The sequence below is a fragment of the Rhea pennata genome, chromosome 20 (genome assembly GCF_028389875.1).
Source record: "Rhea pennata isolate bPtePen1 chromosome 20, bPtePen1.pri, whole genome shotgun sequence".
In the NCBI taxonomy this organism is placed as follows: domain Eukaryota; kingdom Metazoa; phylum Chordata; class Aves; order Rheiformes; family Rheidae; genus Rhea; species Rhea pennata.
The window spans coordinates 11,933,233-12,058,243 of record NC_084682.1 but is presented as its reverse complement, the minus strand read 5'-3'; the positions used below and the strand labels follow the sequence as shown (position 1 = coordinate 12,058,243).

General features: G+C 49.9%; 6 protein-coding genes across 9 annotated transcripts; 3 read left to right on the top strand and 3 right to left on the bottom strand.

Moving 5' to 3' along the window:
* Positions 1 to 4,441: 4,441 nt before the first annotated feature.
* MTMR4 (myotubularin related protein 4) lies at positions 4,442 to 65,258 on the bottom strand. Of its 4 annotated transcripts, none has more exons than XM_062592488.1 (19): positions 65,214 to 65,258; positions 43,667 to 43,742; positions 30,621 to 30,710; positions 27,898 to 28,014; positions 27,208 to 27,290; positions 26,824 to 26,990; positions 25,554 to 25,650; positions 19,126 to 19,239; positions 13,051 to 13,247; positions 12,628 to 12,756; positions 12,199 to 12,310; positions 11,568 to 11,763; positions 10,903 to 11,088; positions 9,959 to 10,129; positions 9,682 to 9,836; positions 8,047 to 9,295; positions 7,539 to 7,649; positions 7,117 to 7,205; positions 4,442 to 6,713 (listed from the first exon to the last, which is right to left on the bottom strand). In XM_062592488.1, exons 2-19 carry the CDS (start codon positions 43,667 to 43,669, stop codon positions 6,536 to 6,538), a joined length of 3,444 nt encoding a protein of 1,147 aa, XP_062448472.1. In that variant the 5' UTR covers positions 43,670 to 43,742; positions 65,214 to 65,258; the 3' UTR covers positions 4,442 to 6,535. The 4 variants fall into 4 exon arrangements, with proteins under 4 accessions (XP_062448472.1, XP_062448473.1, XP_062448474.1 ...); XM_062592489.1 differs by lacking the exon at positions 65,214 to 65,258 and adding an exon at positions 64,838 to 64,925; XM_062592490.1 differs by lacking the exon at positions 65,214 to 65,258 and adding an exon at positions 45,422 to 45,458.
* A 1,777-nt stretch (positions 65,259 to 67,035) lies between these two features.
* LOC134149463 (caspase-1-like) lies at positions 67,036 to 72,024 on the top strand. The gene is made up of 9 exons (XM_062592613.1): positions 67,036 to 67,140; positions 67,886 to 68,158; positions 68,494 to 68,630; positions 68,855 to 69,031; positions 69,259 to 69,493; positions 69,620 to 69,772; positions 70,766 to 70,875; positions 71,226 to 71,331; positions 71,609 to 72,024. Exons 1-8 carry the CDS (start codon positions 67,134 to 67,136, stop codon positions 71,316 to 71,318), a joined length of 1,185 nt encoding a protein of 394 aa, XP_062448597.1. The 5' UTR covers positions 67,036 to 67,133; the 3' UTR covers positions 71,319 to 71,331; positions 71,609 to 72,024.
* Positions 72,025 to 74,986: 2,962 nt separating this feature from the next.
* ABHD11 (abhydrolase domain containing 11) lies at positions 74,987 to 78,347 on the bottom strand. Its single transcript, XM_062592495.1, has 6 exons — positions 78,268 to 78,347; positions 77,445 to 77,580; positions 76,885 to 77,058; positions 76,352 to 76,522; positions 75,871 to 76,052; positions 74,987 to 75,575 (listed from the first exon to the last, which is right to left on the bottom strand). Exons 1-6 carry the CDS (start codon positions 78,270 to 78,272, stop codon positions 75,437 to 75,439), a joined length of 807 nt encoding a protein of 268 aa, XP_062448479.1. The 5' UTR covers positions 78,273 to 78,347; the 3' UTR covers positions 74,987 to 75,436.
* Positions 78,348 to 83,898: 5,551 nt separating this feature from the next.
* On the bottom strand, positions 83,899 to 84,627 carry LOC134149373 (claudin-3-like). Its single transcript, XM_062592442.1, has one exon. It carries the CDS (start codon positions 84,541 to 84,543, stop codon positions 83,899 to 83,901), a length of 645 nt encoding a protein of 214 aa, XP_062448426.1. The 5' UTR covers positions 84,544 to 84,627.
* An 8,790-nt stretch (positions 84,628 to 93,417) lies between these two features.
* Positions 93,418 to 94,047, top strand: LOC134149380 (claudin-4-like). Its single transcript, XM_062592455.1, has one exon. It carries the CDS (start codon positions 93,418 to 93,420, stop codon positions 94,045 to 94,047), a length of 630 nt encoding a protein of 209 aa, XP_062448439.1.
* A 4,147-nt stretch (positions 94,048 to 98,194) lies between these two features.
* LOC134149381 (claudin-4-like) lies at positions 98,195 to 98,839 on the top strand. The gene has a single exon (XM_062592456.1). It carries the CDS (start codon positions 98,195 to 98,197, stop codon positions 98,837 to 98,839), a length of 645 nt encoding a protein of 214 aa, XP_062448440.1.
* The last annotated feature ends 26,172 nt before the right edge of the window (positions 98,840 to 125,011 follow it).

Below are 125,011 nucleotides of genomic sequence, written 5' to 3'. Positions count from 1 at the left end.
CCTCAGCACAAGAAAGTAGTGAATAGGTAGAACACCTTGCATATTTTATGGCCTTAAATACATAGTCTGAAGCTGTCATAAGAATTTTTAGCAAGAATATTCCCCCTCTCAAAAAAAAACTCACAACCTTTCTTTAACTGAATTCTTCTTTGTTGCTTTGTTTACAGTACAGCCAAACCACCAAGGCCAGTAAAGTGCAGTAATTTATGGAAAGGGGACAAGATGACAAACAATGATAGGAACGATGACTGTTCCTGTTTATAAACAGAAAGTAAAACCATTCTGTTCTTCCACAGAGCTAAAGTCAGGAATATGATGTTAGACTGCGACTGTCTTAAATATTTGGGGATGGAGTGGAAAGGAGAGATGTCACTAACAGTTCCTCATTCCAAATTAAAGTACATAGGTAAAACAGAACATAGGACAAGGAGAAATTATGAAAGGAGGGATTACAAAATAAATTTTTGACTCTTTTTCAGCAGACTAGCTGATTATTGTTCCGTTTCAGTTGAATTGTGTGTTTGACTTTGGCTTAGTACATTTATCATTATTCTGGGTCAGTAGCGATAGCAGGAAAGGGCAGACATTTTGTCAGCATTGTCGTCAAAGATAAAATCCTGGAACATAGAAGCATGTTGCCTTATTTAAGGAATTAATGGCCTACAGTTCTAGCAAACCCATTAAACCCATGTAGAGATGAAGCCATCTTCCCAGGGAACTTTACTTTTTTATTTCTTCTGTAATATTTGTCCTCTTAAAAGTTATGTAATGGTCACTCAGTATAAACAGCTAAAACTTTTAAGTAAAGCTTACTTGAACAGAAATTTGAAAATCAAGAGAAAAGTCCAATTCTCAGAACAGCATTCCTGAGATTTTCTCTTGCATTACTTTGATGAAATAATTTAAGGCTTCTCTTCTCCCTCCCCTTGCATCTGGAATGCAATAAGACTGTAATTGCCTGAATGTGGGATAGTGTTTGTTGTTGTTGTTGTTACCCATAACGTGGTCCAGATCCAGCAATAGGTAGCCTGTAATTAAAACCCAGAAAATGAGTCCCTAAAACTAAAGCCCAGAAACATAGGTCCCTTTTAACAGCTTCCTCCAGTACTTTGCAGCTGAGCCCATGCTGTAAAACAAATGGCTCTTTTAAGAGTGATGATTTTTCATCAGCAGCACTTTGTATCCAGGGTGCTACAGACTCCAGGCAGAAGAGATGGCTTGCACCTTTCAACACCTCACTCTCATGCCAGGTCAGCAAGCCATGATCTTACATCCGCTGTGGATGAAGGTAACATGTATGCAGCAACTGCATCACCTGGGTGGGAGTGTGCTTGATGAGGCTGATGAGGATCTACCCTCTTGGTAGATCTACCTCTGAACACCTATTTTAGAGAACATAGGAGATATTTACTCACTTGAAATAGATCAATTATAAAAAAAATGCTTTTTAGTAAGACATGTCCTACCTCAGTCAAAAGCAGTTGGCCTACACAGGATTTGCAGGTGACACTCTGCCAGCCTTTTTGGCTAGCCTTATTGCTGCTTCCTCTCTCTGTCTTTCTTTCCACATACATCTTTATCTCCTCAGCATGAACTTCACTGGATTCCCACTTTGTCACCCTTCTGGCCCCACACCAACCTGCAGCATTCACCTTTCTTCCCCAAACTAACAATGCTCTGGATCTGAAGAGACAGACACAGAGTATAATCCATTTGGCAGCACAGTTCCTGTCCTCCCCATGTCCCCCTCCCTCTTTTTTTATTTACCTAAAGCTTTGAGTCTGGTAGCAATACTGCCATCTGCACACCCTGCCAGACCATACCAATTGGGAACTACTGTTCTATGGCAAACTGATTGTAGATGAGACTATTGTATTTTTTGGACTTGTTGGTTGTTGATTCTGTTCCTCTTTAGATACTCTCGTTACAAGTCCACAAAGCTGTAGGCCTCCTTTCTTTCAATATCAAGGACTTTTCGCAGTTAGTTTATTTACCACACACTCAAAAGGAAGATGCATTGCACAATGCATATCCTAAAATCTGTGTAAAGCCATGGATGTGCATTTTATACTGTGCCAGATACTTTCTTTTTGGCAAGCACCTTTTCAGACATTAGGAAAACAAAGCTTTTCTTTCTGTCAATCTAAATAGAAACACATCTGCATTTCTTTTTTAGCCCAGGAGCAAACACACATTGTTCACTGCCATTGTATCATTTTTGTAAGATGTTTTTGAACAGCATGGCTACTTCATCATAGGATGACCAGCACACTTTACTGTAAGGCTACAATCACAAATGGGAAGTAGCAGTTGCAACTATTTTGTCCCAGAACATATAAATTATGTAACTATACCCCCTCTCCCCAGCCAAGGTTTACTGTTAGACCACTGTCATCTTGCCTGAGCATTCTGTTAATGGGCCAGTACAGCAGGTTCACACAGATTTCTCTCCTTTGCACCTTGACTGGGTTAAGTAAGAATAGCATGCACCCATTGAAGTAAAATCTGTGCTGCATCAGAGAGTAAAATTAAGTGCATGATTGACCTAAAATTCATGATGCTGTGAACTTAGTGCATGGATTTGGGTCACTTTTTAAAAAAACATATTGGGTATTGAATATAGCATTTTTTATTTAAGTGCAATTTCAAACAGTCATTAGTTTTAACTTATGAGATGTATTTATCCAAGGTCCAAAGGTCATTGTTATAGAAGCACAAAGTTTTGGGAGAGTAATGTACTATTATATAAATATTACAGTAAGAATGGAACAAATGGAAAGGGGTCAAATGTACCCCCCCCAAAAGCCCTCATCCCTGCACGTGTGTGCTCTTTCTCACACTTTAAGCTGTTTCCCATTCAGTACTTGCACGGGTTACAAGAAGGCCATGTATCACATTCCTCTTTTTTTTCTTTCTTCTTTCGTAACTGAGACTTAACATGAATTTTCACAATCCCTGCAGTTTTAATATTATCTATTAATGGTTTGGCAGCCTAGTAATATCCATCCTCTCAAGCTGGATTTGACCTCTCACTATACCTAAATCTGTTTATTTCATTCAGTGGTTGATGAGATATTGTAGTACATCATAAGTGGTTCCTGTTGTTAAATTTTCTGAGAAGTCATGGTAGTTACTGTGCTAATATGGGAAGGCTTTGACCTCACTGTTTGTGGTAGGCCAAAATCAGGACTTAACAAGTCCTGTTTGGACATGTTTCAACACAGAGATTACTTCAGGCTGACTTTGTTGGCAAATTATGGCTTTAAATTCAAGTGACAATATTTTATTCTGTATTCAATACCCACAAACATTAAACATCCTTGCTGGGAAGGCCACTCTAACATTACAAGTCATGAGTGAAGTAAAATACCTACGTTCAACCTTGAATCCGCAGGAGAAAATTCCTCTAGCATATTGTTCAAGCTGGTGATGAGACTGCTTGTTGATGTATGACAGAAGGTTTATACAGCAGTCCCAGCAGCCACAGTCTTCTACTGTGTATCAAGATGCCATTTTGAACTGCTAAGCTTGGAAGTAAAGCAGGAGACTTTCTTGTAGTAATATCATTCATGCTTAATATTCACAAATACTGCACTGAGAGAGGATCTTCTTTTGTGACAGTGTTTCCAGAGCTGCTGGTTAATTTTTAAATGTGACAAGCTCTCATGCTGTTAATATTTCTAATGCAACAAAGGATTCTGGTATAATTCATCTAAAGGGAACACTGATTCCAACTGTGGGAGTAGCTTGCTAGGATCTGGTTGATCTTAGGACCTCTTTAAATTTCCTTTAAATTGAAGCGAGTCTTTCAAAGCTTCTCTCCTTCCTTCCTTCCTTCTCTCTTCCCCCTAAACCTGATGCAAGATTCCCTGCCTAACCCTTGGCACATCAGGCTGATTAAGTGGAATAGTCCTTATCTCTCATTCTATATAGAAGAATACTGCCAAATGCCAGGTATGGAAAGGAAATGCACATAAACTAGCTCAGACAAGTTACATGGAAAGCAAGTAAATGATACTTTGCCCACATATGCTGGTTTGGTCCACGAGCAATTCATACATTGATCCAATGCATGATCCAATTCATACATTGATCCATGATTGATTATGTGGAAGGCAGTGAAACCATCCCAGCCCTAGGAACAGTCAAAGGTGATACAATTTATCGGGTGTAAGGGGTACAAAAAATATTGGTGAATAGCTAGTGAATCCTCCCTAACCACTCTCCTGAAAGGATTCATCAAGGGAGAAGGTGGGAGTGGCTAGTATACTGGACACCTGAGGCTTTGATAGGAAAAAAGCACAGGTCCTCAGTATAGAAGATCATGGCAGAGTTTACTTCCCTGTCCTTGATTAAGGGAAAGGATAGCAAATAATAGCTAGGAAAGTTTTGTGAAACAAGAATACACCACAAACTGAAGAATGAGTCCAAACGCAGCAGCACTAATATAGAGATTTTATTTGAACTGTATTGAGTGTACAGCACATTTTGTTTGTCACAATGCTATTGAACTGATTTTAGAGTTTTTGGCCAGCACATTGTGATGCCGAAACTCACAAGAGCTAAAAGCAGTTTGGACTAATGGCCTGAACTGAAGGGCCAGGAGTACCTAGTTTCTGGCTTCCTTATTGCTTGCAGTCACTCCAGCACGTGCAAAACAGGGCCAAATCCAAAATTTTCTTTCAGCCCGATGGTCACTCTTCCATGTCTGGCAATGACTGCAAGGTACAAGGCAAGAGAGAATCTGAAGCAAGGTGCCTTCTCTTCCCAAAGCCATATTGGTTGTTCCCAGTATGGAAAAAGAAGCATAGTCCAAGTACGTACAGGGTCTTCAGATGATGCTAGCTTTGCTTGCACTAGAGATTTATAAAACCAGAGGGTGACATGTCAAAGTGCAGGAAAGGGTCATTATTCCATTCCCTCTGCTGGAGTTGACAAACCATTTGCAAAAAAGCTGTGAAATCATAACAGTGTAAAGTAGTTTGACTTGTTATTAGACCAAATGCCCTCGTATGTCCTCCCCCTATATCAAAGTCTCAGCTCATGAGGCACAGAATACATACAACATTTTCATTTAGTTGGAAAGAAAACCTACACTGCTATAAAGAAATGCCCCATATTCAGACTGTTCTTCCCCACTAATATCTGCAGATTTCTTAGAAAGGAGGCAGTATGGGTATTCCCAGAGGGATCTACAGATTAAGCAAAAGTTCACCTGAAGCCCTCTTTCTTTCTAAATCTTTCTTTGTTTCTAAACCCTGTTTCTTTTGTCTTAGAGTGAGTTGGGATTCCTGCTCCCTAGTTTAAAGAAGTAGAGAGGCAATTACAAGTTGGCAACTCTGAACTTTGACCACTGTACAGGAGACAAAAAAGGAAGTCAATTTCAAGACTAAATAGAAGTTGTACTAGGGAAAATCAAAGAGATTGCTTCCATGACTGAACAGATGCCACAGGTCATGTCTATCACTGTAGCTTGGTTGTATATCCTAAAGTGAAAAGCACAGACTGTAGTGTCTATGTCAGCCAGTGTCCTTCCCCACCCTTATTTTGGTATCAATGCTTCATTCTCCCTTTTTCGGGTTACATTAAGTGCACAGAAATATATAGCAGCATTTGGACTGAAACCCTCACATACACCAGACAGCACATTCCAGGAGGTAAAACAACACATTATGGCCTATACCCTCAAGGTATCAAGTTTTCAGGATAAAGAGCAATAGGAAGTGGAGAGCTGAGGGCAGAAAGGGCAGGAGGAACAACACAGGAACACGAGTTCTGTTTCCATGCCAGGAGAGGATCAGGGTGCCATTCCTGTGTTAGCACCAGGCTGTGACACTACTGCGGACAAAGCAGATGGGCAGAGCAGGAAGTGAAAAAGCCAATCTCCCATTACCCCCCAGAGCGCTGGGGGGCAGGGGCAAAGTCAAGTGCGTTCACCAGTCCTAGCAGAGTGTGAAAACAGGCAAAATCTGTTTGGCCTGTTTTCAGCCAGAATTAATTTCTCTTCAACACTCAAGAGAAAATCAATTAGTAATGGCTAATGAGTCTTGTTCACCAAGCTGATCACAAATCACACTCCATGGAAAGAGACTCCACAAAATTGCTCCAGACTGAGATCCTTCAGGTACATGGTACTGCCTGAAGTCTGCCCTCTTTCTTCTTGTACACAGCCTGCCTTTGTAGGGGGAGTTGGTTCTAAACATGCCTTTCTATTGCTTTGAGGGTACTTTGCACAGGCAATATCTGTGAAAACATTGCTTTCCAGCCCACAGAAGAAAGAGGTTGCAGTCCTCCCTTTAGCCCTAGGTTGTCAGACTACATTGTACGGACCCACTGGTACCAGAGTGGCGACACATACCATTCTCTCTAATTTGAGCTCCTCTGCTCCAGACTGATAATAAGACTGCTGAAGACAGTGCATTCAAGCTTGGTGTTCAAGTGTTACACCAAAGGCCTTCACAATTACAGTGGAGGCAGTCACCCTTCAAACCCGCGAGAGAAAAGGCTGGGCTTAGACAGGTCCTTTGTCTGGCATTCAGCTGGAAGCTGTGGCGATGGGTTTCTTCAGATGTTGGCTCATGAGCTCCCTGGCACGAGACACTTGGATATGGTCATAACAGGAGTTACAAACGAGGACAGGGTCATATAACTGCTGATCAGGGATGGGCAGCTTCAGATAGCAGCAACCAGCGCAAAACACATTCCCACAATTCCTGTCAAGGAATAAGAAAAACAGTGAGCAAAGAGAGCTGGAAACACCACAGCAAAATTTCTGGAAGCAGAAAGGATCCCGTTCAGCAGTGAAATCTCAGTCTTACTTATGCCTAGTCAACATATTTCTTAAGAGTATTTAAGATGGTCTTCAGTAGCACTGAAAAGGGACTGAGGCATTTACTACCCAGTAGAAAGATCAAAGACATGGGGAAAACAGAAATAAGACTAATGTAGAAGACCAGAAATCTACCAGGAATTTATATGGGGCTTGACAAATAAAGGAAAGAGCTAAAACTTTCTGCTGGGAGCTGAAGGGAACAAACATTGCAGAGATGGGATTTGTGATGTTTGTGAGAAACAGGCAGGGAAGACTAGTGGAACTGCAGGGAGAAGATTGTTTACCTGCAGTGATGCCTCCGTTTGGCCAGCCAGAATTCACAGTCACAGTTAAAGCAGTGTGAGGCCATGTGGTCTGGAACCCACCGTGTGACCTAGGACAAACACCAGTCCTCATCAGTTTCAGTTTGTACACCACACCGACAAGTGTCTTAGGACTGAAGTGTAGGCTGACATGTGGCTTTGGACCAAAATATGCTAACCCATAGAGCCTGTCCCACAAGTCACAGAATAATACCCAAGAGCTCTGACATTCCATCTGCTGTACTGGACACAACAGGAACAGGAAGATGCTGGACCTCTTGCACCTTGTCTTAAAGGATAAGGGTTACTGCTCTAACTCACCTCCAACCCACCCTCTGCTGCCATCACCAGAAAAGAAACATTCTCTCATTCTGTATTTACTGCTGTCATAACGGTACACATACCTCAGTCTCCTTTTTATCAACAGGTTCCCAGCTTGCTTCTGACAAACAGTCTTCACTGTGATCGGAACAGAAATCCTCAGTGTCACTACCATCTGATTCCTTTAGACATGTCTGCAAAAAGAGCCACAGTCACAAATTTCCTCAGCTGCCTCTGTCAAGGGCATTCATTCCCTCCAGCCACATTCACAGTGCTCATTAGGGGAATGTAGGCAGCTCTGCTGTTCCCCATATGGGGAGCAAAAGGCAGATGAATTCAGGACCATAAAGGAGCCATTGCATGGCCCTCAAGAAGTGAAGGGATAGTAGACTTATCTCTGCATAACATGAGGATATGGCATGCCAACAAGAGGGAAAAGGGGCCAAAGCACAATAGGAACAGTCTTAAATATCCACTCCAACTGTAAGCAAATGAGAAGTGTGGGATGGGGAAAGCAATGTGAGGGGGAAGGTGCAAGGACCTTTGCTGGCCAGGAGCTGTACTGCTGGAGTGTCAGTCATCCATACTTACAAAGTCATCCTCATAGTCCATCGGTGGCTCAGCTGGAGGGGCACAGAAGTGACGTATGTCCAGCCGCAGCTGCAGCTCTCGCACCTGCCTGCGCAGCTGTTCAACCTCCTGCTTGTAGCTGGCCTCAATCTGTCGCAGCCTGTGCTGAATCACATCCGTGGGGAAGGGAAGCCCATCATCATCCAGGTAGAGAGGAGGCACAGGAGAAGGACATTTTGGTGGCACATGTTTGGTACCAGATGCTTGTTTCAGGTGGCAGGGTAGCCATGAACGGCTGGGCTTCCCTGCTGGGCCTGCAAAATGTGTACCAACATGGCCAGAGCAGACCAAGGGTTTCACACCTTCCCTGGTGGACCACTGGCTACTGAGGCACAGACCAGGTGCCCGCAGCTGTTTGCTGTTCAACCTCTTGCTACAACAGCCGTAAGAGAGGAGATGTCTAGGTGTAGGCTCCCCATTGGGGACCGATGTTACCATTCCTTGAAAACTGTCCCAGTTGGATCCCAGGAAGGAGAATTCGCTGCTTTGGCTCTGGGAAATGGTCTTACGCCATTGCTCTAGTGGAACTTTCCCCAGCCGGCCAGGCTCCTCACAAGGCCCACTCCTTCTGGTATCACCTTTGCAATTGTCTTCCTCCAGGCAGGGGATACCCAGGGCAGGGCCTGGGGCATCCTGTAAAGCAGTGCTTGGAGTGAGGGACTCATGGCTGGGAATGTCTTGACAGGCAATGTTTTTCCTGGGACAGGCTCCTCCATTGGATACCAAGCCAGTAGCCTTCAAAGGTTCCTGGGGGCAAGCTTCCAACTGCTTTCCAGAACTGGTGCAAATTCTGTCAAGATTTTCCTGTCCAGATGGATTTGGAGCTGGGTGCGTACCATCCAGTTCCACTACATATGTTCCATTTCCCTTTTCTGCTAACAGAGAGAAACTGCTTGCTGGCACAGAAGCCCAGCTGCTCAGCTGCTCGCTATGCCCTTGCTGCTCAGCATGGCCACTGGAACTACTGCTAGTTTGCAGAGGGACATTTTCCTCTTGCTCCTCTGCTTTCTGCTGTGTCTCTCCTGCAGCCACTGTGCTGCCTTCTCCCAAGTGTAGCTCAGCACTCTCAGCATTAGCATGCCAGGGTTCCAGGCCCACCCTGACTTCCTGACAGTGGTTATTCAGGTTCGGATCACTAGATGTGCGAGTCAGTGGGCTGCTGGAGTCGCAGGCTGAAAGCAGGTCATCCACAGATCTTGTCTTTGGTAATCTAGAACCCCAAACCAGAGTAAATCTCAAAACACAACTGTTAAAACTTCCTTAATTTTAGTTGAGACAGAGTTGAGGGAAAGGAAGCATTCCTCATTACAGATGACTGGGGATGGGAGGAGGGTGGGAGAGTAGCAGAGGGCATGCAGCCTGAGCTGAAACACACAACGTTACAGTGCGGCCTCAGCAGTCTGCTTTTTCTGGTGCACTGGGAAGCTGTACACGCTCTTCTCCAGGGGCTGGGACAATGCCACAGAGCTCTTGTTCTCCAGAACAAAGATCACAGCTGTGATAGGTAACACTGGCTAGAGAAAACAGCCTGGAGGGGTGGTGGGAGTGGGAGAGCCTGTGAGTAGGAAACCTGTGTCTGGGGCTCCACTCTCTTACCTGTCCAGACATCTGCCACTGAACTCCTGGCTTTGAGATCCTGGGGGCAAGTAAATGTCCATATCATCCTGTCCTAGAGGATGAGGGGAGGAAGCTGGGAGATACACTGCTGTCCAGACATGCAGCGCTCGTACATGGCACACTGGATGCAGCACCTGCAACAACCATTACGTTCAGAGATAAATACAAAAGAAAACCTCTTCAATCTCTCGTTCATATTGTCATTCGTGCTTGGCAGGCAGAGAGCCTTGAGAGTTAGGCCAGGAACTTTACTTGCCTGGTCAGAGCCTGGCATATAGAGAAGATTGTGGAAGTTCTTATTGCCAGCTCGCAGGAGGGACCACACAGAGCAGGTACGCTTGTAAATGTTGTGCATCTCTCGTTCACACGGGCTGTTCCCGAGGAAGGTCCCATACAGGCAGGAATATGTGTGCTGCACCAGCTTCACCTGCACCATCAAAAGAGCAGCGATTATCAGAGCTGTCAGAAAACAGTGTCTCCTTATCTCTAAGGGCAATATCTTCCACTCCTCCATGACAGCTCATGTGCTTCCCATCCAGCTGGCTACCTCCCTGCTGTCCTCTCCATCACAGAGGGCAGGACAAAGACAGGATGGCAACGGGTGTCATGGATTACTGACTTAGTTTGTTGATGCCTTCACTTTAATAACATATCCATCCCTATAATGGATATAGCCACAATGTGTATTATTTGATAAACCAGAGATTAATAGCTATCATTCCCCTAATTTTCTTTTTAATGTTTCAGACTCATATCACTCTTAGACGCAAATCAGGTTTTTGATGAAAACAGTGCTACTGAAGCCATCTGAATTCACAGGGCTACAAGGGAACCTGGAGAAAACGTGATACAAAAACCCCAGAGAATATAATATCTTCATCACTGTCCAACTCGCTAAGGACTTGGTGCCTATAATACTCACTGGGAGAAGGAGGAAAGTGCAAGCAGCTAAAGAGAGGCATCACATGCACTGAAGCAGGTCAAAGTATCACAACTAAAGGGTAGGGTTGGACTTGCACAGTGACGTTATGTCAGACATGCCAGAAGAAAGTCCAAGCAGTACTCAAACACTTTTCCACTTTTACAGAATTCAGTTTTTGTTTTCATTCAGTTAGAGCAGCATAAAATACCATGGCCTTCCTTCTACCTCTGATTATAGCTGGCAAGGAATTGAGACATTTGCTTGCATGTTTTTCTTACCAAAAAAGCTTCATTAAATTCAAAGAGGCAAGGAAATTGCTTCAGAAGTTGATGAACAGCATCCAGCCACTGGAGAAATACTGGACATTGCTCATTCTGATCTTCTACCTTCTCTTGGTGACCACAGCGATCACCAAACTTGTGACCAAAATCTAGCCAGTCTGATTCAACAAGCACTTGGAAGCCCTGTGAATAAAAGAGAAAGTTAACCACAGGCAACTTTGCTGCAGGCACCTCTGCAGGACAAGGCAAGTCCTATCTATCAGCAGTGCAGGGCTGGAAAGGAAGCTACACTAGTGCTTGGCTTGGGAGCAAAGCTACCTGAAAGTCAGAGATTTCCAAACACAAAATAGTAGCTCTTCTCTCTGTATCAAACAGGTTTAGGCATATATACAGGAAAAGTAGGAAGTAGCTGAACCTTGAACACAACAGAATATTTACCAAAGTCCTTTCAAGCTGGGCAAGGGTGCGAGCATGAGATACAGTTCACGGAAAACAGACAGGAAGAGAACATGGAAAAACCCAACATCCACAACAGCAGCTCTGAAATTCCACTAAGCTGCTGATTACCAAATGTAGTTCTACCCACATTCTTCCTTCAGAGACTCAAAAGACAAAAGCTGCCTTTTATCAGATACAGAATAAAAGAGTAGCAGAACTTATACCTCCATGGTCCTATAGTAAGGGTCCAGGAGAATCTTTGCCAGTGCTACGATCTGTGGAGTCCTGTCCCAGCCATCTGAGCAATGAACCAGCACTGGACGGCCTTCTCTGTCAACGGCACTTGAGACCAGAACTGCTGCCTTTAGCATGACAGAAAGGTGCTGCAGCCACTTGGTACTCTCCAGAGCTGAAAGCCAGCTAGTGCACAAGGAAAAAAAAAAAAAGGAAAAAAAAAAGAAAGAAAAAAAGAAAGGAAGTGATTGCTTAGCTTTCCAGTGGAAAAAATATATATATTATCCAAAGACTTTTTGGAGTCCTCAGTGAAAACCATCTCCATAAAGAGAAGTCAGCCAGCTTGGGAATAAGTACAAAGAATCCAACAGCTAATTTCAGTTTTTCCCAGATGGCTACTTGAAGTCTTTTTTGAAACACTCAGAAAAGATAGGAATTAAGTCTCCCAGTGCTCCAATCCCTTCTGGATTACCAGGGACCAAAATGGGCAGTATTCAAGCACCACGAGCACTTTCCTATCCCTCTAGTTTCTGAGATGGACCTCTGGGAGAGGAAAAAGGAACAGGGAGGTACTTTTAACAGATATGGCATCCAATTCAGCTAGAGAGAAAGGTCTCTTACTTGCTGGGATCTGGCACCTGACTGCAGACAGCACGCAGATACTGAAAACTGTTCCGGATGGAATGGATGTTGGCCATGCCCATGAACACAACTTCACAGTTTGGATAATACTCTGAATACAACATAGACAGAAAAAAACATCAGAGAGCTGCTGCCACTGAAGCAAGTATCTTCATACATGTGGTTTGGTATCCCCCTTCCCCAGCACTATTCCTTATCTCCAACAGCAGGTAAGCACTTTTTCTAGAAAAGCTTTGTGGAGCAGCAGCAATGTATCTGGGACACTGAACATTGTAATACTGAGAAGGGGAATGTGCTCCCAGAGAATGCATACCAAAGCACAGACCTGGCCCAAACCATGCTCCAAGACTTAATCAATAAAACAGGTTCAAGGGGAAGGTGTTTTGAGATTTTCTTAGCCCAACATACCTTCACATTCACAGCCTCCTCCCTTTGCTCTGTTGGCAACAGCTGCAGTGTAGGACCGAGCATCAAGAATCAGCAGCTTCTGAGGAGTTCCAGCGTTCTCCACACCTGAACATGCAGTCAGGGATGAGTCTGCAGAGACAGCACAGACTGAGTTTGTGGCACCTTTATCCCTGCTACAGCAGCCACTGCAACCAAACACTGGCTGAGTATGGGCTCAAAGACATGTCCCACATATTACAGGTAAGGGATGATATGACCAAGACTATCAGTCTGGGTATCAAATTTAAATCTATTATAACAGCCCCATATTCTGCTGTCAGAAAAGCAAACAGATTTGCCCATAACCCGTTTCCAACACTTAGGTGTAGGAACCACTGTATAATCCCCACTTTTGGGAAATAGCGAAGGAGTACACTGTCTCACCAAAGTCAGCATCGCAGGCCTCACTGCCATCGCTGCTTCCATTGTGCGGCATTCCTCCGGATACTTTTATTCCAGGATTCAAGGCACAGGCTTTGGCAATAGATGTCACAAGATACTCGTCGTCAGCATTGCGCCAGCCCCACCAGCTGATTTCAGGCTGACTGCAGCGTGCAATCACTGCCCCATTGCGCACATGTCTACAAAAGAAGTGAGAGCCTAATGAGGCTCACTGAAGAGGTGAGGAACGACCCCAGCGAATTAATTTCCTCATTTATCTATGTATAGTCAGCACTTGTACAATCTTCGCTGCTTCATTTACTGCATCTGTCCTTGCAACCCAGCAGTGAAATAGGGCAGGGTATTGCAAATAAACACTATTCATAACAGCAGTGGCATAGAGCCGGTCACTCAAATTGCAGTGGTGAAGAACAGGAGATGGTTCTGAGTAGAACAGGAGCAGCTAACAGAGCTGACAAAATGAGACTGTAGATGAGCAGGTCGATGGAGTGTTCAAATGCTTGCAGGAGTGGCTGGCAGGAACAGCCTGTGCCCCTGGATGGCGGCAGCTCAACCACAGAGGTCAACCACAACTCAGATGGGCCTCAATCCCTAGCGGGCTGATGGCCAAGGCCCAGGTCTTGACAGACATTAAAATGAAGGGGGAGTTTCTGAACAAGGGGGAAGCTGCTATTTGTTCTAGTGATTACCCCGCTAAAAAAATTAGAAGAGAATTTTAAATAATTATGGTTATACTTTGGGCAAATAATACTTATTTATTGTCATACTATCCTGTTCTCCCATTATCTTTTTTTTTCCTCCCCCCTCCATCTCCCCATCCAGGTAAGCACTGGTTATTAAGCCATTTGATTTATCAGTTGTAAATTAGAAAGATTAGCTCACTAAGCACCAGATTGGCTAGTTTCTGGGTGGAGCTAGTGTTTATCAATAAACCCTAAAATGTGAACCCTACCCTAGCTGTTACTAATCAAGGCCTGGCAGAAGGTATGAAGTACGAATAAGTGTTCATTTTTCACATCAGCATACTAGTCAAGTCATTCACAAAGGGCCTGGAAAGAGTGGACAATTAGGTGACAAAGTTTACTGGTGATACAAATTATCCAGGATAGTCTACACCTGACTGGAAAAGTTGCAGAGGATCTCATGATACTGGGTAATAAAAATAGCACGTAAAATTTAATACTGATAAATAGAAAATAAGCTGATAAGCAAAAAGTATCCCTAACTATAATATGAAGCAATTATGTATAAAACAGCTGTTGAATATCAGGACAAAGACTTTGAAGCCCCGTCTCGTTCTCAAAAAGCCTCGGCTCAATGCTTGAGAGAAGCAAAAAGGTTAAGAAAGTGTTAAGAGTTATTAAGAAAGGAATAAAGAACAAAACAGAAAACATCATGGCACCACATTTTATGCTTACACTTTCAAAGTTGCATAGATTTCTTACTAGTCCACCTCAGAAAGGATGTAGTACTCAAATATAGTATTCAAAACACTACAGACAAGGGTAAAAGGACAATCAGAGGTATAGAATAGCTTCACTGTAGAGATAACTGAAGTTAGCAATGACTCCATCACAGTAGAGGGACAAGAATGGATATGAGGGGCATAAAATGTCAAGAGCAATAGTAAAAAGTGAGATTAGCCTTATTTTTACCCAGTACAAACACAGAGGAATACTGGAATGGCCACACCAAAAGTTTAGAAACAGACAAAAAAAAAAAAAAAAAAAAAAAAAAAATCCCCCCACAACCAACAAAAAAATATATATACATTTTTTCCCTCCCACAACAACATAACAGACTCACTGCCAGGGTGATGTGGAAACCAAGAAATATAAATTTGTTCCAAGATACATTAAATTCATGGAAGGTAGGTCCATAAAGTGACCATGGAAAATAATCATATATTCTCCTGAATACCTCTTTTAAGAAATCTGTAAGCTACTAGTTGCTCCAAATATATATACCAGGGCAGAATACCTGCATACTTGTCCCATTTGTTGAACTTCTTCCCTGAGCCTCTCCTACTGGTCCCTGGCCCTTCTCAGAGACAGAATGAATACCTGGACTGCCCCAGCACCTCAGTTCTTTACAGTCACCATGCTTGCCTCTCCCTATCCCACAGCCCCTCCTTGCAGCAGCTCTCTGAAGATGAGTTGGCATAAGAACATAAGGATATAGATAGAGCATTTGGTAAAACCCTTCCAACCATTTTCCTTTAGGTCTCCAAAAGTATGTTGCATTGTTGTCAAAAAGGGGACATGAAGGTCTAAATCCTGGAACATACTAGCACAAGCTTCAACCCATCACTCAAAGGTTGTTTAACTGCCAATTACAGCTGTTAGATATGCTGGTGAAAAGTTCTTCTTCTCATGCTGCTGCCTCCTTATAAGGGGCTATGCCATTCCACAGTGGATGACAGTGTCTGTTCACATTATTTGCCATAAGATAGCACACCAAGAAAATGTAGTGAGGCTTAGATGTCCTTCCAACAGTGGTGCACAACCTCACCAGCAGCTATAACAGTTTGTGGAAATAGTTTTGCTAATAATTGTACTTTTCAGAGACAAAAATCTCCTTATTCTCTTGGGGGAACTTAACTGTAAATCAAGAAAATTTATTATTGCTCTGAACAGGTAGATTATATTGATGAAACCTCTAAACTGAAGACTTCCCAAGAAATAATATTCATGTTCAGCTAAGTCAAAACATTATTGTCCTTTTTCTTTTGGTGCCATTCACTGCTGCTGCTTTGTTTTGTAATGCAAACTATGGAACAGTCACTTCCAGGAGATCTGTTACTGGCTTTCGGATTGCTGAAGAATGGTTAGCACACACAGAAGCAAAGACTTTGTTTATACTAGTAAACAAAACAGAGCCAAGGTGTGGACTTGAGCACTGGCCTGTGATCATCCAAGCTTGTTTGTTAGCACACCCCCAGTTTTTGACATGTGCCAACTAGCACTTTCCCAGACAGTATCTGAGAAATGCAGGTGCTGTGCTGAGAACTGCTTCCAATAGGCTCTTTGGATGTGATGGTACCGCTTTGGGGTATAGCAAAAGGATAGAAGAGTTTAGCTGTGTAGATGTGAACTGTGTGAGGACACTTAAACATAAAGTCAATAACAGCCTGTTTAATGCAGTGCTGGACATAGCCAGAGAGTCATACTAAATTCAGAAAACTTCCTGGTACCAAAAACTAAGCAGTGCAACAGATGCTGGTCAGGGGATGGTCCTGGGGTAGCCAGTTTCAAGAGACATAAGTTTGTGCCAATAAACAAAACAAAACATGGCCAGCATTGATGAGCATGAAGAGATCAGCAAGCAGAAAGCGTGACAAGTGTCAGTGGGCCAGCCAGAACTGAGCTAGTGATGTGTTTCCCAATTAAGAGTAGCACCCACACCTTTACTCTATAGTCTCTTGCAAATCTCCCCAGCATGGGCACACGAAGCATTCAGTTATTTTCTGGCTCAGGACTTCTGTAGAGATTTTCCCCAAAGAGTAATGCTCCTTTTTCTTGGAACTGAGATGGTGGAAGGTGCCATAGCATTTTAAGTTACATGGACATAATTATTCCTTAGGGATCCTCAGTTTACTCTTGAGGCCGTTTCAGAATTCAAAATTAGAGTATAAGGTGCCTCTATGGTTTATCAGTTAAGCTCTGCTCCAGACTCATTCAGAACACACAGATAGGGCATATTTGATCTGTTAGCACATGCCAGCTGACCTATAACTATCATCTAAGAAGCAGCAGTTAATAGCTTTTAAATCTCCCCTCTGTTATTCTAGCCAGATGAGTGCTCCTCCGCAATGGGAGATCAAACAGCTTAGCTTAAAACACAAGAAAGAGCTGAGAGAGAGTTTATGAAGCTGTTGCCTCTCAGCTGTCACCAAAATGCATCTTAGTTGGGAACCTTTATGTAAGTGTTTCTGGTTTCCAAGTCTCTGGATTAAAGGTCTGGCCCACTCCTGCATGACCAGAAGGCCTGAGACTGAGTGCTCAGCAATGGGGCTGGAACTCTGCTGTCTTCCTGCTGCTTCTCTGACACTCACTATAGCATGACCATAGGCAAAGGTGGTTTCTGAGCATCTGTGAGGAACTGTCTTGCTAGCATAGTCTCAAGGTCTTATGAAAGTGGCTGTGCAGACAGAGTAATGAGGAGTACCTAGCATATAATACTCATCTCCCTTCATAGTCAGCTAAATAATTAATTGCATCCTTTGTGTCGTTTTAAAAATGGACTGTGCCTGGAGGCTCCTGCTGTGCATCTCCACTGAGGACAGAAAGATGGAGACCTGTATTTCTACCATGTTTAAAAAGCTAAATTGTACTTTTTTGTACGGAAACTGATAATGTAGTATGATACCTTTGGTGGCGTATGATTTACAGATCTGACTGTGAACCAGTGAATTCAGCCTTGTTCTCAAAAATTTCTTAACTTTAGTAAATAGTCTTGCAGTAACTGAGTCAGTGAGCACTTCAGTGCTCTTCGGATGCATTCACCCAAGCCCACCTGTCCATGGAGCTGAGTGCTAGGTTGTTCATGTCTTCTCTTCTTTCTTAATATGGAAGAACACTCCAGAAGCAGGCATGACCCTCATGGACTCTGCTGGCCAAAAGACTTCAATCTTGAGGGCAAAGGCTAAAGAACGCATGGAAATCAGATACATATGGGCAAGCACTCATGACTTGTCCCATCTTGTAACTTGTCAGCACCTTGTAATCTGATCTACAGCTGCAAAGGATTACTGCTCAGCCTGTAAATTACTGGGTACCATTACAGTGATGTTATAAAACTCTAAACAGAATAATTCTAAGAGAATACCAAAAAGTCACATCTTTGCCCTCAAGTAGTGATGTATAATGGGACTGTCTCCAGTGCCAGACCATTTTTACTAAAGTCACAAATACAATTAACTAAGCTGACTTGGCTACTAAGAGGAAAAGACTTCATATGATAACCACAGTTCATTGTTACTTTGTTGTTAAAATTTAATTCTTACAGTAAGAATCGACTGAGTTATTTCTCACACCTAATAACAAATCATGTAACATGAAGATGTAGAGTTAAGGTGTATGTAAATTCACTGGTTTTGTTCCCTGGCTTTTGTACTTTTCAGCATTTCCCTTTGTTGTGCAACTGATATTTTCAGAGCTTTTTGTATTTGGATTTACTAACTACTAACAGAGAGGCTAATGTTAGGAATCACAGTGTACTTTACAACATGCAAATTGAGGTATCTTTCTGTCCACTTATTCAATTAACCTTCCATTTCTTTCAGACATATCATTCTCCTAGATGATGTTTAATTAGATATTGCTTCCCAAAACCTTGCTTTATTTTCTGCATAGCCTCTTGCATTTTAATATAAGTGTATATTATTTCTGGACAGCTGCTCTGCTCAGGGAATAGGTAGTATTCATATTTACCAGCTAGAAGAGAATCAACTTCCAGCCATGTGCAAATGTTTTGACCCATCTGTTAACTAAGTGTTTTTGAACTCTTAGAACTCAGCTAAAATAAAAATAATTTCCAGTTGGTTATTAAAAGCTGTATCCAAGCCTTAATACCTAGTAGACAGAAGAGTGATATAGCAGGCCTTTTTTGGCTAAGATTTCTTTTGGAAGTAGCAGCTAGGCAAGTACCAATCCTGGAAAAAGTTTTGAAACTCACAGAAAGAGAACCCTAGTTCCAGACTGCATTCTTGTTGCATCTCCAATATGAAGCAAGTCACCCACATCTTTATGTGTAACTGAAAGCATGAAAGAAGCAATAGTTCTTGGAATATTTTTTTCTCCCTTCTGGGGAATATCCTGTTTTATCATCAGAGACTGAGTTCCTAGCAAGGCTCACGTCCATGTTGGGAGAGGGTTCCTGACAGCAGGCATGTTTTCCGGTAGGTGGGTGCCTGTGGACTGAACGTAGCCGTCAGTCTCCCTTCACTCCATGGCCGTGCACACATGCTCCATTAAGCCTGGCTTTACAACACTGAGTACAAAAGACTAAGGAAAAAGATAGCTATTGTAGGGTGGGGGAAAGTGTATTGGCTTTTACCTGTACACAACAACAGGGATCCTTTTCCAAGATCTAAATGAAGCCACGTTCTCCAGCTCCTTGTCAGTAATCCAGACAGGAACTAGCAGCTTCTGGGGATAGCTGGAACAAAGCCTAGAAAAAGAAGGCAACATGGCAAGATGAAAACTCAGCAACCAGAATCTGCACTGGATAAACCATGTAGAGACAGAAAGCAAGAGCTGCTCAGATTTCCCCTCAGCTTAGCAGCATGCAGAATTTTGGGTCATTTTTCCCACATTGAGACTTTACTGAAACAGACATGAAGAGGAAGAGCCCCAAAAACACCGAAGAATGGGCTGAGGGAAGATGGCCTCCTTCCACCTCAGGCCTCATCCCAGGGACCATGGTAAGAAACCTAGTACTTCCCAAGGATGCCTCTGGAACATCCTTGGGATTTAAGTTTATATGACATTTTAAGGGAACAGGTTCTCAATTTTATTGCACCACTTAAAGCCAGAAACACACACAGTTTCTAGTTGGCTACAAATCAGCTTTACGTACAACAAAAAAACCAATTCTGTCCAGAAAGATGGGAATGGTGTTTCAGTGAGTGCTATAATAAAATTATATGAGGGAGATATAAAAAGAGTATCTTCTTATTTGGTGGCATGACAGAAGTTAGACTCATATACATCCAAATACATGCCAGCAGTGAGAGGAATGTAACAGGGTAGTCCCTACCAACCAGGTGACCTAGGGAATGTCAAAGTGCATACCACTAATCAGTGGAGGGGACTCAACTCTAAGGTAAGCAGACCCGCAATTCAAAAGGAATCCCAGATCTGAATGAATTAAATGTATATCAGTTTGGCTGAAAATGGAAGTTCAGCTTAGAGGTGGGGAATGGGGGGAAGGAAGAGACCACATGATTTCAAATGTTGAAACATTAAAAAACCCAACTCCAAGTACATTCAGAGCAGGGCAAGAGGAGTGCCAAAGGAAAGAAGCAGAAAGCAAAGCAATATGCTGGGGAGAAGGGGAAAGAGCAACGCAAGTAAAATGTGAAGCACAGGTGATGTCCAGGAGAGCAGAGGCTTCCTGGTTACTGCTGCAACTGTTCTGCCCCAGGTTTGCAGCACGTGGCTGCATGCCAGGCAGGCAGGTTGCAGACTTCAGAGACAAAGCACTGCCTCAGTATCAGACCAGCTGAACTCCAGGAGCTCAGGCAGACAGACATAAATGGACAAGAAATATCAAAGAGCAGTCTCAGCTCTAGGCTATAACCCCTGTTGCTTAGAAGTAATGTTTCAGGGCAGAAAGAAAGCAAGTCAAAGAAGGGGAAACAATCCAGAAGGCAAATTGCAGATGGTGGCCTAGTGTTCCCCTGAGTCCAGAGTATCCCTTTGGTGCACTATCACAGCTGATGGCAATAGGCAGGGCACAGCAGTCAGTGATATTTGGTTTGTGATGCTAATGAAGACTTGCCTGCCATGTTAGAAGATGGCACACTTTACACAGTGTCTAGACAGCTTCTTGGGAAGCCCTAGGAAGAGGGCAATGGTGGTCCATGGGGTAAAAACAGAGTGCAGAGGAGGAATTCAGGAAGCAAAATTTAAGTTGACAGGTAAGAAGCTGAAGACCAGGATATCTGCGATAGCATCTTCTGAAATGCTTCTGATTCTACATATCAAACTGTACAGTGAATCAGAGAAGCCCGATTTCAATGTGTGACTGAGGGTAATGGTATATAAAAGAGAGCTAGCATCTATTAAGATCTGGAAGTCTATTTTTTCCTGTGTGCAGAAATACAGAATACAGTTTCCAGAGAAAAAACGTATATCTATTAAGACCTGAAGTCTACAGACTAGGCTTCATCTAAATCAAAACAGAAGATTAAGCACTACAGGAGCTGTCTGAAACTAAAAACTCAGCTGGTATAGCACATGTTCTAACATGTTTATAGTCACTAAAACTCTGTATCTTAGGAAAATGCTAAACAGAAGGCAATAATACTCAGATAAGAAATGAAAGGACAGTCAAGTTAACCCAAATTTAAGGAGGGTGCATAAAAGCAGGCAATAAGATCAAGTGCATGTGCACTTCTAAGGCTAGAATTCCAAAAAAAAAAAATAAAGTAGAGGAACTGAAGAGCCAGGATAACTGGGCTGCTGGCTTATCAGAATCTTATAAACTTGATACAAGGAAGATTATTAGTGGTACCGTGAGGTCAGGGTACAAGCTTTATAGGAAGACCAGAAGAGGTCAAGGCAGTGAATATGTAGTGCATTATGCTTAAAAAGTGTGAAGGTGAAGTGTGAGGCTTAAATTACCAGTATCAACAAGCAACATGCACATGGACGGAAATCCCCAAGGCTAAAGAGAAATGGGAAAGCATTAGGGCTACTCTACCAACCATCAGAGCATGACAGAAACAACATCTGTGATAGATTGAAAGAGATTCAGAAAGGCTGTGAGGGCAGAAATTGCAGTGGAAAATTTGTGTTGCTTCCAAATAAAATGTGGAAGCGCCATGACATGATACAAAGACTACATTTTTAGATGCTATCACCTGCTTCTTGGTGTCCCCAAACAGTATGAAAGAGACATAACTCTTTCTTTAGTCCTAAGCATGCACGTAGCTGCTCCAAAATTGAAAAATTAAAAATTAGAGAAAAGAAAACATTTTGTAACCATGACCATCAAACAGTAAAATTCAACAATAGAGTGGAAAGTTCCCCCACTACAGTAAAAAATAAGCTTCGGAAAGGGAAACTACAATAAACAACCAGCAACCTTACCTGCAAGTTTTTTTTTTCTGTTTTTCTTTTTTTTTTCCCCTGCTTTTCCCTATCACTTCCTCAGAAAAAAGAATTTTTTCTTTTTTTTTAAATACACTCCTCAGGGTGATGTAAAACTCAAAAACAAAAAAACAGAAGGAGCTGGCAGACTTCACCAGCCAGTGAAAGACAGATTAGAAGTAAGAGGACATCCTTCGAAGAGGAGAAGTGTTTCTAAAGGACACAAACCTGAAGAGCCAAATGTAAACCTAAATTTAAAATAGTTAAAAACCAACAAGGCGTGTCATGCAGTTTTAGAGAAAAGAAACATTAAGACAAAAACTACGAAGTTACGAAGACCTTTTGCAAACATCTTGAAGGCAGTCTGCCTGCTACAGAATCTAAAGGTTTGATAGATGTGCAAGATCATAACAAAAAACAGCAAAGCTACTCTCACTGGCGTTCACCAGAAAAGTACATGAAGATCTTCCCATAACTACTCCTGTTTTACAAGGGAGAAGTCAGAGAAAGAGAGTAATATGGAAACATCAACAGTAGGTATTTTAGAACTAATTGCTAGAATGAAGAGTAACTTATCACCAGGACTAGATAATATTCACTCAACGGTTCTACAGCAACCCAAATATGCACCAGGTGAATGATTAACTGAGATGTGTAAGCTATTGCTTACATTGGCTTTAGTGCCAGAGGAATGAAAGGTGGCAAACACGCTATCAGTTTTTTAAAAAATCTCTGGGGAGAACGTGGGAAACCACTCAAGTCCGACTTCTGTACAAAGCAACTGACTCTGGCAGTCAGTACAAGAGTAAATATGGTGCACTTGGGAAGAGTCAACATGGCTTTTGTGAAAGGAAGTCACATGTCAAATATCTGGAGTCTGGAGACATCACTGAACAAGCAGATACCACAGATACGGCTGACAGTGGATTTGGGTTTTCAGAAGTCTTTTCACAGGTGGCTCAAAGACTCTTAAAACAACTAAAATCCATGAGATAAGAAGTTCCTCTTGTGGAACAAGAGCTCTTTCAAAGAAAAGAGGTATATAGGTATAGAAGTTAAATGGTTATTTTTCACAGCTTAGGGAGTCCTAAAGGGAACCATGTTTAGCACTGCAGGTGCTAATAATCTTTGTGGACTTCTTGTCTAAACACTTATATGGCAAATGCTTAGTTTACTTGCTTGTATCACCCTTTCCATACCAGCAAAGTATTAAAATTCATAGAAAACTTTAACAAAATAAGAGAAAAATGAAATAGGATTGGTCACAGAAATGAGAAGATAACATCGGCTTTCTTAAACACAGACCTTGAGACAACTTTTTTTGCATGAAATCAACAATAAAATCACGATTGTAAAAAGGCCTAAGTGCTGAAAATGGGTATCAACATTGAAATATGAGTTTTTTGGGTTTTTTTAATGGAACTATGTGTACACAAATCCCACTACCATTACAGCCAATAAGAAAGTTTCCAGCTCAGACAACATGAGTTTATTGGATGGGGTATTTCAGAACATGTACAATTTTCTGGGTACACAAGTTACTGAAGATGCGAAAGCCATGGCGAGATTATGTAATGATTTTATTATTACTGTATGCTGAAATTGTATTCTTTTATCACGACCGAAGGAAAAGTTATTATATGCCTATATTGCTCTAATTTTATGATGGCTGTCGCCAGGAAAAAGATAATAGCTCTCAGATAAGAACATCTCAGAACAAACTTCAAAGAAAATGAACAAAGCCATTACCTTGGAGTATCCTGTCTCTAGCAACATTGTTTTGCCAATGCTGGGAAATAAAAGATAAAAGAACTATAAACAGTTAAAAAGTAACCTGATTCCCGTGAATAGAGGCAGGTGGTAATGATCAAAAGCCAAAGCAGGATTTAAAGACACACTCCCTGTGTCTTTCTGACTGGCTTCTGAGCTGCACAAGCAAATTACACCACCTTTAAGATCTTGGGACACCTGCAGGAAGCTGAGACCTGCCAGGTTCCCCAGACAGGAACTCAGCAGATACTAGGAAAGTAAAACAGGCCTGCCTCTAGCTTGCTGATGTTTGTTTCAAGTTCTGTCTTCCCAGTCTCGTTCAAAAATAAAACATCTGTCTTTAGAGACGATTGCTGTATTACTGGCCATAACTCCTAGGAAGTTAAACACAGATGGTTAATCTAAGGTGGACTTTAAAACAAGAGGGAATCACATCCCAAAAATCTACTAGTGGGGGAAACGGCTGACTGCCTGCACAAACACGGAGTGATTCTAGCTAGGCCAGGGACAGGCTATGTACTCCAAAATTGAACATTCAGAAAACTAATTTTTATTTGATGTTCTTGAATAAACTGCACAGATACCATCAACAAAATCACGTAACAATCCAAAAGCAATGATGTTGTCAGTATGTCCAAATGAAAATTGTAAATTAAACCCTAAATATGGTGCTTGATGCTTGGATTTCTGATGAAGCACATGACAGAATAAAACAGGCAAATAATTGCCAAATTCCAAGGGAATTTCCCCTAGCCAGTGTTCCTGAGGTTTTCATAGATGCCCCCAAAAATGGTGATCTGGAACAGTCTGACATACAGACGACAGGGATGCCTTTGCTAACAGAAGCAGAGAAAAGACCGAGGGATACGAGTCATGTCAAGAAAAGCGATGCAGGGCATTCAGAAATGCGTGTCAGTCAAAGCTTAATAAAATCCTGCTACTGTTGGCTTAATGCCACCTGCTGCAAAGAAGGTGGAAGCACTTCAAGAGCACCTCTACTTCTCCAAGAGTAGAAAACACAGGTTAGAATCACTGCAGTGCTGGTGAGAAGGACATTCTAGGGATCTCCACTCCAACCTTGCACTCACAGTGGGACGACTCACAACACTAGCTGAGGGTGACCATGGTTTTGTCTAGCTGACACCTGAAACCCTCCAATGATGGACATCCCTTACCTCTCTGGGGACCTGTCCCAGGGCTGCATCACCCTCCTGGGGAAAGATTTTTTTTCCCCAGGGTCCAATCTGAGCTCGCTAAGCTACAACTTGTAGCCATTGCCTGAAAATGCGTTATCCGCCACTGCCAGAAGAATTTGGCTCCATCACCTTTGTAACAGCCTTTCAAGCAGTCGTAGGCTGCAAGTAAATCACCATTTAGCCTCTTCTTCACCAGACTGAGCAAGCCCAGCTCATTCCACTTCTCCTTATAGGCTATGCTCCCTACACTTCTGAACGTCTTGACAGCCATCCACTGATATGTCTCCAGTTTTTCAGCATCCTTCCTTAACTAGGCTGAATGGCTACCCTCCTTTACGGAAACTTGGTATTTTTTCCATTTCAAACTGTGAGAATTTTAGAGAAAAATGACTGATTAGAAAAGCAACCCTGTGATGGAGGAATTCTCCAAGACTCTGAAATGTCTTCAGGGATGAACCATACCCACCACATTATACACTGCACATCAGCGGATGCTAGCTCTGATGTTTGGGGTGTATTTCTTGTCCAGTTCCCTAATTTGAAGGGGGGAAGGAAGGAGGACCCAGCTCATACGCTGATTTGTCTGAGTTATCAGGGCCAATAAGGAGTATTAGCTAGTGGCCTGATTCATTCACTGCTCTGCACAGGGATTGTGACAAGGAAGAAGAAAAGGAGAGGAGAGTGGTGATAGCAAACTACTCACTTGTAATTGTTGTTGATGTCAGAGACTCGCCAGACGTTCTGCAAGTCAAAGCCCATCCTCACCAGCTCCATCTCAAATCGGTATCTCACATGGTCACCTGAAAGAACAGAGCACAGTGTATCTACTGATAGCTAAGAACTGATGAAATTCAAACTTATTAGTTGCAGCTTCATAGTTTCTGTCCAGACCTCTGATAGTTACAACAGGCCATCTGGATGGCAGCGGTAGTGCTTAAGATACCAGAAAGACTCACCCTTCACAATGATTCCTCTGCTTATTTTGCAGTGTTAGACCTCAGTTTCAGAGCACAAAGTGACATGGAAATAGCCTTTGTATATTATATCTTAATATAAATCCTGAAAAGCTCTTGGCTTCATTCATACTCTGTGGTACCAATTTCCACAGGTAGATTTGTTTAGGCTAGAGAGTATCATCTTTAAAGAAAAGACACCAAATATCTCGTAATTTCTTGTGTTTGAAATAGGGAAAGAACACATACTTTACCTTTCCTCTACCAGCTCCTTTTGAGTGCTTTTCTGTCAATCTGTTCATCCCCCCATCCCTCCATTGTCAACCTGTGTATGGGCATTCAATTTGGTTCCTCCTCTTATACCAGCACATTTGTTTACCATTCATTTTAATCCCCTTTCATTCATGCTGAAACAGTTTAAAAGACAAACCAACTGAAAGTGAACTTCGTGTTCAGGAGAGGGCAAACTGTTGATCCACAGGAGGGCACCATTACAATACTGGTATTATTTTTATGCGTTCAAATGTTTTACTTTTGCCTGCGTACGAATGAACCACTTCTCTGCAGACCTGATCACAGGGATGTCATGGCATTTCTAGGTGTAGGAGAAGAGATGCAGACAGAATCATATTAATTATGATGCCTCAAATCTGATTACATTTATTATCCAGGGACAAGATTGCTTGATCTCTCTCATCATCACAATGAAAAGTAGCAAAGTATGGGGTGTTTTCTTCATTTACAAGGAGAAAGGAACAGGAAGCTTACCTGTTGCTGGCTTAAGGGCTCCTAATTGTGATTAGTGTTATTCTTTTTACTGTGCTTATTATCCAACTGCACCCAGACATCCACTGTATATCTAGGTCATCTGGGGCCACGTACAGTATGACTTTGAGCAAGATGGACTTGGGCTACGGCCACAGCAGAAGGTAATACAGAGCAATGAATTCAGAACAGTTGTTCAAGTTACATATGCTGCTCTTCTGAACAGAGCAGCATGGGAATGGGCCACAGGCTCACCTGGACGGCAGAGATGTGCATGTTGATCCTCCTCATCAACACAGACTCCTAAGCACCATGCATGGTAGGCAAATGCAAAGAGGTCCTCAGGCTTAGCAGGGCGGGCAATGGCTCGAGTTAGCCTCTTCAGCCACTCCTGGCACTGCTTAAAGGTGGAGAAATGGCACCTGCAAACACAATATGTATACCATACTCAGTGGGTAAATATAGCCAGCCAAGCTACACAGACAAGGAGCTCTATTCCACGCAACAGGAAAGAAGGGGGAAGAAAAAAAAAAAAAGAAAGAAAAGAAAAAGAAAAATGAGGGAGCAGGGGGAATCTTGGTCACAAACCGTGATCATGAAATTTGGTGGTCTCTACACTATAGCAATAAAATAGGATACCTGATTACTTTGGAGTCCTTGCAGACAATGTGAAGCTGGAACATATCCCGGCACTCCACACTTTCCATCATCCTCAAAGGCACCTGCAGTGGATAGATGTAGGGCATGACAAGACATACTACGTTAACAACTGCATCTGCTTTGCTCTTAGTTCCATCAGGCCCAGCCATAGCTCTATGAACAATCATCAGCATCTAGTTCACACTACAGATCCACTCCCAGGTGTATTATGATCTAGTCTCCTCCAAAGTCTCTTCCAAGAGGTACTACTCTGATTCCTCTTCTGTGCCTGGCACTCTCCCACCATGGAGGGACTAGGGAGTCACCCACCAAGGGACTCTCAAGCGGCTGGCCTCAGTGCAAGAGAAGTCCCCTGCAGGCTGGCCTCCAAAACACCTTAACAGTCTTAAAATCCCCAATTTTAGTGTTTGAATGAAAAAAGAAAGTAAGGGAAAGACCTGATTATTATCCTCTGAATAACCCCATCCACACACCAGCACAGCAGTCTCCACCTCATGCAGCAGCAGGATAGCAGCTGCATGACCAGCAGTAACAAGAGAAAATATCAGGCTTGGCATCTTCCAAGAGGCACAGCTCCTGAGCTACAGATCATGGAAGTATGTTATGCCCCACTGAAATACCACAAGAGTTGATGGTTCAAGCAATAGGAACAGGCAGACTGAGACTTACATTGATCACAGAATCCTTAAATTTAATGTGCAGCCGGTAGTTGGAGATGGCGATCACAGCATCGTTCGCATGGCCAAGATACTCCACTCCCTCACCCTGCAACACAGTGAAAGGGACCTGGAAGAGAGACATCACTAATTCAAGACATACGCAGAGTATTTTGTGCACCATAAATGCCAAGAGCTGCTCTTCCTGCTGCCTCTGCAATACATCTCCTGTGGGAAATCAGTCACAGTAATGTGCTTTTTGTGCACTACTGAGAGCAGACAACAGCACAAAAGCAGACAGGTACCTGTTCTCCAGCCCCACATGATGAATCTTCTTCTACAGATGCCTCAGAAAATACTGAGCAGTTACTCAGACTCAGATAATTACCTGCAGAGGAAAGGTGTGCACCACAAATGCAGCATATACTGACTGCAGGCATTTGGCAGTGAGTGTTACATGGAGGGAGAGGGTGCTGGGACCTTTCAGACAGGGCAAGCACAACTCTGCTACAAGCAGCATGACAAGGAAAACAAACCATGAACAAAGCTCAGGCCTAAGAGCAAGCCCTTTTTGGGAGGCGCTCTACACAGCTCCAGACAGTGCCTGATAAAATCAGAATAATTTGCCCCAAGGCAGAGTCGTATACGTGATCCTGCTGTGACATTTAAATTAATGAGACTACTAACAGCATCATGAGACCCACCAGTACCAACCAAAGCAAACAAATGAATTAAAGTTTTGACCAATGTCTGCTAACAGTGCTGTGATGGAATCTCTAATACATAGTTATTTGTATGACTGCGATGGAGTTATTTTTGTTCGCAAAAATAATAGAAAAATAATCTAGATAACAGGTACACCAACTGTCTGTCTGTCTTTCCCTATCAGCCAGGACATGCTCTAGCTATTTTTAAAACAGGAGATCCTGGTAGGCAGCCAAGCTTAATGCTTTTTTTTTTTTCCCCTTGAATTAAAAACAAGGCAGACCAGCCTAAAACTCATCCAGCTTCTTTTTCCTTTCTACCTTTCTTTTGTGCCCCCCCCCTTTCCTTAGCTAAGTAAACTCTTCATTGTTCCCTGGATGCCACCTAAGCTAGGTGATTTCAGTGACCAATTAGCAAAAATGTCATAAAGACTTATCATTTCAGCTAAAGCCTTTTACTTGCCCAACACGGCATTTGATGAAATAATTCATTATACTGTAACTATAACAAGTCTGACCACCTTGTCATTTCTAAGCTATTTCTATGGCTTTCAGGTATGCTGCCTAAAATCTGAATTTCCTGGATTCCAGACATCATAGTGCAATCATACTAATAACTTCTTCCTTCCTAAATTACTTGTAGATGTTAACAACCCTAAATTGGCACCTGTCTGAAAACCATTTAGAAATTTTAATTATCCTAACATTAAGAAACTGTATTCTCTTTATTTCTGCAGTTTATTTTGCATGCTTGCCAACAATATTTTTAGTTGACATGTTTCTTGTGCTTATGTGGCTCTTTCACACAGAAACAGAAGGAAGAGATAATCTTTTAAAAAAATGGGATAGTTAGATTATATGAACTGACAAAGGGAAATCCTAGAACAAAGTTGCAGATGTCCAAATACAGTTTGTTATCAAATTGATGGTATCTTTTTTTAGATTTCATTTCATATTAAAATAGCAAGTTACCATTTGGGAGGAGTGAACTTTGACATCCTCCATGCAGAACACAGAAGTAGGTTATGCTCTTCTCCAGGTGGTCTCAGTTCAGAATCATCTTAGAGAATTTGCTTTTCAAAGATTACAGACCTGCAGCTTTGACCCCAAGCTTCTGCGCCCCTCCGCAGTCTGTGAGCACTTGGCATGTTTCCTGTGCCAGTCCTCCAGTTGCCGCATTTTAGTCCTTGCTTTTATCAGGAGCAAGTAGGACCATTTACCAAGACACTGCCAATCACAGAGCAAACTCAAACACTGCAGCAGCCGTAAGAACACACAGCATGAGCTTGGCTAGAGCCACAGGAGGAGGAGGATGCACACTAGGACAAGGTGGCAGTGGACGATGTTAAAGGAAGCAAGTAACACCAGGAGGTTTTGGCTCCCGCCATCCAGACTCGTTGCTGCACAGCAGCAACTGTACCCGGGTCTCTTTCAAGGGCCTTTTGCAGCAGGAGGCTGGCACCATAAGGAGGTTTCTCTTTCCAACAGCTATGTAACAGGAAAATGCTAGGAGCAATGTAAATTGGACTAGATCAGTAGTTGCAATATGGCATGCTATTGCCACATAGAGCACAATCTAGCTCTGATATTCTACCTGTCTCAGAGAGGGCCTATCTGCTGCAGAGAGCCACACAGTGTCACAGTTTCTCACTGTCAGCACAGGCAGAGGACAGGGAATACCTAGAGCAGCTTTGCGTTGCATCATACTTCCAAGCAGCAGATGCCGTGCTGTACAAATCACAACATCTTGGCAGGGCTGGAAAGGCAGGGCCAGAAAGGAGAACAGCACTGCCGTCAGCAGCCTCCACACACACAGTAGGAACCACCAGCTTGAATGTGACCTATAGCACTGATGAACCTGTGACCTCCATAATATATCTTGGACCAGAAGTAGTCAAGTAATCTCAGGTATCACACCACCAAAAAAAAGAAAAAAAAAAAAAAAAAAAAAAAAAAAAAGGGGGGAAAGAAAGAAGAAAAAGAAGCCCATCGCATCCCAAAGTAGTTGCTTTCTGTTTTCTTGCTTCCTTACCTGCAATGACTCTTCCTCCTTTACAAGCTCTTTTGGGGGGAACAGGTCCTTGGCCTGGATATACTCCAAACTAGGAGGGCCTTCCTCACCCTGCATGGCAAACAAAGCAAACATTGAGAGACTGGCCCCAGCCTCCACTTCAGTGTATATGATAGAAAAAAGCAAATTCCAGACTGTTGGATCCCCCTGGCACCCTGATGCACTCTCTGCAGGATCCCCTGGAGGTGTGCATGGAAACATCTGCTCCACCTCAGGACAGTATCCCTCTGACACTGCAGGACCCCAGTAGTTTTTCCTGTTGTTGCAAATACCCCAACACAAAGATAAATCTTAAGCAGCTAAGTCAAGGCTCTTCCAACTGCCAAGCAGATATATCTTGATGATGCACAATAGCTCAGCACATCTGATTGATATGACAGTATTTTGTCCAGTCATGTCAAAGGTTACCCCCTTTACCTTTATTACAGAACCACGTCAGAAACGCCGTAAGATAGAGCGCTTCCATCTACATTCTGACTTCCACCTACTCTTTTTTCCTTGTTACTTTTACAAAGAATTCCTTTCTTGGAGTTTTTATTTTCATGCTTAGCCCTGAGAAATCTGGGAAGAGCTTGAAGCTTTTTGAAGAGATAACAAAATGAGAAATGTAATGCCACAACCATTGCATATAAGTACATCCAACTCACATCATGCACTACTGATTGCTGACAACACTGAAGCATGGTATTTTTCTTCAGGGAAGCTGAAAGCGTTTAACCTGCTGAGATGGAAACTCTAGAAATTGCACAAAGGCCTCAAAGTGGTCTGGGAGGACATGGAGCTGGGATGCAAGCAATACAGAAGAATAACAGGAAATGAACTGCCAAGGGAGCCTAGGTATATTTTCTTCCATGAGCCCAACACTGGTTTGAGAGAAGTAACGTTATTTGGGCTTCCTGCACATTTAGTAGCTAATCTACAGGTCTCCTTATTTCAAGTAATGACCCACCATCCCTGGAAAAGTGGACAAGAGCATCTGAATTTGGGCTTGTGAATCTTCAGTCACTTCTGAAATATCAGTCCTAATTCTTCATTAACCCTCAACCATATTCTGCCAAACTATCAACTCTTTCCACATATAAGCAGATATCCAGACCCTTAATACAGAGAATGTTCTTTGCTGAGGGTCAAGAATGGTATTGATTTGATACGTTGAAGTATGTCAGTGTAGGAACATTTTCTTTAGAACGCCTCTTAAAAGCTAGTTCCTTCTACAACCTCACAAGTTTTTTCTATCTACAGATTCACTACAAGATCTAACATTTATTAGGAAATGCCCAGTTCTGTAAGCATTAAACCACAAAACTTTAAAATAAAATACCTTTCCGGCTAAGTCATCTGGGCTAGAATGTCAAATTTTGAACTGAGGACCCTACCCTTCTGGCTCAGAGGTATTTAAAATGATGCCAAATCACCTCAGGTTTTATTGGAGATTAAAAAGAAATCGATTCCAGTTTTCCCTTAGAGGCCACATTCAGTGCTAAATTTAAGACTCTGAAGCATCCTCCTCCTCCTCTTCTGAAGGCTCTGACTGCGGACCCCAAACACTCCACAAAAGCAGAGTGCTTCTAGCAGACCCATCGTCCCGGGACGACAACCAGATCTGCCAGCAGCACACATTTGTGGAGGCCCAGATGAGTCGAAGCTGTCAGACATTCACGTCTCATCGCCCACCAGCACAGCTTGGCTTGAAGCGCTCCCTGGATGCCAAACGCAACCTCAGCCTGCCTCCTGGGGAGCCACTGCAAACATGTAGTGGGTTCCAAAGAATCCACTGTTCACAAGATCTCTGTCTAGTAGGTACAAAACTCATCATCAATCCCCATTGTAAAAAAAGTCACTGCACTTCCTTACCTCCTCACCAGGTACCCGTGCATAACTAAGAGGGGTGCAGGGACACACATCCGCTCCACTAGCTGCCGGTTACATGCAGTGGAAGCTCTCCGGAGACTACAGGGGAGTCGATGGTCTTGCATACCACTGGCTAGCTCAGATATTGAGCTAGAAGTCCAGGAGAGCACAAAGGAAAGGTGGAGTGCTGTGAGCCAGTCTGTCAGTGCACACAAGCACGGCCAGCAGCCAGGCAGCAGAGAGCCTCTTCTCCTGTCACCACTTTGCAGCTCACAAAGAAATCCCCGTGAGCAGCAGTAAGTGGAACAGACCAGCCTGAGATCTCTCCACTGGGCTAGGTGTCCTTCAGGTCTCGCTAGCACACAGCACAGGATGGGCAGGGAACTCAGCATCTCATCCTGCCATAACCCCTTTCTGGGGCATCAACAGGGTGGGGAGCTCAGGACCACTCTCCTTTCACAAGCTTGTGGTCCCCTCAAGCCCTCAGACTGACCCTTTTGGCCACAAGACCTTCTGGGGAGCTTTCTGTAGGAAGGGGTCTCAGATCTCTTCTGAGCAGAACTTCTTTTCCAGAAGGTATCAAAGACAGGGAGCTCAGGACCCCCTCCTACTGTTAAGCCTTCCCAGTAGTGTTAATATGGGAGGGAGTCTTGCACACTCCTTTCCTGGATGGTGCAGCCAGGGTAGAGCACGGTAATCCCCTTGGGTCTGTGGCTCTTGCAAGGTAATTTTCCAGCTACAGGCAGGGACCAGCTGGAGCCTACATGGCACAACGCTCATTCGGGCCTTCCGGCTGACTCAAACCGCTGGGCCGGTCACTGCTGTGCCCTTGGGCTCAGGCAGGGGAGCAGCACAGGAATGACAGGGACCGCGGCTTCTCCTGGGAGCATGCAGAGTCAAAGAGGAGGGGACTCCCTCTTCACAAAGGAGAAGCCACCAGGACACAGCAGCACATCAAGCCGGGCAGATCCGGAGCAGGAAGGATCTGCAGGCAGCCTGGCCTCATGGACAGGCCAGATCTGGGGCAGCTGGCTCGACCTGGGAGCTGGTGAGAAAAGCTGGCTTATAGCCCTGTTTGCAGACAAGGAGCAGACAGGCTGCAGGGAAGAGAGGAAAAAAAAAAAAGCACTTACAAAGCAGTTGAGCATGGAGCAGGAGACACGGCCTGGCAGGCTCATGTTCATTTCCAGAGGTGGCAGCCGGGCCGGGCACACACAAGCAGCATCTCCTTTCTCCGGCCCTTTGCTGCTGCCGGCAGCGGCTCCCAAACAGTCACCCACCGCTCAGCGCAGCTTCCCCACTCCTCTGAGAAGGGCAGGAGCATCCCTGCTGCAAGCGGCCGGAGCAGGTGCGCCCGCCGCCTTGGCTGCCGCTGACAATGGAGGGAGGGAGGGCGGAGGACGGCCAGACTCCACCTACCTCCGAAGGAAGCAGAGTACGGCTCTGCCATCTAAGTGTCTCCCTGCCAGACTAGAAAGAAAATGGAGAAGCCGACAGAGCCAGCCTGAAGGGATCACCCCAGCTCTCCCCCTCCCGCGCAGAGCTGGCATCCTGCTGACACGCGCATCCTAGCAACGCGGCCCCCCTTTCGCAAGGCTGCGAGCAGAGAAGCTTGCCGGGAGATGCAGTCCGGCTTGCGGCGCTCCTCCCCAGCGGCACCTGCCACACGCCTTGTGCTGCACTGATGGCGCATGCAGGACCGTGCAGAACAATAGCAGCGAAGCAGCTCTGTGCACCAGCACCAAGCCCTCCTCCCCAGCACGCATCGGGTGCTGGCTGCTTCTTTTGGACACTCGGCCCCAGAAACCAGGAATTTCCTGCTGCAAATCATCACTTATGATCCTCCTGACAGCACACCAACTTCCTAAAGTCCTCTCCGAATGGTCAGGAAAGGAAGGACAAAGGGACTGTTGTCCCACTTCCACAACCTGCAAGCTTTGCTAAAATATTCTCGAGCCTTTAAGTTATTCCTCCCTGGAAGCGCCTCTGTGCAATGGGGTTAGCTGGATGTTTTCAGCTCCTGCTAGCACTAGAACACCTGTGCTCATTCTCTTGTGTAGAATGGACTTCATGGAGTCATCAATAGCCCTTTCCGATCACTTGGACAGTTAGCTCTGATGGAAAGTTTCACTAACTCCAATTTAGCAATGGTTGCAAAAATAAGGAATGGCCTTCAGTGCAGGAAATGCTGTGGGGCTGAACACATAGCTCCTTGCTCTGGAGGGACTGGCTTTTACTACCTGTTGTTAGTCAAGACCACGAGCAAATAGAAAGTTCTCTAGGTCACAGCTAGACCCTAGGCCCTCTAGGTCACACCGGGGCCCCTTAGAAAATACAACATCTCCATTTCTAACACTAGCTGTGATTCTGCCCTCTACCTCCCACTGCTGAGAAGACAGTTGGGATTATCCGGGCTCCTCTACCTTAACACCTTGCTCAGTTCAGGCATCAGCAGCTCCTGACAGAGAGAAGCAACAGTGAACAGGATCCTGGTTCAAAACAATTTTCCTGGTGGCTGTACCGGAAGCCAAAGGGTAAGAATCAGACCCCTGGGGCATCTTGTACAGTTTGGTGACAGAGATCAACAGGCGTAAGACAGAAATAAGGACCAAAAGTGAGAATCTATTGCTCAAAAAGCAGAAGAAAAATCTAGCACTTCATTAATCCTCAAAAGGCCAGGCCGAATCATAGTAGCTCTCCTGCTCTGAGACAACAGCATCCCATCAAAACAGAGCACAGTCTGCAGTCGTTAAGCTCCTCGTATACCTAGTTGCCCCACAGTCACCAACAGACAGCTCTAACTAGCAATACCAAGAGCAGATCAAACATTTTACTGAAGTCAGATAAAGGATTTGGGCATTTCTCCATAAAAAGTGTAATGGTTAATTTATTCTGAGCAGCTTTGCTCAAGGGACAGTTTTGCAACACCCAGGTCTGCTGCCTTTTGTCACTGCAGGGCACCAATGACCAGGCCAAAGCTGCTGAGAAACCAAAAATACAGACTGCCTCAAAGTCCACAGTCACACAGGTTATACTGTTCAGATGCTGAAGGAGAAAAAAAATCCTAAAAGAAAATGCTGCCATGCCTGGCTCCATGCTCCCCCTCAGCTCCACCATTTACACAGTGGCTGGAACGTAGGTGGACAGTGTACACCACCCAGCCCGAGGCATCCAGCTCCAGCAGCACCCAGCTCCAGCTGGTACTCACAGGCTCTTCTGCAATACAATTGCTGAGCCATACACAGGAGACACACACAACTCTACATGTATTTGCTTTACATATAAATATAAGTCAAAATATACTGAGAACAGAGGTTTACAGACAAGGTTACTGAACTGTAATGTGTTATATCTTGGCCAAGTTTGAGCACCAGGAGAGGTGCCTTGCTTCCCACAGGTCTTCCTTGTAGGCAAATGCCAGCAGTCTGCTGAAAAACAGAAGTAGAAGGTGGCAGGAATCTTTTGTTCTAGAAAGAGTGCAGCTACAAAAGCTTCAAAATAGACTTTCTGACATACATTAGGAGACAAAGAAAGAAACTCAGTAATAGTTGAAACATAGAAATATCTTAGGTAGAGTCAGTGTATACATTGATATTTAATATATAAGTGTATACAGCATGGCCAGTGTTTATAACACTGGAAAAAAAAAAAAAAAAAAAAAAAAAAAAAAAAGGGGGGGGGGGGACAAGCCAGGTACGAGATCCACTGCAACCTCTAGTGAGATTTTTAGGACTGTCTGGTCAAGATGCAATGTGCAGTTCAGGGCCTGTCATAGGACTGACTGTTTCCAGTTAGGGTTCCTAAAGGATCTTTATAGCTCTGAGGTGCTGCTGGACACAGTTAGAAGGTTGATCATCAGGTCATTAGTTTGAATTTCTAATCTAAGCTGACTTGACCATCCACAGACAGTGAAACTGCTCTGTGCACGGTGTGGTCTGTGTGGTTCGAAATGGGGAACGCACAACGCTTGCAGCCTCATTTTGGCCGGCTTAATTAGAGGGATTTCCTAAATGCCAAGTCAGACATCTCCACAGATGAACAGCTGGTATTTGCTCTTCCACCAGCGCCACTAACAACCGTAAGATTGGACAAGGAAGACAAGGCTGTTTACGCATACTGGGCTCCTCCAAGTGTCATACACACGTGCATTCACGCTGTGGCTGCCATTGGGGCACTAGCACTACAAGCAAAAGCTCTTCTAGCTGTACTGTGTCCTCGAGGAGGACAGCCCAGGAGAGGAACCTCCCTCAATTTCTCTCAGCCATGACAGCCCTAAAGATTTCAGGGACTATGAGGAAAACAGGAGCTAATACACTGCGGATAGTATGTTCTGAAGGCCAGTTACTAGGAATTAACCTTTTCTCCTCTGACTTGCAAGCCACACTGTTCATGCTGTGAGTGGCTCTCAACTGTGCTGTCCCTCCCTTCCCTCCATGCATCTCTACTCACACAGTGCAGGCCTCACAGCCCAGCAGGTAAACCTCTTTAAAGTCCCAGGAGGGATGCGGAGGCTCTGAGATGGCATGCTGCTTGGTAAAGACAGGACTGTCACTCCAGGAGCCATCCTATAGCCTCCAGAGGAGATGATATTCCCTATGTGGGCATGTCGGCATGCTCCAGGAACCTAGTCCACAGGAGGGGAATTCACGGGGGCAAACTGCCATCTGCTCCCACACATCTGGGGAATCTCTACTTGGAGCAGCCACCAAGATACCGAAATCTCTCTTGTGGCCTGGAGCCAGTCAATCTGCTGAATTACACCCTTTTGTCAACGGCTAGACTCAATTTTCCACAAGACAGGTAAAAAGTACGGTTCGAAGAGCAGCTAGCACCTGTACAGCACAGCGACCTCTTAGCAGCCAGGCTTCTTTGCGGGTCCTCAGCACAATCTCTTGTCTTCAAAAATGGCAAGCCACATCAGCAAAGATCTTTTGTGCCCCACAGAGCTTGAACGAAACACACATGCTGAAGGGGCTCTAAACCCCTGGTGAAATACAGGTGCCAGCATGTATCACTAACAATAAGGAGGAACCAAGCAGCCAAAAGGTGAAAAGAAGAAAAATGGTCTCTCCCACTGCAGAAAGGTCTTCGGTGCCACTGCCGCTATCCTGGACTCAAGTTTTTGAATGAAGCTGTACCCTTCCCAATCCTACAATATCTTTACCCTTCATTTATTTTTGGTACCACAAACAAATTTGCTGTAAATACTCTTTCAATAGACAGAGGGCACCACTTACATTACTTTTACATATTAACAGTGCACATTCAGCACAGTATTGTAGTATGAGAGAGTCCTCTGTAGAGGAAAAGGAAAAGCAAGGGGTTATAGAAATGGATGGCAGGGATATGAATCCCTAGGCTTATCCCTGGTAGTGCATCTGTCATACAGGCTGCCCTGTATGACAGGGCAAAACAACAGGAAAATCAACAGAAGGAGCTAGCTTTCTCTGAGAGAGGATCCCATGAAATCCAGAAGATGGGATCAGCCCAAGAGCCTGTGGCTGCAGAGGTCATGGAGTCTTTGTTGCCAAAAGCTGAGACACTCCTAGCAGCAGAGGTATTACCTGGGTAGTCTAGTTTACCTCTGTCCAGGTCTGAATATTTTCCATGAAGCTTGAGGTAGGAACTAGTTATTTAAATCTTTTTACAGGTGTGTTGGGAGAAGGAGATGAACTTAAATACAACTTGTTTCATCCTGAAATTTATCCTTCCTCTGCTCAGTGTAGATACCTACACCGGGGTGAGATGAATTGCACCCAGAAGCACGTATTTCTCTTCACTGCCTATACTCAAGATCTAGACAAGCAGATGAAGAGAGTTGACTAGCTACGGCCAACAGGACTTCATGTTCTGCCTCCTCTACCTCTTATGTGAAGGTCACCTTTCTTCAGATCTCTCTACAAAAATAGTTAATTTTTTCAAAGCCCAACGAGGTCCTAGGTGAACTGAAAGACTACTGAGCCACTGATGTGGCCTCCCAGAAATAAACTCCTTAACTAGCGTAAGGAGGGAGAGAAGCTATTATTCTGCACATAGTAAATCAGGGTCAGGGTGGTGAGTGTCATCTTTTGATCTTTGCAGGATCACAGCAGAAGTTATACATCTGTAAGAATACTACGCATTTACTACTTCATCAGAAAGCTGCCCAAAGACAAGCACCTAACAGAAGGACGGAACAAGAAGCCTTTGGGAAGAGGAGATGAAAGAATGCAAGTCAAGTGCTATCAACTTCCACATTGCAGCAGGACGGGAAAGGGGTCCATCTTTGAAAGATGAGAGTCATCATGTAAATCTACCTATATACAGTCCCAATATCCACAGCCGCTGTGGAAAACAGGGAATGCTGCAAAGGTAGCTGTATGGTGCACGGTGAGAGCTGAGCCCTGAATGTCAGCACAGCAGAAGAGTTTGCACTGACTTACCTGCTAGATTAGTTTTAAGTAACATATAAAGGTGCTGGCTGCTTGTTAGAACTTCCATTAGTCACATTTAAGGATTAAGTCACCACTAGTGCTGTCTTTAAGGACATTTTCAGCAGTAGGTAGCCTTTGGGGGAGAAATGAGGAGAGTCTTACTATTGAAGGAAAGCTCTTAATGGATGTTAGACTAAACCTTTGCAGCATCAGAAAGGGCAGAGCAACTGCTGTCTGCATTTGGGGTGCTGCTGAATAGGGCTTTGGGGCATGCCCTTGCAAACCAGAGGGCACCAATGCTTTGCCCTCCGACTGCAGTGACAAGGGGGGGAAAAAAGGGTAACTAAATGCGCACTCAACATGTCTGCAGGGAATAGGATTTCCACTGAACTCTTGCAGCGGTTGGCTGAAGAATGCCAGCCTGGAAGCACACAGGGGTTAGCAGGCAGGACAGCCCTACCCAACAGCACAGAGCATCTACTAGCCAGCAACAAACTGCTCCCTGCAGACCTGCATTAAACTCTGAATTCATAACCCTGAAAAAGAAAAAAAAAAAAAAAAAAAAAAAAGTCAAAGGACTCAAAAGGATGTTGTCAAGAGATTAACCATTCAATTTAGATTGCTGACAGAGGCTCATGTAAATAGGTGGGGGCAAGTGCTTATTTCTACAGCTATCAGTAAGTTACTTTCTCTCCGTTCTCAAGGGACAAAAAAGCCTATACTGTCTTCCAAACACCAAACAAGCGGGTGATGGGGTTTGAGGGGAAAGATTTTCCTTTTCTTTCCCCCCACCCCCCAAAATAAAAATCAAAGGACATTTTAATATAATATGAAAAATGCATAATTCCTTTTCAAAAGGTTCTTTGAGACTGTAGTCATTTTCAGGTATTTACAAGGAGCAAAGATGATCCTCTTCCTGGAAGACGATACTGAATCACCTATAGTTGAAACCTGGCAAGGGCCCAGGCCAGGATAAGTATCCATCAAAAAGTAAGAAAGGTGGATAGTGAAAAGGAAAAGCTTCCATGTGTTAGCAAGCATTCCAGCATTCCTGCAGTGCTGAAGAGCATCACCACTGATGGACTGAGAATCATTTTCATGTAAATATGCGTATTGTCTTGAAATTCTCGATCATGGGGAACGTAGACAAGGGCCACCACTAGAAGGCACAAGGGAGAACTTGTCATTAACTAGTAGATGCTGAACTATCACCTTTCCATGAAGGCATAGTGTTTAATAATAGAGCTTGAAAACATTCATTAGCAGGCACAAGAAAAAAAAGCAAATATTAGGAAAGGAATCAAGAACAAAACAAGAGATCTACAAAATCAAAGGATATGGAGAAGCTTACAGGCAACAACTCAGTTCACCATTACTTCTGATACTCCCTAGTTCCTGTATTAGATTAAATGATATGGGCCCAGTTCAAAAACAAAAGAAAAAGAGCTACTTCACACAACCCAGTAGTGCAACTCTTTGCCACAACATATTGGAATTGTGAACATTAACCTGATTTCAACAAGCAGTTTGGTGAATCCAGAGAAGAAGAAAGAAAAAGTTTTATTAGCCTTTGATGGATTTAAGAAGTTATTTCTAGATTACAAAAATCCCTGATCTGCAAGTCCTGACAGGTTGGGAGAGTACGCCGGAGACGTTCCACAAGGTTCCCCAACAAGCACTGACTGCTGGCCCGTCAGACACGGTACCTGACTAGACAGGCCTTTGACAGACCCAGCATGGCCTTATGAATGTTACTGGAGAGATTTTTTGATCATCCTCCCTGAATCTCTGACAGAGATTAGCGGACTACAGTATCTCAAAGAATCATAGACCAGATTTGCTATTATCCACTACAGATCTTACGGGGTATCCGAACATTTGTTCCCCCAAGACAGAGATGAGCACAGTAAGTTCTCTGCGCTTCAGTTACTGTGAAATGCAAGAGGTTTTAGCCCTGTGAGGATGAAGCATGACATTTCCAATTTTTCATATAAAACCTGCTTCCTGAATGTCTTTTGTAACCAAGATTGTTCTGTTGGACACAGACATATGCTCTCCCACCTGGGAATAGTTCTGCCTCAACACTGGGAAATTGGAGTATGTTTCCTGATTTCCCATTCCATCTCTAACCTGGGTATGAAAAGGTATGGCTGGAACCAGCAGGCCCCAGGACAACCTCTGGCTTTAGTCAATTCTCAACAGTCATGACCATGCTTGTAATCAGAAGTTTTGAAACAGGCAAATTTTGAAGAACGGATTGCCTTTGCAGGGATTCAACATGACAAAAAAAGCATGGTCCAGACATTTCTGAGATCCTCTGGACTGCTATTAGGTTGTTCTGTTAAAGATGCAAAAGAAAGGGAACACAATTATCTAGAAGTTGGTTAGCTTCTTCACTGCTTTCATATCATCTGGGGTGTTCATGTTATACATTACAGTAAGAAGGTGTTTTTCTTTTTTGTTTTTTTTTAAATAGCCTGACTTTATGCAAAGGAAAAGGCTATTTTTTTTCAGTCATACCTGGATATATTTGCATCAATTTAACCTCTATCCCATGCAGAGAAATTGTTGGGTCTTTAGCACTTTCAACCTAAAACCAGGATCATTCCAAATTGAAGTGTAAGATACATTATCAGGTTACAACACAGGCGTGTTTTCATCTCTCCACCTCAAAACATGTTAGTCTACCTAAAGTGTGGCAAGAAGCTCTTCCTAAAGAAAGTTGTGCTCCTTGATTTGGTTTCAAAAACAAGCATAGGAGGCAGCATCAGAAATGTCGTGTGCATAACTAGTAGAGCTGACAGTTCAGTTTGTTTGCAGAGTAAATAGCATTTTTCTAATCCAGTTGTTAAAAGATCACGAGACAGTCCCTTAGGATTCCCCTTCCCATTCCTCACTGTTTCTTTGAGTAGTCTTGCAGATTTTTTTTAAGTTCTTTAACATAAGTTTTCATGTCATCCAATTGAATTTCCAACCTTTTGTTTCTGCTTATCTCCTCTGCACTACTTCCAACTCAGTGATTTGCTTCTGATGGCAGTGAGTACAAAGCTGATCATAATACTATGCTACTGCATTAATGCAAAGATTCACTGCCTACCCAGTTTAAAATACAAGGATTGCCCTGTCTTGTGCTCAAATTCCTACTCAATCTACAACCCTATGGAGACTTTCATCACATCTTTCCACACTGATGGTCTCAAGCCTTATTCCTCTCATCAGGCTGTGTGCATTTTGGATTATTTCTTGCTGGAAGCAAGAAAGGCATTTTATTGAAGCTTATCAGCAATCTGGCTGTTCTAAATGTGTTTCAGTCTCTCCAGATTCTTGTATACCATGCTTTTCTGTTCCAAATTTCAAAATTTCTGCTACTTTGGCATTACTGAAGAATGTTATTAAGATGGTGTTTAATTTTTCATTGAGTGGTGATACATGAACAGAAGGAGAAAACCCAGCATTAAGTTTTAAAACAAAATTAAACTGATAAACCAAGAGAAACTGGCCAGCTATCTCAATAGCCCAAGGAGGCCGAAGATGATTTAAAAAATTCCAGTCTTATTAAAATATACTGAAAATCAAAGCAAATCACAAATCTAAAGGTAAACTCATACTACAAACAACTTCTTGGACACAGTAATATTCCAGAGTTCTTTATAGTATGTTATTTCATATAACGCACAATAGTATAGCACTCTTCGGTCCCATTCTTGTATTTATTCTCACTTCTTGTACCCTGATCTTCTCTATGTAGTTCGGTCTCTACTTTGGAAGAAAACAGAGCTCACATTAGCAAAGCTTTTCACTTTTCCCATTTCAAACACTGCTCTGAAAGACCTGCAGGAACCCTAAAGTATTAACTCTTACTCTAGAAAGTTGAAGAACCAGGTTGTGTACCATTTCATGCCTGTAATTAGGTCCTGGAATCTGAATAAGTGTCTCAGCCTTGCTAATATTACCATCCCCTGTGTGGAAAAGCCTGCCACAAGCTCAGAGAGCCATGACCTAACACTCTGCCTCTAGACTTGAAACAGTAAAAAATCTCCTTTCTTACAATCCATTAATCAATTTTTGATACAGGGAACAACAGATGCTACTAAAACCACCCAGTCACTTTCATTTCAGTCCTTCACTAAAAGCACATAGGTTTGTGTGTGTGCACGCACGTGGCAGGGGGGATATTTTTATTTTTTAAATAAATCAGTGTGTGTTCTTACCTACATGCAGCACTCCCCAAGCTGTTCTCTTGCACACACACTCTCACCTTAACACATAGCCATCCAGTGCTCCATCCCTATCAGGCATCCCCAGAGCTGAGACTGCCCCTCCCAACCCCATCCATCCAGCCCTAAAGCTTCTCAGCCTGTGCTTGCCCATGGTTACAACAGTCTTCCTCTTCTACCTCTCAACAAGCAATGCCACATGCTTTATTTTATGTAGATCCCTTTCTCCTATTTAGATTATTCCCCTTTTCCCAAATCAACCTTCACTGAACAAATAATGCCAAAGTCATGGGTTCAATCCCTGTATGGGCCGGTTGTTTCCCTGCTGAGCAGGGGAGTTGGACGAGATGATCTCCAGAGCTCCCTTCCAACCTTACTGATTCTATGATTCTATGAGAATATTTGATTCAGATACTGTGTGTAGAGTTCTCAATGCCTCTTGAATGCACTTAGCAGCAGCACAAGACTCAGACTCAAATAATAGTAATAAAAAAAGGCATAATATCAGACTAGAATATATACTCACCATCCTCAGACACGGTCCGAAAAATATCTTAGCTCAAGTACAGCTCAGTTCCTTCTTGTTGATCCACTAGACTCACCTAGAGCAAGCAAAAGAGAACCAAGAGTAGCAGCTTAAGTCAACAGCGATGATACTACAGTATAAATACAACATTAAAAAAAAAAAATAAGAGAAGGAAGGAAGGACTCCTTTGCATGGTACTACCAAGAGCCCAATAACCTGCACCTATCATTGCTAACCTCTATTTAGTGCCCTTTTGAGGAGCTGCTAGAAACCAGATTCAGCATCACAGGGAAACACTAAATCCTTTTGGTCAGCTAGTACACACAGAACACGCAGGACTTGTTACCCGTTTTTAAAAATGTACGGCTTGGGAGCAGGAACAGAGCTTTGGAAGAAGCAATTGTGCAAGACAAACACAGATGAAGAGACCGGAGGAGATAAGGCTTCTGCCTCATACTCTGCTTTATTTTATTCCCACAGTCATTCAAGAAATTAAATAGTACCATCCACCTCCAAATCTAGCAAAGGGCAAATCTCAGAAGTAACAGTTGACTTGTTAACAAGGGAGAAATATTTCTTTTTGTCTTTATGTTACCCAAGAGCAGGAAAAAAGAAATTAGGAAGAAATTTTCTTCATTTGGACAATGGAGCATGTGCTCAACTACTGTCCTGAACAGGGGCAGCTCACTGGAACAGAAAACCCCACCACAGCTTTCTGTAGAAGAACATGCTGAAGGAAGACAGACTTGGCCACCCTGGTTCAAGGACTTGGGGAGAATCCTTCTCCATAAGGAATGTGGGTGCTTGGAGAAGGTCACGAGTATCGTGGCGGGTGGGGGGGGGGGAAGGGGTAGAAATCACCTCTGAAATAAATCTCAGCTGCCTAGAGCAGGGCTGGGGGGGGGGAGGGGCAGGCAGCAAGCACTCAAGGTGCCAGGCAAAAACTAAAAGCTACCCTTCTGTTAGCTTCTGCTCACTCCACCGTAACAGCGGGAGCTCCCACAGAAGGCATTTGGAAGGGAGACAAAAGCAAGACCTCTGGCAGTGTCCTAGGCTGAGATGATGCTCTCCAAAAGGCACTGAGAGGTCCCGCAGGTGTTCCTGGGATATACAGAGTAGAAAAGAGCCTTCCTCAAAATTCAATCAAGATTCTTTTGGATGGGATCAGCTGATCAACAGCTTCTCTCATTCATCCAAATTCTGCCTCTGTTGTGCTCTGTCAGCCCCCTAAATGGGATTGGTTGCATAATTAAACCTTGCAATTGGAAATGAGCTGGCAGTCACTCCTGTCTACCGATGCCATCCACACAGCTGTGCTGGCTCTCCACAATGAACACAAGCACCACTGAGATCTGCAAACTTAATCTCCACAGCTTTTAAGAATAAACAATGTTTTGTTGGGGGGAGATGGGCCATTGACCACTTAAGCATGGTCTAAAGATGACTTGGACATCAGCTAAATCAAATTTCTGACAATTACCAGCAGGCCAAGGCTCCACGAACACTCAGTGGCTTTGATAAGTTTTGCCACCATTATTTTTTTCTTCTTAGACCAAACAAAAGTGTCATCAAATATGGATTTAAAGAAGAGTGTCTAAATATCTCACACAACATATAGTGGCTGAGAATTACTCCTCCTTCTGCCATCAAGGAATCAGATCGACTGCAAAAGACTTGCTGAACATCTACTCTGTGCTTTCTTTTCACTTAGGGATTTCTTTCCCAACGCAGAGTTAAGTGAGGTTTGGCACCTACCAGAAGAATCAGTCCGTCTTGAAATTCAATTTTTACTGCAAGTAAGAAGCATGTAAATCTTTCAACTTTTCTGTGTAATGTTGGAAGGAGTTCTCCCCACGTTCCTCTACTTCTTTTCAAAGACTGCAGCTGTGCTGTTAGGTAGAAACAATTATCTTGCGCTTCCAGTTGATTTCTCACGGCCTACCATCTCACTCAGTTCAAAACGGCAGGGGTAAAGACTAGAAATTTAGAAAGGCTTCATACTTGCACACTGTCTTCCCTTCACATTTAAAAACAGATTAAGAAATTTCAGGAAAAATCTGAAAAAAATACAATGGGATCAACCTTTTTCTGAGAAAACAGAAAAGCTAAGTACTGCAATATCCCTTTTCAAATCTAGCCTCTTCAAATAGAAGAACCATTTTTCTTTCCACTGTTTAGCAACATGACCATATATATCAGACTTTATATGAAGAAATGTAGCAGCTTACAGTTTCACTAGGAAGTTTCACTGAAACTGGTGACTTCCAGATTAGTTAAAAAGAGTAATTGGCAAGGGAAGTAAAACGTTAAGTAGGCTTTCTTCATTAATTTGAAGATACTTAAATTATTGATAACACTGAATGTCGTACAGTATTTTTTCTACAGTACTCTTTGTACCAATTTATAAAATCTTTGCTAATGGCTACTTCAAGTTTCTCACTTCCTCTCCCATACAGAAAAAAGTTGATAACTACTATAACTCAAATTCACTTTGGCTACATCATGTTTAGGATGTTCTTCCTCTCCCTCCCATCCCCCAGGCTATTCTTGAAAGCAAGTTGCCCAAGAGGAAACCAGTTCGTTGTGGACGAGACTCGAGACTCGAACTGCGTTAGCTAAGCACACAGGAATGCCGCGTCTCCTCCACCCCCAAGGGTTTCCTAGTCCCTCGCTCTAAGACAATCTAAGACAAACCAGAACAGCAAAGCAGCTAAAGGGGGTTCTGTGGATTTATGAGGCGATGGAAACCAGTAGATACCACAAAAATCCAAGTGCTACTCACACTGACAAGGAAAGCCTAGAGCCTCTTGCACTACCAGAACTACATCAGGCACAGTTAACTACTAAGGGTGCTCTGCTGAAGCCCTGGCAGCTAACTTCACTCAAGTACTTCTGCAAATTCATATTTCTCTCTGCTGACATCCCAAACGTTCCCATTTAAGTTCTCCCTACTTAGAAGTTTACTGTGGTGCTCTTTCTTCAAGAGGTGCCACGTTTGACTGGTTCCCCATTCGGCTGTTGGGGTTTCAAGGCAAGTGACTCCAGTGCAGAACATGGCATCTGCCTGGTACCGCTCAGCATCTCCTGGCCAACAAATCTCCAAGCAGGTTTGGAAGACCTACCATCTCTCATATGAAAAGTCACACACTCAATATTGCAACTGCTCATGCAACAGTTTCCCATGAAGATTTTGGATTCCCCTCAAATCCTGCTTATATGAACAAGACCAGAAACGCCCCTAAAAATCTCAGTCATAGGTTTGTCATATGCTGGACTCTACCTCTGATGAGGCCCAAAGAAGGTGGAGGTTAAAGCTGCTGCATCCAAGTGAAGATGGGAGAAGAGACAGGGAGAAAGACATGGAAAAAGAGATAAAGCTAGAGAGAAATTCAAAGAGCACAATCCCTTTTCACAGATGGACTAAAACCAACCCCCAGAGTCTCATGCTATTCTTCTGCTGTCAGCACACACTTGTGAATCGCTGGCAAAGCATGGGTTTCACACCCCACTAGGGGTGGCCCACTTTAGATGACAGCTCGCTGCTGCTCTTCAATCACTCAAAGAGAAGCGCAGGATGGGGCTGAAAGTGCCAACCCTGCTGAGGGACCCAGAGGGTGGCATCCCGATGCAGCATGACGGAACTGGGCTGGGGGAAGGAGGGAAAAGAATTCAGTCTGCTTGAATATTGTTTTACCCTAGAATCATTAATCTCAGAGCCACAGCCTCAAATAATAAAGCAGCTTCAGAATTGAGATTGCTCTTAACTTTAAATTTGCTCTCTTCTTAGCTCTCTTGTCCATGTGATTCACACACATTATTGTGCATTTAGTTACACAACGACGTTCTTTCCTCAAGGGATCTTTGCCTCTCTTAGTCCAAAGCACAGACAGAGCAGCGAGGACCAAAGCAGAGCTGGACAGGATAAGGCAGTTGTTTGGAGAACCTCCGCCCTCATTTGCTGCAGAGGGAGAAGTGATGTAGCAAACACAACCCGGTTGCAAGAGAAGAGCCTTGACAGAAGAACCAAGCTCTGCCTAGAGAGCCAGTCCCACCCTCCTCGGCTGCGGCTCTGCTCCGGGGTGCTCAGCCAGCTACCTGGGCCAGACATTTCACAGATGATCATTGACTGTTCTCTATTTTATGAATTCCAGCTTACGATCCAAACACCTGATTTGCAGAGTTCGACTACTTAGTTGTAAGTGAAGTCAAAGTGCTATACAAACTGTATGCACTCTGAAAAACCAAACTCTAAAAGCAAGCAATTAGACTGTCAAAGAAGAAAAAAAAAAGGAAAAAAAATCTACTCTCTTCTCAGCATCTTCCCATCTCACAAAGGTACTCTGAAAACATCCAACTGCTTCACAAGCATTTACTTACAGCAGCATCATAGAAAAAAGCTCATGAAAAGCTTAACAGTTCTGTCTTCAGCACAGCTCGGTTAACTGCAATGCATTAGGCTGAGGAAGCACTGACTAACGAGAACCGTATAGCCGCTCCCTACGAGCACCTGCCACTCGCGCGTTACGTGAAACAGGGACCCTTTGGGAGAGGGAAGTAACGCCTGCTTGAGAGCTGTGCGCCTCTGCCTACGTGCAGGATCTTGCAGACGCGCAGCTTTGGAGAGGTAGGGAACATTACAGCTGCCGCACGCAGACGTTGCATCCTCATTAGCGCGGCTGTAATACAGATTTTTGGTGCACACCGCAGGCATAGCGGGTGGCCCCCCTCTGGCAGGAGACTACTCCATACTTCCCGTCGAGAAACCTGGTTTTAATTGCTTATAAAACTTTGTTGTTTACAGTTGGAATGAAGCTCTCCACACTCAGTGCTTGCCTCGGGCAGATTTTGTTTTAATTTCAGCTAAAACCGTTGAATTATTTCTAGTGAGTTTAATGGGAAAAAAAAAATCTCAATGTTAAAAAGAAAGAAGAATTAGAAGAAACATTAGAAGAAACTACCAGGAAGTCAATTAGCCTTATTTTGATTCCAAACAAAATAGAGCAGCCATCTCAGGACTCTCAACTAATTAAGAGGCTAAAAATATAATTAATATCAGACTACATAGTTACATGCAGAGCAGATTGTATGGGACGACCTTTGGTATTTTAAGCAAAACTATACATGCAAGGGCTGTTTCTAATGAAGGCCACCAACAACTGGTCTTTGGGCAGATATTATTTATTTTTAGTTTTATTATTGATTAATAAGTATTAAAAAAAAAAAAAGCTTGGGGTAGCAAGAATTAGGAATGTTACAGTAATATTAAATTACGAAGGGAAGTTAGCCAAAGTATTCAGATTGCTCTGCAATGGCAAGTGATCGGAATTTACATGCCTTCATACCAATATGCAGGTAGTTATTTAAAGAATAAGAAATAGCTAGAAGGTGGACTGCTGCAACACAACACTTATACGTTAGAGATCCCCAAAGCTCAGCTCAGCGTGAGCCGCCAGAACAAGGTGCTGGCAAAAAAAATCCACTGCAATATTACATAAAAGCAGTCACCAAGCAGAGGCAGTGACCTGACCATATTTCTACACACAGCATCACTCAGGCCATGGCCAGAGCTCTGCCTCCAGGTGGCCAAATCTAAGACAGCAAGTTCAAAGCAGAAAGGCAAAAAATGATCCAGTGATCAGAAGCAAAACGAGCTTACATACGCAGCTTTCTAAAGGAAAACTTAAAGACATGATTTGCTCAATATGTTTAAGTATTTACGCAATATACTCATCCCCAGGCAACTCTGCTGACAAGGATATAAACACAATCCAAGAGCAGGCAGATGAAGTTTAAAAATTGGACAAATTCCATCAAGCTTATGAGAAAAGCTAGTCTTTTAACTGCTCAGAGTATCTAAAAATGCATCACCTACTTTTCAGGTTTCAATTTATGGCTCTCCCATAGGCTTCAGAGCAAGCAGAGCTGCCTGCAATGCCCTCAGCGTACTCCAGCTCCAGCTGCTCTTACCTAGCAGAATGATGATTTGTACATATTTCATGTTCAGAGTCAACCTAACTGTGAGATTTGGGGCAGGTAAGAAACATCCTCGAGGCGAGGAGGACTCTTGCCATGCCTCCGTGGCACTGCACATGGACTACCCATCTCAAGTACCAGGGAACAGTCCCACCTAACCGATTTTCAGACATTCAAGGGGAAAGATGCTGACAGTATCTCACTTAGTCCATGGCACAGAACAACTTACTGCCTCAAAGCTGAAATATTTCAGCTTAACTAAAGCCATTGTGGCAGCAGGAAGAATACAACGGCTTGCAACCCCCTTTTTGGCCTCCCAATCTAAGAGTCAGTCCATGATGAAAATGCCTTGAGGCTGTTTCCCTTCATGTTTAAACAAAAACCTCCAAACAAACAAAACACTACACACACACACACACACACACACAGAGAGAGAGAGAGAGAGAGAGAGAGAGAAGTCTTTGAAAAACAATCAGGCTCCTGCTGCTTTTGAAGCAGGAACATCTAGATTTTGAACAAGGTGACTGCACCCAAGAGATAAGGACAGGACACTTGAAGTAGCTCTTTGCACAAGAACTGCAGAGAGACACAGGGGTAAACTGCTACAGTCAGAAATATTTCTTTCTATGCAGCACCATCCTAAAGCACAAACTTGTCTTTTGGCCCTTAAAGCATACAAAGGGGCTTGGATAGTGAAGGTGACCAGCGCACCAGCTTCTGAGTGGACACAGACAAAACAGTGTTTGGTCAAACCCAGAGGAGAACGGTGCAGGAACCAAGCCCGGAGAAGACCACAAGGATTTTGTTAGCAATTTCAGCTGTGCTGGTGGGCTGAAGAGGCCAGGCTAGGAGCAGAAATGACAGGCAGGAGGCCAGCGTTGTTATCAAACATGAATGTAGGTAACATTGAGAGAGATTACCAGATGCGCCTCGGCCAAGTTGAGCTTGACTGATAGCTAAACATTCAGATGGAGGGAAACAGTATACCCATGTGTTAACTGCAAAGGAGGGTAGTTGAACGTGTGCATATGGGTAACATTACTGAAAACACAGCCACGTAAGAGCCTCAGGAAGCAAATATCTAAAGGAAGTCCTGAAAGAACAAGACTGTTAGGAAAAAAAATGGAACAGGGAGTTCAGGAGCAAAATTGTAGAGGAGTCAGATACCTCGGCAGGTCAATAGGATAAGGAAAAAAAAAATCCTGTTTTTTTGCCAAGTTCAAGATTTTTGCATCAGCAGTTCTGGTACAGTGGATAAAACTTAAGATTGAAGAGGTAAGGGACTTCAGTCTGAACAAGCTATATTAAATGGACTTATAAAAGGAAGAAAAAAAATCATAGCGGGGTGAGTAAGAATAAAAGTGAGCTCTGTTTTTTAAGAGGAGAAACTGTACAGTACAGGGAAAGATTCAGAGTAGTACAAGAAGTTAAGAATAAGGTTAGGAGAGAAAAGCAGTGTAACAGAGGAAGAGGCAGCTTGGGGTCAGAGGAAAGAGGAAGGATGAGGAGAATGTGTGTCAACGGTAAGAAAAGGAGAAGAGCATTGTAGGAAATGCCGTGAGACAGAAGGGGATGTTGACACACTATTTTGTCTTTTTTCTCTTGGAAGAAACTAAGTTCTCTGCAAGGAGAAAAAAAAAAAAAAAAAAAAAAAAGATGAGGGGTTTCAAGAAGTCAGAAAGATTCAGGGAGCAGATGAGAACATGGGTTTTGGGCTTGACGAAGGCAAAAAGCTTGCTTAGGGAAGAACAGAGCAGAGCTGAACAAGAGACTCAAGCATGTAACCCAGACGACAAGCCTGGTCACCCAAGTGCTACAACAGATGCTCTGCAGTCAAAGCGAGAACAAACGCAAGAAGTTTTGAAAAAGCAAATGTATGGCAGGAGAGAGAGGCTTGAGGTAGCAGAGTTTGGGAAAAACAAGCAAAAAACCCAGAAGGCAGAGATGTTGATGGGCAGAGGGGACAGAAGGTCTTCCATGAAGTGAGTTGGGATGAACAACACTGGGGCAGGGAGCTGCGCTAGGGCAGAAGCAGTTTCTGAATTTGTGCTGGTGAAAGCTGTAGAAGTGAGGCTAGAAGAAACTGAGGAGAGAGCCAGCCACTGAAGGAAAGAAGGCTTGATGCTGGCATATAGAAAAGGGTGTGGAGAGAGCTGGAAAGGGAAGCAGACAGACAAGATTAGGGCTTCTGGGAGGAAAAAACACCAAAATTTGAAAAATGCCTAATTTGACAGGCTGAGCCCAAGATATGCATTTAGTGAAGACTTTCTATCAATTCCTCTATGCTTCAGGACCAGAGAATAGCCTAGCTTTGGAATACTACCAAAGCAGTCTCAGGATGACTTAATTTCTATCTATTTTCATTGTTTCAGAAATTAAGTAAAGAGGGGACATGGGAGAAAGAGATCCTTCCAGCACCTCCAGGCTGCAGGAGATTTTAAGTCTAGTTTTTCTCCAGCACCATCACGCTTGTCCCAGCCTTTCCTCTGCCAAGGTCACCCTGCAGCATCTCACTGATGCCAGGAGTCAAGGAAGATGGATACACGGAGGAGCCAATACACAATCTATATCCATGTGCAAGGCTGCAAATGCAATGGCAAAGTCTGACAGGGTCTGAGGGCATCTCAGCAGAGTACAGCAATGCCACCCAGGCATGAAAAAGGTGTACATGATTACGAGGGAAAAAAAAAAAAAAAAAAAAAAAGAGCTCAGTGCTTTGCCAGAGCTCTAACAAGCACTGCTATCCACTGCTACAATGATCTTAAGTGCAATTAATTTTAGCAGTGTGCCTGCCTGCCAGCCAGCCAACTCCACTGCTTACATAAATGACAGCAAAATCACAGTCTCAAAGGGAGACTAGTAACTGCAAGAAAGCCCTATATACCAAAAGCAAAGATAGTTTGCATATGTTACTTAAGACCATGTCCTTACTCTTAGGAAGGATGTGGCCAAGAGGCCGGGGTGGAGGGGAGGGGATGGGACAGGACAGCAGGTGACACCAGGTGGCAGCAGCACATCAGGGATGCTCGCCTGCCAGGTCAGCCTGTCTCCTACTTAATCTTCCTGACAAACTGGCAGACAACAGGGCCTGGCAAAGGCTCTGTGCCATGCCCCCCACACTGTCATCACTGCCCGGATGCCCAAATTGAGATAGAGCCCTCACTCATTTCAGTGGGACACAGAGGAACTCAGGTCTTATCACCACCTAAATCACAACTGTTTTTTTTTTTTCTACCAATAATCCCATCCCTCCTATGTCATCCCCATCCACCAAACCTTCAATCCAGGTCAGATAGAGAAAGGATTTGAATCCCAGGCTTCGCTTTCAAGCTGAACTTTGTAATCACGGGACTGAGACAGGAAGCACAACTCCGGCAAGCTTTTCTAAAACCCTGAGTAACCCTAGCCTGCTGTTCTCCAGTTTTGTTTGCTTTTCTTTAAAAAGCAGTTGGGACACTTCAAGTTACAATTAAGCCTTTATTCAACTACAAACAATTGCCTGGTCCCTACCCAAAGCAGCGCAGATGGACGCATCCCAGCCGTAATCCAGGCTCCTGCCCACTCCAGATCCTCTGCCTGCAGCCCTAGAGAGGTGCCCGGGCTCCTAGTCTGCTGACTCCCATTTGCTCAAGACAGAAATGAGGGGCCCTGCTACAGGAATTAAGCTACCACCCTTAGGCTGTTACCATGGAGGACCCAAGGGGGTTCCTCACAGGGTGGGCTGTGAGGTACAGGCTACCCCGCACAACAAAAGCCACTCAAAATGCCCAAGGAAATATCCAACAGGGAGAAAATGCTGCCTCTGGCAGCAGCGCAACCTCTCTCCACACTGCTGCGTGTTTGGATTTTAGCTCAATCTCAGGAAGGAAGAAGCAGTGGCTTCAAGGAAATAGTGCCTGCACTATGGAGGTCAGATCCCAGGTCTCCAAGCTGGAGAAACACTGTTTAAATAGGTCTCCAGGCAAGTGTTCATCTCTTCTGATGCATCAGAATTGTTAGCATTTTAATTTCCATTAATTGGTGGAGTGCTTTACAAGTGCAGTTCTCTGAAACAGTCTTTGTGATTGCAGGGGAAAAAAAAAAAAAAAAAAAAAAAAGTCTGAAACGTGTGACCCAATGTACCAGCACCAGAAGGCTCAGAAATCAAAAGACAGAAAAACCTGAAATGAGTCACTTCCTCCTCACCCACTATCACCCTCAACTTCCTCAAGCCCATCTCAAGATTTCTGGAGTACCTGAACTGCAACATGCTCACAGTAACCATTTGGACTTTTTTTTAAGAAGAATTTCAACTAAGCAGCAGCAATACAACTGTAGACTAGATGCTGTTGCTATTACAGATATAACTTCTATTATTCTTTCACACAGAGGAGCAATCCAGGTGCATGAACATATCCATCCAGTATTATTTTAGCAATCTTAAAATATCTAAGGAATCTGCCTGAAGCCAGAAGATAGAGGACAGGACCAACGGGGAAACTATATCCTTTGGAAACAACATGTGGAGGCCAGGCAGGATGCCTAAGGCATCTGAACTGGTATTACAATAAACTCATACCTGCCTTTTGGCATGTAAATCCCACTTGCAATACACAACCTGTAGAAACTGTCTGAGAAAAAAAAAAAAAAAAAAAAAAAAAAAAAAAAAAAGACAGCTTTTACACCAAGCAAGCACATATGCCCCGTAACGGTTTTGCAACACCACTGGGTTTCACTGACCTAAGACGGCCACACTTTTTCTAGTTGTGTCTCTTCAGACTTATTCTACACACACAGATGATTAAAAGAATATTCCAGACCAAGACCTGTGTAGGACCATTAACATACAAAATTTTTAGGAGATCCTCTTTTCTTCCCACAGAAGAAATTGCCCTTGGAGAAAATGAACACGTTTTAGCTAGCAGAACAGAACATCAGGACAACAGAACATCAAGATTTCTTCTTGATTCACCCAACAAAGCAGTCACCCAAACCAAGCAGTTTTGAACAGTGCAGTGTTCTCGCAACGAGAGGTACCGACAAGGAAAGGGAGACGCTGTGCTGGTATCTGAAATGCTGAAGCAAAGTCAAACAGCTCAAAAGGAAGCAGGGAACACGCATTTCTGTTGAATGTTTCTCTCTGCTTGCTATGGAAACCCAACTCCTCTCTAAAAACTTGCAATAATCACATCATTATTGAATTAAATATACAACTCTATCTTCTGTAGGAAGAATACTCAAAAACATAGCTACCATTATCCACTCAGAATTTCTACCATCAAGCTACAAGATGACAGATGATCACAAGATGAGAGGAAAACCCCTAAAAAACATTACTAAGAAGTTAAGAGCTCATTTTCAATGACACGTTCACATTCTTTTGCTTTTTGGTGAACATGATTGATTGGTCCAATGGCCAAATCTGACAGTTCATGCAGAAATGCTGGGTTTGTCAACAACTTCCCTGGACATATATCACGACAAGAGCCTAGATGTTTGCTTTCTCTGTGACACTGCAAAGAGTAGCTTCTCAGCTTCACATCATCACTGATTCTATTCCCACTGCACATATGCAATTAACTTTGAAACCTTCAACTCCTGAGGCTTTTTCTGTGGTTGATAGCCCATCACTCTCTTCCAATACCAAGCAACATTTAACTTGTCCTTTAACAATTCCTCCCCCTCCAAATCTCTGGTTTTAAGAAGATTACATTAGACTCTCTGGTCTTGCATTTCTAGGCATCTGGATTCTTCAAAAATATTTGCACTTTAGCAATGGAAAATCATGTCAAGAAACTATCTTGCACAGTAACCCACTTTCATTAATAAACTCACCTCAAGCTATCCAGGCAAGACAGCAAATTCAGACGAGCTTAATTGCTACCATCTCTGCTAAGATGAGTTTAATCATTTCTAAAAATAGCATTGTCCATGATGCCCTCTTAAAAGGCACACAGACTCTTGGAAAGGGAAATCCCCAGATAATCAGTAAAAGGAAAGAGAAAGTAACTTTTTATATAAAAGTCCCCCACTTATCTACTAGTAAGGGCTGCGGGGGTGGGGGGGGATCACACTCCCTGTCCCCTTCCCTAGTGCGAGCTTTCACCAGGACATGGCATGAAGACAGCCACACGACAAGCTCAACACTGGCAGCAACCTAAAGCATTTACACTCATTTACTGCAATCCATACAAACTTTTAACGCTCAGAACAGAGACTTGGAATTATTATCTTAAATAACCAAGCACATTAAAACTCACCAAGGTTCAAATTCCTACCTCTAAGAGGTTTGGTAGAGAAGACAAAATACATTTGACTTACTACATCTAAACACAATGAAAAATCTCAGAAGGCAATGAGATATATATCTTCCTTGCTTGAATATGAAGAGGTCACTTTTTCTCCCCAACATCTACTCATCACTGACGTGAACAGATGAAATCCCCTGCCTGCTGAAATCGGCAACAGATCTATCCATAATTTCAACTAAAGCCAGATTTCCCCCAGTACTGCTTATTCATTTCAACACATGCACTGTAACATAAAGCTAGAACACAGGTCTACAATACAATAGCTGTAGATACCAGCAGTAGTGAAAAACAGGCAAAATGGAAAGCGATTTCTTTGAAAAAAGCCTGATTCACATCACTCAAGAAGGCATCTTGCTTCCCATATTCTGTTGCTCCAGTAACAACCCTTTGCTGGCTGGTGGTGGGAACAACATAATGATCTGCAGTACAAATGCACTGGGATCCTGCATGCACACTGCAAGGAACTCCAGCAGGCGAAGGAGGTGCCAACTTTGCTCTTGCCTGCCTCATCACGAGTAAAACACACTGAAAATTTGACTTCCTCTTTTCAGAAGGGTTAGACTTACTGAACCTTTTCTGACAAGCTGAAGTCACTTCCTCTTGTATTTCGATAAAAGAATGACAAAAGCCGTGCAATCTGTGGGTTTGCATACTCCTGCAAGTTCTTCTAGTAAAAACAGCTATTGAAAAAAAAGGAAAGACATTATGGAAGACAAGTTGAAGAAAGAGTGACAGAAGGTTTTACATTTTATTAATTTTGTGTTATATAAAACAAAACTGCTAGTGCAATTTAAAGGATAAAAACATTTTTGCTTCCTCTTTCACCTCATCTAGTGACAGCAATGAAAGCTTTGCACACTGTTCTCTAACCAGTTAGGTCTGCACAGAACCTCTGCATTGAACAGTAGTTTTATCCCATTAAAATAACCTTCTTTTACCCTCCTCACTGCTCAAAGCTGGCTCTGTCTAGGATTGTCTTATCCAACATCCAAAGGCACTTGGCTACCCTCTTTCTGAAGGGAAAGCAGAGAACAGGCAATAGGAAGGTATCTGTTTGCCCTCGGGCACACTAGGAGGGATGACGCTCCCAGCCTCCAGGAAAGGAAGAGCAGAGGTAGCAGACAGAATATATTAACTTTTAAAATCAGAGAAAGGAGAAAGAGCAAAGAACAGAGTAAGAGATTATCTTGTGCCAGCCCAAGAAAGTGCAAAGGACAGGAGGGAGGGGTAGGAGTCATTTGCATGCTGGCACATATCACCCCTGGCATCAGCTCCCTCTGTGTCTCTGCATTCAGGGCGCACTGGCTGCGCTCCGCTACCGTGGCATTCCCTTCAGCAGCTGCCTGCAATATGTCTCCAGGCCTCCCTATAACAAGCACAATACCTTGGATGTTAGAAACTACCAGGAACGGTCAGTGACGGAAGTTAGCTACAGGCAGGAGTACAGAGGACAATTACCAGCTCTGCAGGCAAAGCACTGCTCACTCCAGCTCCCTTTCTGACCATTTATCTGTCTTAATGCAAGGGCTTCCAAGCACGCCTTGTTCTTCAGTACGTCCGTTTTCAAACGTCAGACTCATGCTCCTAGTGCAACTCCATTAAAATATTGCTTCCCACACCAAATCTGATCTCTCTTATCTTCTGCAAGCAGAAAAGCCAAAATTCCCCTCCAGCGTGGTTCATCATCCTACCAACCAGCTGTGCTGCAAAGAAAAGTATCTGTTCTTTTCAGGGTTGGCACCCTGATACACAGAATATCATGACACTATGTAACAACACAGAGACATCAGTGCTTAATGTTTAAAGAAAAGATCGGTTTTGCCCCAGGTCAAATCTCCAAAAGACATTGCTTTCCCAAAACTCCCACATGGTATTCTTACCAAAGACTGCAGAAACCCATTTAACGGATCACAATTGCTGGGCTGTTGCACAAAAATGAAGCTGTCACAACACGGGGGTTATCATTGCCAGGATCACAGCAAAGCAGTTGTAGCAACAACCTTGTTTAAGGAACTGCTTCCACTCTAAACAGAAGAGCGTTTGACACTGCTCCACAACATGGAGTTATCTGGTAAAGTTACAGGGAAAGTCGGGGACTTCCTCTTATGTCCCCTCGGGGATTTCTCACATAGCCTCAAATACCTGCGAGTCCCCAACCGCAGCCCCTTGCCTTTCCACAGGACCTCAAACAAGAAGACAGCTATGTACCTTTGCTGAATTCCCTCTGTACATGCCCTTTAATTACAACTGCCACTACAATGATGCATTAAAGGTTCAAATCCCCCAGAAAATAGGGACTTCACAGCTTAAACAAGCACTTCTCCTTTGAAATCAAGGGACTTTCTCATCCCATTGGCAGTTAATTCCAAACACAACAGCCCAGAGTACATCAATAACACACATTCAGATCTCAACATCCTTTTCATGTCCCAAGTTAGAGGCAAAAAGGACATTAAAGGAGCAGCAGTGTGGAAGCTGGAGCAAGAGAAAATAAAGGATACAAAAGGACCTTCAATATTGGTTTAGCCTAGTGATGAAAAACTTCTTTGATATCTGATAATAAAGTTATTTCATAATTTTATAAGGGCATTGTATCACATGAGCACTAACACCTACCCAAATCTCACAGTATCTGAGCTGGCATCATTACCAAAATTCATCAACACTTGGTTGAGAAACTATCAGGTCAGCTAGGTCTACAATTTTTACATGATGGAACAGGTAATAATTCCCACTGATCTGAACTCCGTCCCTCTCTCTGGACAGTCTTAGCATGGTGTTATTCCCACTTCCTGCACGACCCCACTGACAAAACAAGAAAAGAGTCCATGGCATGTACGGAAAAATTCCTCCATGTATAGAGAAATTTCTTTTGCTGCAAGATGAGACTTCTGTGTTCAGACCCCTTTTCTCACACTTACTTGCTGGGTTTGCACATACATCCTTGCCCAAATCATCAGTTCTCTGGCAAAAGTTGTGCAGAAAACAGTGGACATTGGTAGCTTTCCTTTCCCAGAGCTGTTGCCTCTGTCAGCTGTTTGCAAAGGGAGAGTTTAGAAACAGACTGCTCCACTTAGGGGACTGACACTTGTTCAACTCCAACCACCCAGCAGCCTGCCACGCTTTCCTCAAGTACCTTCACTGAAGTATTCTCAAAACTGAGTGCAGATACCTCCTAAACGAGATACTAAACAATACAGAGGTTTCTCTATTTCACATTAAACAGCTATATCAACATCTACCTGGTTCTGCCGCACTGTGCTCTGATAGTGCCGAGTACTACATGCTAGCCTTGCTCCAGTGATAAAGTGTAGTCCTGCAGATTACTTTAAAAGATTAGAACAACTATTCTGTATCCAGGCTGTACAGTTTAAATAGAGGCAACTGAATAGACTTACGCTGAATTGCCACAAGGCACTCATCAAGTTTGAGAAAGCTGGCTACTTTAACAAGCTTCTAGAACAAAACAAAATTCTTAAGCTTTCAAAAGAAACAATACAAACTGTATCCCTTGCTCCAGCTAGTTCTCATTTTCAAGAGAAAATATCAGAGAAAGACTGGCAAAGGTCAAAGCAATTATTGATTTTAAAATGCAGAAATGCCTTGAGGACCCTTACTATAAAGCTGTCACTCACAAGCAAGTACCATATCTAAGCAAGTTCTGCTAGAACGAACAATTCCACAATTTCGTTTTGTAATAGAGAATGGACAGGTTAAAAAAAAAAGGAGTAACAACTCCACTTTCTGGTAAATACTTTTTGAGCCATGCAATAGAAGAAAGTTAAGCTCTAGCGAACATATTGCTACGAATGTGGGCTTAAGTTCAGATACAGGACTTTGCCCCCAAGCAGATAAGTTGTGAGCAGTTTCTACCTGTGTCTCTGCTGCCAGCACTAGATCCTCCAAAGAGAGGTGGAGCTCACAGCAGCCAACAGCAAACTATCATGGCAAAAAATCACCAGAAGCAGCTTCTTGCTAAGTCTTAGAAAGGGGTGCCCAGCATATGGCCCATACTTTGCTATCAAAACAGTCCCATCGAGCTCACTCCTAGCTAACTTCTTTCCCAAGGATCAGATACATCTAAATTCTTATTACCACCCTCTCCAAGAATTCTGTGCCAGTCCTTCTTAGCACAACCAAATCTGCAGCCTTGCAAGAGAACGCTACATATTTTTTTTCCACAGAAAAGTAAATACTGGCAAAAGTAAACCTCTATTGTGCATGCCCAGTACAGCTGACCTTCATGGGGTTTGCAGTGCATGAGATCAGCTGTATCAAGCATGTTGTTGAGCAAACACTCCACCTAGAAGATAAGTGATACAATCCACGAGGGAGGGAGAATTGTTACAGTTCTAAATCAGAGGCTAAAAGGAATAAGACAACTAGAAATAAACACAAAAAGGAAGCCTCTGAAGCTAGTAACTTAGTATGTGTTGAAATAGAATATACAGACATGTAACTCTCCTCTCTAGAGATATGCCCTGGGCAGGATTCTCAGTGTTGAACAAGAAGGTTGAGAGACGTCCTGAAATGAGAAAGGGCAGCAAAGGTGAAATAAAAAGCAACAATAAAGTCATTGCCACTGTTAGGAACAGGAACCATCTGTTTAGTTCTGTTTTTGCTATGTCCCATTAATGTTATTATCTCCTTCAGGAAAGGCAAGACACCTCTTTCAAATATGCAATACACACATCATTCAGGTTTGCAGGAAGATATTGCAAAACAAATCCCACGCAGCACTATTAACTAATTCCTATGATTTGATCACAATCCCCAGTGAAGCACAGCTCCCTGGGGAAGGCGAAGGTCTTCCTCTAGCTCAGAATCAAATCCAAGAACAGAAATGGAGGCTCCTTGCCAAAACATCAATCAAAGGAAGGTTAAGCGTAAATACACAGGAAAGAGCCACCTTTTAGGGAACTGTGTTGGCAGTAACTCACATGCAGGTTAGTTAAGGAATCTCAACAGACCCTAAACCTCCACGTGTGTCACATCCCCCATGGCAGCAGTAAGACTGACTGAACTAGAGATGAATGAAGCAAAGCTGGAGAGAAACAGATTCAGGTAAGAAATTAGGGTGGGTGGGTGGAGTTTGGCTGCTCCATTAAAGACTCCAAGAACTTTATTTTTTAGGTTTAAAGAGAAGGACTTCCCCAGCAATAGCACAGGTTTTCTAGCAGGCAAAGCAGCTCATCTCAAAAGGAATTCAACCACTGAATGTGTTTCAGTTTCATTTTGAACTTATGCTCCCTGTCAGCTGAGTTAATTTTCCTGCCCAGGCAAATAATCATGCATCTCTTTGGTGTATAATCATAGCACAGTACAGTAGCAACTGGCATCAGGGCTGTTTCCTCTCTCAAAGGCTCTGAAGCTCACTGAAATTCACTATCGCTGATGAAAAGTGCATCTTTTTTCCTTGGGCTTGGCTCTGCACCTTGAGGTGCCTGACGATGTTATATTTGTTGTGAAGGCTTAGCAGCAGTGCAGAGAGCAAGACAGAAACCAAATAACATTCACTGTAAAGTAGGCCTGAACAGGCATTTACTATTTATAAGCTAATCATCTGATCCCTCCTAAGGGAAATCCTATCCTTTCAGACTGCTTGAGAGAGTACGTAACTGTACAGTCTCCGTAGGATTGCTAGGAAGGAACAGAAGGGAATCAATTATACCAGAGTCGGGCGCATTCAAAGAGCAGGGATAGAATTCCTGCTTGCTTACTAACAGCACAGGCATCTTCCTGAGGAAAGAGCCAGGGATTATGAACAGGGATTAATTTGTTATGCTAATTCACTATAAGGAAAGTAATTTTTTTAATAGCTCTCTTTTCCATTCTTCATCATGTAGGGAGAACTCCAATCTAGTTCTACAAATGTTGACATTTTCCTGCAAACAGAGATATAGAAAAGTCTCATGATAAGAGACAGCATTAAAAGCCAGAATCATTTCAACAAACAGAAAATGATTACGGAATGAATGTACGTTGCAGGGTGGGCAAGCGAGCATGGAGGAGAAAGGTATGAATTTTCATAATAACTTAGAAGTTATTAACTTCTTGGAACACATTCATATCCTGGGAAATTGAGCATGATGTGCAAGTATACGACACTAGTGGTTTTCTCCTATTCAGCTTTCCCTTGGATAAAAATAATCCTAAATTAGCTTATGCTTCTTTTTTTTCTTGCAAGATAATGCTCAGTAATTTTCAGTGCAACTAGATACACTCTTTCAATACAGCTACACACACACTTCAGAAAACTCTCAAGCATCTCTAGCCTCTTTTCTTCGCTTACTAGGCTTTTACTAAGAACATCACTCTCCCTCAGATGACAGCAGCATCTAAAGACGAGCTGAGGATATAGAACAGAAGCGCACACAGCTCCATCTTAAAAAGCGGGAAGAAGTCCCACTCACAACGGTAAACGGGGACTCCTCACACATAACGTGGACGAGAGCCATCCAGGTCTGGAACCTACCTTAACCAAGCAAAGCTCAGCATGATGCAGGCCACCAGGGAAGGAAAATCACTGCATACATCATCCCATTCACTTCTACCGGAGCCGGGACAAGGGCTACTTTGAAAAGCCCCAGATGAACAAAAAACAAAAGCAAGCCAGTGAATAACTTGGCAGTCGAGGACAACAATAAAAGCTGTCACAGTCGCATCCTCCAAAGTCTCCATATCTTAGTAAAATCTGGTCCTAACGTTTCCCTTGAATTTGGGAGTCTTCCTGACCAAGACTGCTGAAGACAGACTGGACAGTTAACTAAGCAAGCCTCAGCAGGACAGGACTGGAAGGATACAGTCACATAACACCAATGACACAACTGAGGAAATTTCCCTGTTCAGGCTCTCGAGGAAAAAAAAAATCAAATAACTAACTGCCAGTGTAGTCACATTCATGTGTTCTTGCAGCAAAGGGAAAACCAGATGTTCCAAGAAATTAATAACTATAAGCAGAAATTTTTTTAAAAAATCCCCCCTTCAGTCTTCACCTTAGCTTGTTTGCTTAGATGTCCTTCAGGGTGTTCACTGGAAGGAGGCTATTATGACCACCTAACAGCCTCCTGAGCAGAGCAGACCACAGGACTTCCCCAGCTACCAGCCTGCATGCAATACTTGGCATTGCTGTGTGCACATGCATGACTGTGTGTACACATGTACAGACATGGCACATGTATTTCTTCCTGAATAGTCTGTGTTTGATATTACTAGATTAAAGGCCTTATATCAGCCACAACAAAAATACAGATTGTTTGAGCCGAACTAACCAAATTATACAAGCTACTGTATCATACCCTCATCTCTTAGACACACAACATTTTTTTTCTCGCCTTTAACTCAATTAACCCAGTCCTCATAGATTGTCTCTGAGCATCTGTTGGCCTTCACAAAACACATACACATGTGGATGTAGCAGTGCAGGAGCACTTGCACCAGTGCATAAGCAGAGACAACACATTCACTCTTCCTTCTCCACAGTCACAGCTGGATATCTAAAGATCACATTATTGCGCCTGGCTACAGTCCTGCTCTCAGTGCTCATGGTCAGCACATTCTGGAACCAAACCTAGTCCCATGCAAAAGTCACTGCTTCCTAGGACAGACCTTACTCCTCCCTTGCTTCTCTATTCTTATAGCAGACTATATCTTCCCAAATTGTCTGCGTTTTCTATGACCAGATGCCAGGCCTCATATCAGCCACACCAAAAACACACATTGTTTGAGCCAAACTAACCAAACTATCCAAACCACTATATCATATCTCCATCTCTTATTTTCTACTTATTTTTCTAAGAGTAGAGTTGCTTACACGCTTTATCAGTTTAACCATATACTTTTTTTCAGATCATTCACAAAAATAGAGTAACGGTATCAAAACCTGATCCTTATTAGTCTATTAACATAATACCCCCAATAACAGGCCCCAATTTTTAGAGCTACTAATTTAGCATACTTTAGTGTGGGCTGTTTCAAGCTCATATCCTTTCAGCTCATTCAGCATGAAAACACAAAGGCACTATGCCAAGTACCTTATATAAACATATGTGCACTGTAAATGTATAAGTATTTTATACAAGTGACAACCTGCAACAACACTGCCCCCAAAACAAATCACCAAACTTTAGTTACCAGCAGTTTCAACCATCCACTGGCTTTGGAAAATTCAGAGAAAGCTTCTCCAGCAACTAGAGGCTTCTAACCAGCAAGGAACTTCCCTCAAATGCATTTCCCTCAAAAACAGCAACACTGGACCAGCAAGCTCAAGTGGGAAGCACAGACTGAATGCCACCAAGAGGGATGCACCATGAGATGCACTGCTGTCAAAATAACTAACTCCAAGCCATTACCACGGTGCCTACAGCTCAAGGAGTTCCCATCAGCCAGGTGCTTTCAGGACAGATCTCTGCACAAATTGCTTCACTGCCTTTAAAGTTATTTCCCAAGAAGGGCCATAGAAGCGTATTAGAAATGGAAGAACAGACATTTTCCTCCCACAGCAAGGTACACACACAGACAGCAAAGTGCAAACGCTCTCTCCTCTCTGAGCACGTCTTCACATTGACCTTTCAGCTTTAACCGACTGACCTGTGTTCAGACAAGGTTTTTCATAGCTTGGAAATTCGCCTTTCCCACAGCAGAGCGCACAGAGACTGCAAAGGGTCTCACGAAGGGCTGCAAAGGCTCTAGACAACAACAGAGCAAGTTTTTGCTGCCAGCACCTTGCTCCAGAATCAAACCAGAGCCAGAACGAAGGCTGGCACGGCGGCAAGGTGCCTCCTCCTCCTCACGTCCCAGCCCCAACTCTGCCCCGGCCGCGCCTCTGCTCAGGGAGACCCTCTTACACATCCGGCAGAAAAAGCCTTAAAAAATAAATAAATACATAAACGCGATTTTATTTACCCACCGGCTGCGCGCCTGGCACGTCCTGCGGCCTCCCTCCCCCGGCCCGCTCCCGCCCGCGCGCCCCGAGCCGCCCCGCGGAGCGGCCGAGCCCGGCCCGAAGCGGGGCCCGCAGCAGCGGCAGCCGGGCTCCCCGCCGCGGGGCCCCGGGCTCGCCGCCACCGCCGCCGCCTCGGGCCGGCCGCCACCGCCGCGGCAGGCCTCTGCGCGCCCCCAGGAGCCCGAGCCCGTCGCCAGGCCCCAGGGGCGGCCCCGCTCACCGGGCGGCGGCAGCGGGGAGCCGCGGGCCGGCACCGGGCGGCGGCCTCTGGCGCGGGGGCGGAGGGGGGGGGAGGTGGCGGCGGCCTCCGGGGCCGGGCGCAGCCGCGCGGGGGTCTCACCTGGCTCCGTCCCCACCGCTCCCGCCTCTGCCGCGTGCAGCTCCCCGCCCTGCCCCCACCGGCCGCGCGGCACCGCCAATCGGCGGCCGCCGGCGCCGGCGCGGGCGCCCAATGAGCAGGGCGAACGCGTCCCCGCCCCGCGCCGCTGGCCGCCAGGACACGCCCTTCTCCTGTCCCGCAAGCGTATCCCGTGATCCGGCTCAGCGCGCGGCGAGAGGCGGGACCCGGCGCGCGGCACCCAATGAGAAATCACAGCGCGTCCCGCTGCAGCCAATCCGTGGACAGCCACCTCAGAAAGGGCGTTCGGGGGGGGGGGGGGGGGGGGGGGAGGCTCGTCACGGCGCCGCGCGGGGGCCGGAGGGCCGGGGGGGGGGACAGCTACGCGAGCCCTCGGCCTCCCCCGCCCGGCACGCTCACCGCCCCCGGCCTCCACAGCCGCGCAGCGCCGGGGAGCGGCGGCTCCGGGCCGGGTCGGAGGCGGCCCTGGTGCGCACTCAGCCGCTCCTGGCAGGCGGGTCCGGAGGCTGCGGGCGGCCCTGCCGGCACGGGCGGAGCCCTTGGGGCCCCGAGCGGGAGTGGGGCCCGGCTCGGTGCCGGGCTGCTGCGCGCTGGGGCGGCAGCAGGAACGGTGCCCGGCGCTGCTCCCCTGGCCCTGCCTGGGCCGTGGTACCGCAGCCCTCCCTGAGAAGCCCGAATAAGGGGGAGCGTGCCCGAAGGATGTTTCCAAGTATATTATTTAGAGTTTATTTAGACTTAATTAAAAGATACTGCATCTTCCCAACGTAACTTAATGCCTCCGTGTTTTACCCGTAAGCACCACCGTGTTCAGCCTTTGGCAGCTGGTATGCCGCATGCTTAGCTGCGGTTTGCTGCTTTTACCTCCAAAGGGGCTCGGTGTCCAGTCCCTCTTTGCCACAACGTTTCCCTATGGTTTCCCATCTGCAATGTTATTTCTGCTTTTTGTGCTGAGGTTCATGGTACGCTTGACCTGTCTGACTAAATGGCCAGTCACGTGAAAATGTATTTCTGAATGCAGTGACCATCCGTTCTCACGACTGTCACCCCCGCTCCACTAACATATTTACAGGGCAGCCTCAGGCTTTCTTACGGTCTGGACGCTGCGTCTCGGACGGGCTCCCCTCCACCCCAAGCACCTGCAGGATGGCGTTGGGCTGCCCTGGAGCAGGAGCGGGGCCGGCCTACGCTTACGTGGATGATGAAGCTGAAGAGTGCCTTCTCCTGGTTGGCACCTGGACAGTGCAGCGCCAGCTTCGCTCAGCCCCAGGCAGGTTTGGAGGGTTGCTGCCCTAGCCTGGAAGTGAGCGCGCAAAGGGGATGTCGGTCCTTCGGCGAGAGGACGGCCACGTCTGCCCGGCCCTGGGGCCACGAGCTGAGATCGGAGCCGCTTCTGCTTGTACAGGCAGCCCCTCTGCCAAGGGCCCGGCGTTGGCAGCTCTCGCCAGGTCTCCTGCCATGAGTGCCTGCTGCCCCGGTGCTCCAGCACCTGCCCCGTCACACTGCTGACCATGCGTGGGACAGCGTGTTGAGGCCTTCTGCCTCTCTGACCTACCGTATGCCCAGCTCTGAACAGGGCAAGGAAGGCTGGAGGCTCCCCTTCGTCTGCAGTACGTGATAGGTGGCACGGCCAGGGCAAACTAAACATATTTAGGAGGAAACTTGCTGAGAAAGTGCAGGATAAAATTGGAGTGTTTCTGCTTGGCTGCAAAGGGCCATGGGCTCACAGACATGTGCTAGACCAAGTAGGACGCACAGAGGCTTGGCTGGGGTATAGCAATTGGCCCAGGCATGGGGCCAAGCGGGGAGGCAGGAAGTGAACATACCATTAACTTACTTTCATTTTTGCCTTGCAGGGGAAACGGCAGCTCAGGCTGTCCCCCAGGTACCACACGCTGAGGAGTGATGGCAGGTAAGTGAGAGCTTAGTAGCGGGATGGGGGCCCACTAGGGTGCTGCTCACCCTGGCCAGCCCGAGGCACAGGGAGAGGCAGGGGCAGGGCAGGACAGAGAACAGGACAGGGCAGGGAAACCTCTGCTTGCAGGCTGTGGCCTGTGGCAGGGACAGCCACAGGGTCCCTGGGGGGCTTTGTTCTGCTGTTTGGGGATAGGGGAGGTCAGTGATGGAGGGAGAAGCACTTGGGGTGGGAGATGGGGGAGAGGAGCACCCAAGGTGAGCAACTGGGGGAGGGAGAGCAACCAGAGTGCGTGATAGGGAAGGGTGAGATCCTGGGGTGGGCAATAGGGGAGGGAAGCACCCAGGACAGCACCCACACTGAATGACAGGGGTGAGGACAGCACCAGAGTACAGGATAGGGAGGGAGGAGCACCCAGGGTGGGCAATGGGGCAGCAGCACCCTGGGGTGGGAAATGGGGGAGAGACAGCACTGGGGCTGGGAAGATGGCAGAGGGGGTGCACCCCAGGGAGCACTGGGGATGGACAGTTGCGGGAGGGAGAGCACCCTGGGGTAGGTGATGGAGCAGCAGCACCAGGGGTGGGCCATAGGGAAGAGGGATCACCCAGGGGAGCAACTGAGGTGGGCGATGGCAACAATGCCCTGGAACAGAGCACTGGGGAGGGAGCAGCACTGGTGGTGGGTAATGGGATGGCCAGAGCTGTGGCATGGGAGGTCCTGTGCTGATGGGGCTGCCTTGCAGACAGGAAGCTCCTAGAGGTGCGGACAGCCTTCGTGGAGCGTGTGGGAAAGCCTGTGATCTCTGGGCTCCTGGACGACCTGCTAGACCAGCGGGTCCTGAGCTCTGAGGAGGTGGACACTGTGCAGGACCAGTACACGCTGCGTGCTGACAAGGCCCGCTGCCTAATTGACAGTGTGCGCCTGAAGGGTCACAAGGCCAGCAAGATCTTCATTGAGAGCCTCAGGCAGCGTGATGGCCTCTTGGCAGAGGAGCTGGGTATGGGTGCTGGCTTGGGTAAGTGGTGCAGGGTCACAGCCTGCCCTGGATCTTCCTGCTGGGATTTGTCAGGCCCTGGACTTGCTGACGTTCCCTCTGCCACCTGCTGGGGTGCCAGAGGGAGGCCTGGCCCTGACAGGGTGATTGGGAGTCCCCAGTGTTACTGTGCTGGGGCACTGATTCCCCTTTGATGCTCCCTTTGGTGGCAGTTGCCCCTGTGGGGCTGAATAAGGACTCCTGAGGGGCAGAGCTCAGCTCCACTTGCCTGTGCACTCACTCCCTGTTGTGTGCAGGGACAGTCCCCTTCTGCTGCAGCCCCTTCCTGGTATAACTGCAGGGCTTTGTGCTTCCAGGGCTCCCTGGCATGCAGTTGGCTTTCCCCAGTGCTGATGTCATCCCTGGGCCCCCCACCGGTATCCAGGGCCAGCAGTGGATCCAGCAGTGCTCTCTGAGCGAGTACCAGCGCATCTGTGAGGCAGAAGGAAACCAGGTGCTGTAGGTGCAGGAGAGGAGGGCTAGGAGTATGGCCCCACACCCCACAAGAGAGGCAAGGGCTGCCAAGGGAAGCCAGGGCCCTCGTTGTCCCAGGAGTAGGGCAAGAGCTTTGGGGAGATGCCCTGGGAGCACAGAGTTGTGGGTGCTGAGCTGATATGCTCCCAAGAAACCCCTTCTACACCCACTCACAGCTGAGCCCAAGTCTCTCCCTACTTACAGATCTATCCCATTTACCTGCCACTGGAGAAACGAACCCGCAGGGCCTTGCTCATTTGCAACATTGAGTTTGAGTACTTGAGCAAGAGGAGTGGGGCTGAAAAAGATGTAGAAGGGATGACAAAGCTACTGGAAGGATTGGGCTACAAGGTGGAAATTCACCTCAACTTAACTTCCAAGGTAAAGTATTGCACAAAGCAGCCAGCACTTGGCCCAGGAACAATGCAGAGGCCCTTGCCTGTGTTGGTGGCAGGGGGGTGGAGGATGGACCTGCCAGCGGGCAATCTCAGACACCACAGGAACACCCCTGTCACTAGGGGCCGTGGCTCCTGGTCACAGATGGTGCCTGGGTCTCTGCACATCTGGCTGTAGGTCACTGATGCTTCTACCTTCCTGCTTGTCTGTAGGAGATGACTGAGGTCTTGAAGTATTTTGCCAGCTGCAAGGAACATCGGAACTCTGACAGCACATTCCTAGTGCTCATGTCCCATGGAGTCAGAGCTGGGCTCTGTGGGACCAAGAGCAGAAACAGGAACACAGACATCCTTTCCCTCGATACCATCTATGAGACCTTCAACAACAAGCACTGCCAGGCACTGCTGCACAAACCCAAAGTGCTCATCATCCAGGCCTGCCGGGGAGGTGAGTCTCAAGTGTAAGGGGAACGTGAAGTGAGTGAGCAGGCTAGGCTCTACCTGGGCAGGTGAGCCCTTGGTGCGGGATGGGAATGGAAGGCCCCATCACTGACAGGCAGTCCTGCTTTTCTAGAGAAAGCTGGGTCTGTGCTGGTGAGAGACTCTGACATCCCTGAGATGACTGATCCCAGCTTGGCTCCCACGACCACTGCAGGGTTGGAAAGTGATGCAATCCATGAAGTCCACCTGGAGAGTGATTTTGCCTGTTTACATTCCTCCACCCCTGGTAACCAGTTCCCAGAGATTTGTTCCAGCTATGGGGGAGGGAAATTGGGAGGATGGGGGCTCCTGTTCCTGACACCACAGGCCTCCTGCACATACCTCCTCCTTGGGGCAGGTTGGCTGAGTTTCCCTTCTGTATGGTGCTCTGGCGTGTGCTGTTCAGACAATGCTCCAGTGACAGCTGGAGAAGGCAGCATCTCCTCAATGCCATGTTACACAGCTGCTCCAGGATGCCCACAGATTCCTCCCAGCGACAGCAGCACCACATCCAGGCTTTTGTGTCCTCCTGATGCTGCCTTAGCTGACAGCTATTCTTCCACATCCATTGGAGCACCCTCACACCCAAATGACAGGATGCGCTCCAAAGAGGTGCTCTCCAAAGAGGAAAGCTGTCCTGCCTCCTTTCCTTGCCCCCGTCAGGACCTCCCCACTGACTCTACCTGGACTCCTTCCCAAGTAAATTTATCTTATCACAGTGGTTGGCAGAAGGGGAAGGAGGAATAATCTCCCTTAGTGATCAGCTGGGTTGCAGATGGCTCCAAGCCATACCAGCCTGGCACCTGGCATGCATTAGGAACGTGGATGTGAGCAAGGAAAGGAGAGATGGGTCAAGAAAATTGCACATCGCATTTAGCTTCCCTAGGATGCCCTAAACCATCCTTTTCCCATTCTTTGGCCTGTGTGTCAGATGAACTGAACATAATGATCTCAGAGGTTTCCCCTGCCATAGCCCTATGTCCTTTCCAGAGCCATTGTAGTCCCTATGCTCATGGCAACAGCCCCATCTCTTGGGCTCTCCTCAGCCTATGACTCCTTCATCCCTGGTAGCAATCCCCCTTCCTTCCCACTGTCCCAGACTTAGTGGGAGCCCTCTGCCACCTTGGCCCAGGTGCTCAGAGCAAAGTGAAATCACTGTACTGCTCTGCCTCCGCCTTTCCCTCTAGTGCTAGACACTTGAAGTGGGAGGTATGACACCTAACGCCTTCTGTCTCCTCAGATACTGCTGCCTGGAGAAGCCCCCAAACTGGCTCTGTTTTCATCCAAAATCTGATAGCGCAATTTAGAAACTATGCCTGTAACAGCCACTTGCGTGAGATCTTCCAAAAGGTGAGATTTTGTTGTTAAATGCGTGTTCCAGTAGATGTAGCCATGCTAATGGTCAGAATTACTGCTTTGGGAACAGAGCTCTAGCCAGGGTAGGCAATTTCTCCGCAGGCCCCTAAGGAGCAGGCTGTATCAGAAAGGCCAGTTTGACCTGGAAAATCAGCTTGATCTCCAGATGCATCAGAATTCTGCCACATGGTGGGCACACAAGGGACTGGAGTGTTGGCACAGCCTACAGCATCCCTCCCAGCATCAGACACGTTCTTGGGGATGCCCTACTCCTGATTCCACACACTGTTTCTGTGCTGGAAATGGAGCTGCTCTCATCTTCCCCACACTCTCTCTCACCTCAGGTCCAACAGTCCTTTGACAAATTTCCTCAGCAGTTGCCAGCAGAAGAGCGAACTACGCTGATCAAAAAGTTCTACCTCTTTCCAGGCCACTGATCTCCTTCCATTGGTGAGTTATCTTTATCTAACACCTCTGTAGAAGCCTTTTGTCTGTGCACCAAACAACATCCTTGCCAGCAGGGATGAGCTGAGGGGATTCTCCAGCACACCTGGGCTCCTGACCACATGGCTCTGGCTGTATATCCAAAGGGCTTGTGTGCTTGTAGCAGGAACCAAGCAGTGGCCTGACTCTCCATTTCCAAGCTGGGTATTTAAAAGACAGATGCTAAGGGAAGGGTTTCAGTAGCCCATAACTCAGTAGTTTCTCTGATTTGTATTCTTAACAGCTAAAAAATGAGACATGCACAGACAGAAAGTGTTTGAATTTGGTGGTAACAGAGTGGAAGACATATGCTCAAGGTGAACACAGCCCTGCTCCAGAAAAATGCAATTCTTCAGAGAACTGAAAAGAGGAAAGGCCAAACCCAGCTTTTCATCTGCAAAGTTCAGCCTCCAGCAAGGCGCTACACAGAACAGCCTGCCTTCTCTACAGTGAATCACCAAACGAACGACTTCTACCTGCTTCTGCTAAATGACAAGAATATTCCTCAAATAAAATTGTCCTCGGTCTCCTCACTTTCCCAAACAGAACACACTCTTGTTAGGGAACAGCAAAAATATCTGGCACCAGAACACAAAACGCAAAGCTGGTTAATGTATCTCCTAACCGTTCTCAAATAAAGCTTCCAATGCAAGCATGTCATCAGATGTGACAGATACTATCCATCGCCCCCAGTGCCACATCCTTGTCTCCAAATTTACCTATTGTCTAATAGAGAGATTTTCACAGCAGATTGCACCTCTCCTCTGCCTTTAGCCTTTGCTGGGCTGGTGATCATTACAGCTGGCAGTAGTTGCTGGTATTTCACCTTCTCCTGGGACACCAGGCAGGAAATCAAAATCAGAGAAAGCTTGAGGAGGAGGGGATGACTGTGTTTGGGGCTGGATAAGCAGACATGTTCCCTGGGGCTGGGCTCCTGGAAATAGACTGCTCAGTGCCTGACTGTTTCCCCTGCATGCTGGCAGGACAACATCTCCTCTTGTTTTCTCCATTTCCTCCAATACCTCATTCAAGTGCACAGCTGCCAGAGGACAGACCAGACAGCCACGTCATCTCCCGAAGCTGTGTATGTGTTAGGGATTGTCCATTCTAGCTCAGAGGGCAGCAGAGATACCTTCTGCCCTCCTTTCCTTGTGCATTTCAGACAGAAGAAGTACACAGAACGTGGAAGAGGGGACAGGCTAGCCGGGAGAATTACAGGAATGCAGTCACAGTATGTAGAGATGCGGCGAGGAAGGCCAAGGCCCAGTTGGAATTGAGTCTGGTAAGGGATGTTAAGGACAACAGGAAAGGCTTCAAATACATCAGTAGGAAGAGGATTGGGGAAAACGTGGGCCCACTACTGAATAGGGCGAGGGCCCCAGTGACAAGGAATGCAGAGAAGGCAGAGTTACTGAATGCCTTCTGTGCTTCAGTCTTCACTGCTAAGGGCAGCCTTCAAGAATCCCAGAGCCTGGAGGCAAGGGATAAAGGCTGGAGAAAGGAAGATTTTCCTTTGGTTGAGGAGGATAGGATTAGAGATCTTCTGGGCAAGCTTGACATCCATAAATCCATGGGCCCTCATGGGACGCACCCACGGGTACTGAGGGAGCTGGCAGATGCTGTTGATGGCTGCTCTCCATCATCTTTAAAAGGTCATGGAGAACTGGAGAGGTGCCTGAGGACTGCAAGAAAGCCAATATCACTCCAGTCTTCAAAAAGAGCAAGAAGGAGGAGCCAGGCAACTATAGGCTGGTCAGCCTCACCTCCTTCCCTGGAAAGGTGATGGAACAGCTCATTCTGGATGTCATCTCCAGACATATGGAAGAAAAGAAGGTGATCAGGAGTAGTCAGCATGGATTCACCAAGTGGAAATCCTGCTTAACCAATCTGATAGCCTTCTATGATGGAATGACTGGTTGGGTAGATGAGGGGAGAGCAGTGGACATTGTGTACCTTGACTTCAGCAAGGCTTTTCACACTGTCTCCCAGAACATCCTCCTAGATAAGCTCAGGAAGTGTGGGCTAGACAAGTGGACAGGGAGGTGGACTGAGAACTGGCTGAATGGCAGAGCTCAGAGGGTTGTCACAAGTGACGTGGAGTCTAGCTGGAGGCCTGTGGCTAGTGGCATTCCCCAGGACTCAGGACTGGGTCCCATCCTGTCATCAATGACCTGGACAAGGGGACAGAGTGCCTCCTCCATCAGTTTGCTGATGATACCAAGGCTGGGAGGAGTGGCTGATACAGCTGAGGACTGTGCTGCCATTCAGAGAGACCTGGCCAGGTTGGAGAGCTGGGCGGAGAGGAACCTCAGGAGGTTCAACAAGGGCAAGTGCAGAGTCCTGCAATGGGGGAAAAATAACCCTATGCACCAGTACAGGCTGGGGGCTGACCTTCTGGAGAGCAGCTCTGCAGAGAAGGACCTGGGAGTGCTGGTGGATGACAAGTTGACTATGAGCCAGAAATGTGCCCTTGTGGCCAAGAAGGCCAATGGTATCCCGGGGTGCCTTAGGAAGAGTGTTGCCAGCAGGTCGAGGGAGGTGATCCTGCCCCTCTACTCAGCCCTGGGGAGGCCTCATCTCAAGTACTGCATCCAGTTCATCCTCTGCCTTGGACAGCAGAACTCACGGCATTAGCGCCTTGGCTGCTGCTAGCTTGAGACACCTCTTGCTCTCCCGCACCACAGGCTTCACCCTATCTTTCTAGGCAGCCCAGGACCAAAGACTGGTTCTTTTGTTCCTTGTGTCCTATGTGCAGATCAGACAAAAAACCAAATTCCAAGCAAGCACTCTGAAGTGGGGGAAAAGACCTCTCTAGTTTCAATGATAACAGTACTCAGCTGCTTTCCTCTATGAATTTGTCCGTTGAAGAGGCTGGTCCCTGGGGCTAGCTCTAAGAGAGGAGTGTGCCATTAACCATGCTTCTCACCCTGGAGTGAGACACTGATTCCCCTTCCTCTGCTGAGGAATCATTGCCACTAACTTTATCCTTTAACCTCTGAGCTAGCATGTGTTTTTATAAATTGCAGACTGCACACCTCCTCTCAATTCCTACTCTGTTCAGTCCTTTCATGCACCCGCGGCCAGGGTCTGTCCTTGACCATTGCACTGGACCGTGGTAGGCCTCAGGCAGCCAGGTGGGCTCCCCATCTAGACTTCATCCTACACTTCCCCAGGCTGCTGAACACGGCCGCCTCCTGCAACAATTGCTCTCAGCCAGCAGCTGAGCTGAGGCATGTTCAGTGTGCACAGGGAAACACAAAGAGTGCAGAAAGCCCCCAGATTGCATTTGCTTTCCTAGTGATGTCACCGTGGCCCTTTCTGAAACCTGGGCACAGCAAGGTCACAGTGCTGGGCTTTGATCCCTGGACAAACAGCGAGGGTCTCTCCATGCTACGTTTTCTCTCACAGGATGAGATGCTTCAGAGGAATGCATAGGAAGTATGTGTTTCCCTCTAGGAGCCCTGAAATTTACATTTTGCATGTGATGCTCCCAGAGCCTGGTGTGTTATGGGCCCAGTCAGCTCCCACTGCTGTCTCCTCATGTAAGCAAGATCCCATTTCCTGTGCCTAGCACCTTCCCATGCTAGCACCTTCCTTATCCTCCATGGCCACATCCAGACTCTTTTCTGCCTCACTATTGATTCAGCTTTATTGCAAGTTCGGCACAGTCACAGGCAGCTCTGCAACTGGGCAGTCCAGAAGCAGGAAATCATTCTGGCCCCAACACAAGAGGGCAAAGCTGTTCTGGCAAACCAGAGCACCCTCCCTGAGAGCTCTTCTGCCCCCTTATAACATCTCAGACACTTGAGTACAGCCCCTGGGACTGTATGCTCAGGCTGCTGACATTCTGCATCCCTGCGAGGTGGCAAGGAAAGATCAGAGGGCTGGGAAAGGCCCAGCTCCAACTCCAGCTCTATCTGACCTGGAGTGGGAGATGGCTCTGCAGGTAGGATCACACTGCAAAGGGAGTGATGGGTTGGAAGGTTCTTCTCACACTGCCCAGGAGGCCTGCCTCATCTCCCAGAGCTCCTCAGGTCCCACGTGGTGCTCACAGAAACCATAGTCCCTGGCTTTATGGTGGTGGCAGGAAATTAAGGATAGCAGTGATGAATTCTTCAAACTTATCTTGATGGACTATGTGGCCTGCACCTTCAATGAACTGGATATCTGCCTTCGGGAAGAGACGCTGAATCTCCGGGTAGTCTTTGGGGCTGAAGGACAAGGGAAACACATGGTCAGAGGTCCAACCACGTCTTCCCTCATGCTCCCCAAGCAGAGAAGGATCCTATGTCTGACCACATCTCCTTTCCCTGCAAAGGAAGCCCAGGGCTTCCCTCAGACTCCCTTTGCCCTTCAGGCACCTTTTGGTGGTACTAGCAACTGGAGGCTTACAGCTCATTTTAGGACCTTCCCCATCTCTGCAGCTTCCTCCCACCCTTAGCAGCTGCAAGAGCAGAGTGCAAGGGATCAAACCATAGACTCTGACAGGCCTCTCTCCAGTCTCACCTGATATAGGGCGACTTGGATCCTCCCAAGAAAAGTGTCGGGCCTGGATACGGCTTGTGGAAGACAGGGAAGTTCATGATATCTGACAAGTGATGGGATATAGCCTCCAGGTTTACTCGCCAGATGTAGCGGCCCTCCACCTCCACCAGGTTGGTGAGAAGGAACTGTCTCAGCTGTGCCAACTGCCACAAAAGGGGAACATGCCAGCAGATTGTATGCTCTTCAGTAGGAGCAACAAGCCCTCAAGATGTCCCAGCATCCTCCATCCCCCCCTCCATGACAGGCACCCCATTCTGCTGGATGTGCGTGCCTTGTGTCTGCCACATTCCCCAAAGTCAATGCACGCCTGGCAACCTAGCAGAGACGGTGAGTGAGCAGGGGTGGAAAGAGTCGAGCAGGGACTATGGCCCTAGAGGTGTGTGCTCCGATCCCAGGGACAGGATCAGAGAGAAAACCCCATCCAAGCAGAGCAATCTCCTACCTGGACAACTGGACGCAGCTGATCATCAGCCAGCCGGCGGGCTGTGGAGCGTGGCAGACCATCGGGGATGCTCACTGACTTCATGGCAGAGATGTAGGCAGAGAATTCAGAGACAGCTGTGGTTGAGGTGGGACTAACGTCTACAGAGATCAAGCGCTCCACCAGGTCTGGCTGGGGACACAAACAGAACAGCTGGAAGCGAGTTTAGATCTCTCTGCCCTGCTTTGAGCAGCATGACAGTGCACAGGGCTCTGCCCACAGCCAGACCCCAAGAAAGCCTGTAGTTTCCTCCTGCCTCACCCACCAAAGAGCCACAACAGAAGGCTGCATGAGCAGCAAAACTCCACATATGCTTCCCTGAGTTTCTGTTTCCCTGTGTCTTGGCACATGAAATCTCTAAAATCCCTTGCAATCGGTGCAACAGGGAACGTCTGGGAGGACGCAGCACAGCATAGGCCAATGGCTGTCAGCACAGGGATCCTGGCTGCTCTTCCTACAGCCCACCCTGAAGCACTGAGGGGGGCAGCACTAACCCGCTGCAGGGCCACTGTCATGGCTGTCTTGCCCCCCATGCTGTGTCCCAGGAGGATGCACTTGGTGATGCCCAGGCGGGCCAGGAGGTGCTGCACGTCCAAACTCATCACTTCATAGGTCATGAGCGGGCTGTGGGGGCTGTTTCCGTGGTTCCGGGCATCCAGTGTCAGCACCTAGTTGGGCAAGGGGGGACCGTGTCACTGGAGGGTGATTGCCGGTGGCATGCTGCCTCCCCGGGAGCCACGATGGCCACTGGCTAGCCGCAGGCTGTGTCCCCAGCGTCACGACGGCCCGCAATACACGGGGTGCTGGTACCGCGACACCAGCGGCACGCCACGTCCCTGCGCCACGACGGCTGGTGGCACGCCGTGTCCCCAGCCCCCAGGCCGCACAGTGGCAGTGCCGCACGCGACATGGGAGGCCCTGGGGTGAAGACGGGCTGACCGTGGGGCAGCGCCTGGGGAAGGGTCAGCCCCGGCCCCTAGGCACACTCTGCCCCACAGCCTCCCCGCGCCCCACGGCCTGCCTGCAGTGGGGGCAGGCCCGCCCGCGGCCTCACCTTGCTGCCGCGGCGCCGCGCCACTGCCTTGGCCACCGTCTGGAAGTTGCCGTGGCTGCCGAAGAGCCCATGCAGGATCACCAGGGGCGGCCGAGCCCCGCTGCCCTCCAGCACCTCGTGGGCCAGCGGCACCGCCCTGGGGGCAGAGGGGAGGGGCAGGGTGGGGCGGGGCCATGGCCTGCGGGCGGGGCCAGCAGCACCACCCTACAAACAAGGGGTGGGGCAGCGTGGGGCGGGGCCATGACATGGGGGCGGGGCCAGCAGCACCACCCTACAAACAAGGGGTGGGGCAGCGTGGGGCGGGGCCATGACATGGGGGCGGGGCCAGCAGCACCACCCTACAAACAAGGGGTGGGGCAGCGTGGGTTGGAGCCATGGCCTGGGGGCGGGGCTGTGGCCTGGGGGCGGGGCCAGCAGCGCTGCCCTGTGGCAAAAGGGGGGTGTTGGACAGTGTGGGGGCGGGGCTGTGGCCCGGGGGGGGGGCCAGAAGCTCTGCCCTGTGGACAAGAGGGTGGAGCAGCATGGGGCGTGGCCATGGCCTGGGGGCGGGGCTGTGGCGGGGGGGGGCGAGGCCAGCGGCTCTGCTCTGTGGCAAAGGGGGGATGTTGGACAGTGTGGGGGCGGGGCCGTGGCCCGGGGGCGGGGGCTCGGTCCTGGGGGTGGAGCCGCGCCCCGGGGGCGGGACCGGGTACCCCCACCAGGGGCGCGGTCGGACCCCCCCCCCAGGGGGCGGGGCCAGGGGCCGGGGGCGGGGCCGAGAGCACGCCCCTGCCGTCCACTTCAGGCGCGTCCCGCTCCCACCACCCGCCGCGGGGGCTCTTACGTCATCACGGTGCGGGCGGCCGCCGGCGGCAGCGCGGTCCCGCCTCGGCCGCGGAGCTGGCGCCCGGCCGGGGCCGGGGTCGAGGCCGGGGCCGAGACGCGGGCGCCGCGGAGGAGGCGGCGCAGCATACTGGCGGCGCCCGGCGGGCGGCGGGGCGAGTGCGGGAGCCGACGCCGCAGGCCGGGGCGCGGCGCGCAGCCCGTGACGCGGCGGCGGCTCCGCCCCCGCGGGGGGGGGAAGGGGAGGGGAGGGAGGCGCGGGCGCTCCCTGGCGGGCGGCGGCGGCGCTGCGTGCGTCCGGCCGGCCTGAGGCGGCGGCGGCGGCGCGCGGCGGCGCGCGGCGGAGCCGGCCGGGAGCAGCCGCCGCGGGGCCGCCGGCGCCGGTGCGCGCCGGTGCGCCAGCAGCTGGCCCGGCCGCCAGCGCCCCCTTTACGGGGCTGTAAAGCCATAAAGGCGCCGGGTCAAGGCTCGGCCGCGATAAGGCCGCGGCGGCGGCGGCGGAACAGGGTGGGGCCGCCCGCGCCCGGCCCCGCCGCGCTGCAGCCGCCGAGCCTCTGAGGTGGGTGCCGGGCGCCGCGGCCGGGGCCCGCGGCCCGGGCTGCCTCCTCCCTCTCCTGCGCCCTCCCGGGCCGCGCGGCTTTTGCCTCTCGCCTGCAGGCACCCGGGAGCCGGGATGCGCCGGCCCGGCCCGGCCGCCTCGGGCGCGCGTGGCCCGGCACTCCCCAGTGCTGAGCGCTTCCTCTTGGTGCCCTGACTCACCTGGCAGGAATCGGTGGGTGTGCAAGTTGCTCGTTTACAAGCTCGGTCACCCTCGAGAGGCGGCAGCTGCCTCCTCCTCTGTTTGTGCAGGAGGCAATGTTCCCGGTTTCGCCGGCTGTCTCACCGCACGCTCATCTTGGAGGTCACACGAAGCTGAAGCCGAGCGCTCCACCCTGCTGAGGCCATGGAAGGCGGCGACGGCAGCCCTGCGGGCTGTTCGGCCCAGAGGAAGCCTCCTCTGCCCCGCAGGAGGGAGCGCGCTGGGGCCTGAGCGTGCTGCATCTCCTCTGGCCTTGCCTGCACGGCGAGCGTTCGTGCCGTGGAGGCACGTGGTGGGCACGTGTGCCACATGCACGGCAAAATCTCCATGTGCCCAGATGTTTGGCAAACGTCTGCAGATGCATCCGCAGGGGAAGCATGCGCCTGCGTTTTGGATGTGGGAGCGCCTGTGGTGCCGATGCTGTATATCTGGGAAGGCAGGCTCAGTGTTCCAGGACAGGGAGCATCTCCTGTGCTGTGTGGATGTGTGCAGATGTCAGGCAGTGCCTGCAGAAGCACCAGGCTAAATGCTTATTTCTGTACTGCTTTGGGGCCCCTGTAATTCAGTGCAGGCTCTGTCTCTTCCTCTTACTAGCAGAAGGCAGGTAGGAAGTTGCTGTGTGCTGACTGGCATCTCCTGAAGGAAGGGGCTCTGCCCTCAGCATTTCTACAACTGTATGTCGAGCCGTCCTGAAGTTCAGTGTGATCATTAGCTTCGCAGTGCTCAGTCTGCATGCCTGGGAGCTTTCCGGCAGCGCTGATCCCCATTGCCCTTGATGGCTAATGCAGGCCTCGCCATGGCTGGTGCAGGGCTGGGAAAACGAACTGCTAAGCACCGTTCAGGATGTGTGGCTGCAGCATGGTGTGCCCAAGCTCAGTTCCTGCTGTTGGCTGATTTGCTGGATTACCTGGCCCAAACCCCCTCCTTTCCCATCCCCTCAGCGGCTCAGGTCTTAGGGCAGGCTCAGGAGAATGCCTGGGCCCCTCCAGCAGACCCATCAGGACACAAGATTTCCTATCCCCAGAGCAGGGTTATGGTGGCAAAAATAACCCTTGAATTACTGCAGTTTGCTGAAGAGGGCACCTTGGGAAAGTTGGCTCCAGCCAACTCCAGCTTTGGAGTGACTGCCCTGGAGATGGGCACCCAGATCCCTTCACTGGTCTGCCAAAAACTGCCTGCCTTGTGGGAAGCCAGCCTTTCTCTGTCCCTGCAAGCCCAGATGCAGCACCGGTTCCCTAAAGGGAGCAGCCCTGGAGCCAGCTGAGACCTTGGGTGCCTGCTGTGCCCAGATGTGGGGCCTAGGGCTGGCCCTACAGCTACAACGCTGGAAGGGGTACCTACTCAAAGAGCTTGGCTGGTGGAGTCATGTGCCTTGCGATGCTGTGTGGGGCTGCCCCTGGTTCTTGTGCTCAGTTTCTGACTGCTGCCCACCGCAGTGGCACACACCAGGCTGAGCAAGAGATACACCAGGGCCGCCGCTTGTGTGAGGCCTGGCTTGAATTCCGCTTTGCTGGCCTCCTGGAAGCAGTCTGTCCTGCTGTGGGGCTGGGGGGGAGCACCAGTGCCCCAGGAGGGGCAGTTCCAACACCCTGGGGCAGTACAGTGGTCATGCTTGATGCCATCAGGATCTTCCTGGCTGGCTGCAGCACAGCTGGAGAAGGATGTGCATTTGCTGCCTCCAGACCTCTACTGAGATCTAGCATCTGCCCTTGTGTGCCTCCCCAGGGACTTGCTGGGAAGCTACCTGCTACCCCTAGGCTTTGTGGGCACCCAGATGTTTGGGAACATGAGCGTTTAGACTAGTGCTCGGCAGCCTGGCTTTGATGAAGTTCGTGTGATGGATGATCCAGGGAGAGTCAGAGGTTTAAATTCCTGGAAGGCTCAGGAAATCTCCCCAGGACTTGGAGAGCCCCTCCAGGAGATGTTGAATGCTTCCCTAGCAAGTTCTTGTTATTCCTTCTGCAAATTGTCCTGGACTGCGGGGGGGGGGGGGGGGGGGAGGGGGGTGTACCTACTGCTAAAGGTCCCAGATGCTAAATCATGAAAGAGAACAGGGCCATCAGCAGGCCTGTATACGGCCTGTTAATTTGCATCCAAGTTCTTGGGACATAGTTAAATAAATACGAACAAACATCTTGGAGCATGATGGTCTGGAAAGCAGCGTGGGGAATTTCAGCAATTTCAGCCCCTGTGGGTCTGTCTTTGTTGAAGAGCCAGAAAGGAGAGAGCTGAGATCCAAGAGCTGGACTCGGGGGGAGCCACGGGGCCGGCCGCATCCCCTAAAAGGCCTCATTGTGCTCGGTGTCAGGTTCTGCCTGCAGCAGTTGCCAGGTTCTTGGCAGCAAGGTCGCTGCCTGCCTGTACTCTGCCTTCCAGGCAGAGAAAAGGATCGGCATCCCCGTGTGCCAGCACCCAGATATCCTGGGGGGCCCCTGGCCCACCCCAGCCGAGCTGCTGCCCAGAAGAGCCCCAGGCCAGCCAGTCCCAGGCTGGTTTGTCTTGACAATGAGCTGCCGATCCTTATCGGAGCTGCTGGAGAGGCGAGCCAGCCAGGCGTGCAGGGAGAGCAGGGCTAGGTGGGGCTCCGGGAATTTGAGCTGGGCCGATCACCTGCCTGAGAGCAGAGTAGCCTGGGCTCCAGCGGAGACAAAGCCTGGAGCTGCCTGCCCCCCCCCCCCCCCCCCCGCCTGGAGCACGGGGGCCCAGACAGACTCCAGCTGGCTATGTCTGCCCGCAGGTGCATCTAAGGCTGAGACCAGCAAAGCCTCCTGCTTGCTCTCACCTGCCTTTCGGCGACGTTTTTCCCCCAAACCGGCTGCTAGCCCCTGAGATGGGAGCTCCTTGCAGAAGCAGGCTGTGCAGCCCACAGAAGGCTCCAGGTAGCTGGAGAGCAGACGGCTCCTCGCTGCCTGCTCTGCCCTGGGCCCGCTGCCTTGCCGGGGAGCGCGGGAAGCTGGCGATGCACCTCCCTCCCCCCAGTGCTGCGTTTGTCCCTGCTTGCTGGAGCGTGGCAGGGGAAGGCGGGGACCGTCCAGTGCCGGGCTGTGCTGCCGGGCTCAGAACAGGCGGTACAAGCGGTTGTGCAATGCAGCCTCGCCCCAGCGGCTCCTGGGGGGAGAAGAGCTCTGTTTCCCCCCTCTGGAGAGCCAGACTTTGAACTGTGTGAGCAGGGAGTGTCAACAGGAGGATTTCAGCTGCTGCTGTGGTGTCTCTTAACCTGTCAGCTCACAGGCAGAAGTCACTGGCAGAAAGTCAACTGATCACTGCAAATGGGGAGTGCAGAGACCTGCCTTCCCCTGAACAGCGAGAACCCAGGAAGGGCAGACCAGTGGGCCCGTGTGCTGGGAGGAAGCTGACAGGGGAAAGAGAGGGTGAGGAGGGGCTGGGGCTGCAGCCAGAAGGGCCTTGGAGACCCGCATCCTCAAACACGGTGCCGCAGGACACTGCCACCCAACCCACGGCTCGGCCACTGTCTCCAGCATCAGCAGGCAGGGAGGGGAGCGTGTCCCACGTGCAGCTCCGCGGGACATGTCACTGGTCCGGCTATATGGAGCACCTCCCGTGGGTCTGTGGCTCCATGAAGGGTGACGGCTCTGGGGTCCTGTCCCTGTTCACATGGGATGGAGGGTCTCTCCCAGTGTGGGCCAGCAGCAGGCTCCGCAGTGGGGGTAGGTTGGCATTTCCTTTGCTAGGTGGGCTACTTGGTGCTCCATCAGGTCCTTGTGGGGCTGAAGCCACGTTGCCCCCAGTGCCTGGATGGATCCTACCACGCAGGTCCCCCCATTCCCCCCATCCTGGCGAGGAGAGCTGGCTCCAAGGATACGCCACTGCACTAGCTATGAAAACAGGACACATTTATTGACAAATGTAACTCGTACAGACTACGCGTAACAGGAGGAGAACGCGCCCGCTGCGGTGGAGCCAGGCGGGAGGGCTGGGGGGCTGCAGGCCCCAGCCCGGCCCGGCTGAGCGGGCAGGGGGCCCGTGGGGCACAGCTTCCCCGGCGTCTCGCTCATGCGAAGAGCTCTCCTGGCAACCCGAAACTGGCTCTGTTTACACGAAACTCTCAGTATTTACACAGCCGCCTGCATGGCTCCCGCTCGCGCAACCCAGCCCTGACCCTGAAGACCTTTTCTAGCCCCAGGTCTGCCCAGATTCCCCCCCTCCGCCCCCCCCCCCCCCCCGCCCCAGCCCCTTCCCCTGGCTCTGCCTGCTCGCTGCACCCTGCCTGGGCTTAACGGCCACGATGGGCGCAGCTGGGGCCAGCTCAGAGCTCCCCGGGGCTGCCCTGTCCCCACGTCCTGCCCTGTGCCCGCAGATGGAGTAGGGCAAGGGAAGCCTTAGCACCCTCTCATCTTCGGATAACCCCCCCCAGGGTGCTGGGGGAATTAGCCCTGGCAAAGAGCCGAGGGCCGGGCACCACCCTCCCTCCCAGTCCAGCTCAGCCCCTGTGCCCCCCACGCACCCCGAGCCCCCGCCGGGGCACCAGTCACAGCTACGGTGAAGGCATCGTCTCGCTTGGAGGAACACGTCCTCCAGGGCCTCGGGAGAGAGGAGCCCTGGCTGTCCGGCGAAGAGGTTTCCTCGCCGCTGCGGTGCAAGAGGTCAAAGAGAAAACTCCGCTGGATGGAAACACAAGTCCAAACTAAGGTGGCCGGTCCCCTCACCAGAGCCCTGCGAGCCAGGCAGCTGCGTTCCTCCTCTGCCCCGTGCCGGGAAGGAGGGTGAGCACGGGAAGGCAGCGCTGCGGGATGGAGAGCAGCCGGAGAGGTGGCAGCCAGCAGGCTCGGGCAGGCGGAGGGGAGCGGGGAGGGCGAGGGGCTGCCCAGCTCCTCACACATAGTTCCTCTTGTCGTAGCTGGTCACGGCGGAGCGCGGGGCGGAATAGGCCACCTTGCTGGGCGCGTACCTCTCATCTTTGGGGGGGCAAGAGCAGCAGAGGAGAGACCCCCCAAAGAGCAGGAGCGCGGCTGCCGCCCAGCCCACGTAGAGAGATGTGCCCAGCTCCCGCTTCTGAGGGTCGAGCACCAGCGGGTTGTAGAAATCCCGGATGATGGTGTTGGCTGACCAGGAGACGGGGATGAGGGTCATGATGCCGGAGAGAAGGAAGATGACACCGGAGACGATGGTGATCTTGGCCTTGGTCGTCTCATCCTCCACGCAGCGGGTGCACTGCGCTCCCACAATGGCGACCATCAAGCCCAGCACGGCCAGCACGATGGCCACAACAAGGAGGGCGCGGGCGGCCTGCAGGTCCTGGGGCAGCGCCAGCATGGAGTCGTACACCTTGCACTGCATCTGCCCCGTGCTCTGCACCACGCAGTTCATCCACAGCCCTTCCCAGATGATCTGCGCCGTCACGATGTTGTTGCCGATGAAGGCCGTCACCCGCCACATGGGCAGCGCGCAGCAGATGATGCTGCACAGCCAGCCCAGCACGGACAGGGCCACCCCCCCGATCTCCAGCCCCATAGACATGGTGTCCGGCTCCGAGCGCGCTCCGAGGCGATGGCAGAGAGGAATCGGCTGGCCGGTACACTCCACCCCCCGGGGCTTCTTCACCGCTGCGCAGCCTGCGGGAGATCAGCTTACACCTGGGTGCACCTGCGCTTCTACCCGCGCTTATAAGAGCCGGCGGAGCCGGGGCTGGGCTGCATTACCTCAGCGCCCGCGTGGGGTGGGGTTTCGCCGCTGGACGCTCCTTTTCACTGGCTCTTTTGCCAGTATCCCACACCCTCCCCTTTGTTTGCAGAGATGGCGTTGGTGCAGGAGAAGGAGGCGAAGAGGTCACCTGCGATGGCCACCGGTGGGGCCGCTTGCCAGCTGGGATGCCCGGGACGCCGCAGGCCCTGCCAGGCTCCGAGCGGGGGATCCGGGGCTGGATGGGGCCCAGCCTGTAGACCAAAGCAAGGATGCTCCGGGGCCATGCCGGGAAAGCCCACCTCGTCAGCCCCGGTGCCAAAGAGCAGCACGCGGCAGGAACCACCTGCTGTGCTCCTGCGTCGGCCACCCGCCAGCCGGACCCCGTGCACTCGCCCTGTGCCCGACAGACAGCCCCCGGCCTGCCGGGGAAGCCCACGGCCGCCTCTGCGCTGCCAAAACCCTCTGCCGGGCGCTGGGAAGAGGCCAAAAAGGCGGCTCTTGGCTCCAGCATGGTAGGGCTCTGGCAGTCCCTCGGCTGCGTGCTGCTCCGGGGCCTTGCAAGCACGCGGGAGCTGCCCAAGCGCAGCCTGGGAAAGCCGTGACCGGGAGCTCTGCCGGGGCAGGAGCGCGGCCCGGGGCTCTCCAAGTGGGGCAGTGGAGCAGGAGCGTGGGCTGGGGGGAACCCTCATTATCGCAGCAGGCCTGGCCACTCCGGCGGCGAGGCTGTAGGTCACAGTTTGTTTTATTTCTGTAACTCTTTATCAGATCTCACGTTTAACATACTGTCCAAAAGGAAGGCAGTTTATTTAAGATTACAGCCTTGTCGGCTTTTTTATCCACTCCGCGATTGCTCCTTATCGGCCCATGGCCCAGCAAACGCCGGGAACACTCAGGCACCTTTGCATTGCTGTGCAAAGTGCAGCGTGAGTTTGCTTCGCAGCTGCGAGCTCTGCTCACGGAGGGCGATAGCCCCGAAGGGCTCTGCACCGCGGCCCCCTCGGAGAGACCGAGGTCTCCCTCTCTGCCTCTCCGAGCCGCGCTTTCTCCAGCTTCCCGCCGCGGGAGACGCGGGGCACGCCGAACCTCGCGCGCGGGTGCGTCCACGGGGATCCCCGGCCAGGCAGCGAATGGCTTTGCTCATCCTGCTCGAATGTTTTGTCCTTGAGTTTAGAGGAAGCAGATAGTGCACGTAATTGCTCCGGGAGCGTCACCCCTGCGAACCTGCTGGCTTCGACGGTGTGGCAGGCCGCGAAGGAAAAACAGCAGCGTGTGCTAGGAAGGCTGGCGGGGCGCTGAGTTCGAGTCCCCCGGCGCCGAGCCACGTGCAAAGCCCGGCACTGCGCGGCGGGGGGACCGCCTGGCGCCCACCTCCGTCTGGAGACCGAACCGGGCCCCGAGGTGGGGGCCTTGCTGGGCCGCGGGGCGCACGCATCTCCCCACGGCCCGGCCTCTGGGGAGGAGGAGCGGGGTGCCTGTGCCCCGGCGCCGGGTCCCGGCTGTGGCCGTGCCCTCCGGGTGCGGGCAGTTCCCTCTTGGCCTCCCGACACGCACAGTTGCATCTTGGGCCAGGTATTTGCAGCTCCCCCCTCCCCAGGAATGTGCTCGCCGGCTCCATCCCCCTCTGCGAGCAGCAGGACACGCCGAGCTGGTGCCCGCAGGCTTGCTCTGGCCTGTCCCCTGGCTTCTCAAAAACCTCCCCTACAACTTATTAACTACGCGAGTGTGCGGCGCTTGGCGGGCTCCTCGCAGCCGGTCCCGCAGCCTGAGTGCTCCCGGCACGGGGGGATGAGGCTCCCCGCCAGGGACAGCGGGGCAGCTCTTGGCATGCACCCAGCCACCCGCTGGGTTGCTCCGCGGCACCCCGCGGCACCCCACGGCACACCGGCGTCTGCGCCAATCTCTGCTCCCCACCCCCCAGCACCCCGCCACCCTGCAGCCCGCTCGGTTGGTCTCTTGCATCCCACCGCACCCACCCTGTGCACGCACAGAGGTGCAGGCACACACACACACGTGTACATATTCACAAATGTATGTGCATGCGTGCACACACACACACGTGCACACTCACACCCTTCAGGCACCACGCATAGGTACATGTGCAAACGGGGTGCAGACAGGCTCACAGGTGCATGAACACTCACATGATACCCACCTGAAGCACAGGTATGCTTATCACTCAGGCAGGGGTACACACGTGTGCACACATTCACAGATGCACACACTCAAAAACGCACTCATACATGCATCCTGCGGTGCACGTGCTCACAGATGCCTACGCGCACACACACAAACTCAAGTGCACTCCCACAGGCGGGGGTGCACGTACTCACGCAGGTGCACACTCATGGGTGCACACGCAGTTGCCAGCACAGATGCACAGAAGTACATACATACATGGGGGTGCAGATGTGCACAAAGGTGTGCATGTGCTGGGACACACTCGCGGGTGCAGATACACGCAGGTGCACAGACACGCAGGTGCACAGACAGACAGAGGATGCAGATACACATGTAACTGCAGATATACGTACACACATACAGAATCACTCCCATACCCCCTCCAGGTACACACACTTGTAAACACCCCACAGGTGTACACGCACATACACACACACAGAGCGTGGCATGGATATACACTCGCATTCGCACATACACAGGCGCTCGCAGGTAGACACGCTGGTGGAGGTGCACATGCCCGAGCGTGTGCACCAAGAGGTGCACACAGGTGCGCGCGCACACACACACACACACACACACGAATGCACTCCATGGGGGCACATGCAGGTGCGTGCATACGCAGGTGCAAGTACATGAGCAGGGCACTAACAGGTGCACACGTACACGCAGCTGCACGGGCACAAGCCGGCGTGCCCGCTGGTGCATTCGCAAACGTGCACAGCGGAGCAGGATGCACGCGCGCACGCGTGCGGGAGCCCAGGCACAAGCAGGGGCCCTTCGCCGTGTGCGCGGGCGGGTGCGCAGGAACGCAGGCTCGCACGCGTGCACGCTGCAGAGGGACGATGGGCGGGCGTGCGCGGGAGGCCAGCGGCGCGCTCGTGGGCGCAGGCTGCTGAGAACGTGCTCCCATGGGGAAGGAGGATGAGCCCTGGGGTAGGGTGTGGGGCTGGGAGAGGTAACCTAGGAGGGGGGTGTGGGGCAGGAGGAGGGGAATAACTGCAAGGGGACATGTGGAGCTGGGGGATAAGACCCGGGAAAGGGGCCCCCGCCGAGTGTCCCTGGCCCTGGGGGCTTCGTTAGCAGCAGGCCGCCGGGACGAGGCGGCGGAGGCGAGTCCGGGCCCTCGCAGGCAGGGCCCCGGGGGCGAACGCCGCGGCGCAAACCGGCGTCGGGCGCCGCGGGGCTGCGCGTCGGCCTCGCGCGCAGCCGGCAGCCGGCTCGGGCGCTCCCTCCCTTTGCGGTCTGGGCAATGATGGTGCGTTTCGTGCCCCGGGGAGCTGGGCCGGGACGGTAAATGCCGCCTCGCGCGCTTATATTCCGGGTGCGGGGGGGGGGGGGGGGGGGTGCTGCACGGCGGCCCCGGCCAGGGCGCGTGGACGTCGCGTTGTCGGAGCCCCCCCTTTGGCGACGGCGGCAGCAGGTAAGGTGGCTCGCGGCGCCCGCGGCAGCTCCGTCCCGGCCGGGCGCCCGCCAAGGGCTCAACAGCGGCTGAATGAGTTCTGCCAGGTTTGCTCAGCGTGTCGCTAATCCCCCCCCCCCCTTCTCCCCCCGAGCGTGAGTTTAGGCTGAAACTCCAGGTCTCAAAGTACCGTTTTTTTTTTTTTTTTTTAACGTACAAATACGACAGATTTTAGCGTGTCTGCACTCTCAGCTGAGTTGCTAAAACTGGCTTTGAGCGGAAAATTACCTTACTGTGCACAGTTGAGCCGGTCAGAGAGTTTTATGTCGGGAAAGAACTTTTTGGGAACATTCAGTTTCTCACGAGCGTGTCAGTACGTGGGTAAATAACCCGCCGGTTGAGCTCTCTGGTGGTTCGTGTCTGCTGGGAGGGAGAGGCTGCGCAGCTCAGCTTCGCCGCGTCGGCCACGACGGCTCAGAGCGGCGAGTGAGAGAGTTCACGACGGGGATTCGCGCTGCGGGTGGGAAGCCGGCAATCCCGGCTGCCTGCCCTCCGCTTTCTTCGGAGGCTCCCCCGCGGGTTCGGGATGTCGAGGAGCTCGGGGGAAATCCGGAGCCGCTGGGCCGCAACCTGGCACTCGGCGCGAGGCTGAGCAGCCCCTTGCCTGAGCGAGCCGGGAGCAACCGCCAGGAAAAGGGGAAGGTGGCAGCGGCGCCCCCCTTCCAGGCGGACCCCCCGCCCCACGTCCGCTCGCGCCCGAGATCCCTGCGCGCAGCCCTCTCCTTGCGGGCGTCCTTCGCCCTTGCACAAGGTCGGCGGCGGTACAGCGTCCCTTTTGGGCTGCACCTCCACAGGTGCTGAGCAGCACGCGTGCCCCTGGGGATTTACTGCCTCCTTCTGCCCGATGCAGATCCCTCCCCCCCGCCCCTCTGAGCGGGTCCTACCGCCCAGCCAGGGGGCTGTGTGGGGCTGGGGCATTTCCCTCCCTCTCCTGGTGAAGGGGTTCTCATCTGCAGCGAGCGTTTTCTGAGCTTGGCGCGAGGTGCTCGGGGCCAGCGGGCTGAGACAGGAGCCTTGCCCTCTCCGAGACCCAGTCCGATGCGTTGCGTCAGCCCGTGGTGCATCAGGGGCTGGAGCTCTGGTCCTCCCCTTCCTGCAAACTCCCTGAATTCAGAGCAGGGCATCCACACGCCAAGCGAGTGCTGGGGCAGGTGCAAAGCGGCCAAGGCCCAGGGTGGGGTGAGCATCCCATTTTGGCAGGGAGGAGCTCCCCGCTGAACAGACAGGCCATTGCCTCATGCTAGCTGCTGGAACAGCTTGGAAAGATCCCATCAGGGCAAATTGTGTCTCTGCCCCGTGTCTAGCGAGAGGTGGGTATCTTCTCTCCTGCTCTTTGCAGTTCAGGGTCCAGAAAACTTCAGTTGCTTTGCGTGGTGTATCTTTCTGCACTGATGTAGGCAAGACTCTGGGTGCTCTTGAAGTGCTGCCTTTGCTGGGCCGTGCAGCTTGGTGCTCTGAGCAGCAGTAGTGAGCTGTGGTAGGGACCAAGGCCTGCCCTGAGCCAACAGTGTGCCAGCAGAGCTGAGGTGAGTGGGAGAGGAGGAAAGCACTCTGGGTGCTGCAGTCCCTGGGTGAGTGCTGGGATCAGAGCTCCACATGTACTCCTGGATGGAGCTCTGCTCAAAGCCAGAGCTAAGGTCTAGTTAGATGCACCTTGGCAGCCCTGTTGCGAGCAGTTGGCACCGGGCTGTGTTGCTGCGAGTGCAGCATCCTTGCAGTGATTGCCTCAGCATACACCAAGATATTCAAAGGTGCTTAGGTCCCACCTGTGCTTTAACAACATTCTCTGGCCAGGGCTTGATGCACATCAAAGATGGGATGATGCTGCAAGAGACAGTTGCTGCCCCTCTGCTCCCTTTCTGGCCATTTGGCTTGTGTCTGCACATCCTGCTAGCCGTGATGGCTCCAACCACCTCTATTTCAGTGCCAAGGATTGGCCCACAGCACTGATCCAGCTGCAGGAAGACCCAGACCGAGGCCATTCCCTGATGCAAGTTTCTGGCTAGTTGTACAACACTTGTGTTTGCTTGGTGAACGAGCTTCTGGGGAATGTGGGGAGGGGCACGAGGGGTATTTCTTGGTGGCAGACATCAGTTTAAATACATGTCACGTTCTGACCTTAATTACAGGAATCGGCTGTCAGTGAGCCGTGCTGGTGCCTGCTTTGGCTCCCCAGGCTCTATGGGTGAGCGCGAACTGCCCTGTGCCTGCCGTGGCTCTGGCATTTGGAGTCCCTCTCCCCACCTTGTCATCTATCCCTGGCCTGGAGGCATGTCCCCATGTGCCTAGGGAGATCCAGCCCACGGGAACGCAGCCAAAGTTTTCGTATGTAGATATGTGCACACGTGTGTGCATGTTTGTCTCCAACCCCAAATAACTTAGTGGTTAGATCAGCAGTCTGGGAGGTGAGAATGACATCCAGCCTTGGGCAGAATTAAGTGCCGGTGACACATCCCTTGAAAAGTGCCCCAGCCAGAGGATGCTCTGGAGTGGGGTGGATCAGTCCCTGCTGCTCTCTGCATATTAAAGGGAACCTGACCACTAGGCTCCACTCTCTTTGGCTCAAGGGACAAGCTGGTGTTCAAATAATGTGGGTGATCCAGCAGTGGAGACAGACTGAGGAGCATTTCAGGGTAAGCAGAGTCTGGGTCAAGGCTGTTTTCTTCTACTGCAGATCTTCTCTGCTTGCGCACACATCACTCGGTGTGATGCCGAGACATCCAAGGTGCACTACAGTCAGAGTCTGCTCAAGAGATCGTTGCATGAACAATTAGCACGAGTAAGTTTATTGTATCAGTAGGCCTCTATCCCAGTTCCTCAATAGAAATTCAGCCTGGTGAGGGACACTCCGAGGAGTAGCCTGGACCAGCCTCCCCCCCCCCCAAGTCAGACTCAGCACCCAACAGGGACTGGGCTCCCCACACCCCTGGTTCACAAACCTAACCTGGTCGCGGTGCCTGCCTGCAACCCACAGCTTCGTCTTGGCCCCACAAGAGGTTTCTTAATAACTTGTTCACTCATTTGAGCCTTCAGAAAAACCAAGACAATCTCAGGCCATGTTAACTTTTCCAAAAAGTCTCACAATTAAGCTAGAGGGTAACTGTGCATGTCTGTCAGCCTGTCCATCCTTGTGATCTATCTGGCCTCATCCTGTGCCAGTGGTGGAGACGCTTCAGAGGCCACGCTAGGGAGCAGGAGGATGCAGAGGGGAGGTGTGTGGGCTAATAGATTAAAGAAGGAGAGGTCTGGCCAAACCCCAAGGCTCCCAAACGGCTTCAGCAGAGCTTAGACAGTAGGTACGGCCAGCTGTGCTGCGCACGCTGAGATGCCAGGCCATGCTGTCAGCACCATGGGGCCATGGCATCCCCGCAGCCCTGAGGGTGCTGAGCACCTGGCTCCCACTTCTCTTAGCACGATTAGGGTGCTTTGTGGCATTGCGATGCCTCCATGCTGGTGCTGAACAGTTCCTGCGATGCTGGTGGTCTCACCTGCGCCTTGTGCAGGGACATTTGCTGGCTTGCTTTTCTAGGCCAGGTACTGGGTGTGCTGAACCCTTTCCCTTCTTGGTGAGACACATCTCTTGGGTCAGGACTAAGAGATAAAGGGAGACATGAGTGGTTGCCTCATTTTGCACCCGTTACCCTTTGGGAAGCAGAAACTCTGGTGCACATGAATGGTTCACCCGGGAACACGCTGCGTGTGTGCCTTGGGAGCCTGCACGTCCTGAACAGCAACAGGAAAACCAGGAAGCAAAGGTGGCCGTGCAGGTGGGTTGGGAAGTGGCTGCTTTACATCCCGGCTGCTTGCTTTCCCTATGCATGTTTCTGCTGTTTCCCAGGCCTGAACCAACCACCTTACCCTCACTCTGCTCCTGCTGCTGGGAGCTGACTCTGCTGCTCGCCTTCGGGTCTCTGTAGGGTTCCCCACTCGTCCTCCACCCGCCTGCCCCATGCTCCTCTCGCTCCTGCAAAGCGAGGTCAAGCGATGTACTGGGCCTGCACTGCAGTAAGTTCTTCCCCAGGCAGCTCTGTCCTCCTGCAAGCCATGAGCGGAGATGACGGATCGTTGCTGCCCTGCTTTGATTTCGGGGCCTCTGCCCTTTGCAGCTCAAGGGCACTGTCGCTGCAACCCATCCTTGGCTGCACGGCGGTGCTGGGCATGGGGGGGGGAGCAGGGCACCGGGATGCCTGCAGCTGGTTGTGTTGGGAAAGAGCGATGTTTAGTGAACTCAGGCTTCATGGAGAAGCGAGAGGTGGGGTGGTTCGTGGGGTATGCCCCCTCCCCTCGCCCCAGGCAGCACCAGTTCTCCTCCGCAGCAAGCCCGCAGCAGCTCCGACCGGTTTGTGGGTCTCAGTGGCGGGTGGCGACACCTCCTGCCCGAGGCCTAATTGAGGGATGGGAAGCAATCATCAGACGCCAAGGAACAAACAAGGGCCGCTTGTGCCCCGGCAGGGAATGGAGCTGAGCAGGATGGGCTGCGGGCCCCTGCGGTGCGCCGGCGGGGGAGGCGTGCTGCTTTCCCTGGCGTGGGAGAGCTCAGCGGGGCTGTGCTCCATGGACATCGTGGAGAGCCCCACGAGCTGGGGGGAAACTGAGGCACAAAAATCGGAAGTGACTCCATGCAGGTTTTGAAGCAGGAGGCACTGAGGAGGAGAAAATCCTGATGCCTGGACACCTGCTCTTTCTCTTCAGCATCCCGTGTCCCCCCAGGGCTTTTCAAGCTGAGCCTCGGAGCCTGCTCCTGACCTATCTGGGCATCTGCCAAGCGGCAGGCAGGAGGAAGCATTCCTGCTGGGCTTTCCCTGTGCCAAGCTGGCCTGATCCCAGTCCCCTGCATCCTTCTCTGGGAACAGCAGGAATATTGTCACTGCTGTGGGGAGAAATGTGAGCGGAGGAATCTCGGGAAACTGGTTTTACCCCTTCATCCTGTGCCGACTGGATGGAACAAGTGGGCTGGAGCTCCTCCCTTGGCGAAGGCATATAATGCCGCCAATGGTCTCGGCAGCCAGCACTGCACGGTGGTGGGAGCCAGGCACGTGTGTCGGTGCGGGCCGAGCAGCGGGCACTGAGCGATGGCTTCCATGGGACTACAGGTGCTGGGCATTGCCCTCTCCGTCATCGGCTGGCTTGGCACCATCCTGTGCTGCGCGCTGCCCATGTGGCGGGTGACGGCTTTCATCGGCAACAACATCGTGGTGGCCCAGATCATCTGGGAAGGGCTGTGGATGAACTGCGTGGTGCAGAGCACGGGGCAGATGCAGTGCAGGGTGTACGACTCCATGCTGGCGCTGCCCCAGGACCTGCAGGCCGCCCGCGCCCTCGTGGTCATTGCCATCGTGCTGGCTGTGCTGGGCACTCTGCTCGCTATCGCCGGAGGGAAGTGCACCAACTGCGTGGAGGACAACACTGCCAAGGTCAGGGTCATGATCATCTCTGGAATCATCTTCATCATTGCTGGCATCATGATCCTCATCCCCGTCTCCTGGTCAGCCAACACCATCATCCGGGACTTCTACAACCCACTGGTCACAGAGTCCCAGAAGCGGGACCTGGGCTCTTCCCTCTATGTTGGCTGGGCGGCCTCTGCCCTGCTCCTCGTTGGTGGGGGGATCCTCTGCTGCACCTGCCCCCGACGGAGCGAGAAACCCTACTCTGCCAAGTACACGGCGTCTCGCTCAGTGCCAGCCAGCAACTACGTGTAGAAACTGCTCCGTGTGCTGCCGGGCTGCTCCGCAGCAGCCTGGCAGCTTGGCACGTAACCCAGACGCTCGTCTCCAGTGCAGACCACCCCGCGACCAGGCTCTTGCTGCCCTGCTCAAACTGCGGCGCCCGTCGAGCCCGGCTGACCATCTGCACGCTCCATAGGGTTGCACCTGCCGGGGGCTCCTGGCAGCTCGCGCACTGCAGGGCACAGCCTGGGGGCCGGCATCGCTGCCTGCGGTCGGGCCAGCGGGGTGGCTGCCCGCCCGTCCGCAGGGAGCCGGGGCCGGCAAGGGCTGTGTGGTCCCTAGTGCTAAGCATCCAGCACTGCAGCTCGTTTTGCTGAAGCGGGAGGAACCCTCCAGGTCCTGCAGTGAGCTCAGCCCGGCCTCCTGACCCTCCTCGCTGGTGGGATCAGGGCTGCCCTGTGCCTGTGCCTGCGCTGCTTGTGCAGCATCCAGGGACGCGGTGCTCGCGGGGCGGGGAGGAAGGGGTGCTGGGGCGGCGCGGAGGGACAGGCAGGGCAGACAGACCTGCCTTTGTTCGCCTGGAGATTGAAGCTGGATCTTTAATCTCAGCTGAGACAGAGAACAGAGAGATCCTGTCCCGGCTGCCCTCCCCCTGCAACCTGCCAGACGAGGGGCCCTGGCCCCCCCTGGGCTGGCAATCCCGGCCCCGCCGCCGGCACGTGTTATCCTGAGCTGGTGTCTCCGGGAGGGGAAACCCAGCCGCGTCCCCGTGAAAGCACCGTCTTTGGAGAAAGACAAGGGCTCTGACTCGTGGTATCGAGGTGTGCCGTGCTGTGTCATGGCTCTGAGCACTCCCGGGAGCCTGTCCTTGGTGCCGACGTGGGTGGGTGGCATGGGGCTCTGGCCCCACCAAGCCCTGTGCAGAGGCAGCTAGGCTGGGTAAACCAACCTGTAATGCCCTGAGCGTGCGTCTGTTGGGGCAGGCAGTGGGGACACCGCACAGGAGTGAGTGGTGACAGCAAACCTCTCCGATGTGCCTTGGCCTCACGTTGCCCCAGGGCACATGGTGGCTTGAGAACCCCCCGGCATGTCTGGAGGCAGGGCCAGGGGCTCTCATCCCCCCTCTGCCCTAAATTTTTACTTTGACCTGCTTTTGAGGCTTTTATTTGTGTAGCTGTACGTATTTATGATTCCTCTCTGCAGCTCCCCGGGGCGGGGGTATCATTATCCTGGGAGTGGGAAGACAGCGGCTCGGCTGGGAGAACCGGTTGGGGAGGCAGGAGCAGAGCTGGGCAGGTGAGATGGGGCTGCACAGGGGCATTTCTGTTGGTGGCCCTGGCATGGAGGGGACTGATTGCTGGGACCTGGTCCTATGGCACGAGGCATGCTGAGCCCTGCAGCCCCCCTTGCCAGCGGCAGAGTTGTGGACGGGCACCCTGGGCTGGATGCACCTCCCCGAGCAGCCAGTGGGTGTGCGGGGTGCCCAGGCCAACCCTTTCCTGGCCACCAGGCATGAATCTGGGCAGGACAGGGTGACTTGCGTTGCCATCTGTGCCATGGTAACGTCTGCCCACCATGGCACAGACACCCTACATTAAATGGTAGCTACTCAGACCCTGCTGTGCATCGTTTTCTTTATCCTCTCCAGTGTTGACCGCAGTCACAGGACAGCCAGGCCTGGTGAGTCCTGTGCCATGGACACACATGTCCTGGGATGAAATATCTCCAAATCTGATTTCTGGAGCCTCTCACAATCCCAGCCTGCCCTGGCCTCCACAATTCATCCACGATTTGGCTTCTGTGGCCTCATCTCAGCCCTGGCACCCTGTGCCCGCACTTGCCCTGCTCTGCCACGGCTGTGCCCTCCTCCTTGCATGCCAAGTGACCCCCAGGGATCCAGCCGCCGGGCCCCCGCACGGTGCCAGGCATGGTGGGCAGGTGGCCCAGCAGTGTCACAGGACCCCAGGCATCCGGGTCTGGCACCCCTACATTGCCGTGCTCCCTGCCAGTCTGGCGGGCCGACCGACTGCACCGAGCAGGCGTAGCAGTCCGGGTGCTGGGTGCTGCTAAGGAAGTGGTGATGCTGGGGAGGTGCGTGCTGGTGCAGCCCCACGGCCCAAGGCTGGGAGCATCATGGGGCTGAGCCCTGGCAGGCATGGGTAAAGCCAGATATTTTGCCTATTTTGCTTCCAGTGGTGCAAATCAAGGCAGTACACAGCCTGGCGTGTAATATGGCCCTAGGTACTTCATTCCCTTGAGTCTCATGGTGCAGGAGCAGCAGATCTCCCACGCTGCATGCATGAGGCTTGTAGTGTCTCATCCAGGTTTGGAGCCTTGAGGGCTCACAGTTTCCCTCCTTCTCTTTGCTGGGAGTGGGAATGCTGGAAATGGAGACCCTAAAACACTCCCACAGTCCTGTGATGCCAGGAACAGTGGCAGATGAGCAAAAACGTGAGTGCAAAGCTCCCACGGGCAATGTACAGGGATTTGCTGGGTCACTGCTCACCCCTGAGCCTTCTGCAATGCTGATGTCTCCATGCAAGCTGGTGTTGGGGTCATTCATGGACCTGTGTTTTAGTTGTCTCTTCGAGCCCGAGGAGCCACACTGGAGCAGGTCTGGGCTGGCTGGGAAGGGCACCCCAGGGTGGCTTCTGCTGCAAGTGCCTACATCGATCCTGCCATAGCTCAGGCCTAATTTGTGGCCCTGCTCACCTTGGACTTTGCCGGCACTGCAGGCCTTGGGGCTTTTTACCTCCTTCTGGGAACAAGGGTTTGCCCAGGGTTTCTCCCTGGGGATGCTGATACGTGACAGGTGCTCAGAAAGGAGTCAGAAGGGAGTCAGGAAGGAGAGGCCACAGAAACTGAAACCAATGACAGAAAACCGAGAGGAAATCTCGTGCAGCTGCCACAGGGTGTGTCAGACACGTACATGGCACCGTCGATCCTCAGGCACTGCTCTGGCTCCATAAAACCCAGCCTTGCTGCACAGCGCTTGCTATCAGTTGCCAAATGCAGGTGTCCGCCGCTTGCAGGCGGTGCTGGCCGCAGGAAGGCGCTTTCCAACCACTCACATCATGGGCCATGGCATGAGCGTGTGGTACTGGGCCATGGTGACAGGCAAGACACCTTTAACTGCTCTCGGCCACACCAGTGCCCATCTCCTGGCAGGACTGTGCTGTGGGAGTATGGAGCTCTGCTCCCCATGGGGCTGAGCAATGAGTTGGGCCATGCACGAGGAGCAAGGTGGCCATATCCAGCTGATATAGCTCAGCTCTGGTCACTTAACCCTTCGAGGTGATGACCAGCTCTGATTTGCCTCCAGGATGGCTCTCTGTGCTGTTCCTGATGAGAAAGAAGAGCCCCTATCACTGAAAGTGCTGAGCACTAAAGTCAGTATCAGAGAGAGACTTGAGCTCTGACCTGCTTCCAGCGCCCCACAGAGGAAGTCCTGAGTCCAAAGGGCACTGCAATGCAGCAGGCAAGGGCAAAGCAAAACCTACCCTTGAACTGAGAGTGATAAGTGTCTCGGTGAGGGCAGGGGGCTGCCTCATGGGCTGGTGCCCAGCCCAGGCACCCCCTGCAATGTGCTTTCCCTAGACACAAGGAGCTGGGGAGGGAAGTTAAGCTGAACCACCTGTGATGGACCAGGACAGAGTGGCCCCTCTGAGTTGGCTACTGCAGCCACACGCAATGGAGGCAGGACTTGGGTTGATCATGGGGCTGGTGAGGCTTCGCTGCTTGCCCAAATGGGCACAGCAAGTCCCTCACCCACAATGCACAGCCCCATTCCCCCAAATCCTTCCCACCCCTTTCCCATGGGCATGGTCTAGCTGGGACGGGGCAGTTGTAGAGAGCTGTCCTGTGCTTTGCTCAGGCACACTGGGGACATTTTGGATGAGCACAGCTCATTCGGTCTCTTACAGCTCGGCCTCTGCAGGACCTGGATGCGCAATGGACCATGTTGCATGCCAGCCTGCAGCAATGTGCAATGCAACCCATGGTCCCACGTGGCCTGCAGCTGTTTCCGTGCAGAGGGGGAACAGGGTGAATCTAGCACAAAGGCAACACTGAATCCAATCAGAATTTGGGTCAATTTTGGGTCTGGCCCCAAACCTGGCCACAGAAGGCCCAGTCTGGGGGCATGTGTGACTGCTGTGCCCTCTCCTAGCAGGCCCTGCTCATGGCGACGGCGACGATGCAGCTAAGCGGTCTGGTGCTGGCTATGCTGGGCTGGCTCGGCACCATCCTCACCTGCGCACTGCCCATGTGGAAAGTGACAGCCTTCATTGGCTCCAACATCGTGGTGGCCCAGGTCTTCTGGGAAGGGCTGTGGATGAACTGCGTGTATGAGAGCACGGGGCAGATGCAGTGCAAGGTGTACGACTCGCTGCTAGACCTAACCTCCGACCTGCAAGCGGCCCGCGCCCTCGTGATCACCTCTATCATTGTGGCCTTCTTCGCCTTCCTCACCGCCATCACAGGTGCTGAGTGCACCCGCTGCGTGAATGACAAGGGGGCCAAGATGAGGATCTCCATTGTGGCAGGCGCCATCTTCATCGTGGCTGGCATTGTGCTGCTCATCCCCGTGTCCTGGTCCGCTAATACCATCGTCAGCAACTTCTACAACCCCATGGTACCTGAAGCACTCAAGAGAGAGCTGGGGGCTGCCCTGTACATAGGCTGGGCTTCTAGTGCCCTCCTGCTTTTTGGTGGAGGCATCTTGTGCTGCTCCTGGCCCCCGGCCCAGCAGGATCCCTACCCCAAGAAGTACAGAGCAGTGAAGACCTGTACCCCTATGAGCTACCCCATGAAAGACTACGTGTGAGGTACCCTTCCTGGAAAAAGCTGTCCCCTGTCCAGCCCTCTCAATTGGTTGCAGAACCCCAGAGCTGCCAGCTCAAAGGAAAACACCATTGAGCCTGGGGGTGGTGGTTTATTGGGTCCCCATCCCACCCCAGAGCTCCCATCTGCCCAAGTCCCACCAGTCCCCTCCCTACCTGTGCACAGCCTCCTTCTGCCCCACCCCACTCTCAGCCTCACCAAGGGTTATACTGTCACCCTCCTGCCCCCCAGCTACATGCAGCCCCCTCCCTCTCTGCAGGGAAAGGGGATCCTGGCTGGATCCTGCTCACAGCCTGCTCTCCTAGTGGCAGGGCCACCACCATCCCCCAAGGGACACTGCCACATGTGGGCAGGAGGTTGTGTTCATGCTCTCCTTGGATGCTGCTGGCTGCTCCTCAATCATTTATAAATGTTTTGGTGCCACTGAAGCTGTCTGGACTCATTCTGAACGGGTGGAGGATGATGACATCTCCTATTACTTTTCCCAGCTCCAGTACACCTGCTACTAGCTTGGGAGATGCTTGTCCAATGTATGGCACACCATCTCCCCAGCACTGACAAGGGATCCACATCCACACGCATCCCTGTTGTTCTCAAACTTGGGCCTGACAAGGAGCCATTGCAGGCCAGGGCACCCCCCCCGCACATGGTTCCCTTGCTGTGCGCCCTGGCTTTGTGGGCAGGTGATGCCTCCAGCTGGCCTGAGGAGCAGGGAGACTGAGGCAGGAAAAGAGCAATGGGAGCCAGGATGTTGGGCAGCCCCACTGCAGCTTCTCCCAGCTGCAATGGGCTCAAGGGCCAGCCTTGGTTGCATAGAACCTCCTTGCCATACAGAGCTCAGCACTGCAGCTTGCTCAAGTCATCTGGATCCCAGGAGCTGGGAAAAGATCAGTCCCACTGGCACGGGTTACTAGACCAGAACAGGCCCAGCAGGTGCCCAGTGCTCAGAGAAAGGCCAAACCTAACCCAGCTCCTAGCCTGCTTCCCATCCTTGTGCCACAGCATGCAGGAGAGCCAATGGTCCCAGTGCTCAGGGCGCAACATATCCAGGCAGACAGCAGAGGCAAAGCATTTATTTGACAAGCCAAGTGTGGGATCGGGACAATCACAACCCCCTGCTGTCTGCCTGATTTGATGCCCAGGGGATGGTGTCTAGGTAATATAAGAAAAAAAAAAAAGACGATGAAAGAAGAGCAGGGCAAACAGCTGCCTGCAGTGCAGTGGGGGCTACCAGCAACCACAGCCCCCAGAAGCATTCAGGCTTCTGGCTGCACAGCCCCAGAAGCATTCAGGTATTTCTAAGATTGAGGGACAGACTTGTGGGCTCTTTGTGCTGAGCTCCCTGGGGTTTTTGGCTAGACTAGGGAAGAAGCAGAGCAAATACAAACTGCTAGACACAACTGAAAGAAATGGGGCAGCTCAGCCTGAACTGCAGGAACACAACTATCATCCGCAGCTACAGAAGAGCTCAGAAGAAGGAGATAACCTGCTCCTCATGGGAACAGGACAAGCAGCAACTGGCCTAAAAAGCAAGCAAGCAAACAAAAATACCAGCAAGAGATTTGAGTACAAAACTTCCCAAGGAAGCACTTAAAGAGAGGGTGAAAGCACCACCACAAGAGGGAACAGGCCAGGCAAGCAAGATGGGCATGGCCCGGCAGAGCTGGTTCTTGGGCAGGCAGCAGCTGCCAACCTCCTGAGGTCTCTTCCAGCCTCATTTTCCATGCATGTTATTAACAGCCAAGTTATAGGAAAATGAGGGCTTAAGCAGCTATTGAGGGATGACAGGCTGGATGCAGTGCTTTGAAAGCTGCTGTAGACTGGGTGTTACACTGGCATAGCTGTTCCTGGTTCAGACTCCAAGGCATCCTGCCCTTCAGAGTATGCCCCACTGTAGTTGCTGCATTAATTCTTGATAGAGATGAGAGCCTGGGATGAGAACAAGACTGCAGCACGTGTCAGTGGGGACTCACCAGCAGTGGTACCCAGCTGGGAAAACAAAGAAGGATCCAGAGTTTGACCACAGCTATATGGGAGGGTTGAAGAAGTGGACAACGTGGGGAGGAGGCAACCCAGACAGGAGACCGCTCTACCCAGCCAGCCAACCAGATCTGTAAGACACTATGGCAAGGATGGAAAACTAAGGTGCTGGGGAAAGCACCTGAATGTCAGAGCTAAAGCCTAGAATACCGAGTGAAACCTGGAAAGCCTCCCCAAGCTGAGGGGTGAGGTTCCCAGGAAAGGAGCCGGTGAAGGGGAACGAGAGAAGTTTTGGCAGTAAGCAGTTCCTCGGGAATAAGCAGGAGCAATTTCAGGGCCATGAGCTGGGCAGAGTTCAGATAAGCTGCAGAAGAAGATTGGGCAAAGGAACGCCGGGGGCGGGGGGTTGTGAGGGCGCCACCGAGTACCCCGAGGGGGGCTGTGAGGGCGCGACCAAGTGCCCTGAGCAGGGGTGTGAGGGCGCGACCAAGTGCCTCGGGGGGGGGGGGAGGGAGGATGCTGGCTGAGGTGTCCCGAGGGGTCCCCAGCCCCTCGCTGGGCTCCAGCAGGTCCCCGGAGCAGGCCCGGCCTTGTGGCAGAGCCCCAAGCCCTGGGAGAACCTGGGGTACCGTGGGGTACCCTGCAGCTGGCAGTGTTTATGGGGCCCGGCCTTGGGGCCCCCAGCCAGGACGGTTGCCGTGGCGCCTGCCAGGGTCTGGCGTCTCCGCGGTGACAGCCAGGGAGGCGATGGTGGGTCTGGCACTGGTCCCCAGGGTGCTCAGCCCCCGGTGAGGTCCCAGCTGTCCGCCCCCCTGGGCCGCCAGACCCTCCTCGTCCTCCCGGACCGCAGCCCCATGCCGGACGCGTCCCTCAGCTCCTGCGGCGCCCTGATGGGGCAGCCGGTGGCTGGCAGGTGCGGGGGGCCATGGCAGGCCTGCCTGAGCCTGCGGGCTGCCTGCCCCCGCCTGCTCGCCCGCTGCTGGAACGTCCCGCGGGACGTGGCCGGCGGCCTCCATCTCTGCCTGGAGCTGGGGGCCAATGTGCTCTTCAGCCTGGCCCGTGAGGCGCTGCTGGGTGTCATGGTGCTGCTGCTGCTGGGCTGGCAGGTGTTCGGGAAGGGGCAGCGCTGGGCTCAGACGCAGCTGCGGGACGGCTTGGTGAGCTGTGATGGGGGCTGGGTGCCTACCGCCCCTTCCTGGGGTGGGATCTCACCTTGCCAGCTCCTGGCCTGCCCCTAGGACTCCTCTCCGTGGGGTGGCCCCAATCTCCCCGCCCCAGGGGGGTGTAGTGCTGGGAAGGTCTCCTGAATGATGTGGTGGCTGACCAAGATGGCCTGTTCTCCCAGCTGGTTCTTTGCCTTGCAACACCCCTGGCTCTCTTCTGGCTCCCTGACATGCCAGGCTGGGCTATCGCCTCCCTCATCTTCCTCTGACCCTATCAGGACACTCTGAGGAGGCGGCTCATCAAGGCACGGCGACTTCTGGGGACCTGCCGCTGGCACCTTCAGGGCCTGCAGGTGGGGCTTACCTGGGGCCCTGCCTACACGCTCACCTGCCTTATGTCCTGGTTCTTACAAACTGCCTTGGAGCTCGTGAACAGGGTGGCTGGTGAGGAAGAGGAAGGGGAGGAGAAGGATGTAGAGATGAAGCTGTTGAAGAACTGGAAGGAACTGAGGCTTCATGTAGCGAGAGAAAAAGAGGAAGGCAATTGAGCACATTTTCCTAGAACCACTAATAAAGCTGCTGGAAGGCTTTTGCTCTTTTTGCTTTTTCTGTCCAGGGAAAAGAGAGGAAAGTGGGACCGCCCACACACTGGGAAGTCCCTCTGTAGGGCAAGCAGTGCAGAGAGACCTGATGGCAGCTATGGCAGAGCACGTGTCCAAAAAGCATTGTGTCTCTTGGCATGTGAGGCCAGGGATGGGGTGAGCATCTCCTCTTCCTGGACATGATACCACTGTCCAGAGGGCACAGTCACTGTCTTGCTGCAAGCTGTCCTTCATTTCAAAGATCTCAAAGGACACCTTGTTGTTATGCATCTAACGTTAGCTTGGGGCATCTTCAAGCCACCTTACTGTGCTCAGTGGACTCCAGAGGAGACTTTCACACTCCTCATTGACCAGCACATGAAGGAAAAGGACTGTTGCTCCCTGAACTTGTCTGGCCTCTTGTCTCAGGCTGGGTTATCAGCAGGATTTGTGACAGGGCCTCAGGTGCTGGATGCTCAGCATCTGCAGAGAACCCAGAATGGCTGAAGGAGGAAGGACTTGTTTTGGGGTTGCCCACAGACATCCCAAAACTTTTTATCTGTCACTTCAGGACCTTCCTGCCCTAGCTGGAAGTAGGGGCCTGAGCCCTGCTGAAGCCTTCTCCATCTGTTGAGCTCACTGAAGCTGGGCTGTCCCGCTCTGGTCTACCCAGTGTCTGGTGCTGAGGGTTTGGGAGACAACTAGGTCCCTAGTGGTTATGGCACTGGGTAACTACAGCACATGTGCTTCAGCAGAGACCCTATGCGCTTCCGAGGTTCTGCTGTGGGAAAGGTTACCTCCAGCTCCACTTGCACAAGCCACCATTGCTCTATTGCTCTTATATAGGGCACTTCCAGGATATAATCTGGATGTCATGATTAGGTACACACCTCCTCCATAGCCCCAGCAGATTGCTTATAGCAATATAGTATCATACCAGTTCCATGGGTTCCATCCTGTCCCAGTACATGAAAGTATCATGTCCTGCCTTGTTACTTGGACCAGTGATCTCCTTCCCAGCAGTGTATCCAGGCTGTGTCCCATCCCACCGCTGATAAAAAAATCCGCTGCTTTATTGTTTTTGCAAGTTAGGTACTGCCTTATTGCTGCCTTATATAACGGATGCTAAGTGCATGGTGACTGCTGTCTGGCCAGGTTGACTCGTGTCCTACCACTTGTCCCAGCCGAATAGTGCCCAGAAACTGTACTGTCATTCTACCATGTGCACTCATCATCCTCATCTCCCCTGTCACCACTTGAACAGGTCCTGCCCCACAACATGTAAAAGTAATGTATTGTCCTGATGTTGAACAGCTATCCCAACCCCAGAGGAAGAAGGCATCTGCACCTTGTGCAGATCACTTCACGTCCTGAAATGTGTTCCACTAGAGCTGTTTAGACACTTCTATGGGTCGGTCTCCACTGTGTTCCCTTTGCATGTGCTTGTAGTTGAAAAGCAACAACAGAAGAACTTGGAGTCAGAGGGCAGAGACCTAGCACCTTGGAGCTCTGCAGGTGTCAAAGGAGTGTTCTGCCTGTACCATGTTTGGGTTGTGCTCACCAGAAGAAGGACAGGAATTATGCAGAGTGCCAATGTAAGAGACGAGGATTTGGTAAGATACCTTCTTTGATCTGGACACTTTACATTTGCTATATACCGTATTTGGCTAATTAATGAAGGACATTCGTTATTTTGTAGATAGAAAGGGTCCCATTTGGACTGTTCTCTAAGGGAGGTGGCATGCTTGTCACTTAGCAAGTCTCTGCAGTGCTGTGAGTGTGACACTCATTTTCGATACAGCTCACTGACATTAGTAGTGAAGATAGTTCACTGGACTCTGGCTTATGTGATCACCCTCATCTATTGCAGCCAGTAACTTGGCTTGAGGCTTTTTTTCCACAGGAGAAAGCTGCGTGCTAATGACAGAAAGCACATGAGACCATTGTGAGCGTCACTGAGTCCCCCAAGCCATTCTCACAGCTCACATCAGCATTTGCTCTGCAGCTCAGATATGTTACTTTTGGTCTTCCTGTTGTCACAGTGTCCTGCTGACTACCTCCCCAGTCGCTGGTCATTTTGGCTGTTCCTCTGCTGACATCCAGCTGCTCTCTTACATCTTGAGCTGCTCTCACCTTATGCATGATGCCTGGGAACCACAGACAAATGGACTGCTTGTGCAGTTGGGTGACTGTAGTCAGGGCATGTGGCTCATACTAACCCTTGGCTGGGCTAACAACTAAGTCACACACCTTCCTCTTGAAGACCTGCCTGCTTGGACTGCATGTCCCAAGCCAGGTGGGAGCCTTGCTGTGCTTCTGCTGCATAGGTGAAGATGGGTCTGCCCAAGAGTGGGCACTTCTGGGGCTTGATGTCACAGGGTGGCCCAGGCAGTAATGACTGTGGGCCTCGAGAGGGAGCCCTCCACCCACGCTCGGAGGCCTTGAACTTGGCACCTGCCACTCCAGCCTGCCTGGGAGCAAACTGGGATGCACTGGCTTTGTGGCTTGTCCAAACCCTGCCCGCAACCCCAGCCCTCATGAGTCTTGCCAGCACCTTGCCCACAATCTGGATTGCTGTGCTGTGCCTGGGCTGGGATGCTCTGCCCCATGCCTGCCCACTGCCCTCTTGTAGGTCCCCTCCTTTTGCACTCAGAGCACCAGCTTGTGGGTAAGATGTGTTTGCAAGCAACTGAGTGGGGTGAGACCAGGGCCCACTGATTTTCCCAATCTTCCTAGCATTGTCTGCCACTGGCTCTGGTCTCACTCACCACCCTGTGAACTCCAACTGCAGCCCTTCCCACTGCAGGGTGGGCTTCAGTGCCTGTCTGCAAACACCAGCCTTGGCTGGGCTGACCTTGGCTGGCTCAGAGACTGTCAAGAGCTTCCTGGTGATGGCCTCGGAGCATCTCTTGGGAGGGTCTTTGTGGGTCTGAAGTGCACAGCAGGGGCAGATGGGAGGAATCAGACTCTGGCTGAGATAGGAACTGGTGAAAGCAGGTTTCTTCCCCCTGAATGGGAAGTTGAGAGCAGATCTTATCCTCATCTTGCCTGGTTGTCCAGGTACCCAGATGGTTCCTGAGAGGGAGCTCCAAGGGGCTGTCCTGTGACAAAGGGTACCAGATGTACCCACCTGTGCTTTGTACCCTCTCCAGCCACTAGTGCAGGTCTGGTCCTGCCTGCCTGAATCTTGTGGCATAGGGGTAGCTGTCTCCCTTTCTGGCATAGGCCGTGACCAGAGGTAGTTTTGTGTCTGAGCCTATAATAGCCCATTTTACAGTTTGAACATAATTTCCACTGCTAATTTAAGCCTGGCATTCATTTACAAGGTAAACAAGAGGCAGAGTATATCAGCTAGCTTCCTCCTCCCGCTTACTTGCCCACCGCTGGCTCTACTCTCCTGTCTGACTCTCCTGTACTTGGCCCCTTCAGGCTGCAGCTGGGCTGCGCGTTCCCCAAGACTCGACTTGCACAGATCAATTCTCAAATTAGTCGGAGCTTTTCTAAACATCATGTTCCCGGGGCTGGCTTGCTTCAGCGTGCTGTGCACAGCTGTACAAACAGCTTCTCTCTGCACCCCGTGTCACAGCAGCTTTGGGCTGGCCTGAACCCAGCCCTGGCAAGCCAGGTTCTGGACCATACTCTGTGGTGATGTTGAAGGACTCAACTGTGCCATCCCCTGAGGCTGTGCAGGGTCACAAGGCTGGTGGAGACTCTGCAAAGGGGCAGCAGCAGGTTTCAGCAAACTGGAGTTTACTCACGGCAAAGTGTGCTTGTGCTGAAGCTGGACTTTCTCCTGGCCTGTGGCCTTTTGCTGGCAGGCTCCAGTCATGTCCACTCAGGTATGTGCTGTCTTTGCTGCTGTGATGTGGTTCCCTGGAGAACAAGTGCTCTCCTTGGCTATGGAGTGACAGTAGGTCCTCAGACTATCTGCCTTGGGACAGGAGGGTCTCTCTGTGCCTGAGGAGAACAGAGAAGACCAGATATCTCCAGGGCACTGTTCCCTGGGTACTTGAGTGGTGGGCAGGCTCTGATTTGCTCCTTGCATTGTGGACTCTTGTTCTCAACTCCTTCTAGTAAAGATAGGAGATCTTCTTGCTGTCCTAGCTGTATTGGGCCCATTGCTGTGTTGTGCCAGGGCACAGGTAGAATGCAGAGCTCTGCCCCAAAATCAGCTTCTCCTGAGACCTTGTCTAATGCTAGAGCTGGAGCCAGACCATGTCAGTGCAACCATTTCAAAACAGCTAGTGGTAGGGTGCCCTCATTACCCATGAGCATGGCAGAGTCTGACAGGAGAGTCATGTTCCCAAGACAGACTTGACTGACCACTCTGAACCAAGAAATGGCAGATAGCTGACCTAAATTGGCCTGCCCTCCCTCACCAAGACAAAAGCAGAGGGGTAGAAGGGCAGCTTGGCTCTTAGATGGGCACAGCTGTTCCCTCACCGTTAAACCTGCAGCTGGGCTGAGGTGGGCATTGGGAAAGATCAGGTCTGAATTTGGATTGAATCCTCTAAGAGGCATCTCAAGGGCTCCAGCAGGAGGCTGGGCTCTGCCAAATCTAACAATAAGTCATCTGCCTCCTAACTGATCTGCAAATCCCACAGATGAGATGGTCTTGGACTCCTGTACACAAATGTGTGGTGGCACTTGGCACACCCAGCAGGTGGACTTGCACTTTTCAGGGACTGTGTGGGGCATCCCTGGTATGATCTTGGTTCTCAGGGTGGGATTAATGTTGCCTCCTGAACAAAGTGGCATCACAAGGAGGTCCCACCTCACAGAGGGACTGCAGGTTGTCAGGACAGACTGGCTGTAATGCCAGGACGGCAGCCATCCAGGCCAACCAACAGGCCAGAAATCACTGTGGAGAAGCAGCTCCAGTCACCCTGGCTGATCCAGCACCTTCAGAGTGTGTCATGGCTGTGTGTGCCCTGGAGGCTTGCTGGGCTGCCCGCATGGCTATACATCAGCCCAACTAGCATCACTGTTATTAGTGATGGACAGCTGGTCACCTGGAACATGTGTGCATAAGGCTTGTACTCTGCTGGGCACCATGACAGGTCCAGATTTGAAATGGTATCTGACAGAGCTCAGCTGAAAGCAGAGGGCTGCTGTGACAAGCATGGTGGTTTGGACCCTAGGATGGCAAACGATCACTGCAGCACATCGCCCCAGCTGCTCAAGCTCCCCAGAGAGGGAACATGGGTCACATGCGTGCCCCTGCCTCCCTAGGTTGTGAGCATCCCGTAAGGACTCTGCCTGGTAGGTGATAGATGGAATGGGGGGCAGATGCTGCTGAGAGTATTGCTGTGAGTGGGTCCCTGTGCTGAGCATGTCCCTCAGAGGAGCCAGTGCCCTCTGTGTATCCATATCCTGCTTCCTGAGCCAGTGTTGCCTTTAGCACCCTTGTTCATCTCTTCTCCTGACATCTCCTCCCAGGACTTACTGAGCAATCAAACCCCTTCAGCTTACATTTTGCCAGTCCATCCAGGTACCTCCTCTCTGCTTTCCCTGACCAAGAATTGCAGCCTGTCCCAGAGGTGCTCTACCCTGCACAGCTCTGTAGGACAACAGCCTTGCGGGCCCTATGTAAGACACTGGCCAAAAGACCCCCCAAGAGCAGCACAATGCTGCCTTCATCAGCCGGCTGAGCTTTTCTGTGTAGCTTTCAGACATGACAAATAGGTACAGATGATGGGCTTTGTGGGCTGGGGCATGCTGCATGTGCCATGTTGGTGTCTCTGTGCTGTGCAGTGATTTGCATATGCAGAAAGTTCTCTGTCTTCCTGCCATGGTCCTAAACACCTTGTATGGCCCCAGGCTCCTTGGCCTGTTTGCAGTTCTGGGTGCTCAGAGCCTGATGTTTGTGGGGTTTGGACTCTAGTATGAACCTAGGGAGAAATCACGCGAGCCAGGCAGTGGGAAGGAAGGGCAAGAGTAGAGCCAGCAGGCCAGTCTGAGTCTGGCCGGCTAGGGGAGGGTGTCACAGCAGCTGGGCCCCAGACTGGCTCTGCAGCAAGGTAGGAGCCTGTAGCCCTGAGTGAGACATGGGCAGGCACCAGTGGGGACTGTTGGTTCTGGGGACCGGGACTGCAAGCTCCTGGCCCAAGGGGTTTTAGGGCTGGTTATTGGGCCTGAATGGAGTCACTGGCTGCATAGGTTGACTCTGTACTCCCCTCCCTATTCCATGTCCTCCTTGGTCATGCATGGAGGATCCCAGAGCCAGGAAATGTCCTCAGGGGAGCCTAAAATCATGCACAGCTCTGAAAAGTGAACCCTCAGTCCTCTGAGCTCTCTGCTGCCTATTCTGGGCCAAGGGGAGCAAGGACAGCCATCCTGTGGGGGCACTTCAGCCTGCCACAGTTCAGGACTTGCCCTGCTAAAATGGAGTGGATGGTTCCATGGACCAGACTTGGGTCATGGAGGCAGGGCAGGGCAGGAACACCCTGGTATGGTGACAGCCAGGTAGGACTTGGACAGCCCATGTAGGGAAGGCAGAGACAGGACAACCTATTTCCCTGTGACAGGAGACAGCAGACGGCAGATCTGATGTGATGGGTGGTGGGATTTCATGCATCAGCACTGCCTTGGGCTGGACCAGCTCTCCACATGCATGCTGGAGAGACCAGTGTTTTCTTTTCCCAGCATCCAAATGTGGCCAGAATTTGTCAGCCCTAAACCGTCCAGTCCTTCCTTAAAACCCAGCCCTTTGGTGTCCAGAGACAAGTGGATTTTGCCCCCTAACAAACACCACTCAGCACCACGAGCCCTCTGGGAACACTGGGCCCCTGCCCGACTTCTCAGTTCATAAATCCAAGCATTCCTGTGATTGATTGTGGCCAGGGCTGCTGTCACTAAACCATCCGCACTGGCCCCTGACGCCCACATGGCTCATGACCAGGTAGCAAGAAAAGGCTGAGATATAAATCAACACGGAACGGCACAGAGCTGGCCAGAGATCAGACCAGCAGAGCAGGCAGGCAGTCTAGGGGGGCAGCTCACATAACTGATTCATGATTGTTCACATGGCTGGGAAGGTTTGTCCTCCTGCCAGTGAGCCTCACTGTCCACACCACATGCAGCCCTAGGGACCCAACACATTCCTCGACCATGGCCTGCCACCCTTGCGCTGACCTCAGCAGAGCTCTGACCACTGCTGCTCCCAGGTGCGTGCTCACACCAGGAACTTTGCCGTCATTCTAACCAGTTCTCCGGGGCACAGTGCTCCCACACCAGGCACATCCTCCCTTCACAGAACTCCACCTGCACCCCCAATGCATGGTGCTCCCACCCCACCTACACCCCTAATCATGGTGCTTCCACCCTTCCTACACTCCCAATGCATGATACTTCCACCCCTGCCTGCACTTCCAACACATGGTGCCCCACCTCACCTGTATTCCCAATCCATGGGGATCCCACCCCCGTTCTACCCCAATGCCTGGTTGTCCTACCCCTCCTGCCCTTCCAGGGCACAGCATTCTCACACACAGTTCATCACAGGGGCACAGTGCTCCCAAACTGGTAGCATTCCCATTGCTCACTGTCCTTACCCCAAATGCCAGGACCTCTGCTGATGGCACGTACCCTCTTTGCAGCCCTCCTAGAAGTGTAGCCTTCAGCCACATCTGAGCACCCACTGCCCAGCTCAACCATTTCCTCAGCACTGAGCAACTCCACTCAGACCATGTCCCCTTGACTTCCCCACATACCTAGGCCATAGATCACTACTCATATGCCCTCTCTGTGTTTCCAGCTGCGCTTTCCTCCATGCTCCTCTGCTCCCTCTCTGTCCCTATTGCCAGCTGATCTCTCCCATGAACAAAGACTTCCAGTTCACCCCTGGTCATGCCCAACACATGTAGTGAATCTGCTCTTTCTGCAACTCCCTCAACTTGGCTCCCTGACACACCCATACCACTCCTGCCTGCTCTGTCCCACTTCATGATGTCCCTTCTTCTGCCCACATGCATCCATCCCCACCTCTAGCAACCTTTGCCCCAGCCACTCACCTCATGCCACTCCTCTGGCCTCACCATCCACTGCTCCCTGCCCATGCACATTGCTGTTACATCACCATCATTTAACACCACCACAGACCTTATCCCTTTGACTCAGCATAGCTCACTGGACAGCATCCTCACAACTCAGCATCACTCCTCAGTCACACTCCAGTGACTCAGGGCAGCTCCACACATCAACGACCATATCCCTGCAACTCAATGTAAAACCTAGATCACATCCCTGTGACTCCAGGTAACACTCTAGATCACATTTCTGTGGCTCAGTGCAAATCCCCAGACCATATCCCCTACAATTCCTCCTAACTTGTCTGATTACATCCATGAGACTCAGCCCAACTACTGGATCACATCCCCTTGACTCTGCATAGCTTTCCCATTCACATCTGCTCTGTTTGCCCTAATTGCATCCTAGAAAGTGACTGGCATCCACTGGGAAGTATCAGGAACAGGCAGGATGAGATCCAATGGGTGAAAACTGGAGTCAGTAAGTCTATCTCAGTAGTAAGGTGCAAACTTTCACCAGAACAGCAATTAATGAGTGGATCAATGACATTAAAGAAAGCAATGGATTTCTTGTGACTTGGCAAAGATGATTAGGTACTTTTGTTAGGGCTGTGTGCAGGCCAGGTAGGCAGTGCTGTGGGCCCTGGGTTGGATGATAAGCTCTTGTCTATTGAGGTCCATCTGGATGATCTTAAAGCACTTCTGGACTTAGGGTGAGGTCATCTAAATTCTGTCTACACTGAGGAATTGGGGAATCAGCCTCAATTTACAGCTCACTCCACCAGCACCTACTTGTACAGATGTTCAGGAGGTAGGATGGGCTGCTGCTGTCTCTTCCCCTCGCTCTTCTTATGTTTTATCCTCAGGCCCTTGAATTAGCCCCTGGAGACCAGGCCTTCCTCTCCTAGGGGCATCTGTGAATCCTAGCTCTTCCTTGAGCCCAGTGGCTCTGCTTTAGTAGGAAGGATAGAGGGTCCTCTAGTTCCTTAAGATCTTGCCCAAATGGAAATTGAGGAGTGGAGCCAAATGGGAAATGGACCAAACCATTATTTTTTTCTTCAACTGGAGCTGAACCTGGGCTGAGCTTTGTTAACTCCAACCAGAACCAAATCACTAGACACAGACTGTAAACATCTAGAAGCATATGATTGCTATAGAAGACAGGGAAACAAGTGGGTTTGATTCTGGATTTAATCAGCTCAGGGCTGAGAAGGTTATAATGGTTTGGGTGACAGTGATCATGAAGTGAGAGTTCATTCTTTCTAGGGCTTGATTACATGTTCTCTTGTGGTTGAAACTGTGTCAACCAAGCACTCCTGGCTGTTGATTCTCCTTTTGCCAGAGATCATTGCATCTTTGGATTTCCTGGCTTGAGTTGCTTGTCTGAATGCTCTCCAATCCATGTTGATCCAAATGACCTGGTTAGGCCGTTTAGTGGTAGGTCTATCCTAACTCACAGTTGCAGCTGGAAGAGGATGTGCAATTAATGTCTTGGAAAAGGAAGGAGAAAGAACAGCAAAATGAAGACTACGGACTCTGAAAATTGCTACGTAATAACTCCTGGGAAGCACATGTAAGGAAAAATACTGCAAAGCAGCTGTCTGGTCCTCAAAGAAACAACTTAAGGGAGTAAGTTCAGAGAGAGGCTAGGAATCTGGCAAAATTGAAATCTCTGCAATTATCTCAAAGAACAAGGAGGAGGGGCCCAGACAGCGGAAACTACATTAAATCATTAGAGATGGGATAACACGAGCACATGGACAGATGCAGAATGACCTAGGTGGAGATTGATGATATACTTCCAAGGGCCAACAGGGAAGGAGAAGGTGGTCTGTGGAGCCCAGCACTCCAGGGGAGAGGTGTCTGTGACTGACTCTGAGATGGTTACATTGTTACATTCCTTTTTTGCTTTGGTGGTCAGCTGGTAACACAGCTAATACCTTCCAAGACTATAGAGGGCTCAGCCTAGAATGAGTTGGGTATCTGGGTAGAGGACACTTGGATAAATTCAGCATTTTCAGGTAGGCTGAGCCTTTTTGCTTACGGCACTTTGAAAATTGACTGAAGAAATCTACTCAATGGATTAGCTTTGAGAACAAGTAAACTAAAGAGATCACATGGATTCAAAGCAGTGGGGTTCGCAGAGGAAAAACTCAAGTTCATAGAAGAAAAATACGTGAAGGATTACCACATAAAAAGGCTCAACTCTGGCTCAGGAGGTCCATGAACTCCAAACTGCTGTAAGCTGGGAAAGTATTTGAGGATGTGTCACACTGGGTGGGCTTTTCACTTTCTGTTCATTTCCAGGTGACTGCTATTTACACCTGTTGACAAAGATATACAGGAATGTATGGACTTCAGGGTACCACAGCAACCTTTGAAAACAGAGGAAAGGCAGCAAAACTCTTTCTACAGTGAGTGAAAAGGCAAGTGGAAAAGTCACATGCCACATTCTTGACTGCAAGAAGCCTTTTGATGCTGTTTTGCAACACTAGTCTGAGTACAGAATCATGAATTACCTGGAAATATTATAACTTATATGCAAGTATGATTCTTGAAGAACAGTCCTTGATGCTTCACCCTTGAGTGCAAAGCATGCTGCTCCCATCTGCACACTCCACAGCCTTGCATGAAGATATAAGCACCCTGAAGGACTGATTGAGAATTCAAAATAATCTTGACATATTAAATAAATGATCTTACCAAAAGAAAAAAATCTGATCACGTTAAAGGGCACACTAGAAAGTGAAACAGTCAGGCAGGAAGAATCAACCATTCTGGTCCATGCTGGAAAGGATGGGTCTGGCTACAGCTCTGCCATACAGACCTGGCATCAGAGTCAATCACAACCTGAGCACGTGTTGAGGAGGCTGCATAGAAGGATGAATGTCAGAGCATCTTGTGAGATGCAGGAAGGGCTATCTGCTCTCTGCAGTATAGACAGGCCTCACATATGAGTCTTAGCCCAGGCTAGGCTGCTGCACTGTGAGAAAGATGTAGGTGAAGGGGAGAGTGGAGGAAGATGGTAAGTAAGAGGATGGTCTGGAGAACAGGGTTGGGAGGAACCTGGCTTGTTTGGCCTCAGCAAAAGAAGAACAATTATTCTGCTTGTAGGACTGGGATTTAGGAGTTGAGATGACAGCAATGGAGACACAGTGAAGTACCAGTACTGGAGAAGACTCCTTTGTCTGAAGCCCCAGGACAGTCACCTGAGGTTCTTCTTGTCCCTGCTTTGGAGGGCTGGTCTCTCACAGCCCACTTGACGTCATGTGAGATGTGTTCTACTCAGTCAAACTGAGGACAGTGTTCCTTTGCAATACTGAATTGTACTTGTGACAGCTTCCCGCTGCTGCTTTCCTCACCACGAGGCTGATGATAGAACAGTAAGTGCTGTGGTTCACTCCTTGCCATTGCAGTCAGGTCCCCTCTACCTGTTCTGGTCTGCTGGCAGTAAGGCTTCCACTGGCACAGTGAGTCTTGGAAGAGGATACCTGTCTGGGATTTGCCATGGGGTGTCCTAGATGGATCAAGGAGCCTAACATATCTTGGCTTTGGGACAGGGGAGAAACAACAGCAGTGCTGAGTGGAAGACTTCTGAAGATCTCTATTCTGACATCCTGCTCAGAGCAGAGCTACTACTTCATCAGAGTCCAGCCTTGAGCCAGGCCTCGTACTGGGGCCTGGTGGGCTCTGGGCAGTCCTTCCTCAATACAGGAGCAGTAAATTGCTCTGCAGTGGTGTCCTGGCACCCTGACTGTGAAGAATCACAAGGACTCCACACTTCCTGCTTTGGGCCTTTCTCCTGTATTCCCCATTGGCTGTGGAGGAGCCTTGTCCCTTCCTGGGCTCTGTGTCAGCAGATAAATCTGTTGCTGGGGAGGTGAGGGGGCTCTGAACCTGGCCTGAAGGTAGGAGAGTGGCTGGGCTGTGTGTGCTCCGTTGCAGCTCACTGAAGAGCCATGCTGGCCAGCACTTCACTGCTTGTGCATAGAGCCCACTCTTTTCACCTTAAGCCACCTCTCACATGCTGGCTGCTTGCCCCTGACTCCTGAATTATTGGCCATACTTGGTTTCCTTGCTGTGACCCACTGCCCTCTGTCAGGCATGGAGATACACACACAGCCGCAAATGCTTGCAAACTGTGTGCAACACAGATACTCTAGGTGATGCCAGATCTTCTATGTTTCTTGGCCTGCTGTTCCTCAGCCATCTCGCCAGGTATGTAACTATCTCAGCTATTTCCTGCTGTACTAAAAAAAAAAAAAAAAATCCTTCCCTCTGTTTGATATAAATACACTCTACAGCTGCCCAACCCCCTGGCTGGACAAGCAGCATTGCAGACAGATTGCGTCTCCCAGCAGCACAGCCAGCACCGCTGTGCCCTGCTTGTTCCCTTTGGCAACAGGAGCAGAAGGGGCTGCCATGGTCATGGCCCAGACCCAGCTCCCATCACAGCTGGAGGGGTTTATGGTCTGCTTTCCTTCTCCTGATGAGCACATCCTGGGCTGGTGTACTTCTGCACCAAGCTGGCTGGAAAGAAGAGAATCCATGGCTGGCTTTGGCCATCTGTGCACTGTGGAGCCCCTTCCTCTTGCAGGGGAAAGCTCATGAGTGAAGAGAAAGCCTCCAGGTTGGGGTGGCCTTCTACCAGATTTGGTGCCTCAGGAATCAGGTATGATGAGAAACTACCCCCTCCACATCTTTTTCCAGAGACTAGTTTATGCTTCCTGTCCCACGATGAGAAAATGCCAAACATAGCCTAGGGTTAAACTCTATAATCTCAAAATCACAGCTCTTTGCTGCCCTGTTCCCAAGTTGGTGCAATGGGTGCTTCCTAGCCCAGCACAGAAACTTGCCCAAATTGTGCCTTGATCGTAGAATCATAGAGTCATAGAATCAGTAAGGTTGTAAGGAACCTCTGGAGATCATCTAGTCCAACCTCCCTGCTCAAGCAGGGTCACCTAGAGCATGTTAGACAGGGTTGCATCCAGGCGAGCTTTGAATATCTCCAGAGAAGGAGACTCAACAACCTCTCTGGGCAACCTGTTCCAGTGCTCTGTCACTCTCACAGTGAAGAAATTCCTCCTCACGTTCAGGCGGAACTTCCTGTGGTTCAATTTTTGCCCGTTTCCTCTTATCCTGTCACAGGGGACAACTGAAAACAGTTTGTCCCCATCCCCTTGACAGCCTCCCTTCAGGTACTTATACACATTGATAAGCCCCCCCTCAGTCTTCTCTTCCCCAGGCTAAACAGGCCCAGCTCTCGCAACCATTCCTCATAGGGCAGATGCTCCAGCCCTCTGATCATCTTTGTAGCCCTATGCTGGACTCTCTCCACTAGCTCCATGTCTCTCTTGTCCTGGGGGAAGCCTAGAACTGGATGCAGTACTTGAGATGAGGCCTCCCCAGGGCTGAGTAGAGGGGCAGGATCACTTCCCTCGACCTGCTAGCAACACTCTTCCTAAGGCACCCAAGGATACCATTGTCCTTCCTGGTCTCAAGGGCACATTGCTGGCTCATGGTCAACTTGTCATCCACCAGCACTCCCAGGTCCTTCTCTGTAGAGATGCTCTCCAGCAGGTCAGTCCCCAGCTTGTACTGGTGGATGAGGTTATTTCTCCCTAGTTGCAGGACTCTACACTTGCCCTTGTTGAACCTCCTGAGGTTCCTCTCTGCCCAGCTCTCCAGCCTGGCCAGGTCTCTCTGAATGGCAGCACAGCCCTCTGGTGTATCAGCCACTCCTCCCAGCCTTGGTATCATCAGCAAACTGATGGAGGAGGCACTCTGTCCCCTTGTCCAGGTCATTGATGAAGAAGTTGATGAAGAAGTTGGACAAGATGGGACCCAGTACTGAGCCCTGGGGGACTCTACTAGCCACAGGCTTCCAACTGGACTCTGCGCCACTGATGACGACCCTCTGAGCTTTGCCATTCAACTAGGTCTCAATCCACCTCACTGTCCACTCGTCTAACCGACACTTCGTGAGGTTATCTAGGAAGATGTTATGGGAGACAGTGTGAAAAGCCTTGCTGAAGTCAAGGTACACAACGTCCACTGTTCTTCTTATCTACCCAGCCAGTCATTCCATCATAGAAGGCTATCAGATTGGTTAAGCAGGATTTCCCCTTGGTGAATCCATGCTGACTACTCCTGATCACCTTCTTTTCTTCCTTATGTCTGGCGATGACATCCAGAATGAGCTGTTCCATCACCTTTCCAGGGAAGGAGGTGAGGCTGACCAGCCTATAGTTGCCTGGCTCCTCCTTCTTGCTCTTTTTGAAGACTGGAGTGACACTGGCTTTCTTCCAGTCCTCAGGCACCTCTCCAGTTCTCCATAACTTTTCAAAGATGATGGATAACGGCCTGGCAACAACATCCGCCAGCTCCCTCAGTACCCATGGGTGCACCCCATCAGGGCCCATGGATTTGTGGATGTCTAGCCTACCCAGATGATCTCTAATCCTATCCTCCTCAACTAAAGGAAAATCTCCTTTTCTCCAGACCTTCTCCCTTATGTCCAGGCTATGGGATTCATGAGGGCTGCCCCTAGCAGTGAAGACTGAAGCAAAGAAGGCATTCAGTAACTCTGCCTTCTCTGTATCCTTTGTCATTAGGGCCCCTGCTCCTGCCCCCACACATAATGTGTGTAGTGGGCCCACATTTTCCCTAGTCCTCCTCTTGCTTCTGATGTATTTGAAGAAGCCCTTCCTATTGTCCTTAACATCCCTTGCAAGACTCAATTCCAACTGGGCCTTAGCCTTCCTCGCGGCATCTCTGCATACTCTGACTGCATTCCTGTAATTCTCCCAAGTAGCCTGTCCCCTCTTCCACATTCTGTGTACTTTCTTCTTCTGTCTGAATTTGGCCAAGAGCTCCTTGCTCACCCATGCAAGTCTCCTGCCCCCTTTGCTGCACTTCTGACTCATAGGGATGCACCGCTCTTGAGCTTGGAGGAAGTGATGTTTGAATACTAGCCAGCTCTGCTGGGCTCCCCTTCCTTCTAGGGCCTTAATAGATTGGTGTTGTCTGGGAAACTCACTCCTGATGTGCAGCTTTCTAGAGGGACTCTGCCATTGCCAGGTCTGGGCAAGAGCTCACTTTGCTTGAGGACATTTGCTACTTGGATGTGAGCAGTTTTCCTGGGAAAGCTGTTTTTTCCCATGTGTTCCTGGTGTGCACCAGCTTGTAGAATTCTGGCTTGTCCCTCTCCTATGCAGGAAGTGTGGCCCTGCCCTCCTTGATGATACAGTGTCAGAAAAGGCCATCTGCTTTGCCTGGAAAGGTCTGGATTTGCCAGCATGGTCTGCAGGCAGCTGACCTCTCCCTGTGATGGCTACTCGTTGCATGCCTTCCCTTGACCATTTTTCCAGATGCGCAGTGCACAGTGGATGCACTGTGTGTGTGGCACTTAACACAGAATGACATAGCCTCCAGGCCCAGCCCAGTTCTCTTCGCTCCTGCAGAGCTAGGAGAGCTCACCTTGCATTGGGCCTTGAGCATAAGCTGGTCCAAGTATATGACACAACAACCATTCTCCTAGGGATTCCAGGTTGATGGGCACGGAATGCACAGCCCTGAACTGTGTATCATAAGAACCTAAATGTGCTGGTGATGTACAGCTAAAGGCAATGTATTCACAATAGATGCTCTGCTTCTTTCTGAGCAAAGCCAATAGGTGGTTTTGCTGTCCCTTGGTTTGTCCATGATCTCCCTCTGCTGAGTGCTTACAAAGGTGAGTGATGCGAAGGGTGGTAGTGGGCGAATGAATTAGTGATGAGACATGGCATGGGGCCTGGGTGGAGGGCAAGATCTGGAGGCACCTGCTTGTGCCTGTGTTGCTGGTATTTTAAGCTCTCTGATGAGTTTGTAGGTGGGGGCAGCCTGGTTCCCCATGGCGCTACCAAACGACCCTCCTACTTTGAGGCAGTAGGAGTACCAAGATAGACAGGACAGTGTTCTGGAGCTTAGGGCTGCAATCCTGGCTGCTTTGAGGGCAAGGCTGGGCTAGAGGACAGGATCTCTCCTCCATGTGCCTCTGGCTCTTTCCCAGCCAACCCTGACCCTCTTGCTTTTTTGCTCCTGCTTCATCCCTGCTGACATGTAGGCTTAGCATGCTGGTTCTCACCTGCCTAGGAAGGCCCTATTCATCCTTCAGCCTGCAACTTATGTAGAAGGAGAGCAGTGATTTGTATGGATGTCGCGTGTGACCCTGAAGGGGGAATTGCCTCATTTCAGCTGTGGCCAGGGCTGAAAAGCACTGAAGAATTGTGTGTCCTGGCAAGGCTCATACTTTAGGACTGCATTTTTTTTTTTTTTTTTTTTTTTTTTTTTTTGTAAAAGATCACAGTCATTAACTAGATAAACGAGGTTCTAGGCACTATTTGTGGCCCAGCTCCAGGGCTTGCTGTGCTTGTGCACCCCTTCTCAGAGGTGCCACCTCTGGGCGATGCCTGCCATGGGCATGGTTCTGGGACTCTCTGGAAGTGGGAGGAAGTGGGGGAGGCAGCCCCTGGACCAGCTGTAGCAGGCTTTGGGGGAGGCAGGAGCCTGTTCCCTGAGAAAAGCCAGAGCAGGTACTGGTGGGAGGGTAGCTGTGTGCGAGCTGACGGGGGGCCTCCATCTGCTGAACTGTGTGCTATGAGGAGTAATGCTGTCTTCTTTCAGAGACACCTTTGGGCTCCTGCAGGCATTCAGAACACTCAGAGGCTGGGTGCTCACCCTGCATGATCTCAGACCCAGGACCCAATGGGCAAAACTCCCAGGCCATGCAGAAGGGCTGGGGAACTCACCCAGCTGTGGGGCCAGTGATGTTCCTCAGAGGTCATCAGGAGGAATCTCAAGATGGTATTCCTGGATGCCACTAGGCCCCAGCTGACTGTGGACATGGTCCCCCTCCCTTTGCTTCTGCTGACCACAAGATCTCTGGGGCAGTGCCCAGCATGCATTGGCCAGTGCCCGAGGGCTCCCTGGGTTTAAGTGTATGTGGTAGGTCTTTTGTTATTTTGTCTGCTTTTTTTCCCTGCTGAGTGCAAGTAAGTCATGGTTTGAATTCCAGTTTCACTGTAATTGTTCTGTTATCTCTCCACCAGGGTCTGGTTTCACTCATGCTTTGAGCTGCTGTCTGCAATGAATGGATTTCTCCATTCTTAAGGGCTGTTCCAAAGCTTTCCCTCCCTCTGATTGTGTCCGGCCTTTTCCACTTCCAGCTCTACCCTTGCAGACCTCTGCACTCTGCTTGGCCCTGAGCTTACTGGTGCTTAAGCCCTGCAGTGTAAGCTATAACACAGACAGCGCAAGGGCACCTGGAAAAGATGGCACCTGCAAACCTGGCATTATCAAGAGGGCAAACACCCCCAACAGCGAGCCATTCCCTTACCAGGGTGTGGGACCTTTTCAGCCAGGAGATTGTGGTCACTGAGGTGTAGCAGAATTCTAAGGTGAGGAGGTGAAAGGGAGCAGTGTGGGAAGGGGTGCTAGATGCTGCACCATTCTCTGTTCCCCTCTGGTGTGCCCAGCATGGGTCCTCTGGTAAACTTGGCTTTCTGAGGGGCAGCTAAATGATAAAATAGCATCTTGGGAAATTCTGGTCAGGTTTTTTCCTAATGGAAATTTTTTTTTCCACATGAAGGTGATCAAACACTGGGAAAGGGCCCTGGAGAGGCTGTGGGACATCCATCCGTGAAGATATTCAGAACTTGACTGGAGAAGACCCTGACCAACTTGATCAAACTTGACATGCTCTGTTGGGGGTGGTGGTGGTAGGCTTGACCAGAGGCCTTCATGGGCCCCTTCCAGCTCGTTTATTCTGTGATTTTCTGATAATGCATAGGGGTATTTCCCCAGTGATATGACCTAGGAGCATTTGAGTTGTGAGAAGCCCAAGAGGCCAGATAGGCTAAGAGAGGGCACTGAAGGGGGATTTCTGAGAGAGGAAAACTGCAAATGTTGCAGAAAACAGGTGGAAGGGATGCAGGATAGGGGCTGCTCCCTGCAGATGCCCCAGGACCTTCGCCCAGTTACCTAGTTCTGGGCTGTTCGTTGCAGCCTCTTGTGAGAGCTTTTTTTCCAGCAAACTTGCCAGGGATGTGACTCTCCTCCTAACTCCAGCTATCCTTGTTCTTTCCTTCTGAGCTTGTGCCACAGTCCTGCCTGAGGGTACTGTCTGCCCTCTGGTTGCTTTGTAGCAGGTTGATGCTGTGCCTGTGGGGAGGCTGAAGCAGTGATCCATAGCTATTTATCCCATTCTTGCCTCACCTGGATGGAGATATTGCACTGAGTCCCTTCTCTAAGATGTCGCGGCTGCCTACAGTTGTGTACAGTTGCTTCCCTCCAACTCTCATCTCTCACCATCACATCACTTATGCCTCTGGCCATGTTAGGGTTGTGGTTCCCAACTTTTTCTCTCCTCCTCAATCTCCCATCTCCCCATGGCTTCTCGCTCTCACATGAACTGGGTGCCAGTGATCAGTGAGCATCACCAGCTCACACCCTGACATCTTGGCCGTCCTTTCTGGCCAGGGGCTTTTTTGTTTTTTATCAGCCAAGCAGTCCCAGCTTGTCATCATTGTTCTGCTGATGAGTGCCCAAAACTGCTTGACTTTTTCTGGGAACCGGAACAAGGTTGCCGGCATAATGTGATGCACTGCTCCCAGGCACAGTGACTCTGAGCATAAACCCGGCACCCCAAGGTTGGTTCTGCTGCCTTATCACATTACAACATCATTTTTCTCTGCTGTCCTCCCTGACTCTCAAAGGCCATTGTCTACATTATGGTTTCCAGTTTTCTGCTTCCTGAAGGATCAGTTTCAGAGGGTCTCCTCCATGGGTTAGCTGTAAGTTTTCATAGTTCAAGATCTTTGCTTTGCTGCTCTCATTTTCTACTATGCTTCATGCCTCTCTGCGCAATGGTGATCTCAGCCCCTCTGGAGGTACAGATGTTCCTGTATCTAAGGAATAGACCATATATGCCCTCTTCTAGGGCCACTGGTAGCTATGCAAATCAGAACATAGCTCATTGCCCCTCATCGCTTCCCAGACATTGATCCATACACTCGCCTGGAGCCAGTGTGACATTGTTTGGGACACTGAGATGCATGTGGGTGCTAATCTTTAGGGCCATCAGAGCAGGCACTGAACCAAAATCCAGTTCTAATTGGCCTCGTCCAGTAATTCTTCCTGACAAAACAATTAAGTTTCTCAGGCAAGAGATGTTCTTTGCAAACAGTCTGTGCCAGAGGCTTTCGCTTTTTTTTTTTCTTTCTTTCTTTTTTTTTTTTTTATCTGAGGTATTTTAGGATCTTTTCTTAATACTCACTCATTATTTTATGAGGCACAGGCCGGTTCTGCCTGCCCTTTTGAGGCTTAGTATCACACTCATGTTCATTTGTTGTCTCAGGGCTTCCCTAGCTCTACATGAGTTTTTTTTTTTCTTTAAATAAACATTCTTGCTTTGTAAAGGGCTGGGCCCTGCAAGACAGGGCAGGGAACAGGACTGGCTCCAGTCCTGCCGAGGCTATGTGTACTACAGCAGGATTGAGGTCAAAGCTGGAAAAACTTGAAGACCACATCGCAGGGAAGGCTCAGGTCCAGCAAGAGTCTGGCTTACAGATTTGCTTATAAAGGGGATGGTGACATGTGGAAAACGTGAGCTAGAAATGGCTGTAATTAGTGGGACTGGGCAACAGGGATTTCTGGGTGTCTGTCTGGGTGCCTGAGCATGGCCATGCACAGCAGGTCATGCCCGCTGCAAGGTGCTGTCCTCTCTGTTGCTATGTACTTGTTGTATGCTACTTGAGCACTAGCATTAGGGTACCTTGTCCCCCCTGCAGTGCCCCGGGAAATGCAGGTTGCTGAGTGCAGAGCCTGTGCTGACACTGCACCAGCCTCACAAGTCTGAGGCTGCCATGGGCAATCTGGCCAGCGAGGGGGAAAAGGTGATTTTATTTTACAATGAAGCTGATTTCCCTCAAGCTCTCATAGCCCATGCTCAAGAGCACCAAGACATGTGTTGCCAGGTGGGATTTGCAGTAATATTTGCAGTGGCAAAGGATAAGGGATGCCGTAGAGTGGGTCCTCGTGTGTCTCCTGAGTTCTTCGTTGCTGGCTGAGGGGGACCTGTAGGAGCTCATAGTGACTGTAACATTTTGTCTCTCCATCCTCTGCCACATCTGGGAGTCATTAGGCAATGCTGATGATTACCTGACTGTCTTTTGTTTCCTAACCTGGGAGTTTTATGACTATAGTCCTATTCTTTATCTTCCTACCATCAAGGTAGGAAGGTCCTCTGTTCTCCCAGCCTAGGTTGCCTGAGAAGCTACAGGTGGATGTGTCTGGATCCTGATGACCTGCTAATCGAACTGCTACCAATACCTATCCTTCCTAGGGACCCTCTCACACTATTTATTGCCTCTGGTGCTTCTACATCCAATCCCTTCCCTACCCTTCCTCCTCTCCCCCTATTTGACATACGTATCAGGTGTAGTGGTCTCCACACTGCTATTCCAGATCTCTACAAGTGGAGAGGGAGGACAAGCCTGTGGGATGCGCACATGTATCCTTGGGGAAGGGCTCCCCAAAAAGGGATGCAAAGGCTTACATCTTTTGGAAGTGGTTTGTTAGCAGAGTAAAACAACGCCTCTGGGTGGGCTGTGCTGCAGAGTGAAACTTACTGGGTTTTGGAGTGAATCTGTGCTGGCTGTGCAGGTTTCTGCAGGGCTATCAGGGTGTTAGCAGTGGATATGCCTAACTGTCTCCTAAGGTCTCTGTTATCTTGTCCAGTGACTCTGGCCCTGTTGGCTGTTTGTTGCAGAAGATCTGGAATGGGATGGGTGCTGTTTGACCAGAGCAGATGATGTTCCAAGTGACAAAGATGTCTGCTCCTGGGGATTCCCTTGGTGGTTTTGCAGCAGTACCCAGTGCCCTGGGCTCAGCAGAGGCCCAGCTTGCCAGCTTATGCCTGGTGATACTGCCCTATGCTCTACAGGGTTGAGATGCAGAAGGTTAGGAATAGGAATTCAGTCCATGTTTGTGTCTGTGTGCCCTGGGTCTGTCTCCTGCTCTCTCACCTGTTCCTGTGTTCTGCTGGGCCATGTGGGCTGTGCTTTGGCTACATAGTCAAGATATGGTGGAAAAACTGGACTAACTGCAGCTGTGAGTGGGCTTTGGTGGGCTGCAGGGGTGTGGAGCATGGGGGGCATGTGGATGGACCAGGAAAGGTAAGGCAGCAAGGATGCATGTGAGGAAGCTGCCTAAGGAGAGATGCAGCCAGTGCGCAAGGTAGAGAGTCGACACAAACATTCTGAGACGACAGCCCCATGGCAGGCTCTGTGTTGTGTTATGAGTGCTTTCCTCTGGTCAGGGGGAAGCAGCTCTGAGGGAAGGAGTGCCTGCATCCCTCACTCATGCACTGGATATATCGCTTGTTCCTAGCTTGAGAGGCAGTGCTGGAGGGAAACAGAGCAGAAGTGACAGCACTCAGCACCTGCCCAGTGCTGGCTCCAAGCCACAACTCTCTTCTCAGCATATCTGCCACTGATGACATGTGCTATCTGGTAGCTGGGGCCCTCTCCAGAAGGTGCCAGAGCCAGATGAGCATACACTGCCTCTGTTCTCCTCACAGTGGGGAAGAGAGCTGTCCCTGTAACCTTCCTCCCTGGGTTCAGCTGGGCACAGCTTGAGCCCCCAACCCAGGCATCCCCACTCCTACCACCCTGGGGCTCTTGTGTCATGCTGCTGCTGGGTTCAAAGCAGAGTGTCCTGAGCCTGCTTGCCGAAAGCAGGCTCACGTGTGCTTGGCTGGCTATGCAGGTGAGTGGCCTGGCACAATCTGAAACACGCCATCTTCCGAGTGTGTTCAGGAAGTCATTGCCATTGCCGCTGTCTCTGTCTCCCAGGGCCGTGTGCATGACAGGTGCTTCTGTGGCTTGGGCTGACCTTTCCCAGTTGGCTCTGGCCCAGAGATTCAGTCACTCCATAAATCTCCTTTCCTCTGGGGCGCAGACCACAACGAGACAGCCCTGATTTAAGACTGGGAGTGTCGAGCTGTGGATACTTTCTCAGTGGAGGAGGCTGTGTGTGGAGATGCCAGCATTTCCAAGTGAGAGACAATTGTGCTTTATTTCCCTGCTGCATAGGAAAAATAATAAACATTCCTTTGGTTTGTTTTCAGCCTGCTTTGTGGAATAAATCTCAGACTGTGTTGTTGTCTCCCTCGGCTCTCCGGTCCCACAGAACTCTGTGTTCTCACTCCATGAGTCACCACTTGTGCTGCAACAGAGCTGCTGATAGAGTGCGTCTGAAATGCGATGAGAGGGCCCAGGGACTGCTGTGTGTGGATGCTCTGTGGATACCCATAACTGAGCTTCTCTGCACCCACATGGAGCACCCACATAGCATCTGCCCCCAC

Coding starts and splice junctions, on each gene's coding strand:
- LOC134149381 (XM_062592456.1), top strand. CDS start 98,195: ATGGCGACGGCGACGATGCAGCTAAGCGGTCTGGTGCTGGCTATGCTG.
- MTMR4 (XM_062592487.1), bottom strand. CDS start 32,563: ATGTGTGTCCCTGCACCCCTCTTAGTTATGCACGGGTACCTG. Junction 30,711..32,521: donor TAGTTATGCACGGGTACCTG/GTGAGGAGGTAA, acceptor TTTGCCATGCAG/GGTGAGGAAGGCCCTCCTAG. Junction 13,248..19,125: donor ATCCCTGTTGTTGTGTACAG/GTAAAAGCCAAT, acceptor CTTCTTTTGTAG/ACATGTGCGCAATGGGGCAG.
- LOC134149373 (XM_062592442.1), bottom strand. CDS start 84,543: ATGTCTATGGGGCTGGAGATCGGGGGGGTGGCCCTGTCCGTGCTGGGC.
- ABHD11 (XM_062592495.1), bottom strand. Junction 76,523..76,884: donor TGACAGTGGCCCTGCAGCGG/GTTAGTGCTGCC, acceptor TTGTGTCCCCAG/CCAGACCTGGTGGAGCGCTT. Junction 75,576..75,870: donor TCCAAGTCGCCCTATATCAG/GTGAGACTGGAG, acceptor CTTGTCCTTCAG/CCCCAAAGACTACCCGGAGA.
- LOC134149463 (XM_062592613.1), top strand. Junction 68,631..68,854: donor GTGAGGCAGAAGGAAACCAG/GTGCTGTAGGTG, acceptor CCCTACTTACAG/ATCTATCCCATTTACCTGCC. Junction 70,876..71,225: donor TGCGTGAGATCTTCCAAAAG/GTGAGATTTTGT, acceptor CTCTCACCTCAG/GTCCAACAGTCCTTTGACAA.
- LOC134149380 (XM_062592455.1), top strand. CDS start 93,418: ATGGCTTCCATGGGACTACAGGTGCTGGGCATTGCCCTCTCCGTCATC.